The sequence below is a fragment of the Tamandua tetradactyla genome, chromosome 4, assembly GCF_023851605.1.
Source record: "Tamandua tetradactyla isolate mTamTet1 chromosome 4, mTamTet1.pri, whole genome shotgun sequence".
Classification (NCBI taxonomy): domain Eukaryota; kingdom Metazoa; phylum Chordata; class Mammalia; order Pilosa; family Myrmecophagidae; genus Tamandua; species Tamandua tetradactyla.
This window is the reverse complement of record NC_135330.1, coordinates 128,698,309-128,842,487: the sequence shown is the minus strand read 5'-3', so window position 1 is coordinate 128,842,487 and position 144,179 is coordinate 128,698,309. Positions and strand designations below refer to the sequence as shown.

The 144,179-nt window shown below is 35.4% G+C and overlaps 1 long non-coding RNA gene and 2 pseudogenes across 2 annotated transcripts; 2 read left to right on the top strand and 1 right to left on the bottom strand.

The window, feature by feature from the left end:
* Positions 1-10,470: 10,470 nt before the first annotated feature.
* On the bottom strand, positions 10,471-11,645 carry LOC143679348 (serine/threonine-protein kinase VRK1 pseudogene; annotated as a pseudogene).
* Positions 11,646-57,047: 45,402 nt separating this feature from the next.
* LOC143679347 (uncharacterized) lies at positions 57,048-114,098 on the top strand. Of its 2 annotated transcripts, none has more exons than XR_013173672.1 (4): positions 57,048-57,152; positions 105,288-105,391; positions 112,269-112,408; positions 113,981-114,098. It is a non-coding gene; the product is annotated as an uncharacterized LOC143679347 (long non-coding RNA). The 2 variants fall into 2 exon arrangements; XR_013173673.1 differs by lacking the exon at positions 57,048-57,152 and adding an exon at positions 78,126-78,272.
* Positions 114,099-121,317: 7,219 nt separating this feature from the next.
* Positions 121,318-125,079, top strand: LOC143680493 (ubiquitin carboxyl-terminal hydrolase 14 pseudogene; annotated as a pseudogene).
* Positions 125,080-144,179: the final 19,100 nt, after the last annotated feature.

Sequence of the window (144,179 nt, the reverse complement as noted above, 5' to 3'; positions counted from 1 at the left end):
AAATGCAGATTCCATAAAATGGCAGCATCTGCTGGTCTTTCCCTTCTGTTGCTCCCAGCTTCTGGCTTCCATGGAATCATATATGTTTCTGTGGGTTTCTCTACTAACTTTTGCGTTTTTCTCCATGACCTCAATCCTCTTCTAAAGGACATCTAAGGAGGACTAAGACCCATTTGGGCAGCCCTTACCTGGAATAACCTATTCAAAAGGTCCAAACCAAATTGGTTTATATCCATAGAAATGGATTAGCTTTAAGAACATGATCTTCAGAGTCCATTCATCTTCAAACTGCTACAACAACTTAACTGTAATATCATGCCCAAATTGATCTACAGATTCAACACAGTATCAGTCAAAATTCTATAACCTACTTTGAAGATTATAGACACAAAGACAGAAGCATTGACCAATGGAATTGAATTGAGAGGGCAGAAATAGACCCTCTATGGTCAACTGAGTTTTGACAAGGCCCCAAATCCTCTGAACTGGGACAAAATAGTCTTTTCAATAATTGGGTATGGAAGAACTGGATATCAACAGCCAAGAGAATGAAAGAGGACCTGTATCTTACACCCTCCACAAAAATTAACTCAAAGTGGATCAAACACCTAAATATAAGAACTAGCACCATAAAGCTCCTGAAGAAAATGTAGGGAAACACCTTCAAGACCTAGTAATAGGAAGTAGCTTCCTAAACTTTACACCCAAAGCACAAGCAACGAAAGAAAAAAATTGATAAATGGGAACTCCTCAAAATCTAATGTATCTGCACCTCAAAAGACTTTGTCAAGAAATCATACAACTCAACAACAAAAGAATAAAAAAGTCAATGATAACATGGACTAAAGATATGAATAGGCATTTTTCTGAAGAGCAAATGCAGATAGCTCAAAAGCACATGAAGGGAATAAGGGAAATGCAGATCAAGACTACAATGACATACCATCTCACACCTATAAGAATGGCTACTGTTAAACAAACAGGAAACTATAAATGTTGGAGAGGATGTGAAGAAACTGGGACACTTATGCACTGCTGGTGGGAATGTATAATGGTGCAGCCACTTTGGAAGACTGTTTGGTGGTTCCTTAGGAAACTAAATATTGAGTTGTCTTATGACCCAGCACTACTTGGTATACACCCAGAGGAGCTGAAAGCAATGACACAAACAGACATTTGTACACCGATGTTCATGGCAGCCTTATGCACAATCACCAAAAGTTGGAAACAAACCAAATGCACTTCAACAGACAAGTGGAACAACAAAATGTGGTATATACATACAATGGAATATTATGCAGCGGTAAGACAAAATGACATCCTGAAGCACATGACAAGATGGATGAGACTTGAGGACATAATTTCTAAGTGAAGTTAGCCAGACACAAAAGGATAGATACTGCATAAGTCCACTTTTATGATTAGCATGGAAGTATAATCAGAGGCTTATAATACAGAAGATAGGGTCTTAGAGATACACAGAAGCTAGAGATGGGTGACCCTTTAGCTAATGAGGTTTAACTCCAATGTAAGGGAATAGATAGGAGCGAAGATGACCCTCTAGTGGGTCTAGAAGTAATATTACCATATTGAAGATGAGCAAGATTGAGAAGTTCATCTTGTAGAGACCTACGTGTCCCACTGACACACTAGAAATATGAATGAGTTTTCTTAAGAATTACTTCAAGGGTGCATGGGGAGTTTAGTGGTTAGAATGCCTGCCTTCCATGCAGGAGAACTGGGTTTAATTCTCAGACCATGCACCCAAGAAAACAAAAAAAGAATTACTGCAAAGATATGATTCTTATATGAAGAGTGTTTAAGTCCAGGGTACAAGGGGGAAACTGCTATTGCATGCTACAATATATGTTCAAAAAGAAACCATCAAGCACTACCACAGCAACAACAGAGGTAAATAATGGGATAAGGGACACGAGTTAGAGGAGGTTTAGATTTCCTATTTGGTGAGGGCATGTTTATATTGGTTTTTTGTCTCTTGGGAACAATGAAATTATCTAAAATTCAGAATGTTGATGGACTGTGGACTTTGGGCCCTCTACATGATGCCCAATGAGTGCAAGTGGCTGAAGGAAGCACTGATGAAGAAGTAGATTGGCGAACAATGGTGTATGCTTATGAATGAAGGTTTGTTGCTACAAAGAGGAACAACGTCCTGAGCTATGCAACGATGTAAATGAACACATGGGACATTTGGTGAGACAAAATAAGCCAGAAACAAAAAAACAAAAATAGTATGGTCACCTTTAGAAAATGCTTATAAGAAAACAAGGACCTAGATTGTAAGCTTTTAGAGCAGACACATTAAGCCCAGAGTGGTGATTATTATTTCTGGATTTTGAGAGGCTGTTTTATATATATAATCAGATATTTAAAGATAAGAACATAGCAGAACAGGTTGGGGTTAAAGTAATTCAGAACTTAGGTGTAAGGAAGACAGTGTCTATACATTAGAACCACAAATACATTAGAACCACAATGGAAGAAAGTTTTATTTGATCTGGAACTGAAATTTTCTGTAGTACATAATCTAATTCAACCTATCTGTATAGTTCATTTGAACAATTGAAACACAGGAAGCACAGAATAAGAAAGAGGCCCTTTAATCCTGTATAGATTATTGTAATACCTGGGAACATCCTAGACTATATTAAGCAGATAATCAAAAAATATTGGTAAAATCCCCTGAGAGAGGGGAGAAAGAAATTGGAACTATTAAACCTTTTCTTCAGGGAACCCCCTGATACTGAGTAAAGCTTTAGAGATATCCATATTAATAGACAATGCCCTTGATCATGAAGCTTACTCTTGTGAGGCTTATGTGGGTAGTGGAGAAGCTTAGACTACCAATAGGCATGCCTAAGAGTTACTTCTGGAAGACCTCTGTTATTGTTCAGATGTGGCCTCAGTCTCTCTAAGCCCAACTCTGCAAGTGAAATCATTGTCCTTCATGGGACATGGGACATGACATCCAGGGGTGAAAGTCTCCCTGGCAATGTGTGAGATGACTGCCAGGGATGAATCCAGACCTGGCACCATGGGAACAACTGCATCCTGATGAAAAGGAGGAAAAGAAGTATAATTAATAAAGTATCAGCCGCAGAGAGAGTTCAAATAGTGTCGAGAGGCTACTCTGGGGGTTGCTCTTACACAAGCTTCAGGTTGACTTTACTACCTATCATAACCTGCCAATCCCCAACCAGGACCATTCCAGCCAATCCTAAAGAATACCTAGGGCAATATATAAGATTCCACATGTGTTCCAGGTACTAGAGCAACTTTTCAGTAACCTACACTGTCCAGATGGGCCCCTGGTCCAGATAAGTCCTGAAACCTAGCCCAGTCTCTCCAGAACAATAGATAGTTCTATCTCCCTACTCCAATTAGTGACAGACCTTTCCAATAGCAAAAATCTAGAATTGCCATAGCCCAAACAACCCCAAAGAGAGGTATGGAACGATCAAAGGTGATGATGGAATTATACATAGAAGATAGGACTTAACAAATGAATATGAATGCCGAATCATTAAATTGATATCTCTTTTAGTCTCCAATATTTTAGAGCAGCTAGAAGTAAAAACCTAAAATTGTGAAATTGCAACCTATGTCAAAGTCTGAAATATGTTCTGCAACTATTTGCGGTGCTGTGCTTTGAAATGTATAGCTTTTTTGTATATATGTTATTTTTCACGAAAAAAAATGGAGTAAAAGTCTATTGTGATGATAAAAAAAGTATTTAAGCCCTCTAGCCTCCTATATTCTGGAGTAGCTAGAAGGAAAAACATGAGAGGACCGTATGGCAACCCATGACAAACTCTGGGATCTGTCCTGTAACCAAGTGTTGAAGAGTGCTTTGAAAACTTTTGCTTTTTACTTCTTAGCTTTGTATTATGCTATACCACACAATTTAAAAAGTTAAAAAAAATAAAAAGATGATCTAAAGAGATTCCACTAAAAAATTAAATAAAATTCACCATATGTTACTGAGTGGTATGAAATTTTTAAAAAAGATATATGTATATATATATACATGTGTGTGTGTGTGTGTGTGTGTGTGTGTGTATGTGTGTGTGTATATATATACATATTTATATATATACACATATTATATATATAAATGGGAGGCTTTGAGGCAGAAGTGTAATGTAAATATAAGTTCAGGAGGAAAAAATAATCCAAATTCTCTTACTGTAAAAGAGAACTCAAGTTTTTGTACATTGATTATGGTATCAAACTGATATTCCAAAAAATACCTTTAAGAAATTGATGTGACAACTTAATTTTTTAATAAGTCATCTTTTACATTGTTGGAATTTGCATTCCTGCAACTAAATTTATAATAAAAATATTCTAGATGGCAACTTAAAAAAATTATCTCTTTATATACTGCATGACCAAGGCCATAGATTTATCATAAATTTTATTTTTATTTTATAGCTTGTAAGAAATAAGAAGTGGATTTCATGCCAAAAAATACAATATGGTCAAGCTGTAATTTATAATTACCCAAATGGTTACTTTTATCAGAAATCATTATTTCTTTATGTTGCTTCAGTCCACTATCAAGAGTCCTTTCCTTTCACTTTGAATAACTCCCTGTAACATTGCTTATAGAGCAGATCTAGGGGTAACAAACTCCTTCAGCTTTTCTATATATTGAAATATCTTAATCTCTCCCTCATTTTTGAAAAGTAGCCGCACCAGATAGAAAATTCTTAGTTGGCAATTGTTTCTTTCTGCACTTTAAATATTTTGTCCCACTGCCTTCTTTCCTCCACGATTTTTGATGATAGATTGTAACTCGGTCTTTTTGGATTTCCTTGTACATAGCATTTTGCTTTTCTCATTCAACTTTTAGAGCTCTCTCCTTGTCCTTCCAATTTGCTATGTGTCTGAGTCTGCAGCTCTTTGAGTTCATGGTTTTAGGTTTGTTTTGGACTTCTTTAATATGTTTAATCACGTGTTTCAGTAAGCTTCTAAGTTTTCAGCCATTATTTCTTTGAATATTCTTTCTGCCTTTTTGCTCTTCTTTCACTCCCTAGGGTCTCATAATGTATTGATATAATTGATGGTGTCACCCAAGTTACCTAGATTCTGTTCACATTTTAAAATTCCTTTTTCTTTCTGTCTCTTAGCCTGAATCATTTCAGTTGTCTTCTCACGTATGCTTTCTTCTGCCAGTTCCAATCTTTTATTGACACCTATGGAATTTTTCACTTCAGATATTGTGGACTTCAACTCCAGTATTTCTGTGTGGTTAATGTGGGTGAGTATGTGTGTATGTGTGTGTGTATTTGCATAAAATCTTTATTAGAAAATTTGTGGGTTCAAAAAGCAATCATGGGGGCGGGCCGCGGTGGCTCAGCGGGCAAAGTGCTTGCCTGCTATGCCGGAGGACCTCGGTTCGATTCCCGGCCCCAGCCCATGTAACAAAAACGGAGAAACAGAATACAATAAAACAAGAAAATGTTTAAAAATGTTTCCCTTTCTTCCTTCCTTCCTTCCTTCTATCCTTCCTTCCTTCTCTCTGTCTTTCCTTTAAAAAAAAAAAAAAAAAAAAAAAAAAAAAAAAGCAATCATGCATAATATATGGAATACAGGATTACATGCACCATACCACTCCAACACCTTGAATTATTGTGGACCATTTATGCAATTGATGGTAGCACTTTTATACAATTGTCCTTTTTAAACCGTATTTATTTTTGTTACAATTCATGAAAAATTATTGAAATTGCGCTCTAGCTATCATCCATAATTTGCATTAGGTGTACTTTTTTCCAATATACTACCTTATTATTTATAACTTGCATTGGCATTGTACTCTTGTTATAATTCATGAAAGAATGTTCTTACACTTTTTCTAATAACTATAGCCCATCATATGAAATAGGGTTCACTGTGTTGTATAGAGCTATGCTTTATCTTTTAATTTTTATGCTCATAATATAAATTTTAAAGTTTCCCCTTTTAATTACATACCTCTATAGTGCTGTTGATTATATTCACAAAAATATGTCATTATGATCACCATCCATTTCCATCCCTTTATCATCTATCTAGATAGAAAGTCTGTACAACTTAAGCATCAACTCTCCATATTAAAACCCCGATCTATCTCCTAGTAACCTATAAACTAGATTCCAACTCAATGTATTTGCTTATTACAATTATTACATAACAGGGAAATCAGGCAATATTTGTCCTTTTGCATCTGTATTATTTCACTCAACACAATGCCCACAAAGTTAGTCCATATTGTCACATGCATCAGGACTTCAGTTGTTTCTATAGCTGGATAATATTTCCTTGTATGTATATATCACATTTTATTTACCCATTCATCAGGTGGTGAAGACTTGAGTTGCTTCTACCTTTTGCAATTGTAAATAGTGCTTTTATGAACATCAGTGTGCTGGTTTGAAAGGATGCGTGTCCCCTAGAAAAGCCATGTTTTAATCTAAATCCCATTTCATAAAGGCAGAATAATCCCTATTCAATTTTGTATGTTTGAATCTGTAATTAGATCATCTTCCTGGAGATGTAACCCAATCAAGAGTGGTTGTTAAGCTGGATTGGGGGAAATGTGTTTCCACCCATTCGGGTGGGTCTTGATTAGTTTCCAAAGGCCTATAAAAGAGGAAACATTTTGGAGAATGAAGGAGATTCAGAGAGAGCAGAGAATGCTGCAGCACCACAAAGTAGAGAGTCCACGAGCCAATGACCTTTGGAGATGAAGAGGGAAAATGCCTCCCAGGGAGCTTCATGAAACAAGAAGCCAGGAGAGCAAGCTAGCACTTGATGTCATGCTCACCATGTGCCCTTCCAGCTGAGAGAGAAAACGTGACTGTGTTCACCATGTCCCTTCTCACTTGAGAGAGAAACCCTGAACTTCATTGGCCCTCTTGAACCAGGGTATCTTTCCCTGGATGCCTTTGATTGGACATTTCTATAGGCTTGTTTTAATTGGGACATTTTCTCAGCCTTAGAACTGTAAAATAGCAACTTATTAAATTCCCCTTTTAAAAAGTCATTCTGTTCCTGGTATATTGCATTCTGGCAGCTAGCAAACTAGAACAATCAATATGCAGCTATCTGTTCAAATCCCTGCTTTCAATTCTTCTGGGTATATACCTAGAAACATGATTGTCAGATTATATGGTAATTTATACTAAGCTTCCTAAGGAACTGCCACACTGTCTTCCACAGTGGCTGCACCATTTTCATTTCTACCAGCAATGAATGAGTATTTCTATTTCTCCACATCTTCTCCACAACTCATAGTATTTTTTTTAATACAGGACATTATCTTTGGTGTGAGATATTTCATTGTGGTTTTGATTGGCATTTCTTTAATTGATAGTAATGTTGAGCATGATTTCATGTGTTTTCAGCTATCTGTATTTCCTCTTTGGAGAAATGTCTGTTCAAGTGTTTTGCCCATTTTTAAATCAGATTGTTTGCCTTTTTATAATATTTCTTTATATATTCTGCATATTAATCCCTTATTGAATATGTGGTTTCCAGATATTTTCTACTATTGAGTAGGTTGTCTTTCCATTTTTCTGTCAAATTCCTTTGATGTTTTCCATATATGGGCAGCCTAAATGAATGAGATCTGCTGAAAAGTCATTTTTCTAATGTTTTTGTCATAGCCAGTAAAACCAGGGAGAAAAAAGAAGAAAGGCTATTGAACAATGTGTACTCCTCTCGATTTTCCTGCAGACTATGAAAACTGTTGTATTCTTGTAGGCTCTCTCCATTTTTTTATTTTACACATGAGAAATCCTTGGTATTTAAAAACAGATTTGAAATGATTCTATTTCCCCACTCTTCTTATTCAGTTTTTTTCCATGACAACAAGCATCCTTTTGTCGTTACAGATTTAGATGGTAAGATTTCAGTCTTTCACCATTGAGTATGTTAGCTGGGTTTTTTATATATATACCATTTAATGTGTTGAGGAATTTTCTTCCATCCCTATTTTTTCTAGATACAAGATCTTATCAAATGACTTCTCTGCATTAATTGAGAGTGTCATGTGTTTTTGCTTGTTTTGTTCCTGTGGTGTATTACATTAATTGATTTTCTTATATTGAACTGCTCTTGCATGCTTAAGATAAAACCACTTGATCATGGTGTATAATCCTTTTAGTGTGCTGTTGAATTTTATTTGAAATTATTTTGAGGATATTTGCATGTATATTCATAAAACAAACTGGTTTATAATTTTCTTTTCTTATAGTATTCTTATTTGGTTTTGATATTAAGATTACACTAGCTCATAGTATGAGTTAGGTAGTGTTCTCTCCTCTTTAATTTTTTAAAGATTTTGAGCTGAATTGGTGCTAACTCTGCTTAGAATGATTACTAGAATTCACCTGTCATGCCATATGGACCTGGGATTTTCTTTGTTGAGAAGTTTATTTTTACCCCCTCTTTTGTATGGTAGAGGTCACATTTCATTCTTTTTCCATGTGACTATCCAGTTATTGCAGCACAACTTGTTTATTTTATTTTTTTTTTTGAGGGAGTAGTGCACAGGCCAGGAGTCAAACCTGGATATCCCACATGGCAGGCAAGAATTCCACCACTGATACTCAGGCACCTCTGTTGGGAAGTTTTTGATGACTGAGTCAGCCTCTTTACTTGTAATTAATTGGTCTGTTGAGATCTTCAATTTCTTCTTGATTCATTGTAGGTGGTTCACATCTTTCTAGGAATTTGTCCATTTCATGTAGGTTTTTCTAATATGTTGGCATACAGTTGTTCATAGTATCATTTTATTAATCATATTATTTCTGTTGGGTCGGTAGTGATGTCACTTCTACCATTTCTGATTTTATTTATTTGCACCTTTTCTCTTTTCCCTTATCATTCTAACTAAGATTTACCAATTTTATAGATTTTCTCAAAGAACCAACTTTTGTTTGTTTTTTGTTTGTCTGTTTGTTTATACTGTCAATTTTTACTTCCCCAGTACTTTTTGTTATGTCTTTCTTTCTGCTTTCTTTTGGATTAGTTCCATGTTCTTTCTCTAGTTCCTACAGGTGGGCATTTATAACTTTTAGGGCCATAAATTTCTCTCTCAGTAATGCCTTTTTATCCCATAAGTTTTGAAATTTTGTGTTCTTTTTTTCATTCACATCAAGGCATTTACTAATTTCACTTGCAATTTCTTTTTAGACCCCAGGATTGTTTGAGAGTATGTTGTTTACCTTCCATATCTTTGTGAATGTCCAGTTCTCTGCCTTTTATTGATTTCCAGCTTTCATTATGATCAGGAGAAGTACTTTTATGTTTTCAATTTTTTTTAATTTATTGAGACTTTATGACCTAACATCCTGAATGGATATCCTGAAGATGATCTATGAACACTTGAGAAGAATGTATAACCTGTTGTTTGAGGGTAAAATGTGTGTGTTTATTAGGACTAGTTACTTTATCATATTATTCAAATATGTGTTTTTTATTTCTCTTCTGTGTGGATGTTCTTTCTATTATTGATGGTGATGTATTTATGTCTCCAACTAAACATTCGTTTTTCCTTTAGTTTTGTTATTGTTTGCCTCATGTATTTTTTGGCACCACGTTTAGGTGCATAAACATTTGTAAGTGATATTTCCTCTCAGTGGACTGCCCATTTAATAATACGTGGTGTCTTTCTTTGTCTCTTATAACATTTTTGCAATTGAAGTCTATTTTCTCCTACATTACAATAGCTACCCCAGCTCTTTTTTGGCTACTATTTGCATGAAATGTCTATTTCTCTTGCAATTCATTCTCAACCTATTTGTGTCTATGAGTCTAAGGCTCTTGTAAAGAACATATTATCTGATCATGCTTTTTCATCCATTCTGCCAATCTCTGTCTTTTGATTGAGAACTTTAATTCATTAATATTAAATGTCATTACTGTAAAGACAGTAATTATTACAGCCATTTTATCCTTTGTTCATTATATGTCATATATATATTTTGTCTCTCTTTTTAAATGTTTGCCTGTCTTTCCTTTTCAGCCTGCAGAACTCATATTAGCATTTCTTGTAGAACACATCTATCACTGACAAACTCTTTCAGATTCTTTTTATCTGAATATTTTAAACAACCCCTCATTTTTGAGGGACAGTTTTTCTGGATAAAAAAAATTGGCTGCTGATTTTTTTTCTCTTTCAATACCTTAAATGCATCATACCACTTTCTTCTCACTAAATGCTTTCTGATGAGAAATTGGAACTATTTTTTTTATAGATTTTATAAATTAGACTTTACTGACAGTGCAAAACATTTATCTTAATAAACAAGTTTGCAAATGTTTTTCAATGACATTCATATCTAATTTTATATTCCCCAACCCACCAGGACTCACATGAAAATAAAACACCTGAAATATAAAAGGGGAAAATATTCAAATGGAAAGAAAGAAAAGAAAAATTGGTTCACAGGATTTGATTTACTTTTGAACTCTCTTTCTGGTTCTTGTATGGGTTTATATGGACTCCTCTGTCTCTAATTTGTGCATTCCATATCTTCAACCCTAGATGCTGTGCTTTCCTCAATTTCTTTCTATTCCTTTGTTATTGCTTTTGCTTTCAAGCCTCCGTTCTCCACAACACTGAGCTCCAGTGCACCACCATCCTTATTTCCTACAACTTTGGGTCCTTGCAAAACTATATCTCATAAATTTTAATAATGAAGTTTTTCAGTATAGTCCAGCAATTTCACTGTTTCCATGCATTTGGCAAATTCATCTGGTTTGTTTTACTCAGGAAAACATTTGCCCATCAAACTTGCAATATTTTCTGTGTATCTAATTTCTAAATCTCTAACTTAATTACAGTCTTTCAAACTACCTTCCCAAGGAAGACAGTCACTGAGCCATTGGATCATGCAACAATCAAGTATTTCCAAACCACCCCATCTAGAGGGGGCCACACGATTGTGCACATCGATGCTGACGAATTTAAGATGCCATTGTGGCATCTTTTGGATGTATTCTACTTTGTATTCTTTCTGGACTCCTGAACAGTACTGATAAGCTAGATGATAATCTATCAAGTAAACCTGGTTAGGATTCTTATAGCTCAGAAGAAGATTTGAGACCTTAATATCTCCATGTACATATTCATGTTCATGCATATATTCTATATTATCCAGAAATCATAAGCTTAGCTCTAAGACAATCTTTTGAGAAAAACTTTTGGCATTTGTTTCATATATTTTCTGAAGGTCAATCCCAAAGTGATCCATTATTAAAAATCTGAAACTTTTTTCCATTTTTGTCATGTAGACCAGATCCCCAATAATTTGGAATACCCAGGTAGTTCAGTTTATGGGAGCAAATCTGTCTGGTTTAGCAGCTCACTAGTAGAACTTTAATTCAGTAAAGAGAGGTCTACTGTCACTAAGTTCCACTTTTCCAGCACTGGGTGCATCACTGCCAACTGATTTTGAAGAATTTGTATCAGCAAGATATATACAACCAAAGCCACCATGGCAAATGGGCCATGCTAGCTTCCATTCCTTTTTTGTCATGTCAGTTGTTATCTCCCCAACTGTCAACTGTTTGGCAAGATGTCTCCTTGCAGGAGCCTGTTTATCAGCTTGTGCTGCTTTTGCATGGGGCATTTTTACCCAAACCACAGAGAGATCACCTTTTACCCAGTATGAACTTCCTACTACTTTGGTCTGGAGCTTAATCTTATTGTGGATTTTTTGTATGTGATCAATCACTTTCCCTTATTGCTTTCACAATGTTCTCTGTATATTTTGTATTTGACATTTTTATTGCATATGTCTCTGAGTAGTTCTATTAGGATTGATTCTGTTTGGAGTAAATTGAACTTGTTGAGGGTATACATTTATGTCTTTCATAAGAATTGGAGAATTTTAAACCATTATTTCCCCAAGTAGTCTTTCTTACCCCTTTCCATACTTTTTTTTCCTGGGAAACCCAAGAAGCATATGTATGTACTTTGTGCTGTCATTAAAATTCCTAAGACACTACTCAATGTTTTCCATTCGTTTCCACCTCTGTTCTTTTGTCTAGAATTTTGAGTAACATGTATTTTAATTCCCTGATTTTTTCTTATGCCTATTCCAATCTACCCTTGTCCAGGGCAGGTGGAAATACTTACCCTGGGTCCTAGCAATCCAAATTTGCTAATCACAAGTCATGATCAGTGACCTGCCATGCCCACTCTTGTTCTTGGGGTAAAGGATTTTTATGTCCCTTTCTAGCCCCTCTAATCTAGCCACCAATGGGACCCCGAGGTTTCCTGTTGTGAGAATGGGGGATGGGCACCAGCAGCCATCATGTGACAAGAGCAACTCACTATTCTTTGTAATAGTTTATTGGTTTTTTCTTTCCACTGTTCCTTAGATGCTGTACAGTGCTCTTCTGGCCTCTGAACTCTAGTACTTTCATTTCAGACAAATCCTGCCTGTTTAATAGCTGTTTTGATAGGAGGACTGTATCTTGGAGCTCTGTACTCTGCCATCTTCTCCAGAAGTTCCCCTTAGTTCTCTGATTACTTTTAAAAATTTCTGTCTCTTTACTGAGATTCCTTATTTTCCTGCTTTCACATAGTATTTCTCCATGTTTTCTTTTTTAACTTTTTGTCTGTAACACTGAAAGTTTGATCTTTATTGATGGTTTCTGGATTTTTATCTTGTTCCTTTAGGTGGGCCATCATTTTCTGTTTCTTTGTCTTGTAATCTTTTGCTGCATATTTTACCTTTTCATATTTTAAAGTGCTAGACTTAGCTCTGGGATTTAGTTTCTGAGCTGTTTCTTAGTTTTCTTTCCATCTAGTTATAGATAGAGATTTCCTTGAGTGTCAAGAGCTAACAAAAGAAAAAAACAAAGAAACCAATGTGAAAAACACCTTTCAAAGTTTCTAAAAATTGGCTTGCGCTCTCTTTCAGAGTTTATCCCACCTATCAAAAAGATACCCAAGGCAAATTTGAAGTGCAGGGTTCTCTTTATCTTTTCTGAGCTTGTGTCTTGCTCTCAGCTTGTACTTGCTCTTGGCCTTCAGAATTCCCTGTCTACAGGAATTTAAATACACCCTCTACTCCTCATGAAATAGACTTTCTCATTCTCCTGGCTGTTCTATTGTATGATGTAAAGCAGTTAATCCTTTGTCCAAGGACACTTTGACTTTATTTTTTCTCATACTGCTTATCTGTTTCAAAGAAGTTCTGCCAGCAAGGTAACTTTTGGGGGAATGAACCAGAGTTATGGTTCCTGATTCAGTCTTTCAGGCTGCAACCCAATAGACAGGTACTCTAGTATGTGATAAGAGTTACTCTGCTCCCTACAGAACAAAGCTGGGGACCCACAAAGGTAATGATTGCCAGCTCCATACCACACTGGGGTAGAAGCACGGAAAAAATCAGCAGGGTGAGACAAGCTTCTGTTGGATTTAAAGTTGCGTTTTTGTGATTCAGCACTCACCCAGTTACTTCAACCGTTTAAATGTTTTCCATAGATTTGAGGAAGATGGGCTGGTTGGCCAGGTAAATCAGATGACCACATATAGTCTCCATAGGGAGTCGTGGAGTACAATTCTACTGTGAATCAGTAAGACAGAGAGCTGAAAATATTTGATGAAAACATTAATGAATACATTATTGAGAGAAAAATACACATAAAACAAATTGAGAATTCCTTCAGTTACATGATTAACCTCTGACAGTTTGACATGTTGTACTATTTAACTGCCCCATAACAGTTAAGCCTGAAACACAGGGGGTAAAGCTTGAGAGTTGGTATCTGTTGTAAGCTCCTCGTATGATTCTATTGTACACTCAGTTTGAAAACCACAGGCATAAAATATTTACTTACAACATCTTAAAGGAAATTATGCCTTTGTCTAATAATATTTTTAAATAATTTTTAATGTTTACCTACTATATAATGGCATAATCTCTGCCATTAAGTGATTTACAATCTACCCTTTATAGGCGATGAATGCATGTTTTAAGTATAATGCTAGTATCACGAAAAGATAATATTATTAGAAAGAGATTATAAGAAATGTGTGGTTCAATTACACTGTTTAATACTCTGCATTTTTCAGTAAGACACATTTAAACTAAAACTAAGAATCAACACAGTTTTGTAGCCAATTCTTTTTTTTTAATTAAAAAAAGAATTAACAAAACAATTAGAAATCATTCCAATCTACATGTACAATCAGTAATTCTTAATAACATCACATAGTTGCATATTCATCATTTCTTAGTACATTTGCATCGATTTAGAAAAAGAAATAAAAAGACAACAGAATAAGAATTAAAACAATAATAGAAAGAAAAAAAAACAAAAAAAACAAAAACAAAAAACCTATACCTCACATGCAGCTTCATTCAGTGTTTTAACATAATTGCATTACAATTGGGTAGTATTGTGCTGTCCATTTCTGAGTTTTTATATCCAGTCCCATTGTACAGTCTGTATCCCTTCATCTCCAATTATCCCTTCTCTTTTTTTTTTTTTTTTAATTAACGGAAAAAAAGAAATTAACCCAACATTTAGAGATCATACCATTCTACACATGCAATCATTAATTCTTAACATCATCACATAGATGCATGATCATCATTTCTTAGTACATTTGCATTGGTTTAGAAGAACTAGCAACATAACCGAAAAAGATATAGAATGTTAATATAGAGAAAAAAATAAAAGTAATAATAGTAAAATCAAAACAAAACAAAACAAAACAAAACAAAAACCTATAGCTCAGATGCAGCTTCATTCAGTGTTTTAACATGATTACTTTACAATTAGGTATTATTGGGCTGTCCATTTTTGAGTTTTTGTATCTAGTCCTGTTGCACAGTCTGTATCCCTTCAGCTTCAATTACCCATTGTCTTACCCTGTTTCTAACTCCTGCTGAACTCTGTTACCAATGACATATTTCAAGTTTATTCTCGAATGTCCGTTCACATCAGTGGGACCATACAGTATTTGTCTTTTAGTTTTTGGCTAGACTCACTCAGCATAATATTCTCTAGGTCCATCCATGTTATCACATGGTTCATAAGTTTATCTTGTTTTAAAGCTGCATAATATTCCATCGTATGTATATACCACAGTTTGTTTAGGCACTCTTCTGTTGATGGAGATTTTGGCTGTTTCCATCTCTTTGCAATTGTAAATAATGCTGCTATAAACATTGGTGTGCAAATGTCCGTTTGTGTCTTTGCCCTTAAGTCCTTTGAGTAGATACCTAGCAATGGTATTGCTGGGTCGTATGGCAATTCTATATTCAGCTTTTTGAGGAACCGCCAAACTGCCTTCCACAGTGGTTGCACCCTTTGACATTCCCACCGACAGTGGATAAGTGTGCCTCTTTCTCTGCATCCTCTCCAGCACTTGTCATTTTCTGTTTTGTTGATAATGGCCATTCTGGTGGGTGTGAGATGATATCTCATTGTGGTTTTGATTTGCATTTCTCTAATGGCCAGGGACTTTGAGCATCTCTTCATGTGCCTCTTGGCCATCCATATTTCCTCTTCTGAGAGGTGTCTGTTCAAGTCTTTTTCCCATTTTGTAATTGGGTTGGCTGTCTTTTTGTTGTTGAGATGAACAATCTCTTTATAAATTCTGGATACTAGACCTTTATCTGATATATCATTTCCAAATATTGTCTCCCATTGTGAAGGCTGTCTTTCTACTTTCTTGATGAAGTTCTTTGATGCACAAAAGTGTTTAATTTTGAGGAGTTCCCATTTATTTATTTCCTTCTTCAGTGCTCTTGCTTTAGGTTTAAGGTCCATAAAACCGCCTCCAGTTGTAAGATCCATAAGATATCTCCCAACATTTTCCTCTAACTGTTTTATGGTCTTAGACCTAATGTTTAGATCTTTGATCCATTTTGAGTTAACTTTTGTATAGGGTGTGAGAGATGGGTCTTCTTTCATTCTTTTGCATATGGATATCCAGTTCTCTAGGCACCATTTATTGAAGAGACTGCTCTGTCCCAGGTGAGTTGGCTTGACTGCCTTATCAAAGATCAAATGTCCATAGATGAGAGGGTCTATATCTGAGCACTCTATTCGATTCCATTGGTCGATATATCTATCTTTATGCCAATACCATGCTGTTTTGACCACTGTGGCTTCATAATATGCCTTAAAGTCAGGCAGCGCGAGACCTCCAGCTTCGTTTTTTTTCCTCAAGATGTTTTTAGCAATTCGGGGCACCCTGCCCTTCCAGATAAATTTGCTTATTGGTTTTTCTATTTCTGAAAAATAAGTTGTTGGGATTTTGATTGTTATTGCATTGAATCTGTAAATCAATTTAGGTAGGATTGACCTCTTAACTATATTTAGTCTTCCAATCCATGAACATGGTATGCCCTTCCATCTATTTAGGTCTTCTGTGATTTCTTTTAGCAGTTTTTTGTAGTTTTCTTTATATAGGTTGTCTCTTTAGTTAAATTTATTCCTAGGTATTTTATTCTTTTAGTTGCAATTGTAAATGGGATTCGTTTCTTGATTTCCCCCTCAGCTTGTTCATTACTAGTGTATAGAAATGCTACAGATTTTTGAATGTTGATCTTGTAACCTGCTACTTTGCTGTACTCATTTATTAGCTCTAGTAGTTTTGTTGTGGATTTTTCCGGGTTTTCGACGTATAGTATCATATCGTCTGCAAACAGTGATAATTTTACTTCTTCCTTTCCAATTTTGATGCCTTGTATTTCTTTTTCTTGTCTAATTGCTCTGGCTAGAACCTCCAACACAATGTTGAATAATAGTGGTGATAGTGGACATCCTTGTCTTGTTCCTGATCTTAGGGGGAAAGTTTTCAATTTTTCCCCATTGAGGATGATATTAGCTGTGGGTTTTTCATATATTCCCTCTATCATTTTAAGGAAGTTCCCTTGTATTCCTATCTTTTGAAGTGTTTTCAACAGGAAAGGATGTTGAATCTTGTCGAATGCCTTCTCTGCATCAATTGAGATGATCATGTGATTTTTCTGCTTTGCTTTGTTGATATGGTGTATTACATTAATTGATTTTCTTATGTTGAACCATCCTTGCATACCTGGGATGAATCCTACTTGGTCATGATGTATAATTCTTTTAATGTGTTGTTGGATACGATTTGCTAGAATTTTATTGAGGATTTTTGCATCTGTATTCATTAGAGAGATTAGTCTGTAGTTTTCTTTTTTTGTAATATCTTTGCCTGGTTTTGGTATGAGGGTGATGTTGGCTTCATAGAATGAATTAGGTAGTTTTCCCTCCACTTCGATTTTTTTGAAGAGTTTGAAGAGAATTGGTACTAATTCTTTCTGGAACGTTTGGTAGAATTCACATGTGAAGCCATCTGGTCCTGGACTTTTCTTTTTAGGAAGCTTTTGAATGACTAATTCAATTTCTTTACTTGTGATTGGTTTGTTGAGGTCATCTATGTCTTCTTGAGTCAAAGTTGGTTGTTCATGTCTTTCCAGGAACCCGTCCATTTCCTCTAAATTGTTGTATTTATTAGCGTAAAGTTGTTCATAGTATCCTGTTATTACCTCCTTTATTTCTGTGAGGTCAGTAGTTATGTCTCCTCTTCCATTTCTGATCTTATTTATTTGCATCCTCTCTCTTCTTCTTTTTGTCAATCTTGCTAAGGGCCCATCAATCTTATTGATTTTCTCATAGAACCAACTTCTGGCCTTATTGATTTTCTCTATTGTTTTCATGTTTTCAATTTCATTTATTTCTGCTCTAATCTTTGTTATTTCTTTCCTTTTGCTTGCTTTGGGGTTAGCTTGCTGTTCTTTCTCCAGATCTTCCAAATGGATAGTTAATTCCTGAATTTTTGCCTTTTCTTCTTTTCTGATATAGGCATTTAGAGCAATAAATTTCCCTCTTAGCACTGCCTTTGCTGCGTCCCATAAGTTTTGATATGTTGTGTTTTCATTTTCATTCGCCTCGAGGTATTTGCTAATTTCTCTTGCAATTTCTTCTTTGACCCAGTCGTTGTTTAGGAGTGTGTTGTTGAACCTCCACGTATTTGTGAATTTTCTGGCACTCTGGCTATTATTGATTTCCAACATCATTCCTTTATGGTCCGAGAAAGTGTTGTGTAAGATTTCAATCTTTTTAAATTTGTTGAGACTTGCTTTGTGACCCAGCATATGGTCTATCTTTGAGAATGATCCATGAGCACTTGAGAAAAAGGTGTATCCTACTGTTGTGGGATGTAATGTCCTATAAATGTCTATTAAGTCTAGTTCATTATAGTAATATTCAGATTCTCTATTTCTTTGTTGATCCTCTGTCTAGATGTTCTGTCCCTTGATGAGAGTGGTGAGTTGAAGTCTCCAACTATTATGGTATATGAGTCTATTTCCCTTTTCAGTGTTTGCAGTATATTCCTCACGTATTTTGGGGCATTCTGATTCGGTGCGTAAATATTTATGATTGTTATGTCTTCTTGTTTAATTGTTCCTTTTATTAGTATATAGTGTCCTTCTTTGTCTCTTTTAACTGTTTTACATTTGAAGTCTAATTTGTTGGATATTAGTATAGCCACTCCTGCTCTTTTCTGGTTGTTATTTGCATGAAATATCTTTTCCCAACCTTTCACTTTCAACCTATGTTTATCTTTGGGTCTAAGATGTGTTTCCTGTAGACAGCATATAGAAGGATCCTGTTTTTTAATCCATTCTGCCAATCTATGTCTTTTGATTGGGGAATTCAGTCCATTGACATTTAGTGTTATTACTGTTTGGATAATATTTTCCTCTAACATTTTGCCTTTTGTATTATATATATCACATCTGATTTTCCTTCTTTCTACACTCTTTTCCATATCTCTCTCTTCTGTCTTTTTGTATCTGACTCTAGTGCTCCCTTTAGTATTTCTTGCAGAGCTGGTCTCTTGGTCACAAATTCTTTCAGTGACTTTTTGTCTGAGAATGTTTTAATTTCTCCCTCATTTTTGAAGGATAATTTTGCTGGATATAGGAGTCTTGGTTGGCAGTTTTTCTCTTTTAGTATTTTAAATATATCATCCCACTGTCTTCTAGCTTCCATGGTTTCTGCTGAGAAATCTACACAAAGTCTTATTGGGTTTCCCTTGTATGTAATGGATTGTTTTTCTCTTGCTGCTTTCTAGATCTTCTCTTTCTCTTTGACCTCTGACATTCTAACTAGTAAGTGTCTTGGAGAACGCCTATTTGGGTCTAATCTCTTTGGGGTGCGCTGCACTTCTTGGATCTGTAATTTTAGGTCTTTCATAAGAGTTGGGAAATTTTCAGTGATAATTTCTTCCATTAGTTTTTCTCCTCCTTTTCCCTTCTCTTCTCCTTCTGGGACACCCACAACACGTATATTTGTGCGGTTCATATTGTCCTTGAGTTCCCTGATACCCTGTTCAAATTTTTCCATTCTTTTCCCTATAGTTTCTGTTTCTTTTTGGAATTCAGATGTTCCATCCTCCAAATCACTAATTCTATCTTCTGTCTCTTTAAATCTATCATTGTAGCTATCCATTATTTTTTCTATGTTTGCTACTTTATCCTTCACTTCCATAAGTTCTGCGATTTGTTTTTTCAGTTTTTCTATTTCTTCTTTATGTTCAGCCCATGTCCTCTTCATGTCCTCCCTCAATTTATCGATTTCATTTTTGAAGAGGTTTTCCATTTCTGTTCGTATATTCAGCATTAGTTGTCTCAGCTCTTGTGTCTCATTTGAGCTATTGGTTTGTTCCTTTGACTGAGCCATATTCTCAATCTTTTGAGCGTGGACAGTTATCTTCTGCTGCTGGCGTCTGGGCATTTATTCAGATTTCTCTTGGTGTTGAACCCAGCAAGGTTGTAATATTTTTCTGTGAAATCTCTGGGTTCTGTTTTTCTTATCCTGCCCAGTAGGTGGCGCTCGTAGCACACGTTTGTCTGCGGGTCCCACCAGTAAAAGGTGCTGTGGGACCTTAAACTTTGGAAAACTCTCGCCGTCCTGGGGGTTCGCTAGCCGAAGCGGCTTGAGCCGGCCCGGGGTCCGAACACAGGGAGGGTGTCCGAACGCAGGGAGGGTTGCTGGTCGCCGCAGCCAGGGAAAGAGCCCGTCCGAATTTCCTAGTCGGCCCTGGGCAACAAGCGTGGCGGGAGGGCGCCAGCGGCAGCGGCCCGCCCGAGAGAATGCACGTTCCCCGGGAGTCACGGGGTCACCGTTCTCCGCGGCCTGGGGGTTTCCGATCCAATTCTCTCAGTTGGTCCGGGGGCTGCGCGTGGTGGGGGCGCCAGCCGTCTTTGTTTCAGGGGACCGCCTCTCCAATTCTCCCAGCCGGCCCGGGAAGGGGGAAGGGAGTAACTCCGGCCGCTTGCCACCCCGCCCGGTAAGGCCCGCGCGCCTCGGCGATCTCACCCGAGCTGCTTCTCTCAGCCAGCCAGCCGTTCCAGGATGGGGTACGCTGTCTTTTTTATCTCTGTTGTGGCTTTGGGCGCTTTCTGTATCGTTTCTACTCCCCTAGTAGGTGTCCTGGAGAAGAAACTAAGATCCGCGCGTCTTACTAAGCCGCCATCTTCCAGGAAGTCCTTGTAGCCAATTCTTGATATTCAATTCAAATTTAAACAAAATTAGTTTGCATAAAAACACAGTTGAAATAATATCTTAATTAAAACAACTTTTATTTCATTTTTCTAAGGACAAAATAATCATCATAATAACTTTTGAAAAAGTTTCTCATGTTATATAATATTTAGTTTTCTTGAGTTGACAAGTCAATCTTCAGTAGGTTCTTCTCAAGCTTATACTGTCTTTCTTTTTCTTTCTATATAATCTATGGTTCATTGAGGCCATTGGAATAGTCAAGATTAATGCATCTCCATCAGGTTTGAAAGTTCATAATTAAAAATTCTTGAAAAATGAACCAATTTAATGTCCATGTTTCATCCCCAGTTGTCATTTTATTGATATAGAAATCATTTGTTTAGTTTTTCACTACGAGCACCTAAGAAACCCATAGAAAAATCATTTGGGAATAGATCATAGTATCATATTTTCCAAGTTCTTATTCAAAAAAAAAATTGATCCAACACACTAATTTACATCATCACAAATAATCACATCACCTAGTTTGTACTCTTTCTTGCAGAAATCTTTCCTTCAAAACATAATTTATGTTTTTCCCTATCATTTTAGTGATAGAAACACTTGGTTGAGCACTTCATTTTTTCCTTTTAGAATTATATGTGCAAAAAAATTACAACAAAACAAAAATAAAATTAAAAGAATTTTATGTACAAGTATTAAGCCCTTTCTTTATCTTATACATTTTTCTTTTAAAATATATGAAAAAAATCATTCTGGAATCAGTGTCAGTAAGTGAATTTTTCTATCAAGAATAAATTTCTTAAATTAAGAAATATTACTGCAGTAGATTCTAAGTAACAAAGTCACAATAATGCATTACTGTCTTCAAATATTTAAAATTCATGTAAAATTGTACTTTAATTTGGAAATTATCCCTTATTTATTTTGGAAGTAAATGGTGTATAAATTGCAAGTAACAGCTCACAAATATTAAAAAAAATATTCCAAATATATTCAAAGCTTCAATCACTTATTCAGAACTAAGCTTACTTAGACATTTTCTAGTAATTTTGCAAAGATATTGCTTAAAGTACAGTCTAATTTCATGTAAAAAGAAGGGAAAGTATTTTTAGAAACCACTTTTCTAACAAGCAGCAAATCAACTTCTGTCTGTCACAATAGGAATTCCTAAATTTATTATTAGATTTATGCTCCCCATCTTAATCCATATCCATGAAAAGAGAGAGCAGTAATATGTTTTCTCTAGTAAAAGATTTTATTACTGGAATCCTTTCCTTAGACAATTATTATACTAGTACTAAGAGCAAGCAGTTGTAACAAAAAACCTGGTTTCTCAAATTAGTTTGGCCACTCAATACCCTTGTCAGAGAATTTTGGATAAGAGTACTTTACTTGAGGTTTGTTAGAAAATTAGAAATATGTGAAAATCTCTTAACAGAGTGCCTGTCAAGGTATGTATGTTACATAGGTATAGTTATTATTATTATTATTATCACCATTATTACTGTATTTACCTTTCTATCACTTATTTCTTATGGAAAAATATGTTTCCAAGAATAAATTTTTTAATTGAAATATTAAATAAGGAAGTACACAGAGATGTTTTATTTTAAAATGAGATCTTTATGTTAAAGAAAATATCATGGACATCAAATAACCCTAAAAACTAATTTCCAGTTTTAGAAATAAAAGTCATGTAAAAATATTCAAATGAATTTTTCTGGTTTTAATGACATCTATTGTATACAGTGAGAGTAACTTTTTTTAACATTAAAGCCATTAGAATAGTTTTAACTTACTTATTTTTGATTTATTACTGTTTTATAGAATGCAAATTACTCTTTCAAAAGTATGAAAATCTATGATGAATACTTTCTAAATGGAGAGAAGAGTCTGAGCAATTTATACAACTTTGCTTTATTTTTCTCATCTGCAAGTAGGGGTGATATTAGTTCCACGCCACAGGATTATTTTGAAGACACGTGCCTTTTATAAACCCTTAGTACACTGCCAGGCTCAGTGACCTCTCAACGCATCATCGTCCTGCTCGTCAAAGCTCTGCAATGAAAATACCTCTCAAAATTTTAATTTCAGACTTTTTTTCTTCATAAAGAAAGGATTTTAAATATTTCACAGACTGCTTCAACCTTTAATCATAATAATCAGTCTCATAAGTTCCAGTGGTTAAGTTCCATTTGAGCGAGCTTACTTCTATTGAGATTTAAAAAGTATATGTGCCCTGTAAATGTTATCAGACACAGTAACACTATTTGACAAATGGCCTAATCACTCCACTCTAGAGCAACACATTGTTCTTGTTATAATAAAATGTCTCTTCCAAGAGTGCATATGGATTTTAACTTCCCTGCATTTCTATAAACATTTTTTAGCTGCTTTATAAAACAGCTTTGTCCTGAAAAACTGAAGTGTTCCAGATGGTAAATGCTTACCCCATTTTGCTGCACACCACACAAAAGTCACTTTCAATGTTCAGAGAATAACTATTCTTTGGCTCCTTTGTGACAATTGTCAGGTTTTGAAAATGCACAAACCTCCCTTCTCGTTGAAAGGAAACACGGAACATTCAATACCAGAGGTCAGCTCAACATTAGGAGGCTATTTTAAAACGCAGGCACACTTCCCCTGGTACCTGTCACTGTGCCAACTCTAGAAAAAAACCTTGTCGCACCAGAACTTACAATGCCCAAAGGTTTTATTAAAATAATCACATTGTAGATTTTCACAGAAGTGAGACTTTCTTAATTTTTTATAAAGTAAGTGAAATTCATTTTAAAAAAAACCCTGCAATTTTTATCTATTAAGTGACTACTCCTAGTAAGAACATACCTTTGCATTTGTAAAGTTTCTATTTTCTAATATCCATTCTTCACTCTCTTTAAAACTTAAAATTTACCTTCATTGGTAAGTTACTCTTGAGAGCTTGTTTGAGAACTTTGCTTCATTTATGTAATAATTATTTTATTACCCCTTGTAGGTGACTAGCTGATCAGGCTGTTACATTTCAGGTGGTTTTAAATTGTGCACATTTGACATTATGATGTAAAAATAACCCATTACCACTTTATGCCCAAAGTTTGAAATAATGCAAGTTCCTCCAAAATGTTTTACCGTCTCAACATCACACACTTTCAAAGCCGTGGCCTAAATGACTTAATGACAAACTAAATTTAAACTATTAGTAAATGGCAGCCTCATTTTAGCTCGTGAAGATAACAAGTCATCTTTCAGCAGCAATGTGTGACTCAAGATGTTTATTAATTGGTGCTAATATTTTAACATGCATTGCCATTGTAATTATTTTTGAGGGGGTGGTGCATGGAAATCGAATCCAGGTCTCCTGCATGGAAGATGAGCATTCTATCCATCGAGCTACCCATGCACCCTACAGTTATAATTTAAAATAATTTAATATGGTATCATGTTGACTTCCAACTTAGCAATAAGTGCGGACTGATGGGGTTAGTACTTTAAAGTCTATAACTTCAATATCGAATTACAGGTAATTAAAAACTAAGAAGACTTTTTAAAAAAACTCCATGCAGTGCTGCTAACTTAGAAGCAACTACTCTGAGATATACTAGTGAAAAATTGAGAAATGAAATGCAGCCTGCAAACACAAAACTAAGCTTGTAAATACCTGTATGTTGCTGGGCAAAATAAGGGAAATGATAGTCTCACTGTGTTTGTAACACGAAAGCTACAATGTATTACTAAATCAAGGCAAACTATATGCTGTAGCACAGAGTAGTTTTGATCATTTAAAGGGAGGTGACAACAAGTATTTATTGCTTTATAAATGTTTGGAAAAGCAAAAGCATGCTACAATGCACAACTGCATCTTCCTTACTTTACATTCCTCCTTGTGGAGTGTGAGTCCTGAATTATAAAGCAAGGTCTTTAGGACATCTCTTACAAACTTGCATATAGATTTGTGTTTCCTTGCTAAAATGAACTCTATGAATTCAGAAATCATGAATTATTTATCTTTGTTTCACCAGCACTGAGCAAAGCACAAGCAAAATAGGTAGTATTCAACAATGAATGAATAGATGCGCAAAGGGTTAGTATGTAAATTTCTAATTTATTAATAGGAAAGCATTAAGAGTAACCAAACTTTTGTTTTGTCTTGTTTTGTGTTCGTTTTTACCTGGGCAGGCACCTGGAATCGAACCTGGGTCCTCTGTCATGGCAGGCAAGCATCCTTGCCTGCTGAGCCACCGTGGCCCGCCCGTAACCAAACTTTTTAATTTATAATTTCAGTTCTTGGACTGTAACACAATAAATGACTCAAAAACAAAGGAACATCACAAAAATTATCACAATATTATTATAATGTAGTATCGAATTATCTAAGAACAGGAAATGGTTAATTTTTTGTGATTAGGTTCCAATAATAAAATATCCTATTGATAATAAGAATGGTAATTCTGGAAAATTTGCAAATAGTATGAAATGTTTATGATGCAATGTTAAATGAAAATAAGAAGTAAAATCTTGTATCAGATCCTAATTAAGAAACCATTTACCTTTTTAAAATAATATCATAGCAATAAAATGGTTTTAGACACTTAACTTGTTCCAAAACACAGTGGCATAATAATATTTTATTGTATGTTATTAATTTTTTTGTCTTGTATAAGTTTGATGCTAAGCAACCACTTAAATTTTTATAAGATTCCTCAGTATTCATATCCTGTTTACTGGGATAAAGAGATATGTTGCAGAAGTCACAGTAACCAAAATTAGCACATATTGCCTGGGGCAGAACTGGTAATAATGATTTCAATGACAGAGACTTCTGAAATATTAAAGAAGAAACTATAAAGAGGTCTTAATAAATTCTATTTGGTCTTTATAAGACTAATAATATTAACAATGGTGATTTAAAAATCGTAATCTAATTATAATCAGTTTCTACTATTTTTTTCATGTCTACTGTCACTACTCTTAGAGATTTTTAAATAGTGGTCAGTTTCTTAGAGCCTTAAAGAATAACATATCACATATACAATTTAGTGAAAAAGTTGGACGAAAAGGAAAAAAAATGAATTCTAACATCTAGACCATGTATTCATAAAAAAAATTTAAAGCAAAGTCAAATAAATTTTAGTGATTTGCATCTCACAAATCAAGCAGTTGAATTGTTGAGAATCAAATTGCTTCAGCCTTATACCCTACATTGATTTTTTTCTGTGCCATATCAATATAGACAATAAACTATTAATACTGTCTTTTTATATAAAAAACAATTGTTTTGATTTCTGCTGTGTGTAAAGCATTGACCTGGATGCTGATGCAGATAGAATGAGGAAGGCTTTTACAGTTCTTAGGTTCTTCTTAAAACAGAAAAAAAAGAAATTGGTTTTGCCATCAGAGGATGTGAGTTTGAATTCTGATGCTGTTGCTTACTTGCTGCGTATCCTGGGGCAAATCATTTAAGCTCCATGAGACACAAAATACTTACCTAAGAACTGGGAATACTAACTTAGCCCACATAGGGTGGTTGTAAAGAGTATAGTTGTAAGCTGCTTGAAATATTGAGTATAGTGCTTAACATAAAATACCTTAATAAATACTGGCTATTGTTATTACTGTATTTTTCTAATGAGAAGAAGAGAGAACTTTATATAAATACATGAAACTGCTCAAACAGGAATATACTGGGTGAAAATGAAAGTAGTCAGGATCTTGGTTTGGGCTAAACAATCTGTGGGCTTCAGAATATCTATATAGAAGGGCTCTAACCTTTATTGTGTGCACCTGATAAGCACTCTAGGAAAACCTACTAACAACTTAAGCAGCTTGATAGGTCTGGGGACACCGTGTGTAAATGGGTTACTCTGGTCAGAACAGTTTCACTCATATCATACTACCATGTTTTGAATATTCTGTAATGTGAAAGATGTCACAAAGCACAGTAGGAGTGGGTTAGGGCAGAAACTTGGTGCAGAGTGTTGTTTCTATAAACTATTTCGTCTAATAGTTTTACAACTATAGGGAAAAATTTAGGGAATGATCTTCATAGAGATTATAAAGAAACATATCTCCTGCAATAGCAATTATATAATGGAAATTTTGTATGATTTTTAAAAATAGTATTATTTATGTGAGAGCAGAATACAATAGTATCAATGGGATATTTAGATGGAAAGGGACACTTAAATTCCATTGAGGTTTCATAGCAGGCAGTAGAACTGCAGGCAGGGGAACTCAAAACTTAAAGGGATAATACTCTTCTTCTTAGACTCATAATTTCTTCAAAATTTATGTAACAAGAGTATACAAAATTGCTTTGTATTTTTGTGTAACTTAGAACATTGAATTTTTTAACAAAGTCTGAAAATCTTGGATTACTCTTCAGCCTTGTATTAATACTATAGAGCTGTGAATGGAGACATAAAGTCATAAACATTGCTTATAACCATTTCTTCATGGAATTAAAAAAAAAAACTATCCTTAATAATATTCATTTCTTAAAAGTTTAAATTGATTCTCCTGAGTTTATTCACTGTATTATCCATTTGAAGAAATGAGGTCATATATACCACTACAAAATACTACTTAATATGACTAGCAGAGATATGTCACCCTTCAGGACATATTTCCTGAATGTTACATTGTCAATTGGATGTGTTTGGAGTGCAGTGCAAAATCGATTAGCCTTATCTCTCATTTTAGCTTTGAAATTTATTTTGGAATGATTAAGGAAGAGATAAATCTAGAAATGAGGTACATTGCTATTGTCTCCTCTTCTCTTCTGTAGTAGAAAGGAATGCTGGATATTTGTTGTAGAATGGGTTTTTCTAGGTTTGAGTCTCTAATTATTTCCATTATAAAATCATCCTCATTCTTGCACTAGGTCAGAGAATTGACTCCCTTCTTCTTTCTTTCCTAGTTATCCCCATTCATTTATTTCTGTCCTATATTTTATACTTTCTTAACATGGTCTTCCCAGCGCAATAATTTAAAAAAAAAATCCTTCTGGGGATTCTATTTTCATGCATCCTTATCAGGTGTCTAAATCATATGAAATGTAACCTCTCAATCAATCTCAACATTTCCACGGAATATGAAATCTCTCCTTATTCTACTTCTGATTTGATCTTTTCTAATTTGATCTTTTCTTGACTGCTACTTGTATTGGTACTTTTCCTTGCAATGAATATTTTCTCTCTTCCAATTACTCTAAATGAATGTGCATTTCAGATAGGATTAAGTAGTGTTAGTAAGCCCAGAATTATTTGTCCCTTTACAAGAAATATTCTAAAACCAACAAATTTGCTTGACAAAGATGGAAGTGTATATTTAAATGCCTACAAAGACTGCACCCTACATACATAGGTTTGTTATCAGTCTGGAATCTGCATGCTGTGAGTGCCTTGACTTTCTCCATGATAACCTTAGCAAAAGATATTTTGGCAAGAACTGTCACCCTGCATGACGCTGCCAAACTAAAACTACTTGCTGTACACTACTGTGAGGTTATTGTTGGCGATTTTATACCAAATCTCTTTCAGATTCATATGTTGTTATAAATTAGGTGTGATTTGGAGATCTAGCCAAAGTCAAATTCCTATATTGAAGGATATTTAAGGATCAACATTTTCAATTAAATTTCCCAAACTGTAATATCCAAATAAGTCTTTATATAATTACGGTTTTTCCACTTTTCTTCTCTCATACTTCACTGAAACCTCCACATAAATTCAAATTACTTCAAATTCTTTGAAATCAGCATATTAGGTTGTTGTATTTATATTGTAGCTAGAAATGAGCAAAACCTTTTAACATACATTTTTCTGTAGAGCATCTGAGAAGCTTAGTTTTCACTTTCATTAGATGCTAAATTGAAGGATGAAAAAATAATGCTAGTGTCAACTAAATTTTGATTTTATTCTGTTCAACTAAATTTGGCCAATTACTAGGATGTGTGTACTGATAACCAAATGTTGCATAACACTTAATGTAAAACATCTTTTACTTGTCAAACAACAGAGTATTTAAAGGAAAAAAATATATCTAATTAGGGAGTCAATCCTGGGATTATAAGATTTTATTTTAATCCATCATTGTGCATCATTCGATGAGCTAAGGGACATTTGGCATTGTTGGAAATGGACACGAATCAATGTTTCCACTTACCTTTTGTTGTTAATTTCTATTGCCTGACTTGGGGACCAAGAAGTGTTTGTGCATGTGTGTGCCCAGGCACACATGAAGAGTGAAATTCCAAGTACAGATTAAATGTCTTTTGCTAGTATTGTAAACTCAAATATGTAATCACAGCATTATTGAAATATTGGGTGAGCCTGTTGTGTTTTGCTGTGTGATTTTGAAGAGATTGTCCACATAATGCACTTAGGACATGGCTGATAAACAGGACTACCTTCTCCTGGGAACGTTTTCAATTCTCTTTCAAGTATCCACATAGTCCCTATATGCTCAAGCAAAACTCCAGTTTTTACTCTAGAAGTGGTTAACAGGTTAACCAATATTTCATGATGCCGCAGAAGCATACAATATATTGGCAGAGCTCTTTTTTTTGTGTGTTCTATTTGAAAGTAAAAGAAGAAAAGACTAATGTGATTTTTTATTCTTTCAAGTGCCACAATCAACCAAATTATGCTGGTTACAATACATGGGGATAAAACCCAAACTATGTATTATAGATACCACTCAGTATAAATTCATTTGGCCACATTTTATATAAATATTTTAAAAAGCATATAGTTGTTAAACAATAGTTTGCAATTATTTATTGCAGTGATATCTTTATGTTTAATTCAATTTCAATAGTATATTGTCTTCTTTTTTTAGGGATATTTATGGTAAAACATATGCTTTTTCTATTCATGAATCAGATTAATGTCATTATCAGCAAAAACAAAAAAAATGTGATTTTTTTTTCTTCATTGAGTGTTTATTCTGTCAGGTGTTGTGTGAAGTATTTCTTCCTATCCATCACACATTTCACCTCTCATAAAACCATGAAATAGTTCCTATTTTTAATCTCTTTAATATGCACAAAGGAAATGAGGCTTGGAAAGTTAGTAGCTTGCCTGAAGTCACTTATCTAAAGAGCAATATGATAAGGCAGAAAGCAAAATTTTCAGGCCAGACTCCAGTGAAATGGTGGTATCTAGGATTATACTTAGATATTTTTTCTTAATTGCAGAGTTAACAAAAATAAAAAATTGAGAAGAGACGAAAAGGTACTTTAAATGAAATGTTTGAAATCACTTTTTTTTTTTCTGGTAAATACAGCCAAGCTCTTGTAAATTACTTTATACTACTTTCTTTTAAAAACAATGTTAACAATTACTTCTATTATCTTCAAGTATTCAATGGCTATGAATATGATGAACAAAGGGGGAGATAACTTAGAATGCAAAATGAAGTTAATTATTTTGACAGCTTTCATAATAGTACATCAAATCTTAGTAGTTTACCGGGTTGCTAATGACCTTCCTACCTCTCCACCTTAAGCCATTATTTCCAAGAATGTATTAATACTCTTTACAAACTTTCACCTCATAAAGATATTTAACATGTCACATTTCTAAAAATAAACTACTTGTTTGGTCTTTCTGAAATAAATTGACCTTTGAAAGATATTTGTTGTGAAAATATTGGCATTTTACACTTAAAATGTCTTCTTTATTTACCTTTTTTTTTTTTTTTTTTTTTTTTAAAGGAAAGACAGAGAGAAGGAAGGAAGGATAGAAGGAAGGAAGGAAGGAAGAAAGGGAAACATTTTTTTTTTAAACATTTTCTTGTTTTATTGTATTCTGTTTCTCCGTTTTTGTTACATGGGCTGGGGCCGGGAATCGAACCGAGGTCCTCCGGCATAGCAGGCAAGCACTTTGCCCGCTGAGCCACCGCGGCCCGCCCTTCTTTATTTACCTTTTAAAAATAGAAATAAATCTGTATACCACATAAAAAGAAAAGGGACAAATTACAAGAATTTTGTAAATACTGAATTATTAAATATTCCAGTAGGCACCTACACTGAAATGAAAGGAAGGGGAAAGAATAAAACTTACCAAAAATTCAGAGATAAATCTCAGAAATATAAATGCAGTAACAGACCTTTGCCCTTTTACATATTCATTTGTTTCATAAACATGAATGCAGTGAAAATTCTCTTTGCTGCCTTAATTGAGTTGACAGTCTAGTACAATTGTTCTTTGGCTTCAAATAATTCACAATGAAGTGGAGAAACTAAATGCCAATGATAATAGTAGTGATAATTATAATAACAATAATAGAAACAAACAATTAAGTAGAAAAATGATAGAAAAAATGGCCAAAATGAACACATGAGAAAGAAGAAATCATTTACTCCAAGTGAAGAATTTTGCAAACATAGATTTGGGTGTGTGATGTAGGGGTAGAGAAATGAAGGCATTGTTATCCAGAGCTAGCGACCCTGGGTTTTATAATGATTAATGAAGGGCTTTCCAGGATGACAAGCTTTCCAAGTTGAGTAACTCCTTTCCAAGCTGAGTAAAGAAACTGAGCAAAAGTGCAAGTTTGAAATGATAAAGTGTAGTAAGGCAACTACAGATAATCATAATAAAGAAGAAAAAGTTTTAAAAGAAAAATAAAACAAAGAAAAGTCAATTGGAGATTATGTACAGAAGAGAGGTGATGCATAAGAGATGCTTAAAACATTTCTTCCTTATTCATGCACTATTTACAAACTAAAAATTATCAATTTAATCTGCTAAAAAGAACAATTTTCCAAGGAATTTTTTAGAGCAAGAATGTAGCATGTGTGCATTACTTTTGCGACTTTGGGAGGTTTGGCCTTTAAAAGATTATGTAATGTATAAGATAAAAAATTATAAAATACCTTAACCATAGAAAATGTTTGTTAGTGTGGTTTTTATTTAAGTAAGGTGATTTGTTGGTAATGAACTTAGTGATCATATAAAAGAATGTCATAAATACGTTGTTATAATGTAAAATAACATTTAAATTGAAATCGAAGTGATAATTTCCCTACTTGTGTATTCAAAATGTTTATATATATATGCATATATATATGCATATATATATAAACCTCAACTAGTTTTTTTTGCACAGGCAGGCACCGGGAATCCAACCCAGGTCTTGGCATGGCAGGCGAGAACTCTGCCTGCTGAGCCACCAATGACCCGCCCTCAACTAATCTTTTTAAGACAACATATATTTTTTTAAACCTGTCTTCTTCACACACTATTTCTATAGTGATAGTTAAACTGCACATTTCACAACCTTTTATCCAAATAAGTTTCCTTTCTCTCCTCTCTCACACCTTCTACTAATAAATAAATAAATACAGCCTTCTATAATGGTTTAATAAGATAATTAGGCTCTGTTTCACTGGCCCCACAGCCATTTGAACACTTGTGTCACCAGCATGCACTATTAAAGATTCTGTCAGAATGGATTAAGGATTTCATTGCTTTTCCAAAAGTGCATTCCTCCTTGCATGGAGAAGCAAATGGAGGCCAATTCATGAAATTAGAAAAGGGGTCTTTGCACACAGACTGCTCTTCATAATAATTCTGATGTCTTTTTGGTACTGCTCTGGTATTGGTAATTCAAATGAGATGTATTTCTATCTTTCCCCTGCCGAAAGAATCGCACTGATATTATTCTATTCTGTTATGATAGAATCTCTCCCGCTGCTCCGCATTGTTATTAGATTGTGTCTGCTTCAGTGCATTTTATTTACAACCACCTAATAATATGAGAAAATGAGCATGGTGAAGCTTGTATAAATGCTGACATTAAAACATGAAACCTTTACATAGACTGACTTTGCGGCATGTTTTACAAAACCCACACACACACACACAAAGACTAATACATTTTCCGATCAATGAGTAAAGCTCTTAAACAAATAATTGTATCATGCATAAAAATCTGTTGTTTTTAAAAAGAAAATACCCATATAAGAATAATTCAAACGTCTTCTTAGGAAGTAATGTACTTTCACAAATTACTGCTATAAATACTGCACAACTGTGCACTGAACTTGAAACGTTAAATTCATCCTTCCTTCCAATTATTTAATGTACTGCTCAAAAGCAAACTTTAATAAAAGGCTTGCAGTAGGAAGTTATTGTCTGCCCTGTGAATTTCTAAAACACTAATAATGTAAACTAGATATTTGATCGTATATTGTCTATAATAAAGTTTTAACTCTAGAAGTCATCTTTGTACTAGTGTATATATACCTCAAGCATGTATTGTTGAATTGCTCCCATTGCTTTATACTCTGCCTACATTTTTTAGACCATTAGAGCATTAAGCAAAAAAAACCTTTACATTTTGTGTATTCTAACTGAAACCTTACTGTAATAAATTAATATGAACTAAAATAAATGGTTTCAAATTAAAATGAAAACATTAAACTATATTAATTGAAAATTATGATTAGTAGTCAAGCTTCAATGGTGTAAGATTGTAATATAGCTGTATATATAAACTTTGGATACTGTACTGTTTTTCTGATAATGGGCTTTTCTGTCTCCAAAGAATCTATTTCCTATTGGGCTTTGAACTAGTGACTTTTACCTGCAGAAGCAGGATCTCTATCTTTTGTACATGTTTCTAATTCAACATCACAATGGACTCCTTTTCTGGCATCTTATATAAAGAGTAGCTGATTAAAAGGAACTTTCATGATTATTTGATGATTACGTATTGAGTCTGGAGAACTGCACAAAGTACCATGAAAGAAACAAAGTTATGCTTTTGTCTTCCATCAGTTTATAATCGAATGGTGGTAGATAAAATACTGCTTTACCAAGTTACCAAACAATGAATCAAATCCTAGTTGCTATATGACTATTACTTATAATAAGTAGAATATAAATTAGAGGCAAAAAGCACTGTGAGCTGGCATGATTGAGAAGTACATGCAGGGAAATTGTTACATTGACCTGAAATATAAACGCTAGGTAGAATTTTTGTGGGTGAGAATACAAAAAAAGAAAATGGCATTCAATTGAGAAAGAGTAGCATTGTTCCTTTTAATTACATCATTGGTAATCTAGTGGATTAGTGGTTAATCTTAAAAACAGAATTCCAGAGCAGGAATGTATTTTAAAAACTATCTAATCAAATCTTGTGCCTTTAAAAAAGAAGAAAGGAAGTCTAGATGTATCACATAACCTTGATAGCTACACTGATTTGTAAGTTACAAGCTAGTTAGTGAGTTCTGGGATTCCTAACTCATATGATTAGAACCATTTCCAATAAATACATTGCTTCCAATGTGGAAGATTTATATACTATGCTTTTGCTGAGACTTAGCTTTAACACCTGTTAGTTAAATATTTTATGTTAAATGATTTATGTTATTTTCTTCTTTTCCACTGTCAAATCGGTTCATTCTCTGGCATTCTGCATAGGCAGTAGCAAATAGAGAGGGGTAAAATTAATTCATTTAACAAATATGGAATGAATATGGAGTATCATTATGGTGAGTGAGTTCTGGAATTAGACTGCCCAAGGTCAGATCATGAGACACACTTAGTAACTGTGCAAATTTAGACAAGTCTGTAAACTGGTGATAAAAATAAAACCTATTAGGGTTCATAGAATAAGTAAATAAAATTGTGAATATTAAAAACAAATGCTTGGAAGAGTGCATGTGTGGTTCAGTGGTGGAATGCTCGCCTACCATGCTGGAGACCCAGGTTCAATTCCCGAGACATGCACCCAAACAAACAAACACAAAAAAATGACTGAAAAACAAATGCTTGGCTTACTTTGTTGCCCATAGCAAAGATTCAATGCAAGCTAACACTCTCATATCCTTTGAGGAAAAGTAACAATGACAGCTGACATTTTAATAATATTCCTGTCCCATAACTACACATATAGCATATATATTTTCATGTTTACAAAGCTATGCATATATAAATTTTACTAATATTCCCAAATTATATATATATATAAAATTATAAGATACATTCTTATTTTCTTATTATTATTCTTATTTGACTGAACTTACTGATTTGTAACCTGACTGTTCATGTTAATCATGATACAGGGGCTGCATAGTATCACATCATGTGGAATACATTAAATTCTCTCTGTAACATATTTAACCCACATATTTATGCATTATAAAAATGTATAAAGCATTATCACCACAACCCAAATATTGTAACTCCTGATGAAATGCTGCATATTAGTATCATAGTTATTAATATTGTTTTTCTTTGATCAATTTTATTGTCACCATCACAAGAAGAGATTGTCCCCCACTACTGAATGCTTTTGGTGGCCCACTGAGATTATTTTGCTGGGCCAGTGTACTTGACCAGCTGATGTGAGTGTTTGCTTCTAAGGCTTCGCAGCTGCCTCATTTCCCTAGATTTTCTGTGGTTGATAGGAGTTGCCAAGACCTTGAATGTATCCCAATTTGTTCCTCTTTTTAGTTTCTTAACCTAACAGCTGATTTTATTGATTTAAGACCTGTCTTGTTTTATTTAATACAGGCATCTAGTGCTCTGAATTTCCCTCTAAATACTGTTTTCAATTCATCCTATAAGTTTTGATGTTATTTTCATTTTCATTCAATTTAATGAACTTTATTATTTGATTTCTTGTTGGACCCACAGACTGTTAAAATGTGTGTTATTGTGTTTCCAAACATTCAATGATTTTCCAGATATTTTCTTATTGATCTTTAAATTAATTCCTTTGATTTGAGGAAGTAAATTTTGTTAAATGAGTTCTTCTGTATGTATTGAAACTTGTTTCATTAAGCCAGAATATGTCTATCTTGTTATTCTATGTGTTCTTGAAAAGTTTGGGTAGTCTGCAAGATCTGCACTACAGGCTGTGTATTCAACCTGTACGGTGAAATAAACTTACAACCGTGCACTTCCATTTCCTTTCTTCCAACTATTGTTATCATATATTTTTCTTCTATGTTGTTTTACATTTGGTGTGAAACAAATTATTTTTAAATATTTTTGTATAGGAATTAAAAAAAATTTTTTGTATAGTTTTATACCTACTCACACATTTATCTTTCCCAGTCTTCATTCTTTTTGTAATGATACATGTTAAAAATCATTGCCAATCTTTGCTGTCTGAATGAGTTCCTGTAGCAATTCATAATAGATGAAGTTTTGCAAGTTCAAATTCTCTCTATAATTTTCCAAAGACTTTGAAATAAATTTTTGTGGGTGCAAATGTATAGAGAGATAGACTGGTTTATTTTTTCAGATTTAAAGAAGTTGTTCCACTGTCTTCTGGTTCACATTATTTCTGATTAAAAGTCTGCTGTAATTCTTAATCTTTCTACGTAATATGAGTTTTTTCTTTCTTTTTAAATTTTTTCTTTATCACTTTTAAGGAATTTAATCTTTATGTGATTGGATGTAGTTTTTGTTCTGATTTCTCATAGGTTTTTTTTCTCTTTTTTTGGCAGGATGCATGGTCCAGGAACCAAACCTGTATCTCCCGCATGAAAGGTGGGCATTCTAACCACTGAACTACCCATGCACCCTGTAGTAAGCTTTTTAATTCCCCTTATTTGTATTTTTTATAGTTTCCACATGAATTAAATGGGAAATTTTTCAGCAATTATTTCTTCAGGTTTTTTTTCTCCCTTTATTTTGGGGTCTCTAAATATCTATGCATTAAGCTGCAAAAAAGTTGTTTCACAACTCCCAGAGGTTTTATTCATTATTTCTCCCCCTCCTCCTCCATCTCATTCTTCTTCTTCTTTTTCTATGTGTTTCATTTTGAATAATAGCTAATATGTCTTTGAATGAACTAATCTTGTCTTCTGCAGTTTCTAATCTGCTTTCTATCCAATGAAGTATTTTTTCAGTCCCAAATATTGTAATTTTCTTTTTTAGGAGTCAGTCTTAGTTCTTTTGCATATCATTAATGTCTATTTATAGCATGCTCAAAGTTTCTTCTACCATTGAGAGCATATGCAATATAGTAAAAGGCTCTTTTGATGTCTTTGTCTACTAATTCTATCATCATTGTTCTATTGATTGATTTTTTCTGCCCATTAAAGATAATATCTTCCTCTTTCTTTGCATGTCAGGTAATACTGTATTGGGTGCTAGATATTTTGAATTTTACCCTATTGGATATTTATAGCAAGGCATGTTGAGGTTTGTTCTGGTATTTAGTTCAGTCACTTGAAAACTATTTGACTCTTTAGAGTCTTGTCTTTAAACTCTTACATATAGCAAGAGCAACCTTGTATCCATGCCTGATTTTTTCTCACTCCTGAATTATACATTTTTGTGTATGCCCCATGAAATATGAAGTTTTCCATTCTGACTGATGGGAATATAAACTGTTCCTTTCTCCAAGTTCTCTCTAGGTATTGTTTCCTTTATTCATTGTGGGGAGTCTTTTCTTAGCATTGCATATGTTTCTTAAACAATTATTATCTTTTTATACTAATTTTTATTTTTATCCTCTGTGCCTCTTTTGAACTTTGCATTTTTGTGTTTTTAAAAAGGTATATTTTTTCTTTGTCTTCATTTTTTTTCTCACATCATGTTCCAACACAATTTAGCCCCAACCAAAGAACATGCCTGGCACAGAGTTAACCCATGAGTTTAATTAGGGAGTTACAAAAACGAGAAGATTCTTCATGATGTCAGCCACGAGGAAATGGAAGTCAGTGTTCCATGCAAAAGAGAGAGAAAAACAGGAGTACTGCAGGAGTGACTCAAGAAGGTTTAGGTCCACAGGACATGAAAATGGACTTTCAGCAGGGTCTTGTGAGATTTGATTAAGTGGGGGGAGTTTTAATTATGTTCTTCCCCCCAAGGGGTTTGTTGACCTTTAATGTCTGTCCCGGTCATGCATGTTCCTGTGTGCAGTAACTTGTTCTCATAATAGAGGAAGGGGTGGGGCCTAATCCCTGGTCACAACCCACCCCCACACAGCAGACTAGGTTGTTCATAGGAAAAACATTGCATTCATATTCCACAATTGTATGAGACAACCGAATACTAGAAGTACCCCAGGCAGAGATAAGAACCCTCCAAAATAATGGAAACCTGTGATTTCAGTCTTAAATGACATTTGTTTCCAGATTGTCCCATATACGCAATCCTGCCAGGCCAGCAGGGTATGCCATGCTTTCCAATTCACAGGGGTCACGGTCCATCACCAGTTCACAGGCTGGTGGCACCTGACAATGATGGCCCAGTGCATAATCAGCCTCGAGATTTATTGTGCACATATTAAAGCCTCTTGGAGAAAGGTGTTTACTATGACATTAAGAGCAAAAGAAACAAGTTTATGGGGGAAATCTTGTTGATCTAATCGATTTCAACCTAAATTTCCATTGGTAGACAGAAGTGTTCCTGGAGAAAGGGTATTATAAGGGGGTTTTAGATACGACACCTTTTCTCTCTGCAATTTCAGGGGACTTCTAGAGTCAAATCCACAGCTGGCCTGGGCAAAATAAGTTTCCACAGAGTCATATACACAGTAACTTGAGGTACGGGGGCGGGGGGAGGTTCTGGTTTGATTACATATACAACTTCAGGCATTTTTCATATAAACTCAGGTCTAATAGTTAAATTTGGGGGGAACCTGATACCCCAAGGGCTTAGGATTCCCAACCAGCATGGATGCATCAGCCAGGATCATAGCCAATCAATCTCATTTTTCCCAATTTCTAATGCTTGCAGCACAGGCAGGAGCAAGTTATTTTCATTATCTCATCATGGCTGGTCTTTTTTACCTGAATTTGCAGCACCTGCATGTGCCCCACCACTACCAGTTTAACAGGAGCAGGAGTAGCTAGCTTTTCAGGCCATGAATTGAGGCTGGATATTGGGCCAGATACAACTGGCATGTCCACTGCTGCAGAGTTTACTTATCATCTTTTAACTTTTAAAAGCACATTCATCCTTTCTATTAATCCCGCTGCTGTGCAGTTGTCCATAAGATGTCATGTTCAGTAGCCCACTCAGGTTAGTTGTCTGGTAAAGGAAATTCCCTATCACTGCCATTATGGGTGGAGATCTCAAGGTATGTGTATTAGTTGGGGTTCTCTAGAGAAATAGAATCAACAGGGAACACTCGCAAATATAAAATTTATAAGAGTGTCTCATGTGACTGCGGGATGCAGTCCAAAATCTGCAGGGTAGGCTGTGAAGCTGACGATTCCGATGGAAGGTCTAGACGAACTCCACAGGAGAGGCTAACCAGCCGAGAAAGGAAGAGCCTGTTTCTTCTGAATCCTCCTTATAAGGCTATCAGTGATTAGATTAAGCATCACTCATTACAGAAGACACTCCCCTTTGCCTAATTACAAATGGAATCAGCTATGGATGCAGCTGACATGATCATGATTTAATTCTATGAAATGTCCTCATTGCAATAGATAAGACAACCAGACAACAGGTATCACCACTTGGCCAAATTGACACATGAACCTGACCATGACAGTATGCATCTAGCTTTTCTAAGCTATGCACTATAGTTCTTTAGCTAGCTTTTCCTACTGGGTAGGAAAACAGTCCAATGGCCATCTATGTGGATGTAAAGACATATTTTCCACCTTTGGATAAGGGGTAGGGCCCAATATAATCTACCTGCCCCTGATACCCAGACTCTGTTCATGACCAGTGTGACTGAGTTGATGAGGAAGTATTATTGGGCACCATGGTGAACAGTAGGGACAGACATGCACAACATCCTTTAGTTGTTGTCTGTGGTGGGCAGCCAGACTCCAGAGTTTGCTACCCTTGGTGTCATGTTTTCTTAAACAACCGTTCAGCAATCTCATGTGATGTTGGCTCAGGGCTACAAATTCTTGCTAAAGTATTTGCTTCAATATTGTAGATAAAGAATTAGTATTATGGACCGGTGCATGAAACATGGTTTCCTTTTGCTTCTGACAGGCAGTCCAGATGTCTTCCCACATTTCTTTCCCTCATAAGGGGTGGCTAACAACAATCAATGGCTCTTGCTTCCATGTGGCCATTCACAATGTCAGGCCCCAGTACACTGCCCAATTGTCAGGTCAGATAGTTAGTGCATCTTGTGGTTTGTGGACAATGACCATGCACACAGCCCTTAATTCAACCCATTGCCTGCTTTGCATGATCCCAGTTTCCCACCACACAATGTCTGTATTAGGTTGTATATCTACTGCCATTCAGGGAGAGGGCTACCTGTGTGATAACCCATCAGTGTACCAAGAAGACTTAGGTATACTGCGACACCTTGTTGGTGGGCATAGAAACCACAACCTCAGGAGGATCAGTGAGGAGGGATAATATTGTTCTTTCACATGGGAAACTGGTCCTAAGATATGACGCATCTTTGCACTTAAAGGGCTGTTGTTAAAAATGTTGCACTGTAGCAGATAAGCTTTCTATTTCATTAACATGCTCAATTGTGCCCTGCCAGACTGAGGCTTGGTGGCAGAGTCCCATATCAACCCCTGAATGGGCATGACTGTCCTAAACTCTCCAGCACATTTCTAAGTTAGTTCTTCAACTTGCAGCAAGACATTACAGGCAGAACACAGTTGCTTTTCTAAGGGACTATATTGTAGTTTAGATCCTTTCCAGAGCCAAAACCAAAAGCTGATGGCAACCTCTTTTGCCTGTTGCCTTTGCCATAAGGTCTACCCAAAGCCAATATCAATACCAGCCACATCTAATTCACTAGGCACAACAGGGTTCACCCCCATAAAATCTGAGTCTGTACAATAGCCTATTTGTCTTTTTCCAAAGCAAACTGCTGTGGAACATCTCATGCCCATGCTTTTCCCTGTTTAACTAGGGCATGCAATGGTTTTAGAATCTGCACTAAATGGGGGTATAAATGGTCTCCATTAACCCAACGAACCAAGAGAAACTGTGAGCTCTTTAGGAGTATTTGGGGTGGGGTAATTTTGCATTTTATCAACAACAGCAGAGGAAAGAGTCTTAGATTTATCTGACTGAACAACATCCAGGAGTTTGATAGAGCATCCAGGCCCTTTTAATTTGTCTCAATTAAATGCACATCCTCAGTTCTCAAGATGGGACACTATGGTCTTAGCAGCAGTTTCCAATTCTGCAAGAGAGTCACTGGTTAACTTAATCTCATCAACATAATGAAAAAGAGTGACCTCTGCTGGAGGTTTCCACATTTTTTAATCTTGAGCTACCAAACCATGGAGGAAAGTGTGACTATGAAGATATCCTTGTAGTTGCACAGTAAATGTCCACTGTTGTCCTTCCCACATGAAGGCAAACACAAGTTGGTGGAAGGATCTAGAGAAATACTAAAAACGGCATTAGCAAGATCCAAAACAAAATGAAATCGGCCTGAGTACTTATGTACTACAATGAAGTAGCTATGTTTGGTAGAGCTACAAACACAGGAGAAGAAACTTTCTCAATAATCAATAGCATCTTCCAGGCATCATTAGGCTTCTTCACTGGCCAAACTGGGCTACTAAATGGGCTATTAGTGGGGATTATAATGCCCACTGTTTCCAATTCCTTAATAGTGTCACTAATTTCTTGATGGCCCCCTCATAACATATATTGATGCACCACCACCTTGCATCTGAGGGAGGGTAACTTTGCCAGTGGCCACTTAGCATGTCCTCTTTGGATGGTTTTGGCCACCTGGAACCAGAGACAGAATTTACCCATACTAGTTTGCAAAGTGATATATTTACAGAATATCAATTCCCAATATATATTTTGGAATAGGAGATATGTACACTGTATACTTCTGAGGTGGTAACCAGCTAATTTACATTAATAGTTGTTGTGCTGTTGCTTTAATACTTTGGCCTATACCCAACAATAATGTAACGGTCATTTTCTATTTACTAAGGTGCATTCTGCTCTGGTGTCTGTGAGTGCACAAATTCACAGGGGACCAAAAGATTATTAACTCAGTATGTAGACTCTGATCCCAAGTGCCCCATATATAGTTCTTGTTTGCATATCTTGACCAACACGAGGGTAAAAGGAGTATGGAGGACCCCATAGAGTGTAAGGGTTGGGTCTTTTAACGTTTCTCTCCCCATCCACTGATCTGGTTTCAAGTTTAGTATATCTTTGTTCTTTGGGTAATTTACTCCAGAGCCTGACAAGTAGTGTATTTGGCTGCCCATTGATGTCTTCAGTTTTAGTGCCAGAGTCTATTAGATCAGCTTACATTCGTCTGTGTGATACAGGGCTTGAACTGGGCTTGGAGCATGACCTGTAACTCTTCCCCAGCCTTTCTGTGCCTTAGGTGTTGCCACAATTTGGGTAGCCATTGAAATAGGTTGCCCTACTATTGGGCTAAGAAAGGGTACAAGAGCCTCATATCACTAATTAGGGGCATTATGCAGGATACCATACTTTATGCCTGTTGTGAAAGTTTCATTTTCTGGTCCACCAAAGTTAAAGCATAAAGGGCATGCTTCATTCCTAGTTCACTCAGTACATCTTACAATTGATCTAGCATTATTACAGTGGAGAGCAGAAAGTTGTACATCTTTCACATTGGTCCAAGTTCCTCTATGTCATATTATAAGCCAATTTAGCAATGAATTGGATTCTGGCCTGGCAGCCAGAGTGTATCTGTTGGCAAAGGGAGGAGTGTGTAGTAATTGAGGCTAATTTGCTTATTTCTTTTCCTGAAAGTAACACATCCTCCACACCAGTGTCCTAAAGATGTAGTAGCCAATTTGTCAGGATGTCTTTAGGCTTTTGTCTGTATTGACCCCCAATTTCATATAATTCATTGGTGTTCTAGTCCTGCATGGTAACTAAGATTCTTCTGGTCTGGAGGGAGTGCTGGGACAGTGGCAACAGCAGCAGCACCCTCAGAGTCAACCTCCTCCACCAGGGGGTGAGGGTGCTGAATATGTTCTGACAACATTTTGTTGGATCAGAAGACAAGCAAGTTTTCTTTCCTCATTTTAATATCCTAGACTGGGACTTATCATCTGAAGAGAAATCAATAGTAGCCCATATTTTAGGGTCCCAGGCAGGGGAAATCAGGTGGTGCCCCACTTGCCTTTTGGGCAGTCTACATCCTCTTACTCTAGCATATCAGCATGCCAATATTTGTAAACTTTCATATACATGGGGTAACCTCTCATTCAACTTATCCTATAAATCTGCTGAGACTATAAAGCTCTTAAAAGGGGTCATGTGAGAGCTGTGGTAGCCTAATGGCTCTCCTTTTTCTTATGAAATTCTAACTATCCTGTGGCCTGCTACAGGAGTACAACAGTCCAGCCATGGAGTCCTGAGCATCCCTATACTCCCTCAACATTCCTCATTCATCTAGGAGGGTAGCCATCCCTCCCCATATAGATGGTGCAGGCCATCCTGGGATTTCCTCCAGGAAGTCTCTCTTTCCAGTATTCATGTCATTTATGGCTAGTGACTCTTTGGTTTCCTGGCTGGCTCACCAAATGGTTGAACCAAACAGGCTTAAGAACAAACAGCATGCCTGCCAGGGAGTTACACGAATTCAGTTAGGAACTTATGAAAAGGAGAAGATTCTTCATGATAGCAGCTGGTTGGGGAAAGGAAGTCAGGGTTCTGCACAAAAGAAAGAGAGAGAGAGAGAGAGAGAATGAGAGAGAGAGAGAAAGAAAGAGAGGAGTTATAAGGTTTCGGTCCACAGAGCAGCACCATGGAGTTTCAACAGGGTTTCATGAGATTTGATTAAGGGAAAGGAGTTTTAAGGACATTCTTTTCTTCCTGAGGGGGACTGTTGACTTTAAACGTCTGTCCTGGTCATATAGGCAGCTGTGTGCAGTGACTTGCTCTCCTAGTGGAGAAGGGAGCAGGGCCCAGGGCTTGGGTCTTCACAACTCATTAACACTGTGTTTATATCAACTGAAATATGTTGAATCACATTTTCTGTCTTGGTAATTTAATTTATAGTACTTTTATATAAACATTGCAAGTCTTTTTTTTTTTTTTTTTTTTCTTTTCTGTTTGTTGATGACTGGCCTTTTCTCTGCTCCAGACCCTAGCATGAGAGTCCCATTGAGAAGGAAGAGGTGTTTGAGGGCCATTTCCCACTAGATGATACAGGGGATTCTTCTACTGTTTCCACTTATTCATATGTGGCTCTCTTTGTGATCTGGTTTCTTCTGACTCTTCAATTCCATATTTTTCAGTACAGCTCTTTTTATCAGCCAATTCCTCGTCTTTTTACCCTTATGTCTGCTTTTACCATTGCTCTCAGTGGAAGTTCCTTCGCTGAAATTTTTGACTTCCTAAATTGTCACTTCTCATCCCATGAACTTAGCAAATTCTATTTTTCATATCCCTGTTGTCTGTTCAGTGCTTGGATACACCAGTCAACAAATTGTACATTCTGATCACTAATGCTTAATTAGCAAAATAAGTCTGTTCATATTTAATTAAAGTCTTATAATGTAGCAGTACATACTGATTAAAAACTACATATAGTCATTTCAAGAAATATTAAAAATAATACATCTAACAACATTCAACATTCATTCATAGCAAGAAATCTAATGAGTTTCAAAGCAGTGGTTTAAAATTAATTAATTCAATTACCATAATAAAAGTTATTAATCAAAATCACATAGCAAGAATACTTGAGGATATTTCTTTTTTGGGGGGGGACAAATTCACTATTTAATCATTACCTATGATATTACATTTTGTTGTTTGGTGGATACTCATTATCACGTTAGAGGAGTAGGTTATTCCTAGCTTGCTAAGAGGTCTTACAATAAATGAATCCTAAAATTTTTTTCTGCATCTTCTGAAATTATCATATGTTCTTTCTTTCCTTAGATGATTAATACCATATTATATTTGGTATTATATTGACTGACTTCTTAATGTTGAACCAGATTTGCATTTCTTGGTTAAATTCCACTTATTTATAATGTATTTGCCTTTATTAGTATACTGTTGCACTTTTTTGATTGTTTATTTAGGAGTTTTGTTCTATATTCAAAAAGGATATTGATTAATAGTTACTCATTTTTTTATGTATTTGCCCGGCTTCAGTATTCAAGTATGCATGCTTATGAAAAAAGTTGGAACTTATTCCTTCTACACCTTATTTTGAAAGAGATTGAGTAGAAAATATATTAGTTCTTCCTTAAATGTTTGATGGAATTCACAATTATATATTCTTAGTCTGGAGTTAATTTAATGGGAGATTTTTCCACTGAATTAAACACCTTTAATGAATATAAGATTATTTAGGCTAGTAATGTATTCTTGAGTGAGTTTTGGTACTTCCTGCTGTGTATCTATTGTCAGAGGTATGGGCATAGAGTGGTTCCTCACATGTTCTTATTATGCTTTCAGAATCTGTGGGTTATGAATTGATGCCCCCTGTTTTATTATTGCTGTTGGTGATTTTTCTTCTATTTTTCTTGGTCAGTCTAGAGATATATCAATTTTATTGAGAATTTTAAAAAATAGTGCTTTTTTTTAATTAGGTATGTTGCGGTTTTGCAGAATCATCATATAACAAAGACATCAGAATTTAAGGGATGATTTTAATTACTGAATTGCTATATAGATCTTCCTTTTTGCTTTCTGGCATATCGGAGTACATGGAAATAAACGAAATCTCTGAATTGCGATCTAATACTGCCTTGATCTCTGAGAATGGTTGTACAGCCCTTATCTTGTGCCCCTGGGATTGTAAAGACCTTGTGACTAACCGTCATCTGTACCTAGTTATCCAGTTTTTCAACTTCAGAGTCTTGTAATCACTAAAGACAGCCCATAATGGCTGTTAATGAAGGGTCTTCAGTCTGCCCAGAACTAACCCACCCCAAGCCCCATGTTATTTTGATGACTAAAACTGGATTTTACCTAAGTGGGCCCAACTGACATGCACAGCGACTTAAACTACAAGTCACCTATACCCCATTCCACCATTTTCTATCATACATTTGGTGACTGAGCATATATATAATCAACCTGTGCATGCTCAATAATTTGATCATCTGTAATTACATCATCTGGGACCATTATCCAAAGCTCTGCCCACCTTTTCTCTAATAAAAATATTACTGCAGTTTAGGGAGACAGATTTTGGGCCATTAGACCATCTGCTCTCCTACTTTGCATGTAGCAATAAACTCTTTCTCTCTTTGAAAGCCTGGTGTCTTAGGAACTGGTTATTGAGCATGTTGAACAGAAGAATACACAGCCTTTTTCTGGTAACAATCATGCATAAAATATGGGTCTCATATACCACCCTATTAATAACAATTTGTCTTGGTGTGATACATTTGTTACAATTGATGAAAGCATATTTTTACAATTGTAATATTAACCATCGTCCATGGTTTAACTTAAGGTTCTCTGTTTGTTTTGTGCAATTCCACATGAACTATACTTACATGTTTCTAGTATCATATAGACAATTTAACATTGCCCCTTTAAACCACATTCAAATATATAATTCTGTGATGTTAATTATATTCTCAATAGTGTGCTACCATCACTACCATCAATTAACAAAACATTTCTATTGTCCCAAATAGAAACTCTATACATTTTGTGCCATAACTATTCACTACCCTTGCATCCCCAGAGAACCTATATTCTAGATCCTGGCACTGAGTTTGCATGTTTAAATGATATGTTTCATTTGTCCAGCTTATTTCATCCATCCATATTGTCAGACTTTAAATATGCTTTAATCATGCAGGACATTGCTACTGGTTTTTCTTTAGAAAGTCTTATTGTTTCCAGACAAAGGTTTCTGGAAGGCACTCAAAGATCAATTTTTGAGACACCAGGCTTTCAAAGAGAAAATGTCTATTGCTAGGCATGAAGCATGAGATCAGATGTCCTGTCAGCTTCAAAATCTGTCTACCTCAGTGAGTCTAGGGGGTTCAATGTTTTTGTGGATTCTGCTAAGTTGAAGTCATTCAATTTCAATAGCAGGTGTAATAAGAAAGAAAGTTATCATTTCAATAGAAGGTACAGGCAGAAAAAATTTACAAATGTAAAGGAGGGAAACTGGGCTGGAACCACCTAATGGGTGATTCAAGTTTCTCCACTAGTATTAGGGTGTTTACTTTTACACATTTCTAAAGTAGAACAATATAAGAAAGCACAAGATAAAGGCTTTTACAATCATTCTCAGGGATCAAGGCAGCTAAATCACAGTTCAAAGACTTCACTTATTTCCTCTCTGTCTACTCTTAATATATAAGAAATTAAAAAATGAATATTTATATAAAGATTAAATAGTCATAATCATTCTTTAAATCCTAACTCCGCAGTTACATTATTTCACGCAATTAAAATAACAGAATTTTATTTCTGTCATTCCATGTTCAGCATTTTTGGTTTCTTTGTGCTCATCCACATGATATCAGTCTGGTATCATATTTCTTTTGCCTAAGGAATTTTACCTAACATATCTTGTAGTGTAAATATGCTGGCAATGAGCATCCATTTTTTTCCCTAATAAAGTCTTGGTCTTTCCTCCATTTTTTGAAAGCTATTGTATAGAGAATTGTGGGTTATATCATTTTTTTCTTCCAACACTTTAAAGATATCACAACATTGTCTCTTGTCTTACATAGTTTCTAAAGAAACGTCATATACATAAATGCAGAAGAAATGTATATACATACAGAAGGAATATATATACATATAGAAGAAATGTTCTTCTGTACGTAATATATCTTCTTTTCCTCTGGCTACCGTCAAGATTTTCTCTTTGTCTTTTGTTTTTAGCAGTTTGAATATGATAGTCTATTTTATGTTCTCTGAGCTCTTGGATCTGCAAGTTGGTATCTATCATTAATTCTGTAAGTTTCTTACCTTATATTTTTTGAAAAATTTCTTCTGCCCCACTCACTTTCTCTTCTGTGATTTCAATGTCTTGTATGTTAAATCGTTTCAGATGCCATATAGTTCTTGGATTCTCTTTCCTATTATTTTCACTCCTTTTTATTTTCTTTGCATTTTAAGTGGGTAATTTTTATTTTTCTGTCTATAATATCAATGGTTCTTTCCTTGGCCATGCGGGGTCTTTGGCTGAGCCCATCGATGCCATTTTTTCATCTCATCATTTCCTGCTGTTTTGTTTGATTTTTTTTTTTTTTTTTTATCATTCCCATCTCTCTGCTGAAATTACCTTTGGGATCTTGCATATTTATCATAACATGTATTCATCATTAATGTTATATAATCATAACTATTTTAAATGACTTTTCAGATAGTTCCAGATCTATTCTACCTCTGATTTCCTTTTTTCCTTGATAGTAGGTTATTTATTTTTATATTAATCTTATATGCTTACTTTTGGTTTTTGCTTATTTTTGGTGAAAACTGAATATTTTGTGTAGTATAGCAGATATTGAGTTTAACAGATTTTTTAAATAGCTGTAAATAGGCAAAATAGCAACACCAGTCTCTTCTGGGCCTTTCCTGCTGGGGTGTAATTTACTTTAGTAAAATGTTGGGCTGGCATGAGGTTTGCGCTTCCTATGATTATTCTCATCGTGTTACAGGCTTCAGATTCCTCTAGTGATATCTTTTCTTTTGGCGGAGGTGGGGGGGTGGGGGGTGGTGGTGAGGGGAATGAATGTCTCTACCTATGAATACCCTACTTTTCCAGCAGCAGTTCCCTGTTACTTACTACCAGCTAGATCATAGTTAGCCTGATGGGGATGGGGGATGGGGGTTGTTGTGGTGACTGAGCCTCAGTTTTAAGCGGGCAGTGTGGCCCTGCATTCTCAAGGCGACCTCTTCAGTGCTCCTACCCCAAGAATAAAGACCTTCTATTTCCTTCCCATTACTGCAGTTGTTTTTCACAGATGCACGAAAAGCAACACTGTTGCCTTTTCGCCCCCCTCCCCCAACTTCTGAATAACCTTCCGTAGTGGAGATGGGAAGAGTCCACCTGGGGTTTTCAACCCCTCCCACCATGGCGGCTGTTCCCTTCCCAGGTCTGTAACCACACTCCGCACCCCCCACCTCCCCACACACAAATTTCTCAAGACTCCTGCCAATATTTTTGTGGATTCCAAGTAGGATTTGTGGTGAAAACCTTCAATGACTGTGCAAGCTTGCCCATGGGGCTTCCACAACATTACCCATTCCTTAACCCAAATAAATCCTTCTTACCTTTGTCTGGTTGCTTTTGCCTCAGGTAGGTAAGTATTTACAGTCCATTTATTCCCTCTTAAGGCACATTTCTTTCAGGTCTCTTATAGAAAAGTTGTGAACTTGCTTGCCTGGCTTTTATTTTTTTAAAGGCAATATCACCTTCAAAAAATGCCCAGGTCTCTCCTTCCCAAGCCCCAGACTTCTCAGTTAAGTCTCACAAGATAGTCAGAAAATACACATTATCTTTCCAAATAGTTTTGTGAATTTTACCTAGAAATTTGGGGTTGGTGTTTGTAATATGGTCAGTTAGGAAAATGAATGGGAGCTAAGTGTTCTATTTTTAATATCTTAGTAAATACTGTGCTCTGAGATTTTATGGTCTGCAAATTCAAATGAGACTAATGGCAGAAAAAAAAATCATGAGAAGCCCTCAGTGCAGGGGCAGGGGGATGGATGATTGAGAAAATGCAGCTGCTGTTGTGTGTAATTTATAAAATTACTATTGTTACTCATTCTGTCTTTCCAGCTTGTTACATTAACCCTTAGTTGTGTATGAATGAAGCAGAGGGAGTTCATTAACTAATTGCCTATCTTTACCTGCAATGTCTTCTCCCCTTTTGAAATGTATTTATTTAGTTAATTGTGGCCGTGCAATTGGATGTTTTCATTATGTGTGTCAAATATATATGAAACATACTTTTCTAAAACAGAATTCATACTTCTGGGAGCCTTCTTTCATTAGTTTCTATAGAAAGGAAAATGATGAGAACAAATACTTTCTTTGCGGACCAATATCCACTTTCTTTGCCAAGAAGGATGTCGTCATTTAAATGACTTTATTCTTTGTTTTATAATAACCTTGGATGCTGAAAGAATATTTTTTGCACAATCTCCCTTAATATTGTTCATTCCATTTAAGTGTATATCTTGCGCATATTCAATTCTGATAATTTTTGTAGATATATGGTTCTGTGCCATGATAATTAACTTGAATTTTTGGATGGTATAATACTAGTGAGGAACTTGACCTGAGGTAATGGAAATTCAGCATAAATAAATTTCACTACTGTATATGTGTTTATGTTTCCTCCCACTTTACTTGTGTTTTTTGAGCTTTAGATAAATATTTTAATTGAATTTGATAGTTTTTAGCTTTATTATCAATGTTTTCATTTCTAGTTTCTTGGGAAGTAACCAGTTGGAATGGGCTAGAGCACCTGGTTTGGAGTCTTGGGGTGTGGATTACAAAACCAACAATAGTCTTCTATAATGATATCCCCTAGGAGGGCAGTATGGCATCTGACAAGCTTGGTTTATTTAAATGACTCTCTGGTAGCACCCTTGATTTGTCCACCAACCTCCCACTCACATACCTATAAATCACTAGAGCATTCATATAGTCACAGCCCTCCCATTCCCAAGAGAACAAGGTTATAATCAATAGCCCAAATATAAGAAAATCTTCCAATTAATACTAAATTGATGGAAGTATTTGGGTGACAAATGTTTCTGTTTTAAACAGAGTATAGCTACTTACCTTCAGTAATGAAAATTAGCTACTTTTTTCCCCCTTAAACAATGCCTTCTTAATTTAAAAAATGGAATTCCTATTCCTACAAGGTTAACCGTTCTTACAGTGCAGGTGGGACGGCTGAGGTCTTATTGCTACAACTCATAGATACTATTTCTACATTTCACCAGCTATTACTCATAAACAGGAAAAAGGAGAATTTGTCAGGAAATGAGGATGAGAAGGGGCTGGGAGTGTAACCTTAAAAGTGGTGCACTGTATTTTTGCTGACCATTTCTCAAAAAATAAAACTTTGGGGATACGGATGAGAAGACCTTTGGGAAAGTAGAAGTTGGGGTTGGCCAAGTTTCTTTATATTCCAACTATTAGCAGTTTTGCAATAGAGAAGAAATGAATCTGTTGGAAACAAGTAGATATTGGGAATTCATTCATTTCGTCACCACAGATGAACTAATGCTTTATTCTGGGCAATCAACCACTATATGCAGTGAGAGAAAGAGCAGTAAACTAGGCAAAGTCTCTGTCTCCAGAGACCATGTTAGTGGTGGTGAAGGGTGGAGCAGCTCCTAGTAAGCCTGTGTAAATAAATAAAATTATTGCAGATATTGTTGAATACTCTTAAGGAAATAAAGCAGAGTAATTACATTTTCAAATTCATTAGAGGAGAAAGCAAAATGTAACTTTATATAGGATGATCCAGGAAATCTTTTCTAAGTAGAGAACATGAAGCTGAGATATGAATAATGAAAAAGGTATTCCAGGCAGAAAAAAAATTTAAAAAGCAAGTGGGAGTGAGTATGGTACATTTAAAAATAGGTAACAGATGCTTTAATGGGACTACGAACACCTATGGACATATCTACATTTTCAGAGGTGATCTCAGAGGAACTATCTCACTAATCTTGAATCTCAACATTCACTGTGAACATGTTTATGAGTCAGAGAGGATAGACAGAAAGATTTCTTTGGGGAAAGAACAGATGCTTGAACGATGGGTCGAGACCCCACTTGCGGAAGGAGGAGAATGTAAAATCCAGACAACCTCCTGAAGGGGCTTTGAGCAAATCATCCAGGAAAATGGGAAGGGTAAATAGTGCTTTGAGTTCCTTCTGAGCTTTGTAACATGCTGGTCACCAACACAAAGAAGGACAGGATGCCTCTGTCATGGGTGTAATATAATTTTTGTTGTAATTCTGTCTTGACATAGTTTGAAGGACTTGGCCAGAGACCTCTTGATTCCAAATTAAGGCTTTGACTAGAAGGCCTATTAGTTAAGAAACTGATTACATACAAGCCCCACCCATCCCCTTACATGTTCTCATACTTTGGGGCCCCTGAACATTTCCTAAGCCCTGGGGCCAGGAACCTAACAGATAGGAACAGGCTCTCACACCCTGAAATCCCCAAGTTATTCACATTAGCTAATCCACAGGGAGCCTTAGAAATTGTTATACTTCAGCTGCCTCCTACACTTCCAACTTGCTGTTACCCTATTCGGGGTTACAACCTCCTGCGTGGCCCTGTGTGGCAGCTTCTACTTTGACACACTAAGTAATGGAGCCTGAATGCCCAAGCTGGAGACCTGAGATCGATTCCCAGAGCTGGCCCATGTTAAAAAAACAACAACAACAACAAAAAAAACTGAATGCTTCTGTTTTACATTCACCATCCAAAGAACCTATAATCGTACTTAATGCCATATCATCTTAAAACAGTAGCGAATTAGGTAGAAAGTGTTGAGTTAGAAAATGAAGCCAGAGCTGTGGCAAGGTTCAGGTCAAGCAGGGCCTCGTAAAAGTTTGAATTTTATTCTGAATTTCTAGGAAAAGCAGAAGAGGGATTAAAAATTCCTTCTGGTTGCTGTATGGAAAACAGACACTAATGGTCCAGGAATGAAAGCTGGCATTTGCTTAAGAGTGATGTGTTTGTACCCACAACTGATAATGGTGCTTGGGGAACAGCGTGGGCTTCCCACAACAGCTTGCCACCCACACACTGTGCTGTAAACAGGAGATGAGACCAGCACCCCGGTGGAAAGAAAATGGTTTCAAGGACAATGTTCTGTGCATTTTTTGTAGGAAAACTGGATTGGGTAACTTATCACTTAGGACGATGCGCTCCCACTATGTTAAACATTCTTATGATGTAGGTGGGAGTAAAAACAAAAGTGAAAACCTTGAGATTTAGGGAAAAAAAATGCAAAATGGAGAAAATAAATATCATTATAAGCACTAACCTCTGAATATATTTTACTATATGTATTAGATGACACCTGTTGAAAATATACATTAATGAATAATTATTACATGCAAAACTTTGAACCATTTTTAAAAACTGGAGAAAGTGTCAATTTTGACAAAGATGTAAAAAAAAAGAGCTCATTCAAAATGTTAAGAAACACAGTTTGATGTAGGTCTGGAGGCAGGATTAATGCAATTTTCCTGAGATGTATTCACACTGCACAGAAGCCATCGGAAGTATGCAATCACTGGCTCACGTATCATCACATACTTGTGCAAACAGCCCCGTGATCGAATTTAGAACACTTTCATTACTCCAGAAAAAAACAAAGAAAACCCTAATTCTCCTGCTTATCCCACCACAATACTGACCCACAGTACTGGTGTGGCACAGTTGTTAGTTACTGTTGATGAGAGAGTATTAAAATATTGCTGGTAAACATAGTCCACAGAAGATTAGGCATGCTCACGTGGAGTGAGCAAAACTGGGGACCTTAGCATGAGGAGGGACAGAGATCTGAGTATTATCATTAAGACGGGTTACTATGTGTCAGAATTTTGTGCTTTGCTCATGTACAGGTAGGGATAGCCATCATCTTCTGATTTCATTCCACTTGAACTGACACTTAGGGCACCAGTTAAAAAAAAAAAGACAGGGACTTGTCAGAATAAGACACTAGGAAGCACTGGTATGAATGCTGGGGACATTACCCCAGGGCATGGCCAAGATAATCAAGGGAAGTGGTCTAGGAGGCAAGACAAGGGCTTGGTGGCAGGTTTCAATACTAATTAAGAGAATGCTGTTCAGGAACACATTTGTGTAAAAAATGAACTTAGAGACTGGAGCAATATTAGGTGCACTGAAATTTCAATGAGTACAAACTAGGCCATTCAGAGGTAAACATGAAAAAAAAATTCTTCAGTTCATTCTGTTACTGCTTAAAAGTGTGGATTCTTTTGCCCAATACTCTCAAATGCCCAATTCCCCAGACACTGAGCATACAAAGAGAGAAGGGGTTTATTACTAAGCATGAAGCAGGAGATCAGATGGCCCTTTGGCCCACAAATCCCTGTGAACTGCAGTAATTCTGATAGTTTTATAGAATTAAAAGATGGGCAGGGTTTAGGATAATGAGCACAGGGGCCCCAGATGATGTAATTAGATGTGACTTAATTGTTGAGCATGCACAGATTGATTACATGCTTAGTCACAGGATATGTAAGAAAATGGTTACCTTACCATGGCGATGTGCATGATTTTTAGTATTATAATGAGATATAGATCACGTTGGTATCATATTGGTACACTGGGGAACGATGTTAGTATTAATCGTATTAGACTTATAGTCTAAGCTGCTGCACATGTCAGGTGGGCCCATTTTTTAGATCCAGCTTCAGTTATCAAGATAACTCTGAAGCTAGGGCAGGCCACGATCTTGCCTGCAATGCCAGAGGACCCAGGTTCGATTCCCAGTGCCTGCCCATGTAAAAAAGAAGGAAAGAAAAAAGAAAAATAAAAAAAAAAGATAACTCTGAAACTCTGAAGCTGGGGTGAACTGTCCCAAGATCCTGCATTAATAAACATTAGCAGTTGTCTTTAGTGTCACAAGACTCTAAAGTTGAAAAACTGGATATATAGGTACAAGTAAAGGTTAGTCACAAGGTTTTTACAATCACCAGTACTCAAGATAAAGCTTATACAATCATTATCATAGACAAAGCAGCTGAATCACAGTTCACAGATTTTCCTTTGTCTGGTCTAGTATACCAGAAAGCAAGAAGGATTATCTATATAATGATTCAACAAACATAATCATCCCTTAAATCCTAATTTTTCAGTTTCAACTCTACTCAAGCTTTATTCATCTTGATTTTCCAGTCTACAAAATAAAAATTTGATCAGTTCAATTAGGAGGATATTCTAGTTTGCTAGCTGCCAGAATGCAATATACCAGAAATGGAATGGCTTTTAAAAGGAGGAATTTAGTGAGTTGCTAATTTATAGTTCTAAGGCCAAGAAAATGTCTCAATTAAAACAGGTCTATAGAAATGTCCAATCTAAGGCATCCATGGGAAGATACCTTGGTTCAAGAAGGTTCATGTTCATGGTTTCTCTTTCAAGTGGAAGGGCACATGGTGAACACAGTCAGAATTTCTCTCTCATCTGGAAGGGCACATGGCAGACACAGCATCATCTGCTAGCTTCTCCTGGCTTCCTGTTTTATGAAGCTCCCCAGGAGGCATTTTCCTTCTTCATCTCCAAAGGTTGCTGGCTGGTGAACTCTGCTTCTCATGGTTATGTCATTCTGCTCTGATCTCTCTGAATCTCCTATTCTCCAAAACGTTTCCTCTTTAATAGGACTCCAATAAACCAATCAAGACCCACCCAAATGGGTGGAGACATGTCAAGTTACCTCATCCAGTTTAACAACCACTCTTGACTAAATCACATCATCCAGGGAGAGGATCTGATTACAGTTTCAAACATACAGTATTGAATAGGGATTATTCTACCTGTATGAAATGGGATTTTGATTAAAACATGGCTTTTCTAGGGGGCATGCATCCTTTCAAACCAGCACAGAGGCGATATGGAGATTATATACACATTATAGCTACTAAAACTTGTCAAATAGCTTATCTTTGTACATTACTTAACAGTGAAGGTAGACACAAGCAATTCTTCTGGCTAGTTGGCCTCTCATAGTGTTCATATATTTTAAAATAGCAATCCTAATGTTAAATAATAGTGGCATAACTACAAGGTACCTTATGCATGAAGTTGGAACAAATTTTGGCTGGAATGTCATTTATATAAAACAAACATTTTATGAACAAAGTCAGTGCAGGATCATACTTTTGGTATAAATCATTGCTGTTATTCTCTTCTTCTCCTTTTACTGCATGCATAAATATCTTATAAATAGAGCAAATTAAATTGGAAATTACATTTTACTTATTACGCAGCAATATGTTTTTGCTCACAAAGATGGGAAACTAAAGTTCAGGTCCAGCACTCTGGTGATATTTCCTTGATTTTCCCCAAAGTATCAATATCCTTTAAACAAACATTCATGTTCAAACTCAAAAGCAGTTTTTTTTTTTCCAGAAACCTTGGCTGATTCATAAGAACCATGAAGCATTAAGCAATATTAACCACAAGTTGTACTTGCCCTATGTGTAAATACGTTGATGTGTTATTAACTTAGAAGAAAGTTAAAACAGATACCAAGAAAGAAAAGAAAAAAGGAAGCTTGAGAAAGTGTAAAGTAATACTCAAGTAAAGAGGAAACTTGGGAATGCTGGTGACAGCTGTTGGAGCAACAAAGAGAGATTTAAGTATAATATCAAATTTACAAAGACAAAGAAAACAAGAAATAAAAGTTGCAGTGCTTTCTGCCATACCACAATATATATATGTTCCAGGAAAAGAATTGTGTTCTACAAGATGGCACTCATAAAAATGACAAGATAGGGAAAACATAAGGGGAAGACAACTCGAAATCATATAACTTTATAACCTGAGTACTAACAAAACAGTTATCAGTACTTTGGGAGATAACTTAGACAGCCGAGAGTAGAGAGTGCCTCATAAAAATGCACAGAAATGAGAGAACTGAAAAACTCAATAGTTGGGGGATAAGACAATGGAGGTGGAGCTTTGAGCATAACAGCAATTTTCTAAGATCTGTGGGGGAAGGGAGGGGCTTGAATACAGGTTCTCAGCATTTTCTTAAAATAGAGCTGAAAGGGTTTCTTAATTCCATAGCAGAGAGTTAAATGTTTCTCCCTTCTTCTTGAAGTTTAATTCCATTCCTGCTATTTGCTTCCCCTTTCCTAAAGAAAAAATAAATTAAGTATGAGCAAATTTCACATTAATACTAACATCATTCCCCTATGTACCAATATGATCAGCACCATCTGATACTGCAGAAACACCTGTTATAGCAGAACGGATTATAATGATATAGCTATCAACATTTGGGAGAAGGTGGAGAAGAGATTTAAGGTATTAAATGCTAGGCAGATTATTGTGTATTTTAGCAATAAACCATATAAATTATCAGCATAGAAATCAACCAACAGAATTAATAAGCATTGATCAAGGGAATTATACCATGAAAATTAAAAAACATAAATAAAGGTAATTGGTTCTGGAAATTGGGACTGGCTAGTAGAGTGCTGAATTTCATCCTTAGCCCTTCTGTTTAATTTTGTGTTTTAAACATGTTACATTATTTTGATTAAAATCAATAAAAAAATAAGAAAAGCATCAACATTATTTCATCTAACAACAAAGCATCTCTTATGGGTTGAATTGTAGCCCTCAAGAGATAAGTTGATGTCCAGTACGTAAGAATGTGAACTTACTTAGACATCAGGTTGTGGCTGATGTAATAAGCTAAAGTTAAAATGGGAACATGCTAGAGTAAAGTGAGTCCTTAATACACTATCACTGGGGTCCTATAAGATAAGAAGAGGCACAGAGGTAGAGACACACAGTGGGGAAGTCCAGGTAAAGATGCAGGCAGAGACAAATTATGCAGTCATAACTCAGAGAACACCAAGGATTGCCAGCCACCACCAGCAAGCTAGGAAGAGGCAAGGAAAAATCCTTCTCGGCAGTCATTGGAGAGAAAATGGTTCTGCCAACACATTGAGTTAGGACTTCCAGCCTCCAGAAATGTGAGAGAATAATTTTCTGGTGTTTTAAGCTATCCAGTTTGTGGTATTTATTATGGCAAGCTAGGAAACTAAGCCATTATCTAAACACAAATGTTAAGAATTGCTTTTCCTCTTTGCACTTGGCTGGCACTTGAACAATTGGGTTACTCTAAGTAATATAACTAAATTTTTACCCAGACGCAGGAAAGTATGTTGGTTAGGAGTCTTCTGTCTCAAACTCTCCTCTTGTTCGCTTTTGTCTCCATCCTCAGTGCATTTGAGATGTAGCAGAGAAGACTCAGGCTTATCAGCCTGAAGGGGGAGGCTTTGGCTTACCCATCCCCATACTTTTACAAGTGATCTCCCAACTTTCAGCTTTGTTTATAAATGAAATGATGTTAACTATTTCATAAGATTATTGGGAATATAAAATTACAAATGTAAAGCAGCTGGCCATAGTAAGAGTTCAATAAATTTTCATTATTTAACTTTAAATCACTTAAAAATATACTTTAAGTTCTAAACTCTAAAACTGCTTCAGGTCTTTTAGAATGGCAAAATCTTACCTAATGCACAATTTCAGCAGGCACATAGTGACTTAACATAATTGAACACTGGTTCCCTCATGAGAGTTGCTTTTCCTGACTTCACATCATACAATCCAAATACCTTACATATTTTGTGCTTACAGTCTTAAGAAATTATAGAATAGTCCTACTTCAAGTATCACCCTCTTTGAAGTAAACATATCAGCTGTGAGGAAATGTGCCTCTTTAATAACAGTTTGTCAGCTATTCATTGTTAATTCAATAAAGGGAGAATGAATTTGGCGGCAATCTATTTTTAACAGTATATAAACTTCTAAATTCTAAGTGTTTCCTTTTCATAATATTGGCCTTCGCTGCAGAAAAGGGCAGGTATTTTGGGAGCATCATACTTCTTCCTGTCCCACAGTTAATGAGGCACACGAAGCTTTGACTGGGGCTTCATCATGCATACAGAACAGGCAGCAGAGAGGAGACACATTCTTCTCTTGCAATGAAACCATCTGTGGCCAATCCCAGCAGGTTTCCCTTCAGGGCTGTAAGTGAAAGGCAAGAATACAGATTGTTTCTCATTCGACTCCATTCTAACACAGCAAAGGCAAGATTCAAGGGGGAAAATGTAAATAAACATGTACAGCTGTCTTTTTCCAGGTTATTTTCCATTTTCCAAATCTTGACTTTGAGTCCTATAATTAAGAAAAGAGATTCTCAGATGGAACTAAGTGCATTTTTACATATTAGAGCAACAGGGTCATGTAGCTTTGGCGAGAAGCACATCTGCTGGGTCTTGATTTTAATCATTTATTTGATAGATATTTCTGGACAAACAGACTCAGCCAGGAACAGATGTAGCATGTCTCTGTTAATAATCTGAGCTAATTGAGTCTCCCTTTTGCCATTTGCCAATTATCTAAGGATCCAGATTGAGAGTTTTCCTTTTTCTCTGTTTTTTTCACTGGAAGGTTAGAGAAGCATAAACCAAGAGATCAGGAAGGATAAGGAATGTCATCATGATGTTACTGCAACTGGGAGTAGGTGCCAATGTTCTCTTCTGAGAGCAAACAGCAAGCAATTCAATAAACTTTCCTTGGAAAGTTTCATAGAGATTGTTGATCCAGTTTAAAAGTATTTCTCCTTTTGATTAAGGGATATGGAGGGATAGAAAGGGAGAGAAGTATTAAATGGAATGTATTCACTGCTGGAATATAGATTTTCATTGCTCTCACTGAGTGCTTGGTAGAGATTTTCAACACATCTAATAATAATTTTCTCAGTAGGCTGTAAAAAATTAGGAGATTACACTTCTCATAATCAAGGCTCTATTTATCAAACATGCTACTTAAGAATTTCATTGTTATTTATAATTAGCACATGTTATTCATTTTTAAATCTTGACAACACATGCCATTTTTACTTAAGAAATGAATATTCAAGAACAAATAACACAGAGCTTCAGTTATCGGCTGATTATATTCATTCAGCAATGAAAGGAGCAAACATTGGTGACATTCTAGCTTTGAAAGAAATACAGCTGAAAATTTAATATGAACCCAAAGACAGAAAAGAGCAGCATCGTTTCTTTACAGTAAGTTCACCAACCCTAAGCAGAATAAATCTCTGAAGGTCAAGCCTATTAGCGGGGAGGTTAATATTTCAAATGTGGGAAATATCAATGTACTTGAGAATTATGTACTAGTACTATTGTTCAAAGAATGTGAACAGTTTTGAAAAAACAATGTTGTGCCTGAATGATAAACCTGATGAATTTATAAATACTTGAACTCTGTTCTTTGAACTGCGTAAAACGTGAGTTTTCTCCTTTGTCTAAAAGATGTCCTTTTTGGTGAGCTTTTTGAAATGTGATTGTGGTTGTTCTACACATTGTGATATGTGCTCATTTAGCTTTATAGACAGAATGAAAGTGAAGAAATATTTTCAATAGCAAAAGTAACAACCAAATGGGTAAATATATTCATCAGGGTTCTCTAGAGAACCAGAACCAACAGGAGATATCTGTAAATATGAGATTAATAAAAGTGTCTCATGCAGCCATGGGGATGCAAGAGTCCAAAATCAGTAGAAAACATGCTTACATGTTAGGCCACACGCCAGTAATTACTATGCAGATTATGTAGCTAACACAAGGATTACCTTGAGTAGCTCCACAAAGTAATGCTTAATGCATTTTATTATATTTATTATTAATATTCATCAGTGACTCTTCAGTGTAAGGGGAAAATGGGCTTTTTGCAAAAAATTCTGAATTTTTTAGAGTACTCTCTTAAAAGGTTTTTATACATATTTTTCTGTATAAAATAAGTAATTTTGATTCAATTATTAAATATTTACATTATATAGTCTTAATATATTATATTTTTGTTATGATGTATATCCTAATTTATGACAAATCATTTAGATGATTCTATATTGATTAGTTTATTATGTTTCCTAGCTGATGAGACAAATAGGTTTGCATAACAGAGGAATTTATTGGCTCATATTCCAAAGACTAGTCTTCCTTTTCTGGCTGACCAGAAAACTTTGGAGTTCCTTGGCTTTTCTGCCATGTACCAGTGTACATGGTGATGTCTTCTCTTTTATCCTCTGGTGTTGCATTGAACTTCTGGCTTCTGATGGCTCTCTGTGGCTTCTTTATCCATCTAACTTCCACAGTGCTTACCCTAGTAATCTATATTAAAGCCCAACATCATAAACTTGGGCACATATTAACTGAAGGAACATCTTGAAGACGTCTTATTTACAGTGTGGCCACATCCTCCAGAATGTGGACTATTATTAAGATCATGTCCAAACTGGAGTACACAATTCAATCTGTCAGAGTATACCCTCTTGACCCCCAATACATGCTCAACCCACATGCAAAATACATTCATTCCATCATGACATCCCAAAATCCTTAAGTTATTTCAGTAACAATACTACATACAAAGTCTAATAAAAATTAGTTGTGGGTGTGGTCCATCCTGGGATGAAATTCTTCTATCTATGGACCTGTGAAACTTAGAAAAGAGTTATCTGCTCCCAATCAACAATGGTGGTATAGGCATAGGGTAAACAATCCCATTCCAGAAGGAAGAAATTGGCAGGAAATTAAAGGTCACTGGTCAGAAAAATGTCTGAAACTCAGCATTGCAAACACCATCAGATTTTAAGGTCTTCAATCTCAAGAAACTCAGCATTGCAAATACCATCAGATCTCAAGGTCTTTGATCTCAAGAAACTCAGCATTGCAAATACCATTGCAAATACCATTAGATCTCAAGGTCTGTGGATTGGCATTTTGTCCTCTGGTCCTGATGGAACCGAAGCCTTACTCTTTCCAAGATTTTGTGCAGTTGGCCATGTCCTTCCAAACACTGGGGTGAAGGCCCCACACTCTACGAGCATTCAGAAATGGCCGGGCTCTGCACCAACTCCAGGACACAGCCCCACCGTCTCCAAGCCCTGGAGTGGTAGCACTCTCCCTGTTCAATAGGATACATGGTCAATCCCTCCAAGTATCAGGGCAGATGGCCTGCTCCCTCTGAATGCAAGGGTGAACCTGACTTTTCCACATTTTAACTGAAGTAACATCTTGCAGGGATCTTATTTACAATGAGTCCACATCCTGGAGAATGCAGACCAAGAGCAAAACTGTGTTTAAACTAGGGTGCAGAATTCAACCCATCAAACCTAATTTCAATGCTTATTGCCATTTCTAATTTATCAAAGTTTACCCTTATTTAAGTTGATATATTCAATGTCTTTTCAAAAGAAATTCATTCTTAAATTCAATAAATTCATACTTTTATTAAATTAATTCATTCCTTTTTATATGGAAGGATACCTGAGTGTCATATTATCTGAGTTTGTATTACATTAAATTAGCTTTGAGAGACTGAATAGTTAAAAGGACAATAGCCAGACTGTAAATTTCAATATAACTCTGACCCACATCCTCTACTCATCGAATTAAGAACGCCAAACCACAAACTCTCCAGAGATGGCCTGAAAGAGTCAGGACTTGGTTAAGGATTGTCAACCTTTCTATTTCTGGCTTTCCCACTCCCTATTAGAGAAAGCTAAATATGATGTCTGAAACCAATTACCTAAGATACTCCACTTCTCAGCCCACCTATAGCCTTCCCATTAATCAGAGCATATCTGAAAATTTCCTGTTTTTTTTTTTTTTTAGCTCTATGAAGTCTTCCTTCTCTCCTTGCAGCATTTAAACTCTACCAAATATAAGAAATGTTGGCTGACTTCCATGCTATATATCAAGTTCTGAATGAATAGTTTCTGTTCTCATATGTATGGTTTCTTGTTTATTTCTACAAGGTAGAATGCCTGGATCAGAAACATTTGCCTGAGATTATGTAGATGATATACAATTAACATCTGGAATTTTGTGCTAACTATTCTTCCTTTCTAGGGCTATTAGTTTCCTAGAAGCTTCTTAGGAGTCTAGGCCTGCCATAACAAATTCCCACAAACTGAGTGGCTTAAAACAACAGAAATGTATTCTCTCACAGTCCTGGATGCTAGGAGTGCAAAATCACGATTTCAGCAGGACCATGCTCCCTCTGAAGGTTTTAGGGAAGCATCCTTCCTTACCCTTTTATTCTGCCTGACTAATAGTTATTTTCCATATCCATAACGTATCTAAGTTGCTTTTTTGTTAATGTCTCATAACTGTCTACCTGTTCTCTTCAGGGACACACAGAGTGTGAATCTATTTCCTTGTCCCCAAAGCTTCTCTCTCATTTTTTTCATCTCAGTACTTTTATTTGTATTCTAGATGATCTCTTTTGGATTCCAAAAGCCTAATGAAGACTTTAACTTACTTTCTTCAACAAATCTTACCTTCTGCCACATGATCTATGTAAATCTCACTGATCACAATTTCTAAGCTAATCTTTCATGTGAATATTTGAACTCTTCTTTGCCATTTAAGTGCTTTACTTAAGTTTTGTGGCTATTTTAAACCCACTTAAACAATCCAGTTATTTTAGATTGTACCATTAGGCAACGTACAACTCTATTCTGAAGTATTTCCCCATAGTTTGATAATATAGAAAAATTTATTTAAATTCCTTCCTAATTAGTATTTGGAGATTGGCAGCATTGCCTTAACACCCATATTACCTATATCCCAGGCCGTTTAATATAAAATATATGATAAAGTACAAAATACATCCGTACTATAGATTTAACCTTATTTTTGTAATCTATTATAGTTTTCACTTTTACAAAGGAATGGTTAATTGTGTATGGTTCTCATTCCACAAATACAGACACTTTGCTTTATAAAAATGTTATAATTAAACTACTTGACAATGTGACAATGAGAATGAATGGATTAAATGAGAAGTCACACTTCATACAGTGAAACCTCTGACTTTAACATACTTTGTTTTGCTCTTTATCATCATAGAGTTGGTGTGCATTGTAGTTTGTTCACTGACATCTAGCCACGTGTATTTGAGAAATATTAAATATACAAGCCGACACACAAAAAAAGAAGGAAAAAAAACGTACTTGCATCAAGATTGCTTTTGCTTGACATATTTGATGGTTAACCTTGGAAGAGTACAATTATAAGTTTTCTTATTGATTTTTAAGAGAGAAACAATTTCAATGGGTGAAAGCAAAGGAGAAAAATAAGGAAGACAGGAGATAAAATGATCTTTAAAAATAAATTATATGAAAGATAATTATGTGGTCTTTTTGTAAAGCCTAGCCTAAGATAAACATTATCTTCCTTGAAAAAATGTGCATATTACACTATGATAGTTTTCAAACTGCTCTCTAAGCTACTTGCTAGCTAATATTTAAAATAAGATTTCATTCCCCCATCTAATTTTGATGATTTTACATATATGTGAAGGGATTAATTTAGCATTTAAAAGAGATTTTATTTTCTCTTCTGGGGGTATGGGATAAACATAATTTTCCCTATTCTCCCCACTAATTACAACTAAAGACCATGGACATTATATATAAAATAAACCTAAGAAGAATCTAAAAGATGAAAAGAAGGAGGACCAGCTAGGGTCCTTAGAACTCCAGGTGGTGAGACTCTGGGATTTCATTATGTCTCATATAACCAAGGCATGGAGCCTGACAAGCTGACAACTTGGAAGTGCCAATTGCGGCAGGTATACAACACATGCAAATAAGCTGCAATAAAACACTGCTCTCTCTGGCCAAAAAAACAGGAAAAGAACAGCCTAGCAAACAGAAAACTTTTACACACTAGCCATTCTATACCACCCACACCAGCCAAAACCATGTGAGTTGCCTAGAGTACCATCCTCCTGTAATGCGACACCCAACTTCCCCTTGCTGTGTACAGCATGAAGATAAATAGGGAGCTGGGACTTTCACCTCTACTTGGCAGTAACAAGTACATCCATCACTGCAATGTCAGTGGAGACCATGATGGCAGTCTGATTTTCACCCCCACCCTGCAGTAGAGAGGCTCCTTGTTTGTTCACAGTAAGGTAGTATCAGAGGAGGCCTAGTAGAGAATCAATATTTTCACCACTGCGCAGAATTAACAAGGCCATTTCAACCTCCACCCTCAGAGTGTTACTGGAGCCCATGTGGAGCCAATAACGATTCAATCCTGTTCCACCCCTCTGGGACGGTATCATTAGAGGCCTAGCGGGGAGCTGCTCCTTTCCCCCTTCAGTATCTACTCAGGTCAATTTGAGAACGCAGACTTCTATCTCCATCTGCTGGTAATGAGAGGACATTCGTCTTCCTCTACCAAAGTGCTGCCTGAGGAAGCCACCTAAAACAATGTTTAGATAAAATCCAATATTTTTGTAGGAAAAAAACTGTCCAATTTTCAATAAAAATACACTCATCATAGCAAGAACCAAGAAGATCTCAAATTGAAAGAAAGAATTATTCATTATATGCTGACAGGGAGATATTTTTGTGGACACTCTGGGAAGAGATAGAATGCACCCCTGTCTTAAATTTTCACTGGATGTCAAGACCAATGATGACACATGCACCAAAAGGAGACCACTTCCATGAGGGGACTTTCGAGGGAGAACAAGGAAGGCCTTCAAGTTGGTCTGAAAATAGCTTGACATAGCAAGGAAAGGAGACTGACTTGGGGTTTTTATTTGTTTAAGCAGTGGGACCAGGGTGAGGATCTGGTGTCCATCCAGAGACATGTATGGTATGAATCTCCTGCTGATGTCAGAGAGGGCAATATCCAGGCTTTCTTACGAGTTCCGTTTATTTGAAGCAGAAGGGAAAGAGGGGGGAGTGAGGCTTAAAAGCTCTCAGCAGTCAAATATCTAATATATATATATATATATAGTGTCAGATGCTTGATTATAAGGATGTTAGAATTATTTAACAAGGATTTTGAGATAAAAATGCTTCCATGAGCAATTTTGAACACGCTTGAACAAACTAAAAACAGAACATTTCAGCAAAGAAATAGAGGGAATAAAGAAGAACCAAATGGAAATTTTAGAACTAAATATATTATAACAAAAATGACACATTCAATGAAAGAGCTCAATAATAGAATTGAGGAGAGAGAGAAAAACTTAGTGAAGTGAAAAATAGAACAATAGAAATTACCATACCTGAAAAAGAGAGAAAATATTATGAAAAAAAATTAAAACTGAGCCTCATTTTAAGGATATAACAAAAAGTCTTACTACCCATGTCATTAGAGTCCAAGAACAAGAGGAGAAAGAGGGTGGAGCTGAAAAACTACCTGAATAAATAACGGCAAAAACTTCCTAAATTTGGAAAAAGAAATAGCTCTACAGATCTAAGATGCTGAGCAAATGCCAAACAGGATAAATCCAAAGAAACCCTCACCAAGACACATCATGGTCAAATGTTGAAAACTAAAGAGAAATAAAAAAAATCCTGAAAGCAGTGAGAGAGAAACAATTCCTTACACATAAGGGGAAAACCATAGTAGATTTTTCATCAGAAATCATGGAGGCAAGAAGGAAAGGATACATTTTCCAAGTGTTGAAAGAAAAAGAACATTCTACCCAGATATATGCAACAACCTGGATGAATCTACAGAGTGAAAAAATTCAATCCTCAAAGCTAACATACTGTAATATTCCATGTATATATAATTCTTTAAGTGATAAAATTATAGAAATAAAGAGCAGATTAGTGGTTGCCAGGGGTTATGGAAGGCCTGATGAGGTGAAGGAGGTTGGATTGGCTTTGATGATAAGATGGGTATGATTGAAAAAGGGCAACATGAAGTTTTCTTGGTTTGTGGAAATGTTCTAGATCTTGACTGAATCAACACCAATATCTTGGCTAAAATAATGTACTATAGTTTTGCAAAATGCTACCATTGGAGAAATTGGTTAAGACTACATGGGATCTTCTGTAGTATTTCCTACAACTGTATACAGATGCAAAATTATCTCAAAATAAAAAAAAATCATAAAAAATAAAGCAATGTAAAACCTTGCTTGTATCTACTTTATTTCACAAAACTTCCTTTAGAGGCTTGATCAGAACAAAGACTGGCTTTTTTGTTTGTTTGTTTGTTTGGCCTGATTTCTTCAATAGTGCTATTGTGAAAACAAAATATATAGTTTTTTTTCTCTTCTTGTGATGTAAGGGAAAAAAATAAAAGTTGACCCCTGTTAGTTCTATTATTTTAAAAGGGCATACAAATGGTAATATTTGTGTCATTCTCTCTTCATTGTTTGTTTAGTAAATATCAATAAGGAGAAATTTCCTCTCGCCAACTATATAATAATAAACGTAATAATAATGTTGTAAATAATAACTTTAACTTAATAATACTTTAACTCCATCATTTTCTAGAATAATGAAATTTGGTTTTCTAATATTATCCAATGAGGATGTTTGTTTCTGAGTGTCATTGCAGACTCATATTTTAAATATTTTGTGAATTTCAGTCTATTGCTTTTTATCCCTAATGATGCTTTGCTAAACTGTCTCAATGATGCTGGTTTAATTGTTTTTATAGTTAGCCTGGGTAACCTATTTAATTCGCTTCTGCATCATATTGACCTGATGCTATAATTTCCATAGTTTTTATGTTTTGATACCATAGGATGCTCCCAAATTATCTAAGAACATGTGCACTTTCTGACCAGACTTGAAATCGTAAATTGTCCAAGGATCACTGGCTTCTTTAGTGAGAAAATTTTTAGAGGCCACAGTATGTATTGTAGTGGTGCTTATTGCCTTTGGGCTAGTCAACATTTCTAGAAATTTTCAATTGATAGAGTTCGGAAATATGTATTCATTTAAAAATAAAATGGAAGATGAGTTCAAATGTAAAATTCCCATTTAAATTCAGAACAGTTCGTGTAATCAGCATTTTTCCCCACACAAAATAGACCCAGTGTAATTACTAAATTGCTGTCTCAGTAAAACGATTTCATACTAATTAACAATTTGATAGTAAAATGAGTTTTAAGGTCTGCTCACTCCCCTAGAGTAATCTGACCCAGGAATATAAATCAAATTATTGCATTTTAAAGTCACTTAGAATAGCTCCCTCATTTCTTTGAGGCTATCCTATCAACTTAATAACACTTTAACTCCACCATTTTCTAGAATAGTGAAATTTGGTTTTCTAATATTATTCAATGAGGATGTTTGTTTCTCAGTGTCATTGTAAACTGTGGTAGTTTCGTGTCATTTTTCTTTTGTAATGTGATTATTCTTATAAAAAATAATTTTCCTTTAAAACTTTGGATAAATAGTTGGATGGTTTGCAAGTCAAATTTATAAAATATAACATACTCAAAGAAATCTAGTTTCAGTTAAAGGTACACATATATACACATACTCACTTTAGTTTTTCAAGTGAATTTCTACTTAAATGTTTGGGTGGATAATAAGTATTGGGGACAAGTGACAACATACTAGAATAATCTCTGTAATCACTTTTTTAATGCTGTTAAATAGATCTTATTAAATGTGTAAGTCCATGTGACATGGATGTCACAATCCCTTCAAGAGCGACAATAAAGCACTAAGTTAATTTTATGCTGTGCAAGAGAAGCTCATTAAACAAGTAGGCTGTTGGCTTGTTTCTCCTCTCATTACAGGCTATATTATGAAGTAAATATCTGTTTCAAACGTAACCAAATTTTCAACTGATATATAAGAATGTTGGGTAAGCTACGTCTCCCTCCCAAATACTAGAATATTTTAAGTCGAAATATACTTCTCTTCTAGGAAAACAATGTTCTTCATTAAAAATGGGATTTTTGTTTTGGAATCTCTTGGGAAATATGTAGTAAGCAAAAGTAATATTAATTTCTCCTGATATGCATAATATTATTTGCAATAAAAGAGTAATAGGAATTAGAATTAAATAATAATACGGAGTGTCATTTTTTATAATTTTTTTAATTGGAAACAGTTAAAGATGAAATTAGTGATGTTTGGGAGTTCCAGAAGTGAGTGTGCAGTAATAGAACAAAGTTTCTCTTCCAGAGTATTTATCCTTGTAATGAAGCTGAAATATTTAGCCATAAACTTAAGCAGCCCTGAAGACACAAAAATACTTTTAACCATAGACTTTGTGCAAGGAGTATGGAATATATTTGCCTTCCTCCTCCAGTTTTACAAAAATAAATTAAAATCAAGAAGATAATCAACCCCAAAATCTCACTATATAAGTATTTATTGCATCTAATTGAAATTCAACTCTCAGGCTGGGTTGTAGAACCCAGAATAAATAAATAAATAAATAAATAAATAAATAAATAAATAAATAAATAGCATGATTTAAAATTTACCTTTACCTCTGAACTAAGGCAATATCAAGTGAACTGTAGCTGTAGAACCACAGATTGCATTTATTGAAGAATATTATAAGAAATAACTCCATGATACCTTACTACATGTTATTACTTAATTTTTTTTATTATTATACTCCACAAAAACTAATTCTGTCTGGGTTTAATATATGAGTTCCCATTCAAAGGACATATTGTTTTCTGCCCAAATCTATAAAGCTGAATATCAGGGTCTTAAGGAAACCAAGTATAATAGAATTACTTACAGTATAAATAAGTTGATGTGTATATGAAAGAAAGGTAGAAATAAAGTTTTGATTTATGATTTATAAGGTTATAGAACATCCAAAACTGATGTTGACTAGAAATTTGTTTTAATATAATTAACTATTCTACTTATGTATAGCACAGATGAAAATCATTATTTTGCAATGAAACCTAAATTTTACCTAATAAGAAATAATGGATTCATTCGATATGTTCCTAATTCCCATAGTAGAAAAATACACAACTCTATCACAAAAGCAACAATTCAAAATTACTCTACATAAGATAATGGTGCAAAAACTAACATCTGCATTTTTCATTTCTATTTTTTACTTTTTATGATTTGGAAACATAAGCATGAAGGATTATTTTATCTATCTATACAAACAGATATTTTAGCTTATAGAAAAATGATCCCATGGAGAGATAACACAGGTTTAATCAAGAAGTTTCACTAGAAGGTTCTCTGAAGAAGTTTGGGTACAGAGAGTTGAGAGTCTCCCGGGGCTCAGCCAGTTCACCATCTCAAAGCAATCAGAGTTGGCATTTAGCTGAATGTGGAGCAAGAATCAACAGACTGCTATGCTACACTTCTGTTCAACAGCCTCATCACAAAGGACAGGTTCAACTTGGCACAGAGTTTTGTGCTTGTCAGAATAGAAACCTACAAAAACATAGACAAATGTCATCTTGAAAGCATATATAAAACCTGTAACCTTCATAGACACTGCTTTGGAGAAAAGAAGTCACAGGTTATTGCCTTTTGACATCTCCCCACAAATTGGCCATGAAAACTGTTTCCATGGTGATTTTACATAAAGTCATGACCCCTAATTCTTTTAGCTTTCCAGATTCAGCTTCCCGTTTAACATAACCTTCAGGATACATATTATTATGCATAATGTGGTATTTGGTTGACAGGGATTTATTAAACTCAGTTTGATTACCCAAGTTAAAGAAATGGGAACTAGAAACAGCTTGGTTGATTTCAGTGTAAAAAATAAAGACGTATGTACAACTAAAGAAATAGACCAATGATTTTAGGCTCATCTCATCCAAAATTGTTGGGAGATCTTGAGAACATCAAGTTGCTTATCTGGAAACAGCTTCCTATTTCAATAACAATAGGTTTTTGTTATGTCTGAACCATCTGTAATATAAAAGTACAAGATGTTATGAAAGCGGAGACAATTTCTCTTTCCGACTATGCATTAAATATATAGTTGACTTTCCTTATGACTAAAGGAATTGACCAATGATTTTAAGCTCATCTCTTTCAAAATTGTTGTGAGACCTTGAAAACATGAAGTCACTTATCTGGAATCAGGTTCCTATTTCACTATCAGTAAGTTTTTGTTATGTGTGAACCATCTGCAATAAGTGTCCCAAACCTAAAATTACAACGTTCTGAAAAGGGGAAGTAGTTTCTCTTCCCTAGCACATATTAAATATGTTTGTTGACTTTCCCTGAATGATACAAGCTTACATGCCGAAATATTTGATAGCGATAGTCATTAGACAAATAAACAAGAATTTTGTCACTCAAATTAGAACAAAAATATAAGCCATAGCATAGAGGAATACGTTACTCTAAACCCCATCATCATGTCTGTCTGAGAAATTTGAAAGCAAATGTAATTTTAATATGAACCAATGTATCCGAGCCCAAAGCTAAAATAATAACATAAAGACTAAAATATTCAGAATGGAAATAAAACAATAATTAGAAAACTGCAAAATGGCACCATTTCTGACAATATAGAAGAGATGACCTGGTCTATTTGCTATATTAATCCTAGGCTAATAGAGCTCATAAAGTCATTTTTATAGAGTTTTGGAGGGAAGAAATTTGCATATTATATTTGAAATTGAAGCATTCAATTGAATTGTATGAAGTTCATTTACTTGCTTGTACTTTCTGATAAAATGTTCCCTTACAAACCATTTCACACCATTAATTACACATTTACTGCAGTAGCATCTGAGATCCTTGCTGAATTTTCACTAAAGGGGAAAATTCCACTATGAGAATTCCTTAGATTTTGTTGGGAAAAGGGAGGACACTGGAATCTGAAAGTGGAGAATTAGAGGGCGTCTTCCTGTTTGCATCATGAACTGTCTGAAAGATTTCGGTTTTACCCCCGAATGTAATACTGAAGCATTATGCTACTGTCTTCCAAGCCAAGAAATGTTGTAATCCCAGGGTGAGTTTTTATTATTCACATATTTAAAAAAAAATATTCAATTCCCCCAAGAAATAAGACCTTATGAAAACTGGGTTGTTTTTCCAAAATGGAATGGGTGATTACTTACCTAATACTCAGCTGAAGAGAAATTCTCCTTCCATTGACCTTCCTTAAACTTGACATTTAGTGGACTTCAGAAAACCCAAATGGAGTAGGGCTTTGTTTGATTTTGTTCTTGTTTTCTTTCACAGGGTGATATAGAGCGGAAAAGGGAAGTGAGGCCTGAGCTTTTGAATTTGTCACAAGCACACATGTGAAACCAGAACTGTTGCTCTTTGCACCACACCTTGAATAGTAAGGTTTAGAGGTCACAGATTCTTGCTAGCATTTCTTGCTGTTATTGTGCCATTTGCCTAGGTAAGGGCAGAGAAAAAGTGGCAGTTGTTGAAAGAGTAAATAACCTAAGCAAAACTTATACCTTTTTTCAGGCTCAAGGTGATAGAATTCCAATGGTGATTTCACTGGAAAAGAGGGATATTAACTTTTCTAGAATTCAGAATTTTATGAACATGCATGAATTTTAAGTCAAACAACAGCAAAATGATTGCAAAAAATAACAGTCTTTTATATGAATTGAGGGCAAAGATGAATTCTGAGCCTGTGTTTGCTGAGAGTGGATGTAGCCTTTTCTAGCTAGCAGCTTGAATGTCGAGAGAACATACCAAACAATGAAACTGGCAAAAAAGGGTAATAAATAAAATCCAGCAGTATGTGGGAACTCTTTCAGCTTTTCCCTCTGCTAATAATCGCTAGCTCGGTTTGTAGTACAAAGGCAGGTTTTGATCAGAGTCTGTGCAGCGGTTCATCTCAACCACCACAGGCAAAGATAGAAAGGGGAATGTGGAAAGTTTACCAGGGTATAAGTAACTGAATGAATGACAAGGCTTCCCAATCTCCGGCTCACTCTGTCAGAGATACGCTTAGGAAAATTTACTAATATGCTTTATAACTTTCCATCTGGCTACCACCTTGACCCAGAATAATCACTAGGAAGAATGTATTAGAGCAGTGTAATATTATCCACACTAAATCTGTCTGGCTGTGTCCATGTCCTCAGGCATCCATCTAGTTTTCTTTCAAACTCATTCTATTTGGAAATTAAAAAATAAGTACGCGATAATGCTATTTTGCTGAGTTAGATTTAGGGCATCATGGTGTTACTGAATTTACTTTTTAACGGTAAAATAACTTATGAAATGGGAAGGTTTTGGGAGGAAACTGAATTTGATTTGAAATAAGCTTTTGTATAGAGGCATTTAATCTTGGCAGATATGATTTGCTGTCTTCCACCCAGGCTGCTGTTGGAGAAATGATTACTTTTGTCATATTGGAAAGGGACACGCGATGTGATTTGCTATATTATATCAAGTGATGCTATTGTATGACACAGGCATCAAATACCACCTTCTCTGAAACCACCCTAGTGCTTATGGGCTGTCAGGTTGAATGAACAGTAGCAATATACAAGTTTCATGCAAACCTCTCAAAAAGTTCGAGCATTAATATTATGTTTTCTTCTCAAATAAGCTGTTTACTACACACTTTATGTTAAAATTGAGGGAATTACAAGCTGCATAAGGATTCGTTTTTACAATGCATTTTCCTAAAACTTTTTAAATTTACTCATTTTATGAACATTTAGAATTGCATTCAATGCCTACCAAATTTTATTTGTAGTTACCAGTGTTAATGCTTCTCTTAGTGATTTTAAAAATAAAAGCCAAGAAGTTATTAGAGAAATAATAAATATGACTTCAAGTTATGTAACTCTTAAGCTTATTCAACAAATACTTTTGTTTGGTGATAGAAAGGATTTCAAGCAATTTCTTGTATTTCTTTTTACACAGAGATTTAATGGAAAAGTGTATTGATTAGGTATCCGTATTACAAACATAAGTCTGCCACACTAAATTCAGATTATACCTGATACGAGACTGCCATCTACTGGCAATATGGGAATAAAAACCTCCTCAATATCAAGAGGATGAAATGAATCATTTAGTAACCACTATTTAAGTGGTACAAACCAATATTCTATATTTTGACCATTTTTCACTTAATAATTATCAGAAAGCCTTTGCTCAGCAGTGTGAGAATGTAGATTAGAATACTATTAAAGGAGTATGTCAAGATGGTGTGACTACTATGTTCTAATAATCATTTCTGTAATTATCAATGCTGTACTGAATCAAAGCTGAGAAAAGGTGGAATTGAACAAAAATACATATTTTTGAAGTTTCTCAACTCCACGATCATCTGTAATAAAGAAACTTTGTATTAGAGGTTACAAAATCTTAAATTTGTTCAAAGCCAGAGTTTACTCTGCTATGAAAAGCTTGGACAACAAAACGATGCATGCATACTTGACAACACATATATAATTTGCTAGTATATTTGAAAATAATTCTTTCTATTTAAAAAAGAATAGGTTGAGGGGTGCAAGGGTAGTTCAGTGGTAGAATTCTAGTCTGTCATGAGGGTGACCCGGGTTCAATTCCCAACCAGTGCACTCCCTCCTACCCCAAGTTTCAACAAATGATGCTGCAATAACTGGATAATCACATGCAAAAAGAATGACATGTGATCCCACCATACAGCCTACCCAGAATATAAATAAACAAACAAACAAATAAATAAAAAGAATAGGTTGAAATTCATGTAAAATTGATTGGAAAATATTAGGAGGTAAAAACTAGGCACAGCCAACACAATGCCAAAGAGAACAAACTCAGAGGACTGGTGCTATCTGGCTTCAAGACTTACTGTACAACCACAGTAATCAAGACAGTGCGGTATTGGTGAAAGAATAGACAAGCAGATCAATGGAACAGAATAGAGAGCCCAGAAATAGACCCCACACAAATATGTCTGATAGATCTTTCACAAAAGAGCAAAAATAATTCAATAGAAAAAGGATAGTCTTTTGAACAAATAGTGCAGGAATAACTTGACATCCACTGTAAAAAGAAAAAATAAAGTGAACCTAGAGTCAAACCTCGCGTGTTTCACATAAACAATTCACAATGGGCCAAACACCTAAATGCAATATGCAAAAATTATACAAATTCTAGAAGATGGAGGTAAATAACATAAGAGAATTCCAGTGACCTTGGGTTTGGTAACGACTTTTTTAGATAGAGCACCAAAAGCAAAGTCCATGAAAGCAAATATTTATAAGTAGAGCTTCATTAAAATGAAAAACTTCTGCTCTGAGGAAAGGACTGCTAAAGGCATAAAATGGCAAGCCACTTATGGGAGAAAATAATTGTAAAACACATAGCTGATAAAGGACTTGTATCCAGAATAAAAGGAAGCCTTAAAACTTTATGATAAGAAAACAAACAATTACAAAATGGACAAAATATCTGAACAGTCATCTCATCAGAAGGTATGCAGATGAAAAATAAAGATATGAAAATATATGCAATATTATATGCCCTTAGGGAATTGCAAATGAAAACAGTGAAATAGCACTGCACACCTATTAGAATGGCTGAAACTCTGAACAGTGACAGTACCAAATTCTGGAGAGAATGTGGAGCACAGAAAACTCTCAGACATTGCTCGTGGGAATGCAAAAGGTCCAGCCACTTTGGTAGATAGTTTGGCAGTTAAAAAAATAATAATAATGAAAGGCTAACCATATGATTCAGCAATCACCCTCCCAGGTATTTCCCTAAAATGAGTTGAAAACTTATGTTCACACAAATAGCTGTACATGAATGTTTATTGCAACTTTATCCATAATTGCCCCAAACCAGAAACCACAAAAATGTCCCTGAATAGGTGAAGGATAAACACACTGTGGGCCATCTGTAAAATGGAATTTTATTCAGTAATAAAAAGGAATGAGTTATCTAGCAATGAAAAAATATAGAGAGGAACCTAAAATGTATACTGCTAAATGAAAGAAGCCAGTCCAAAATCTACATACTGACATTCTGGAAAAGGCAAAATTATAAGAGATATTGAAAAAATCAGGGAATGCCAAGGGTTTGGAGGTTGGGAGAAGGAGGGAAGGAGGATTGAATAGGAGAGGGGATTCTTTGGGACAGTGAATTACTCTGTATGTTACCATAATGGTGAATATATGATGTTTTGCATTTGTCCAAATCCATAGAACCGAAAGAGTAAATTTACACAGGGGGTAAATGTAGTAAAGATTATTGTCTTTAATTATTAATAATGTATCAATATTTCATCAATTGTAACAAATGTACCACACTAATGCGATGTGTTAATAACAAGAATGACTGTTGGAAGGGGAGAAGGGAGTTACGGGGTACGCTGTACTTCAGTTCAAGTTTTCTGTAAACCCAAACCATTATAAAAACATAGTTTATTAATTTTAAAATCACAGAACTTTGTGTACAGGGTTTTTCTATCAATATAAGCATTTTTTATATATTTGGCTTTAGTTCAAATATTGTTCATATTTATGTCAATATCCATTCCTATATATTTAACAAGCAGAGAAAATTGTATCTTGAAAGATACTCAGCAAATTATTAATATTGGCTACCATTAGAATGTAAGAAGGAGAAGAATGCTTTGATATTAAGGCACTATTTAAGGATAACAGCATTTTAAAATAAAGTGAATGTTATAAGGCCAACAATGTTCTGTTTTATTCCCAGGTGTCATCAAATTCAGTCATTAATTACTTTTTACTACGTATAGTAAATATTTCTTTTTTCATTTTTTCTCAAGCTTTTTAATTCCAATTAGAACTATGAGACTCACATAGATACCAAATTTTCGTTCAAATTATTTTTTTCTGTTTCATTCTTTTTTGTCAATGAATATCATTGAAAGTGATAACATTTCTTTATACATGTATAGGGATGCTAAAAGCAAGTGGTACAGAACACATCTTTCATTGAAAATGTTTCAAATTCTCCTTTGATTAAAAAAAGACAGAAAATAAACAAAATGTCAATCTCTGATATTTTAGAGCAATTTTCTCTTATTATAATACCTCCACATGTATTTTATAGTAAATATAAGATAATGTTAACTTTAATTGTCTTTTTCTGTTGGAACAAAAATGAGTGATGTGGGAACTGTGACCATGCATGCTATACACACAGAAAATTTAAGAAGGATAGGATTTCTTAACTAGCATCAGGACCTTAATTTTGTAAGAAATATAAATGCATTAAAAATAACAGAGTAATGATGTCCGGAAGCACATGACAAGATGAATGAGCCTTGAGGACGTAATGCTGAGAGAAATTAACCAGACACAAAAGGACAGATACAGTATGATTCCACTTTTATGACCAGCATAAAGGTATAATCAGAGGCTTATAATACAGAAAACAGGGGACTTAGAGATACATAGAAACTGGAGATGGGTGAACCTTTAACTAAGGAGGTTGAACTCCAGTGTAAGGGAATAGATAGGAGCAAAGGGGATTCTTTAGTGGGTCTAGAAGTAATATTACCATATTGAAGATGAACAAGATTGAAAGGGATTGTATGTCCCACTGACTCACACTAGAAATATGAATAAGTTCTTGTAAGAATTACTTCAAAGATATGATTCTTATATAAAGAGTGTTTAAGTCCAGGGTATGGGGGAAAAACTGCTATTGTATGCTATGAGCTACGTTCAAAAGGAAACCATCAGCACTACCACAGCAACAGCAGAGGTAAGTAATGGGGTGAGGGACATGAGTTAAGAGGAGGTTTAGGTTTCCTATTTGGTGAGGGTGTGTTTATCAGTTTTCTGACTCTTGGGAACAAAGAAATTATCTAAAATTGAGAATGTTGATGGACTGTGGACTTTGGGCCCTCTACATGATGCCCAATGAATGTTCGTGGCTAAAGGATGCACTGATAGAGAAGTAGATTGGCAAACAATGGTGTATATTTATGAATGAAGGTTGTGCTGCTACAAAAAGGAGCCATGTCGTGAGACATGCAACGATGTGAATGAACATATGGGACACTTGGTGAGACCAAAGAAGCCAGGAACAAAAAAACAAAATTGGTGTGGTCATTTTTAGAAAATGCTTATAAGAAAACAGAGGCCTAAGCTTTTAGAGCAGACACATTAAGTCCGGAGTGGTGATTATTATTTCTGGATTTTGAGAGGCTGTTTAATATATATAACCAGATATTTAAAGATAAGAACGAAGCTGAACAGGTTGGGGTTAAAGTAATTCAGAACATAGGGGTAAGGAAGACAGTGTCTATACATTAGAACCACAAATACTCTATGAGACCAATGGAAGAAAGTTTTATTTCATCTTGAACTGAAATTTTCTGTAGTGTATAATCTAATTCAACCTATCTGTATAGCGCATTTGAACAATTGAAATGCAGAAAGCATAGAATAAAGAAATCTTATCACTCTCAATGATATTCATAGAATAAAGCATAGAATAAGAAAGAGCTCCTTTAATCCTGTATAGATTATTGCAATGCCTGGAAACATCCTAGAGTATATTAAGCAGATAATCAAAAAGTATTGGCAGAGTCCCCTGAGGGAAGGGAGAAAGCAAAAAACCATCTATACCATGTGGAATTAATTAGCAACTAACTTAAAGTAACATGAATGTATACTTGCTGTTATGATTCTGATGAATATTCTTTAGGGGATATGTAGGAAATATAAATAAAAGATCCCATTGAAAATAGCAAACTCAATTGTTTCTTCGCTTCTAGTGTAAAACTCTTAATGATAATATATTAAAAGCATAGGAAAACACCTAAAATAAAACAAGATCTAATGCTCTTTGTGTTCACTTAATGCCCTGTGACATGGATTTATAGTGTAATTTATCATAAGACACAGATAAGGAGCCAAAGTGGCTAAGCTGACAAGTTTAATTGATTATACCAAGTAAAAATACAAGAAATGTCTCTGCCACTGAAACATGCTGGAGTAAAGAAGTATGCTATTTATTTTAAACTGAATTACAATAAAAGAGAAAACTGAACATCGTTGAATGCTACAGTAGTTTGATGAGAGTGCTGGTTTGAAACTTGTTGTGTACCCTAGAAAACCTTCTGCTTTACTCCTGTTTCAGTATTGCGGGGTAGGATTTTTTTATCAAGTTGTTTCCATGGAGATGTGACCCACCTAACTGTGGGTGGAACCTTGGATTAAGTGGTTTCCTTGGAGATGTGCTTCCATCCATTCAAGATGGGACCTACTGGAACCCTTTAAGAGGGGATTATTTTGGAAAAAGGTTCAGAGCTGACACAGAGAGAGTCATCTGGAGATGCAGAAGGAAAACGCCCCTGGGGAAGCCATTTTGAAATGAGAAGCTGAACGAGAAGGTTAGCACATGTCGCCACGTACCTTCCCAGCTGACAGAGAAACCCTGAATATCATCCGCCCTTTCTTGGGTCAAGGTATAACTCTCTCTGGATGCCGTAGTTCAGACATTTTTAAGGCCTTAGAACTATAAACTTGTAACATAATAAATGTCCTTTTAAAAGCAGTTCCATTTCTGGTATCTTGTATTACAGCAGCTTTTCTACTAATTTTCTAAACTAAAACAGTGAGTATTTAAATTTCACTGCAAGTAAATCCAAGGTCACAGGTGAGGAATGCTTTATCTTCTTGTTCTAGTTTGTAAGCTGCCAGAATGTGATACACCAGAAACAGAATGGCTTTTATAAGGGGGAATTTATTAAGTTGCAAGTTTACAGTTGTAAGGCCATGAAAATGTTTCAATTAAAGCAAGTCTATTAAAATGTCCAAATTAAGGAACCAACAAGAGGTTACCCTCACTCAAGAAAGGCTGATGAAGTTCAGGGTTTCTCTGTCAACTGGTACATGGTGAACATGGCAACATCTGCCAGCTTTCTCTTCAGGTTTCTTGTTTCATGAAGCTCCCCCAGGGACAAATTTCTTCTTCATCTCCAAAGGTCTCTGCCTGTGTGGGCTGCCATGATTCCTGTGGCACTGCCATTGCTCTCTCCAAAATGAGGATTCCAGTAAGCTAATCAAGACCCACCTAGAATGAGCAGAATCACTTCTCCCTCTAATCAAAAGTTAATCCCCACAACTGGGGTGGTGCAACAGTGACTCAGTGGCAGGACTCTTGCCTGCCATGACGAAGACCAGGATTTGATTTCCAGAGCCTGCCCATGCCAAAAAAAGAGAGTTAGTACCCACAATTGGGTGAGTCACATCTCTGTGGAGATAATCTAATCAAGTTTACAACCTATAGTGCTGAACAGGGATTAAAAGAGATAGCTGCTTCCACATGATGGATCAGGATTAAAACATGGCTTTTCTGGGGTATGTAATCCTTTCAAGCCAGCACACTTCTCAATCTATTTTTATTGTACTACTTCAAAAAAGTTAATGGCTAGGGTTTTCCTTTTAAGCTATTGAATGGAGCAAAGTTAGAAAAAACATACTCTTTCATATTTGTTAGAGGTACTTTAGAGAGAAGGAAATGGGTAACTTCATGAGACGAGACAATTTTCATAGAGATTTTAAATATGCAGTTTAGTATATGGAAGAGAGCATTTTAAGGAAATTTTGTATCAATTAAAATAGATTAGTTTTGGCAATTCACTGCTACTACTTTGTACACATTTCTCAACCTCCTTTGGCCTCAGTTGTTCATAAAGACAAAAATACACTACTGATGGCTTTGAAGGTAATTATATAAAACACGTAACATAGTGTTCAATAAATTCCCACTGAACAAAATGCATTTCTTCTGAGGCAGGGTTTACATCTCTATGACTCAATTACATCTTCCTCATGTAGTAGAAATTTATGCAAGAAACTCGATGTCAGAAAAAAGTGTCTGACATGAAATACCATTATTATTATTATTATTTTGCATTGAGACATATTTAATGACTCTAACTAATTTTAAGCTTCAAGGCCAAGAAAGAATCAAATAATGTCTTCAGATGGAACCTATATTTCTATAAAATGTGCACATGTATAATAATTTTGCATTCTTTTTCTTAAAGTGCTTCCTTTTGCAAAATTATATAAACCTTAAGCTTCACCAAACTGAAATCTTCTTCTGGGCAAAATGTATACAAAATCTTTTTGAAACTACTGATGTTGCTTTGCTTTTCAGATAAGGTCATAGATTCCTACATTTCAAAATGATTTAAGAATCATTTAGGTAAATCATACTTGATGACTGAATCACTTTAAAGTATCTGCTCATAAACCTCTTTGGGGAAAACACTGGTAATAGGGGTAAATTTTAGACAATGTTGTTTCCTTTAATCAGAAAATTGCTCACTTGCAGCCAGTTGATCATTGAATAATAAATGCATTTCCATGAAAATATAATTCCAGTTATTTCTGACACATTAATAATCAAACATGACAGGTACATGTTTATAAGCAATTATTAAGAATAACACTGGTTTTATTTGGGAGCTTTATGCCCTACTTAGACATGTGGGTACAGCAAAGATATTAAGGGTTTAAAAGTTGCTTTAGTATGTGTTGTCAGCATTTTCTTAACCATTTTTCTTATAGCTAAAATATTGATCAATTAAATATAGCTATTCAATGTATTCATTCATTAATAATTTATTGAACATGTTGATGAACTTTTTCACAGTTCTGCACTAGAATCAGTGAGGACAAAAACAAAATTATCTTCTTCCAAGTGGTTTGCAATTTAGGCACAGAAATAAAACATGAGTGATTCTGCAATTAAGCATAATAATTTTCTATTTCCTCCCAAAGAGGCCGAAATAGAACCTTTATGGAAATAAGTTGTGGACTAAGTGTTCAGAAAGCATTACAGTCTCAAAACCTATTCAGATATTCTTCAATCTGCAATAAATATTTAAAGCTGATGAAAATTAGAAACAGCCAGATACCTTATTTTTCTGTTTTAATTTTATTTGGTTTTCAAGAGACCCAATGATGGTAATAATTCCTCCCTCTTGTCTAGTACTTTTGCAAATGTAAATAGCTAGAGAAGACATAGAGGCTTTCGATAAACCCAGGTCTAAAAGTTAGAGATGCAGCGTTGACCCTTAACAAACAGCGGATTAAAGAAAGATAAGGTTTGTTTTATTTTTTTCTCATTTTACAAGAAGCCTGGAAAAGGCAGTCCAGGCGGGTCTGGCAAACTCGTTCAAGGATATGATCCTGGAAGAAGGCTCTGTCTTCCAACCACTCATTCTCATGCTTATTTTCTCATAGCTACAAAATGGTTCTCTCACCTCCAGTCTTGTCTCTGTATTCCAGGCTGGAAGAAGGAAAAAGGGTTGCAAGCTTTTTCCTCACAAGTATTTGACTTTTTACCTAGAAAGGGAGACATTTTTAGCAAATGTATACCTGCAAATCAATAGCCAGAACTATTTTAATGAGCTACCTCTGGCTGGAAAATGGCTAAGAAAAAATATTTACCTCTCTAAAGTCTGTACCAGAGGAAGCCAAGAGAAAGTAGCTTGGGTTGGGTGATGAGTGTATTCCACATGAATGCAAGCAAAGCGGTTGAAGAAGATGTGGGTCTCCTTTTTTTCTTTTTTTCAAAAAATGTGTAAAGCCTTCCTATAGATGATCTAAAAAGCTATTTTATAAGCTGGTGTGCTGGCATAGTTAGCATCTTCTCCCATGTTCTATTTTCTAATCATTATTACTGTTGTACTTTTCTTCTGATTGCTTTCTCCTGCTCACTTTCAGATGGCAATCTCAGGACAAATCATAATAGCTTTCACATTTTTTGAGCCATTTTCTGTTACAAATATTATTATCCTAATGGATAGATGGCTGTGTGGTAGTCACTGACAATGGAAATGCAAAGTATATTTGACAAGGAGAGGGCTCCAGAATGAGCCAAAATAGTCTCAGCAATTATAATGTAGATTGTCTAACTAACAGTCAAAACTCCAAACCAACATACCGAACATGTAAGATCGGATGGCTGTCTAAAATGTTCTTCAATAATGACCTTATAACCACTTAAGCTGTGGACACCTAGCTTGAAGAAAACCTATTTTATCTTGAGCTAAGTAATTTATTTAAAATATCTTAGGCTATGGTGAATATATTTTAAAATTTGAATTTATTTTAAATAGCTAATTCTTGGCACATTTAAAAGATTTTAGTCCGCACGTGCCTTTGTTGTTTTAAAGACTTGGCATCTTTAGTGCTAATATACTTGATTACTAAAAATTTTTAAAATTTAAATTGTACAAACTTTATGTCAGGCATTTTCTATATGCATTACTTATATAAACAGATTTAATCATCATAATGATTCTGTGAGGTAGTAACGATTATTTCCCTCATTTTATATATTAAGAATATAAAGCAACGAAAGTTCAGTAAATTTCTCAAAGCCACACAGGAATTGGCAGGCTGAAATTTAAATTGAGAAAGTCTGCCCCATAATCAATGCTCCTAACCTTTCTATAAGTCTGCCTATCTATAAAATTAAATACATTTTTTAGAGAGCAGAAACTACTATTGATATGGTCTTGTTAATTGCTTTTATCAGGGCTGTACGGAAAACATTTTGATTTAGATGTGTCTTATTTCTGGAATAAGGAAGACTATGGAGCAGTTTGTCTAAATGTGTGGAATTTAGGATACTGCTTTATTCACATTGTCTCCTTAAATATTCATTGGTGACATATATATCCCATATTTATGATATTCATGATTTATAAATAAATAAATATGTTTTTGTCAATGGGAAACAGGATAAGAAAGTTGTATGTCTTGTTATTCTGCTGCTAATCTCTTTGTGAAACTTTAATAAACTGCAGTAGAACCAAAGTATGGTAAATTTAATACAGTGGAAGAGAATAAAACAACATCTGCCACAAAAATATCATCACCAGCTCCATATTCTCAATGGCTTCTGCAAGCTGGTAATAAGCAGATATAAATGATTTGACTCTGCCAATTTCTAGTTGTGCAGCCAGTGTAAAATACAGGGATTATAAAATGTTCCTCTGTCACATATTTTGGCTGTGATTGGAGTATCTAGTGAAATATGGGATTTTATTCTTAGCACTTTAAGTTAATAACAATAACTGTAAAACTAATATTGTTCTTTCCAGTAATTGCCGTCATCCATCATACTGCCCGAGTAATGCAGGAACAAATATGTACCACTTTGTTTCGGCGCAGACTCCCGGGTAAAACCATGATATTATTACTGAATCTTTTCTACTTAAAGCATTATTCAAAGAAATTATGTAGTAATGAAATCATATGTTTAAAGGGAAGCATACAACTAAGAGTGTAATAATAGTCTTATGTTTTACAGCAATCTTGCCACCCTGACCTGGTAATCTGTGGGTATTATTATAAATATAGTAGACTCCTCACAATATAGTAGGGAATGATTAGGATTTATCCAATTTATAGTTCCTGTAAATAAACATTTTTTTTTCCAAAAGAAGAAAGAAAAATACAAACTGGGGGATACATTTTCACACAGCACTCTTGTCCCCAAAGCAATTTAAGAAATCTTAATGAAATTTTCGTGTATTTGCTTCTAATACCACCATATGATTTTGCATTCTTTAAAAAGGGCCAGATAGAATCATGAGTAATACTGAAAGAGAAATTTTAAAGTATCCTTCTTTTTTTCTGGGCTAATATTTATGTTTATAGTAAATTTGTAAGTGGAACTTTTTTGGGCTTCAAATACTACTTCCTTTCCAGCAGGGCACCACCTTAAGAACAGGCGAGTCATTTTTAATGTGCAATTTAAAAATAGCTCACTGATCAAATCGAGTGACAACTCCAATATTCATTCAAATTTTTCAAATTATCTCGGTTCTTAAGTCTCATTTCACAATTACTTGAAGGTGAAGGTATACCTGGCTAAGGGAAATCCTTTAAATTTCAACAGATAAGACCGATTGATTAAGATCAACCAGAAAGGGAAATTAATACAGGATGTAGAAGTGGCAAAACCCTTCTTCAATGATGCCATATTAGGATGGGCCTCAGAAAATAGCTGGAAAGAGGATCAGAGATTGTGGGGAATTCAGGAATTCTCTTATCTCTGCTTACCTTTGTGCATTGCTTTTCCCCCCTATTTCTGCAAACTGTTTGGCAAAATCCAGGTTTCACATCATGGAAAATAGCCAGCACTCAGGTTTGCAGCTCCTCCTCAAAAGGAGGCAACCCAACTCTAAATTCTTGGGAAAGAAACTGGCTGGCCCAACTTGGGACCTGACCTTATAACTGTCACAAAGTTAGCCAAGGTAGTTGTAATGAGTAATGTAGTTTGAGTCCTCAAGTTCTTTCCTTCAAACTAAAATACTTTGTTCCTTCCATTTCTATAATTCTAAGCTCTGTGGATTTAGAGGTCCTAGTTTTAAGATAGGAAATAACTACCACTTGCTCCCTGTTCTAAGAGATCAGCAGTCAAGAAAAGGCATCATCGTGCTGGCAGAAGTAGTCAAGATGGAGCTGTTAAACGATGTGGACAGGGAAGAATCTATCTTGCAGTCAAATGATTCACTGGAACATATGTTGGTATCTCCTCGCCCAGTTCTGAAAATAAAGGCCACGATAACCAGGGGTTCAGACACTGCAGAGATGAACGATTTTGGTCACCCTCCTGGTACCAAGTTTGAGGGGGAACAAAATGGGTTGTTGTGAAAGGAGAAAATGATCAATGGCAGTGATAAATGGCAGGAGCGGGGGCTATAGAAGGTTTGCTCATCTTCCCCTTGTATAAGTTTGTACAGGCAGAGAGACCAACCAGAATCCTAGAGGAGCCATTTCTAGATGGGACGGACTTAAAAAACAAATGATGCAAGGAATGACTGTGGTTTACGTTTTGGTGCACCATCTGGATCTTCCTTTTTAGAAGATATTTAGTCAAGAGCTGCCCTTGCACTGACTCCTGATGGCTCAGCTGATGTTATAACCATCAAAACTTTTTTTCACTGCCTCAACATCCACGTTACTCTGGCTGAACCACTTGCCTCAATTCTGACCTTAGGACTAGTTAATAAACAGCTTTTGAGCCCTGGGGCATAAAATCCCACTAGAGCCCAAACCCATATCTGCAGCCACCACCCACATCACTCACGTCCCTCACCTAGAACCCACAGCTGGTCCCCAGTGATGAGCTCATCATCCCCACTGTCCTTTCCCTTTCCGCACGTGTTTGCTTTAAACTGGCCAATCCTTGACTCCTGCGGGAAGTCTACTAACCTCCACCCCTGGGCCACATTGAAGGCATGAGCCCACATATTCCTCTGGCTCTGCTTGTATTCTCCCCCACATGCTGGTTGAACCCCCAAGCCAGTAGTACTTCCTTACAACCCCATGCGGCACCCCTTTCTCTCTCTTTGGGATCTGTAAGTAACAAATTTTCTTTTTCTCATGTATTATGGCTTTTGTTTCCCATGTGTCACACCTGACCTCCATCCTAACCCAAATTTAAAATCCAATTTAACCAGTTCAGAACAGCTGCTTGGCTCAAAGTCATGACCCCTTTGCCTGGTAGCTCACTTGGAATAGCTGGCTTATGGACAAAAGCACAAAGCTATCCCCTTGCCTTAATTCATCTCTAAAGAGCTCTCTGGGAGACCAGTCGATGGCTTGTTTGGAACAGCTTTGTAACTCTTCTCCCTCTGCCTTATCCTACTTTCACAACTCCTACACAATGGATTATTTCTGAGAAGACTCTCCTTTATACTTCTGTAACAAATCTTCATCTCAGTATCTGTTTCCCAAAAGTATCGAACTATTAGAATAATGCCGTGAGAATTAACAGTAAAGCATGGTATCTAATGTCTTTATAAGAACTATATATGTTCAAATTCCAATTCCGCTTCATGTTATATGTGTGCAATTGGTTAAGCTATTTAATCTTTCTTTTCCATATTTTTCTCTAAAATGAAATAAATAAGACTTCATTTGAGAAAAGTGTGATAATTTTAGGAAGTACTTAGAGCAACTGCAAAAACCAAGATAGTCAAAGAAAGTAAAGTTTTCTTTTATTACTATTATTGTAACTAAGAATATTTCTTCAGGGGACTCACTTTTGAAATCATATTAAATGGGGAAAATAATATTTAACAGAAAAGAATGGCAAAATACAGTAGTGACTACAGCGGTCATTTTAATGTTTTTCTATATTATAGACACATAACATTTATATAAAATTCATATTACATGAATATTGTATGAAATGTATGTATAGTTGAATCAAATTCTTTTTTCTTAAGGTAGCTTAATCACTGTTTTGTTTTGTTTTTTGCATATGGGCAGGCTCTGGGAATTAAACCCTGGTCTCCGACATGGCAGGCAAGAATTCTGCCATTGAGCCACCACTGCATTGCCCTAATCACATTTTTAATATGTGAAACTATACGAATGATACAGTGAAAAAATATATATTGTATATTCTTATTCATTGAATAATGTGTGTGTGCATTACATGGTTTGATGATATATTTATCCCTTCAACTCTTTATGACACTAGCTCTCTATCCCCAGGAAGTAATAATAGCATGACAAATACATATATAAAGGATACGTGCCTTTAAAATTTAAGAACCACCTTAGGCATTAAATAAACTTTAAAAGCAAGGAAATCAAGGGAGTTTTCAAATTGAGATGTGAAGCATCACCTTATTTACGAAATAAGTAATTTTAAAATTGAAGCACAAACTTCTAAATGTGAAAAGAATTAATCAGTTCCTTTATTTGTGAACTTGTACTTATGAGCATATAATTTGGGGACATTATAAAGAGTAATATGCTCTGGCTGATTTGCCTTAGCTGATGAGAGTGGATAGTGTTCATCTCTTTCTAATTCTGCATTCAGTGATTTCATGTCAGTAGCCTGAAATCATCCATGTAAATGACAAAGAAATTGGCAAAAGCTACAAAATAGGACTCCCCTAGCATGCCAACATTTGGAGAGAATGGAGTTGAAAAACTTAGGAAGAGGCATTTATAAAGAATAAAAGTACATAATGTTTATTCTGTAAGATTAAAATGGCAAACTGAGTATTAATCAAATGAAAGTAGCTACAACTTTAAAGTGTTTTTATTTGTTTGTTTGTTTGTTTTATTCTAGGGAGTATTCCTCACTTTACATTAGGGTGAACTTTGCAAAAAGTAAAAATTTTAAATGTCAACATTCTAACAAATAACACCTTATCATTCAAATTTCTAAATGCCAAATATAACCTATAGAGTCAGCATGTCAAACTATGTATCAGAACACATTTTAATGTAGTTTGTTTGTTTATTCATCAAATATTGTACCAAGATGGCCATATGCTTTGCAATGCATTATATTTATAAACCTGGAAGGGTCTTTTCCCCCCAGGGGCTTAGAGTATAGTGGCAAAACCTCAGTAAATATGTGAAAATGTGCCATGTTAGAAAAGGAAAAGAACAGATCTACTTAGAAAGGCTCTTTGGAGAGAACCTCTTTAGATGTTGATATTTAAACTGAAATTTGGAGGAAGGAAAGAAACAGGTCTTGTGAAGACCAACAGAAATTGTACTCCTGGCAGGTGGAACAGCATGAAAGGGCAATAAATAGGACTGTTTTAGGCTTGTTTTAGGAATGGAAAGCAGGGCATTTTGGCTAGAGCAGGATTGTGACTCAGATATCTATTGGGAAGAAGCTGGTTGGGTAAACGAGTGAATTAGAATGGTGTCCTTAGCTGAATTCTTTGCACCCAGATGTACTTCGTTTGCATACTAATGAAATCTTAATTGTTTCTTCCTATAGGAACACTCTCTGATTGCATATTAAACACATAGGAATATTTTTTCACTAATGCCAGAAAATACGCTCTGTCCCATTTTTTGTGTGTGTGTGATCCTCTGAGTCCATCTTTTATTTTCTCTCCCATCTCTGCAACACTGGAAACAACAGGGAAAATGCAATGATAAATGACAAATGACAGCAGATCTCAGGATCAAGGTAACAATATTTTGGAGGTCTCTGGTGAATTGAGAGTGCACACCATATGTAAAGGTTGCAGTCACTACTCAACCCAAGTGATTTTGACGTGAAAGAGGAAAATTCCAGAGTAGCTAGAGGTTATGATTTTTAAAGAGTAGCTTAAGTCTACATTTTTACATGTAATCTCCACAGATTTCAATATTGATACATAGTTCAAATTAGTAAGCCCACAAACAATGTAGTACATGTTGTCAAGATTAAACAATACTCTTCTCCATTGTCAAGGACTGTGAGGACCTAAGATTTTATACAATCTGCAAGATCAAAGTTAGCCTATTATTTTCATGGAGGAAGTATTGGACTCTAATGAAGAGATGAACAACGGCTTATTATTCACACACTGACAGTAACCAGAATATCAATGTTTCTATTATTTCCCCCAGCCTCAATTACCACACATCAACACAAAGCGTGCCAGATAACAACCTACATATGCAGTGAATTACACTGCAGAAAAGCAACCTTCTGTTTAAGAAACCCAAATCTGTTCTAATGGGCAGCAAGTAAGTCTGATGATTTTCTCCTTGAGTAGAGGTCATCTTTATCTTCCCAGGCTTTGAGCTATCCTACCCTTTGCTCTATATGAAGCAAAGACATAGAAACATACTCAACAAGGTTACCTATAAAAAAAGGACAGTCAGTGCCTCTGCTTGCAAGATGTATAGAAGCATGATTCCCATGGAGAATTGTCTTCCAACATCCACGGGCTTCTAACTTACAACATCTACACTAAAGCGCGATGAGCAAGAAGAGAGTCACTTAAAATGATATTGTAGGGACAGGCAAGACCAGCTTGTATAGGGCTTACAGTCCATAAAAAAGGGAGTCTCCTTTATACTCACAAAATGGAAATACTTTGATGAAGACTAAGGAGAAGAATAACATGAGCCACTTTGTTTTTCAAAAGATCATTCTGGTAATTAGGTGCAAAGTGGACTTGAGGGGACCAAAGTGACAGAACTGGATCATTTAGGAAACTAAAGGAGATGTCTAGACATGATACCTGGCTAGAGCGGAGCCAGTGCAGCTAGAGGAAAGCAGATTGATTTATGGTATCATCTAGAGGCTGGATCTATAGACCTTATTGATGAAGGTAGAGGATAAGGATAAAGGATAGAAATTAATTAAGGGAGCCTTATAGATTTTGGTTTGAAAAGCTAGATGGATATTAGAGTTTGATTAATGAAATATTTATTTAATTCTTATTTGAGAGGGAAAAAACTACTGAAGGAATATATTTCAGGGAAAACCATGAGTTAAATTTTAGACATATCTTACACGCCTACTAGATATTCATGGAATGGCATTGGGTAGGCAGTTGAAGATATAACTTGGAAACTCAGAGAAGAGTTTATTACATGCAGAATATTGGAGCGTTTTGCATGTAGATGACATTTAAGTAATGAACGTGAAAGGGATCACATCAGTAGAGAATAATGAATAAATAAGGAGCAATCTAAAGGCAGATTTCTGGAGAAACCCGATTTTTAGAATGTTGATGGGGATTTCAGAAGCAAAGGAAATGAAGAAGTAAGTACTCAGAGAGTTAAGGGGAACACCAGCATATAGACAGGGTGCAATAGAGACTAGAGGGATTTCTGGGAAGGAAGTATCAACTGTATCGAATGCACTTAATGAAAGTTACTTGAGATGTGCCCACTGGATTTCCAAGCAAGGAGGGGAACGGAGGGGAAGAGAGGAACAACGCAGGACTGGTGAGGGTTGAGATGAAATGACAGGTGAGGAAGTGCAAAGAGAATAAGGAGGTAATGTTTTTTAAATATTTTCTACGAAGAGAAGAGCAAAAGATGAATTAGTGCTTCAGTATGATTAAGAATCAAAGGCAGGCTTTCCTTTAAGATCAGTAATATTTTAAAGGGTCATTAATTCCTAATAGGAATGATTCTATTGAGAATGAGGTATAGATAATGTAGGAGAAAGGAGGGAAATTGAAGTCATTTAAATGTGATCCACAGCATCCATGGAGGAATTGAATTTTGATTAGAGGTGGAACTCTTCTTTTACTTTTCTAAGACAAAAGTGGGAAAAGATAGGTTCAGGAGCAAATTTATTAAACATTTCAGATTAAAGGAAGGTAAGGGTATTTATGTCTCCTGGTTTTTATATTCTCAATGGTATGAAAGGTAAAGTCATCGGCAGAGAACAAAGGGATGGGCAGTTTGAGAAGAAAGGAACGGTGTAATATAATTGTAGACAGTAAGCTAGTGATGTTTGTTCAATGCCTACATGAGGTTAGTATTCATGAATCTATAGTACTGTCATTCCCAGGATGTGCGAGTTTCTCCAGGAATATTCCATTTTACTAGTAAGGCACAGAGAAGATTGATGTTTATCCATGGTTGGAAATGTACCAGACAAATCTGAGGGAGAAAGGAAAATGAGAGTTAAGGAAATATCCAGGATTTCAGTATATAATAAAAATAATCATCATGGGTGATTTCTAACATTTACAATTTATAGTTCTGAATCTATAAACTTAGGTAGAGCACAGTAGTCTGCAATGTTGCCAGTGGTCATTGATTGTGTGAGAGATTGTAGATGGGTGATTTCTATCATTAGACAGTTTGGGAAACATTGTGTTAGAATAAGAAGAAATAGGGAATGATCTGAGAAAAAGGTTCGGACTGCTAAATGTTTCCTGATTGTAAATGGGAGGTGAAGACTTAGAGGGAGAAGTAGCAGGGGCAGGACAGTGAGCGGGGCCAGGAGGCACACATCTGTAACGATGAAGTCAGAACTTGATTCTAACAATCCAAAAATTAGTGTTGGGGGGGGAGGGGTTAGCAAAGATGCTGGCTGTGAAAATGGAAATCTGAGCTCCTTCAGCTGATCCCCTCTTCCTGCACCTCCTTACCTTTAAATCGAAAAGAATGAGTTAATCCCACCTTGTACAGAGCACTGCCTGAAAGCCTAATTGATTATTGATATTTCTAAATTCTAGGTGCATTTACAAATGTAACTGTTATATTCTCGGCTTTTCATGCTATAAATAAACAAACAAACAAGGTATGTTTCTTAGGCCTTGCAAGATCACAGTGTATAGGCTATTATGGTGCCGGTTGACAGATTTAGAAATTGCACTTAGAGATGGGATGGTGAACCAAAGGAATTAATAGATAAGAAAGAGCAGAGTAAATACCAAATTTGTTATGCTAACACCACTATTAACATAGATTTTCCTGAAAATAAGAATGGACAAGTTGGCTATTATTATATATTATTCAGAGCTCAGGCATAAAATGTAGGTGAAAATAAATTGCATATCGACTAAGTAAGAGACATTGCCATCATGGATGAAATGAAACTATCTTTCTCGTGTACTAGCCTTCTATCACTTTTGACCTGCTTTTCACTCTTGGTTGAGGTCTGACCATTTTCTAGGACTAGCTCTGATTCCAAGAATCAAATAACACAGAGTCCTATTACAGAGCATTGGGCTCCAGTTTTCTTCTTCTACCTTGTAATCTTGACAGAGTTCCACTGAAACCTGTGATGGTTTGAAGCTCTACGTACGCCAGGAAAACATCCTTAAATCTGATCCATCCCTGTGGCTATGATCCCATTATAGGTAGGATCTTTTGGTGAGGTTACTTCAGTTGGGGTGTGACCCACCCACCTCAACAGTGATGAGTCTGAATCCTATTACTGGAGTCCTACATGTGGGATGCAATTGAGAGAGAGAGAGAGGAAGCCTCAGGAGGCAAGAGGCTGAACATTGACAGAACCTGAAGAGAAGGGAGAGACCAGAAGACACCACCATATGCCTTGTCATATGACAGAGGATCCAAGGGTTGCTGGCAGCCAGTCCCAGAATACCACTCTTCGGAGAGAAATAACACCTTGACGATGTCTTGTTGTGGACATTTTCCCAGCCTCAAAACCATGAGCAAGTAAATTCCCACCGTTCAACTTGACCCATTTCTATAGCATTTGCTTTAGGAAACTAAAACAACATCCCTCCAATTTCTTGTTTTTCATTACTTACAATTTATTGGATTCCCACTAATGAATACCTAAACCTCATTTAGTTTACCATACATGTAGTCTTAAAAAATCTTATACAAGTTACCTCATATTTAGCAATATTGAATCCACTCATAAAATAAGTTTTTGCATTTATTATTATAAGAAAATCTGAAAGACAGAGTCCTAGAGATTCTGCTAACTAGTATAAAATATTTTATTACTACAGCAAACCTTATTGTGTCTTTTAGCTCTCATTTGTGATGGTGAATCAGATTCAGAATGATTTTTTGACTTTGCTTTAGGTCACACTGCTTATAAGTGACTGAATCAGGAGACAAATTGACATATTCTTTCTACTTACTACAGTTTCCTTTGCTATAATTTGCAAAGTAATCCAGTTATTTCCTGCTAAAAAATAAAATTCCTACATTATAGACAGACTATGTACAACAATAGTTTTGACACAGGACAAAATAATAGTTTCAACTTAAAATTAGCTTAAGTTTTTGAGATTAAAGCAATGGATCATTTTTAAAGTGAATAATTTGATTTTCATGAAATAATTCAGCAACTATGGTAGGAATTTGTAGGATATGTAGCATTTTGGGGGGAGGGGGCAAGAATGATAAACATGTGGGAAAACACTCCAGGGGGAGACTTTAGGATATGATGAGAGTGCAAAGATTGGAAAACTCAAGATATGTACAAAGAAGGAGTGAAGCTTGGCCAGTACAAATGAGGGAGTTGTAAAATACAGGAATGAAAATGATAATCAGTACCAGTTCATAGAGAATCAGAATAAGGTACTGGATTATTAAGAATCAGATTATATTCTAAATCAGGAAATTGGAGCTGTGCTGTGTGTTTAATCTGGTAGAAGACATTAGGATGAAATTAATATAAAAAGGCCTGAACTGGCTAGTGGTTATGAGAAAGAAAAAGACGATACAGACTCATTAAATGGATGGGATGGAGTAGTGGGATTCAACAATAACAAATAGATTTCCAGATTGAGTAACATGATGATCTTATAACCAGATATAGAACTGGCAGAAGTAGAATATGGGAAGATGGTTAATTATAAGTTTGTAGTAGGACAATATGGAATTTCCTGAAGGAAACTGGGGATTACATTCAGTCTTGCACACCTGAAGTTCAGAAATCAGAAATATATTTGAGAATAATTTTTAGGAAAATCAACATTTACCGTTAACAATTATGAGTAGTTACTAAATGCCAAATACTGTTCTGTCTTATAATTATTTTATTATATTCCCAGCACAGATTTTTGATGCTGAGGAGTACTTTAAAATAGCATTTTAATAGATGAAGAAACTGAAGCTAAGTAATTTGTTTCCAAATTTGTCAATGCAAGTGGAAGTCATGAACCATACCTACAGTTTGATTCTAGAATCTTTGCTCTTAACCATTATACTACCCAACCTCTAATAAGAGAAGATGAAAGAAAGACAAAAAAAAAAAAAAAAGATAGGAGGGATGTCCAGAGGGTTATAAAAGAAACCACAACACCTTGGCTTATAAAAGGCAAAAATGGATGGCACAACCATTTGCTACAAAGAGTTCATGAGGATGGTTACTGAGAAATAGCTGTTGTATTTGATTACAAGGAAATAATCATTGACCTATGACAAAGCAATTTCAAAAAAGAGGTGGAAATGAATGGTATGAAGGAATATGCAAAGCTGCTCCTTTTTTGTGAAAATTCTTTTCTCCAGTAGAAAACGAAGAAGAAAACAAAATTATTATCTCAGACAAGTAATTATTGAGGACAATTATTGTAAACGTTAATCATGATGGCATAAAAAGGAAAAGGGAAAGAGAGCATAAATAAATCTGACTGATGGAGGAACTTCCCAGAAGAAGTAAGTGGTGAGCATGTCCAGAGGTGCTAGTTCTGGAAACAGGAAGGGAAACCTTCTTATTTAGAAAGGATATTGAAAAAGGTGGGTGAAGACATGGAATGGCTAGAGAGAAGGAGCAGTTCAAATGAGGAAGTTGCTTATTCTTCTCAGTAAAAAACGGATTTTGCTGGAATACACAGTATTCAAGGAAAGGCCAAAAAAAATTGGGCAAGACTTAAACATGTGCCAAAGTCAGAGTAAGGGCTTTTTCAATAATAAAAAGAGACTTCGAAAGTAAGCTTTGATAAGTCAATAGAGGCAGTCTCAATGGCACTTTGTGTTCCACAGGGGGGTAACGCTATGTCTCTATCACACTTTAAAAGAAAAGAAAAAAAAAAGATGTGTATATAAGGGCTAACACATACACATAGTAGGAAATTCAAATCTAGACACTGACAAATGTCTCCTTTCCTTTCTCATTAACCAAATTTCCAGTTAACTTCTCTGAAAGCAAAAAAAAAAAAAAGCAGTTTCTAAAGGATACGATGACAGAACTTTCTGTGTAAGTAGTACTGTATCTTCTTGCTCAGCCCCACTCTTAAAATAGGAGTTCTCAAGCTTTATCACACATAAAAATTACCTGGGGTTTGTGTCAAAATTGCAATTACCAAGCTACATTGCAAAATTATGATTCAATAATTCTTGGGAAGTTCTTTCAGGGTTAAATATGCACAACTCTAATAATTGATAAAACATCTAGGAATACTTATTCCAACAACCATTTCCTCTATATGAGAAAAATATGTTTAGTGGTAGATTAATTAAAAATTGAAAGTCCTGTGCTCCCTTTTGTGCTTCAAATGGAAAGCACAGAATGAAAAAAATCTATTCAAACATATAAGCCCCAAGGTGCAATATGTATGACCATTATTCAAAACTAGACCAAAAAAATTTTTTAAAAGAGAAACCTTATAGTCCGAAGAAAAATTGGACTTAATCTTAAAAGAGCAACTTTAAGATTTAGTAAAGTACTCAGTGACCTTTTTTCACTTCGGTTTGAAAAATCTATCACGTACGAAATGAAGTATTGTGTTGAATGAAATTCCATGCAAATACATGTCATTTTTTTATCTTTTGTACTGAAAAATCTCCAAAAACTCCGTGGGCTTGTCATAGAACAGCAGCTACATTACTGAGCAATTCTAATATGTCTGAATCAGTTAAAATTCTAAATTGCTATATGTTTGCTGGTGACAAAATATTTTGCATGTGAAAAAATATCCTATGAAAGACAATTACAAGAATGGTGTCTTATAGGATATTGATGATATAAATAAAATATAACCTATTTTTAGCATCTTTTAATTTGTGCAGGTGTATTTTTTTGCAAAATGACAATAATATAGACTTTTTAGGTACATAATCTCTCACATTTTGTTTTTAAACTTGCAATTATATTATTCAGTGTTAGAATATTTTATGGAATCTATGTGAAACATCCTATTTAGGAAATTTTACTAGCACAAATAGAGGGCATTTAGATCTAAACAATTAGTTTTGATTTGTTTTATCAAAACCAAATAAATCCATACCTATGCAAGAATGACTTAAGCTTCCCTCCTAGGCATTTTAATATTTTAAAATCAAATGCCCAAACCCTAAATATGGGCAGACTGTATGATCTTTAAGTTAAAAGAAGATCAAAGGTTTATTGGCCTTAAATAATTATCAAACCATTTGGTCAAATCAGATGAAAAAAGCATCACCATTTCATAAATATTTGAATACCTTTTATTGCCATGCTGTTTACTCACATGCTAGTGAATAGTGCACAGTAAACCTCAGATACAGTGAAGCGCTGTCCATGCACTTGTTTTCATCATAGCACAGACACATTCCCCAGAATTTTGCAATGATCATTTCACAATGTTTTAAAATTATGGAAAATAGCTAATGTGTGGGAGACAAATAGAGAAAAAAGGAGAAAAAAAGGAAACTATTTTGTGAAATTGAAATGACTTTAGAAAAATACAGGATGCAATTTTTCATTCACAGATAAGTGGAAAGAAACATCATTTTGAAGAAATGCAAGGGAGCACTTTAAGTACAATTATGTCCTGTGCTGGATGTGTAGGGCCTGAGCCACACAGCACTCGTTAGAACTGATGAGGCCTGGCCTCTCGGAGCATTCAACATCGCAATGAGAACACTGCTGTTAGTTTTCTACAAAGAGGATGAAATTGTGGAATTAAGATGTTGACTGTACATTGCCCCTTAAAAAATATGGAACGAAACATTTACTCAGAATGCACATAAAACTACTAGCTAGACAGCCTGCAGATGTTTAAATATCTGTCAGTTACCTCTTATTTTTTTTCTTTGCCTCTTATATTTTTAACTTTTGCTTTTGTACGTTTAAATCAGGTAAGTTATCTCCTTAATTCTTGACAATACTTGAATAGACAAGATGCCCAATGTCTGAAAAAAGAGATTTCCGTATTTGTCTTAACGGCTTTTTTTCTCGTTATGTGAAAAGGACAATATAGAATCCTTCCTCTCTAGAGACTGACAGATCTATTAAGGTGTGTGTTTCAGTGAGTGGAAGAGGGATTAGCATTTGTTTCTACCAAGTAAGCATGTCATTTAACTAGGTCAGTAAATAGACAGCTTTTATGTGAGTTACCCGAATCAGCCAACTTTAATAGGTAAAAAAATTCCAGTTTAGAAACAACAAAGCTTGTGGATCCATCATGAAGACAGCTGAAAAGAATGAATTGGCCGAGTCATGGTTCAGTTTGGCAGCTGCATGAAGAAATACACGGCATTACATTTGTTTTGGGAGAAAAATGCTCATTTAATTCTTATAGAGAACGACAACGTTTTGTTGTATACTTTCAATTTCGACTTTCGTTTAGGACACTAAGTCCTTCAGATACAAAAATGAAAGGACACTAAGTTAAAAAATTAATGAGCATGAACAATTAAATATATCATGAGATGTTCTGAACTGCTTTATATGGGAATAAGGGGAGTCATAGGTGCTTTCAAATTCCTTCATAGTCAGGAATTGTTACTCAGGTCTCAATTCCAAGTTATTAAAGGAAATAGTGCATATCTTTTTGACTTAATGAATATAGGGCTAGCCATAATTGTGTGTAACCAATTAGATAATATGTGTTAGAGAAAACAGAAATAACTTCTTTGTTTTGTTTTGTTTTGTCTTAAACAGTAATTGGCTAAAAATGTTTTTTTCAGTTTTTATCTTTTTGCAAATATTTTTGAACCTTTGTGAAGGTCAAATTATTGAATAAGCATGGTATATATTTTAAATCCTGTTATAAAATAATAGTGTTTATATGAGACACATGATTAGCCAGGGCACCAGAAAACAGCACTGTTTGTTCTTAAGTGTTACATGGTACATAATATAATGAAAATATGAGCACACTGAAGAAAAAAAATTGCCTCTCTGCCTTTCAGGTATAAAATCCATAAACTGAAAGAAAATGAAATTCGCTTTGTATTGATGTCTTTTACGCTCTTCTTTTTGACACCATTGCATTCTGGTCAAGCTCTAAGTATATTATTCTGTGGAGGGATTATTTTTATATCTCTGGGTCAATAGAAAGCTTTCTGGTTCAAATGTTTATATCACAGTTACTTTATTCAAGACAGGCAATGCATTTTGTTATGCTTATAGCAGTGAAAATGGGAAAGCGTTTGAGAAAAAATATCGTAATGGTGAAAATGGCCTGTCCTTAAAATAATCCCCATGCAATTAATTGTATTAAGACATTGCCACCATTCTAAGGATTTCTAGCACTTGTCTTAGCTTTAGAAGAAAAGTTTGTGTGGGCTCGATTTTTTTTTTTTTTATGATTCTTGCCATTAAAATCAGTGATAGCTAAGCATAAGCAACAAAATTTGCTAAAAAAGTTCTTAATTTTGGTTTCAATGTGATGTATATATTAAGAACCAACTCACTGGAATTGCGAACCCCCAAAATAATTTATGGATTTATTCAGCATAATTTCCCCATATCACAGTAAAGAACACACAACATATGCGTAATATCTACCTGTTTAATTAATTAGTTAGAATATTAGGCAAGCAGAAAATTAAACTAAAAAATGTTCATGGACCTCCTGAAAAAATAGGCAATACATAATAAGAAATAGATGAAAACTGAATTTTTATTTATTATTAAAAAAAATCAGGCCCCGCAGCAGCCGAGCCGCCCGACCTCCTTCCCCCCCCTCCTCCCCCTCCTGCTCCGGCTGCTCTCCAACCACCACGGTGCCCTCTTCCCCCACCTTCACCGTGCTCCTCCGCCACCAGCCTCGACAGCCTTGCCGCCCTCATCTTTCCTCCTCCAGAACAGCTACTGGGGGACTGGAGATAATACAGAGCAGCTCCCAGAGCCACGAGGGAGATCAAAGGGACAGCATACCCCATCCTGGAACGGCTGACTATCTGGGAGAACCAGCTCCGGTGAGATCACCAAGGGGCACGGGCTTTCCTGGGTGGGATGGCAAGCGACCGGAGTCCCTCCCTTCCACCTTCCCAGGCCAGCTGGTAGAATTGGACAGGCGGTCCCCTTAGGACGCAGCGGCTGGTGCCCCCACCACACGAGGCCCCCCGGAACAACTGAGATAGTTGGGTCGGAAATCCCCAGACTGCGGAGAACAGTGACCGGGGGATCCCTTCCAAACACGTGACTCCCCCGTCGGCTGGGAACAGTGCACTCTCCCGGGCTGCGACAGCTGGCGCCCTCCCGCCACGCTTGGTGCCCCGGGCCGACTAGCTAATTTGGCCGGACGCTCTCCTGTGCTGCGACGGCCGGCGACCCTCCCCGCATTCGGAACCCCAGGCCGGCTGGCATTCTTCCAAGACGCTTCGGCTGCCGAACCTCCCCTACGGCGAGAATTTTCCAGAGTTAAGGGACCTACAGCAACTTTCACTGGTGGAACCCACAGACAAACGTGTGCCACGAGCGCCACCTACTGGGCAGGATAAGAAAAACAGAACCAAGAGATTGCACAGAAAAATCTTTCAACCTGTGGGGTCGAACACCCGGGGAAATGTGACTAAATGCCCAGACGCCAGCAGAAGATAACGGATCACGCTCAGAAAATTGAACATATGGCCCAGTCAAACGAAGAAACCAATAGTTCAAATGAGATGCAGGAGCTGAAACAACTAATGCTGAATATACGAACAGAAATGGAAAACCTCTTCAAAAACGAAATCGATAAATTGAGGGAGGACATGAAGAAGACATGGGCTGAACATAAAGAAGAAATAGAAAAACTGAAAAAACAAATCACAGAACTTATGGAAGTGAAAGATAAAGTAGAAAAGATGGAAAAAACAATGGATACCTACAATGACAGATTTAAAGAAACAGAAGATAGAATTAGTGATTTGGAGGATGAAACATCTGAATTCCAAAAAGAAACAGAAACTATCCGGAAAAGAATGGAAAAATTTGAACAAGGTATCAGGGAACTCAAGGACAATGTGAACCGTACAAATATACGTGTAGTGGGTATCCCAGAAGGAGAAGAGAAGGGAAAAGGAGGAGAAAAACTAATGGAAGAAATTATCACTGAAAATTTCCCAACTCTTATGAAAGACCTAAAATTACAGATCCAAGAAGTGCAGCGCACCCCAAAGAGATTAGACACAAATAGGCGTTCCCCAAGACACTTACTAGTTAGAATGTCAGAGGTCAAAGAGAAAGAGAGGATCTTGAAGGCAGCGAGAGAAAAACAATCCGTCACATACAAGGGAAACCCAATAAGACTATGTGTAGATTTCTCAGCAGAAACCATGGAAGCTAGAAGACAGTGGGATGATATATTTAAGTTACTAAAAGAGAAAAACTGCCAGCCAAGACTCCTATATCCAGCAAAATTGTCCTTCAAAAATGAGGGAGAAATTAAAACATTCTCAGACAAAAAGTCACTAAGAGAATTTGTGACCAAGAGACCAGCTCTGCAAGAAATACTAAAGGAAGCACTAGAGTCAGATACAAAAAGACAGAAGAGAGAGAGATGGAGAAAAGTGTAGAAAGAAGGAAAGTCAGATATGATATATATAATACAAAAGGCAAAATGGTAGAGGAAAATATTATCCAAACAGTAATAACTCTAAATGTCAATGGACTGAATTCCCCAATTAAAAGACATAGACTGGCAGAATGGATTAAAAAACAGGATCCTTCTATATGCTGTCTACAGGAAACACATCTTAGACCCAAAGATAAATATAGGTTGAAAGTGAAAGGTTGGGAAAAGATATTTCATGCAAACAACAACCAGAAAAGAGCAGGAGTGGCTATACTAATATCCAACAAATTAGACTTCAAATGTAAAACAGTTAAAAGAGACAAAGAAGGACACTATATACTAATAAAAGGAACAATTAAGCAAGAAGACATAACAATCATAAATATTTACGCACCGAACCAGAATGCCCCAAAATACGTGAGGAATACACTGCAAACACTGAAAAGGGAAATAGACACATATACCATAATAGTTGGAGACTTCAATTCACCACTCTCATCAATGGACAGAACATCTACACAGAGGATCAATAAAGAAATAGAGAACCTGAATATTACTATAAATGAACTTGACTTAACAGACATTTATAGGACATTACATCCCACAACAGCAGGATACACCTTTTTTTCAAGTGCTCATGGATCATTCTCAAAGATAGACCATATGCTGGGTCACAAAGCAAGTCTTAACAAATTTAAAAAGATTGAAATCTTACACAACACTTTCTCGGATCATAAAGGAATGAAGTTGGAAATCAATAATAGGCGGAGTGCCAGAAAATTCATAAATACATGGAGGCTCAACAACACACTCTTAAACAACAAGTGGGTCAAAGAAGAAATTGCAAGAGAAATTAGTAAATACCTAGAGGCAAATGAAAATGAAGACACAACATATCAAAACTTATGGGATGCAGCAGAGGCAGTGCTAAGAGGGAAATTTATTGCCCTAAATGCCTTTATCAGAAAAGAAGAAAAGGCAAAAATGCAGGAATTAACTGTCCACTTGGAAGAACTGGAGAAAGAACAGCAAACTAATCCCAAAGCAAGCAAAAGGAAAGAAATAACAAAGATTAGAGCAGAAATAAATGAAATTGAAAACATGAAAACAATAGAGAAAATCAATAAGACCAGAAGTGGGTTCTATGAGAAAATCAACAAGATTGATGGGCCCTTAGCAAGATTGACAAAAAGAAGAAGAGAGAGGATGCAAATAAATAAGATTAGAAATGAAAGAGGAGACATAACTACTGACCTCACAGAAATAAAGGAGGTAATAACAGGATACTATGAACAACTTTACGCTAATAAATACAACAATTTAGAAGAAATGGACAGGTTCCTGGAAAGACATGAACAACCAACTTTGACTCAAGAAGAAATAGATGACCTCAACAAACCAATCACAAGTAAAGAGATTGAATTAGTTATTCAAAAGCTCCCTAAAAAGAAAAGTCCAGGACCAGACGGCTTCACATGTGAATTCTATCAAACATTCCAGAAAGAATTAGTACCAACTCTCCTCAAACTCTTCAACATAATTGAAGTGGAGGGAAAACTACCTAATTCATTCTATGAAGCCAACATCACCCTCATACCAAAACCAGGCAAAGATATTACAAAAAAAAAGAAAACTACAGACCAATCTCTCTAATGAATACAGATGCAAAAATCCTCAATAAAATTCTAGCAAATCGTATCCAAAAACACATTAAAAGAATTATACATCATGACCAAGTAGGATTCATCCCAGGTATGCAAGGATGGTTCAACATAAGAAAATCAATTAATGTAATACACCATATCAACAAATCAAAGCAGAAAAATCACATGATCATCTCAATTGATGCAGAGAAGGCATTTGACAAGATTCAACATTCTTTCCTGTTGAAAACACTTCAAAAGATAGGAATACAAGGGAACTTCCTTAAAATGATAGAGGGAATATATGAAAAGCCCACAGCTAATATCATCCTCAATGGGGAAAAATTGAAAACTTTCCCCCTAAGATCAGGAACAAGACAAGGATGTCCACTATCACCACTATTATTCAACATTGTGTTGGAAGTTCTAGCCAGAGCAATTAGGCAAGAAAAAGAAATACAAGGCATCAAAATTGGAAAGGAAGAAGTAAAACTATCACTGTTTGCAGACGATATGATACTATATGTAGAAAACCCAGAAAAATCCACAACAAAATTACTAGAGCTAATAAATGAGTACAGCAAAGTAGCAGGCTACAAGATCAACATTCAAAAATCTGTAGCTTTTCTATACACTAGTAATGAACAAGCTGAGGCGGAAATCAAGAAACGAATCCCATTTACAATCGCAACTAAAAGAATAAAATACCTAGGAATAAATTTAACCAAAGAGACAAAAAACCTATATAAAGAAAACTACAAAAAACTGTTAAAAGAAATCACAGAAGACCTAAATAGATGGAAGGGCATGCCGTGTTCATGGATTGGAAGACTAAATATAGTCAAGATGTCAATCCTACCTAAATTGATTTACAGATTCAATGCAATACCAATCAAAATCCCAACAACTTATTTTTCAGAAATAGAAAAACCAATAAGCAAATTTATCTGGAAGGGCAGGGTACCCCGAATTGCTAAAAACATCTTGAGGAAAAAAAACGAAGCTGGAGGTCTCCCGCTGCCTGACTTTAAGGCATATTATGAAGCCACAGTGGTCAAAACAGCATGGTATTGGCATAAAGATAGATATATCGACCAATGGAATCGAATAGAGTGCTCAGATATAGACCCTCTCATCTATGGACATTTGATCTTTGATAAGGCAGTCAAGCCAACTCACCTGGGACAGAACAGTCTCTTCAATAAATCGTGCCTAGAGAACTGGATATCCATATGCAAAAGAATGAAAGAAGACCCATCTCTCACACCCTATACAAAAGTTAACTCAAAATGGATCAAAGATCTAAACATTAGGTCTAAGACCATAAAACAGTTAGAGGAAAATGTTGGGAGATATCTTATGGATCTTACAACTGGAGGTGGTTTTATGGACCTTAAACCTAAAGCAAGAACACTGAAGAAGGAAATAAATAAATGGGAGCTCCTCAAAATTAAACACTTTTGTGCATCAGAGAACTTCATCAAGAAAGTAGAAAGACAGCCTACACAATGGGAGACAATATTTGGAAATGACATATCAGATAAAGGTCTAGTATCCAGAATTTATAAAGAGATTATTCAACTCAACAACAAAAAGACAGCCAACCCAATTACAAAATGGGAAAAAGACTTAAACAGACACCTACCAGAAGAAGAAATACGGATGGCCAAGAGGCACATGAAGAGATGCTCAATGTCCCTGGCCATTAGAGAAATGCAAATCAAAACCACAATGAGATATCATCTCACACCCACCAGAATGGCCATTATCAACAAAACAGAAAATGACAAGTGCTGGAGAGGATGCGGAGAAAGAGGCACACTTATTCACTGTTGGTGGGAATGTCAAAGGGTGCAACCACTGTGGAAGGCAGTTTGGCGGTTCCTCAAAAAGCTGAATATAGAATTGCCATACGACCCAGCAATACCATTGCTAGGTATCTACTCAAAGGACTTAAGGGCAAAGACACAAACGGACATTTGCACACCAATGTTTATAGCAGCGTTATTTACAATTGCAAAGAGATGGAAACAGCCAAAATCTCCATCAACAGAAGAGTGGCTAAACAAACTGTGGTATATACATACGATGGAATATTATGCAGCTTTAAGACAAGATAAACTTATGAACCATGTAATAACATGGATGGACCTAGAGAATATTATGCTGAGTGAATCCAGCCAAAAACTAAAGGACAAATACTGTATGGTCCCACTGATGTGAACGGACATTCGAGAATAAACTTGAAATATGTCATTGGTAACAGAGTTCAGCAGGAGTTAGAAACAGGGTAAGACAATGGGTAATTGAAGCTGAAGGGATACAGACTGTGCAACAGGACTAGATACAAAAACTCAAAAATGGACAGCACAATAATACCTAATTGTAAAGTAATCATGTTAAAATACTGAATGAAGCTGCATCTGAGCTATAGGGTTTTTTTTGTTTTTGTTTGCTTGTTGGTTTGTTTGTTGTTGTTGTTTTTTACTATTACTACTACTTTTATTTCTTTTCTTTATATTAACATTTTATATCTTTTTCTGTTGTGTTGCTAGTTCCTCTAAACCGATGCAAATGTACTAAGAAACAATGATCATGCATCTATGTGATGATGTTAAGAATTACTGAGTGCATATGTAGAATGGTATGATTTCTAAATGTTGTGTTAATTTCTTTTTTTTTTTCTTTCCGTTAATAAAAAAATAAAAAAAAAATCAGCAAGCAAGATAACTTTAAAATAGATAAAATATTTTAAAAAAGTCTTGGCTATTTAATGCACATGGGATCATCTATTCATTTCTTTCTCATCATTTATGTTCAATTCCAATGAGAGTCACACAAAATATGGACATTTAGCTAATTGCCATTTCTGGATTTTTTTTAACTAAAGAATACAGTTATAACATTTTTCTTGACTAAGGTAATCATATTAATTGATGATTTTTATAGCTAATGCACTTATTGGTTTATTCATGTATTCATGAATAGTATACCATTAATCTTTAGATGTAGGAATATTGGTCTTGATTCCTGTTTATTGTTATTATTTTTATGTATCTAACCTAATCATGGATGTAGCATCTTTTTAAGTTAAATGTATCCATATCCTTTCACTCTGAAACACACACAAATTATTTGTTTCCTCGAAATCCCTCTAAGCATTGGAAATGGAAATATTCAATTGTTTTTTGCACCAGTTTAATTCATTGGATTTCCCTTTCATCTTTATCTGTAAAATTTATTTAGGGATGCTCTGATACATACCACCAGAGTGTGCCCACTCTTATTAAAGACACCAGATTGCATTGATTCTATGAGATCAGTGTTAAAGTCTAAACAGATTTAGTGTAAACTTAGAAATAATTTTAATTATAGTAAAGCCATTTTGGTAACTTTTACATAAGAAAATAAAATGTTTTTTTTTCCATTGTTGAAAATGAGAAGTGGAATTTTCAATGATTTCCAAATGCTGGGCCAGCTGTATCAGAATTGTCTCATAAACTTTAAAAGTACAATGCCAGGATTGCACCTCTGATTTTAGTATACTAAGATGGATAAGAGATTCTGCAAATTTAGAATTTGTCTCCAAGAAATTCTCATTTGCAATCATCTATGCCATCCACTGCACTAGTTTTCTCATAATTTCCTTCAAACTAAAATACCATATGGCTTAAAATATTTTATTTTTGTATTTCTTCAAATTTGTTTTATATACAGCTTCTGTTTCATAATTGTTCTTAATCTTATTTTGACCAATAACAAGCCATTTTTTAATTTATATGCATGTCTTCATTTTATTACTCATCTACCCATGTATCAGATAAAGAGGATGTCAGACACAAGCTTTTCAGAATCACATGATCACAAGATAAAAACTATATGGTTATACACTCATTGTCAAAGATCAAGACTACTGGATTGCAGGTATTTCCTTCTGGCTTTTCTAATGCATTAAATCTAAAAAAGAATGTCTGTATAATAAGCAAGTGGTCATAATCAGTTGTTAAATACTAACTTCTCAGTTACAACTCCTCCCTCTCATTTGATCATTTTCTCAATCTTCAGAGATATCTGGGCAATTGATCAATTTAACTTCCTCATGCTGGAAAGACCTGCCAACATTATGGAGTAGAGGCGTGAAACTGGTTGTTGTTCATGGAGAGATTGGTATATCTTTGTATTTCAGGACTTATCTGGCATACAAACAATCTGGAGGCTTTAAGTTTCTGAAAAATTAAACTTAATTAGTAAAACTTTTATAGAGTCTTAGAGTCCAGGGTGTTCTTTAGAATTTCAGGAATACTGTTGGTTGGGGCTTGACACACTGTGGCAATTTGCAATGTCTGGCTGAAGCTTGTAACGGTAACCTCTACAAGCACCTCTTGACTCTATTTGAGATCTCTTGCCACTGAAACTTTACTTTGTTTCAATCATTTTCCCATTTTGTTCAAGAAAGCTTTCTTAAACCCACGATGTCAGGACCAGGCTCATCCCTGGGAGTCATGTCCCACATTACCTGTGAGACTTATAACCTTGGAAATCATGTCCCACATCATGGGGGTTAAGTTTATTTTCAGAGTATGGCTTAAAGAGACAGCCACATTTGAGTCTGGGGGTGGCTCTTTTTTTCTCTCAATTTTAATCAATTTTATTGTGGTCAAATATATATAATATAAAATTTGCCATTTAACATTTAAATTTATTCTTAAGTACAATTCAGTGACAATAATTACATTCACAATGTTATGAAACCTCCAAAACTTTTCATCACCCCAAACAGAAATTCTGTACCCATTAAGCAATAATTCATCATCTCTCCCTCCCTGAAGCCTCTGGTAACCTCTAATCTATTTCCAGTCTCTATGAATTTGCCTTTTCTAGCTATCTCATATAAATGAGTCATACAATATTTGTCATTTTGTGTCAGGTTTATTTCACTCATCATGTTTTAAAGATTCACCCATGTTGTAGAAAATATTGGAACATCATTTGGGTGGTAACTCTCAAGAATTATTATAAGCAGGCTTAGGTTCGCCATTACAGACATAAATTTCATAAGGGCAAGCCTCGGGATCAAAGACTTGGCTTATAAATTGGAAGTACTGACTCCTTGAGAGAATATCAGGAATTCTTCAATGGGAAAGTTTATTATTTCCACATTTTTCTCCAATCTCTCAAGGGACTTTGCAAATACTTTCTTAATTTTCTGCCCCAAAAGACTCTGAGGTGTATCAGGTTATTACATAACCTGTACAGAATAACAAACTCTTATGCCTATTCTAGGTTCCATGTAATTAAGTTGTTTAAATAAACTGAACAGACAGATAAAATTAGGTAGTGTGTTACAGAAAATATAAATTTTGGATAAAATGAGCATCTCTTCCTTTGGACTCACACAGAAGTTTAAGTTTTGAAATACAAACAATATCATCATTGACCCTGTATTCCGATTTACTTTAGTCATAGCCAGATCAGCACCAGTCATTTCTCTAATTGAAGTCTGATCTCTTCTTCATCTTTTTTATTGCTGTAAGTAGCAATGCTGACTTTCAGAGCTTCAGATGTCTAACTCTGAGTCTTAGGTGTCACACAGATACCCAAATTTCCAAGGAACTACCAGATTATAAATAAAGAGCACAACATTTCAGAAGTTAGATATAGCAGCTAAAACTCAGGAATAAATGTGACTGCTGTAAGAGCTTATGATGTAGGAATCTTTACAACGAGCCTTATTGAACATTCTGTACTCCTAAGCCTGCCCACATTCTATCCCCTGATAACCTATTCTCTTGAATTTAATTCTCAGAGCTTGTACATTATAGTTAGTTTATATTGGTGAGACCAGACAATGCTTGTCCTTTCATTTCTGGTTTATTTCGCTCAACATAATGTCCTCAAGGTACATTCACCTTGTTGCATGACTCACAACTTCATTCCTCTCTGCAGCCACACAATATTCCATTAAATGTATACACCACAGTTCGCCTTTTCACTCATTAATTGATATACTCTTGGACCACCTCCATCCATTGGTAATGATAATTACTGTTGGCCAAAACACTACTGTGCAAATATCTATAGATGTCCCTGCTTTCAGTTCTTTCGAGTATATACCTAGTAACTGGATTGCAGGATCATATGGCAACCCTACACTTAGCCTTCTGTGGAACCACCACACTGCCTTCCAGAGGGGCTGAGCCGCTCTACTTTACTGCCAATAGAAATAGGTACATCTCTTTCTCTCCACTTTTCCTCCAGCACTTTCTGTTTTGTTTTGTTTTGTTTTGTTTTTCCTGGGCAGGCACTGGGAATCCAGCATGGCAGGCGAGAACTCTACCTGCTGAGCCACTGTGGCCCACCCTCTGTTTATTTTTTAAGCGTTTTATTCATGCACCATGCAATCCGTCCTAAGGGTACAATCAATGGCTCCTGGTATTATCATGCATTCACCACCACTATTTATATGAGAACCTTTCTGTTTCTTCCACAAAGAAAGAATTAAAAAAGAGAGATACAAAGAGAAAAGATAAATCCCATAACCTTCCCTTATATCCCCCTCTTATTGACATGCAACTTTGGTATATTGCCTTTGTTATAATTAATGAAAGAATATTAAAGCAAGCAGTTTTAATATTTTTTTTAAATCTGCACTGATTGATGAAATATTCCTCCAGAGCATGAATACTGTTTTGTCATATAGGTGGGAATAATCATACTTCTCTGGAAATAGTGTAGACTGAACGACTCGTGGGATTCTACACACTTGTGAAATATGTAAATTTCCATATCCACTTTGTTCACCAAATGGTAACAATGTAGTCATTTTAGATTATAACTGAACGTGCTCCAAATATTCATTGTTCATCTAGTTGAAATAAAAGTTTCCATGTTATTGCCAAGAAATGATTTATACATTTTAAACTCATGATTAATGTCCATTTTAATTGGAGCACAATGCTCCAGAATTAGGGGAAAAAAGTTTATTTTGCATAGCATTATACTTCAGCTTTGAATCAAATATGATATTTGGCTCATTCTAGGCCCTAAGAATAATTTATTCCTTCTCTGGATTTGAAGGAATAAAAGTGAGATATTCAACTTTGTGTGTTATCAAAGAAATGCCAAGTCAATTCCTTAGATCATTGCCATTGAGAAAATATTAAAATATAAAATAAAGGTTATTTCTGTGACAAAGAGGAGCTCTGAACATGGATAGTCATTTGGGCTTAATATTGTTAAATGAGGCCACATTATTACTGTAACAGTTGGCAGTCTCATAAGCTACAATATTTCATCAGGAATATTATAACAAGAAGTGCTTTAAAGAGTCTGTTGGAAAACAATAGCTTTATATAGTTCATTGAAGGTTCAGCATGATCACTCTCATTTGCCTCATCTGTATTGTCTATTTCTGCAAGGGTAGCAATGAAAACTAAGCATCGGGCTCTTATCAGGCTCTGCCACCCTGACTTATTCAGGATTTTGATTATCCCCCAAAGAAAGTACATTTTGCTGAAAGATATCATGATTATCAACAAAAGGAAGAAGGATGGCAGATGGAATTGGAAGCAATTGCTCAAAAAACAGAATGAAACTATAAAATACTGTTAATCCAGTGACCTTTTAGACCCCACTGAGCATTAGCCATCACAGGACTTGGTACTTGTAGTGTCCATTCTCAAGAATCATGAGACTCTAAACTCTATCATTTGAATTAATCTTTATTTTAAAAATTACAGAGGATACGTTATAATAAAATATATCATTTGACTTATTTATGTGACTATACATTCTTATTTCTCATTTTCAGTTATAATAAGGATAGTAAATAATTTTAGATATTTTTCCACTTAAATTTTGACATCTTTCACAGAGTTAAAGCATAGAATTAAGATGTATATTTTCAGTACAATTCTGCATGTATGAATGCAACTTCCTGAGTCATTTTTAGAAAGTTTCAGATTATTACAGACTTCTGGGCATCATTAATTAGGGGAATATAAAAATTTCAATAACACTTAATTATAACAGTTCCATAGATTGCGTAGAAATTATCTTCCTATTGAAAAGTTATAAATAGTTTCAGGAATTCATAGTATACCTATATTATGACTTATCAACCATAACCTCTGCTGGGTTATTTTACATAAAATTCTGCATATTATAATACTGCTCAAATTAAAGTTTCCAGAAATCTAATTCATAGTGTATTTCTACTCTTGAGGATGAACAAAACCAATGCATTAAAAATGCATGCTATTCCATTGAAATTTTGAGAGGTTTTTCTTTTTCTGGCTTTATCATTCGTTAAGTTACTATGTAGATATTTGGTTTGAGATTAATAATATCACCTTATATTTTCAAGACCACTCTAAAACTTGCAAGTATTAAATCTTCATTTTTTTAATTTGTACCTGAAAGAGTTCCAGATCTACATAAACGAATCAAATGAATCATTTCTCACTCATTGAATCTAACTTGAATCTTTTCATTCAGTCATAATGGTTATGTGCCTACTATGTGACATTCATTCCAGGCGAGTAGAAAGAGACACAGACCCTTGTTGCTCTGGATCTTACTGCCTAGTAAGAAAGACAATAATCAGAAAATGGGTGATTGCAGACTGTGAGGAAGTCTTTAAGGAAAGCAATAAAACGCAATAATATATTATTGAATATATGCAGTAATATATCAAAAGAAAACAGTTTCTGAGAAAATGTTGCTTGAGCTAATAACTAAAGATGGACAGAGTATACCTAGGTGAAATATCAATGGCTAATGTACAATGGAAGCTTTGTAGAGGGAAGAAGTTAAGGGTACAAAGATACTGTGGTTTGAGAAAGCATGGTATATTTGAGCTACTGAAAAATTCTATATTTTAGGAGAAGAAGAGCTGGAAGGAAAGCTATAAACAACTCTTTCAAGAAACAAATGAATCATTTCTCACTCATTGAATCTAACTTGAATCTTTTCATTCAGTTGGGCTGTATTAGTTAGCATTCTCTAGAGAAACAGAATCAACAGGAAACACAAATATAAAATTTATAAAAGTATCTCAGGTGACCACGGGAATGCAGAGTCTAAAATCCTCAGGGCAGGCTGTGAAGCTGATGATTCCGATGGAGGGTGTGGATGAACTCCACAGGAGAGGCTCACCAGCCAAAGCAGGAAGAGAGGATTGTCTCTTCTGAATCCTCCTTAAAAGGCTCCCAGTGATTAGATTGAGCATCATTCATTGCAGAAGGCACTCCCCTTAGCTGATTACAAATGGAATCAACTGTGGATGCAGCTGACGTGATCATGATCTAATTCTATGAAATGTCCTCATCACAACAGACAGGCCAGCACTTACCCAAGGAGACAAACAGGTACCACCACTTGGTCAAGTTGACACATGAAGCTGACCATGACAGGGGTTATTAACCTGAAATGAGAAATGGAATGATTCATTAGCTGCATGTGTAATTATGTGCTTGAAAGTGTCATTCTACTTTTAAGTTTATTGCAAAATTGAAGAGATATGGGCATACTTGAAAGTCAATGGGATAGATGCAGTTTGTAAAGCACAGGAAAGACAAAAATAATGGATAATATAAGTTATCTAAAAAGCAAGTGGAGAATAGAACCATAAGAGCAGGTGGAAGGTATGACTTTGGATAGGGTACAGATGGATTTTTTCTTCATAACAAATGGGATGGGAGCATGATGAATTCATTTCTTCATTCTTTCATGACTGTGGGCACCAAACTTAATGAAGTCCCGGCTCACTGTCTTGGGGGAACATCACCCTAGCATGTATAATTTCTGCTTACCTGAACTGAGTGGTAGAAAACAAGGAGCTGTCTATTTTTTGACCATTTGGGCATTTTCTATAGAAGTGAATATTTTCATTTCAATAAGTGGTACATCTCTCTTTTCTTTCTTAATAATATCTAGCTTTTCATCAAGGGACATTTCTAAGGAATGAAGAGTTAATAAGACCTAGCAGTAATACTATTTCATATTTCAAAAAGAATGTATCTATTTGTGAAAAAGTCCACTACATCTTGAATTAAAATATAGTCGCAGCTCTTCTTTCCTCTTGCAATTATTAAATATATTAGGTAATGACCAATGCTTCTTTAGTGGCTGTTCTAGTTGATACTAAGGTGCTAAAAAATCATGCCTCTACAAGGAATATCACTGAAATATAGTGCTGCTTGAAATGCTTATGTAAAATAAATGGGATTATATATAGTTTTGTTAAAAAATTCAAGGTATATTTGGAAATTAGACTTAAGAATGACATAAACATATGTAGGAAAGAGTTAAATTACAGGACAGAAGGTTTTGAAATAGCATTTCAAAGACAACATTTTTTATAAAAACAGGATTATCCTGATATTGAGCATTTTATAATTAATCTTCTAAAATAGCAATATAAAATTCATAATAAAATTCAAAATATATTTGCTATCCAACTGAGGAAGCTGGTTTAAACTCTAAATTGTCATTATCAGAAAAGTTAGTCTCCTTTTCTTTTTTAAACTTTCTCAGCACAGCAGAGGAGTTATCCCATCTCCAAGAATGTCCTTACACATGCCACCAGTTTTTATGCATTTTAAAAATACATTTTAACAATTTTGTCATAAAACAGAAAATATTGAGCAACTCAAACACAAACACTTTTATTTGTATCAGAATTAGTAATTGGCGAATATAGGAGAGAATTGTCAAAATATGTTTTTATTTAAACTGACATTTTAAAATGTTACATTTAAAATATCTAATTATTTTTCCCAAATTAATTGATCTCCCACAGGCTGGCTTCTCAGAAGATTGTATTCCTGCAACACTCTATGGAAATACAGTCTTAAACAATTCTAAGAAAGTCTTGGTCAACTGCAGTACATGGACCCCAGGTTCTCAGTCATATCATTGCTGGCAAGAATTTCTGATATGGTAAATCGTGCACCAACTCTCTATACCCTGCAGCTGCAACTGCAGTGTTTGGGCTCCAATTGCTTGATCATACTAAAGGAAAGCTGGGTATAACAAGCATAAACCCTGAAATGGCAGTAAGTAAATAGTAGGCATATCAGGATACCCTGATCAGATCAGGGTAAGGACAAGTGCTTTCCTAATCATACAGCTTAAAAACCCCTCAGCACAAAGTAGGGCTCCTCTTCTGGAGTTTGATGCCTAGTTCTACCAGATGGTTGAACACCACTCCGGTGTGTAATATAGCCAGTGGGTGGTAGGGGAACCCATCTGCTACCCATTTTATTTCTGCAATATGTGTTGCTCAATGGTTCTGCTCTAGGTTCTGCCTCTCCCCATGCATGATTTGCTCAAAAGTCTCCACCAAGCCCTTTTTAATATACCTGCATATTTTCGTATGCTGTATCAAGCAAACTCAGCGTGAGAATATGAAGAGAGGTAAAAAGGTAGAATTGCACTGAGAGGTGAGACACATCAGAAAAATTAAGAAAGTTTCCTGAGTAGAGGGGGAAAAAAAGGCCTTCAAACCGATCAATTCAAGCATGGCTTTTGTGCAGAATTATATTCTTCTCAAGATTTAATCTATGTTATTTCAGAAATAAAGGAATGAAATACACTATCCTTATTTAAAGAGGACAGAATAGTAAAAATCAAGAATTATTTAAAAGGGTTTCTGTCCCCATCCTTGCTTGCACCAACCAGAAAATTCTTCTTTCCTGAAAGTGAAGTGTTATTAAGTAGAATATAATGACTTACATTCATTCAATCATACAATGATGGATTAAATATCACCCATTTCTTCCCCTCTTCTCTTATGCCTGCCTTTTCTATACAGGATTAGAAGTGCAAAAAACTTACATTGCAACTACTTGCGGCCTGAGAAACAATTATGGTCAATGAGACACACAGTTTGAAAGATTTCAATTTTCCAGTTAAAGGACTAGATGCCTTGGCTCTACTCTTGCAACTCGGCTCAGGTCCTTAATATAAATTTGTTGTCTGGAGCACAACAGTACCAAGCTATCAACTGGGAAAGGCAAAGGAAATTGTGACTTAGTTGAATGAGAGAGCTAATACAAAATTCACCTTCCTTAGAATTTCTTGGGGGAGGGGAAAAATTGTGTCTACGTGGGTTTCAGTCCCTGTCGGTTAGTTTTCTTTCTCTTGCAGTTAAACTGTTTCCTAATTGATGCAGTTACAAAGTATTAAACGTACTTTTTTATTGTTGTTAGCTTTTAGCTTGTTGAAAGACTAATTTGTTCTCAAGAATTTACATTTGCTAGATTTTTATCTTATTGTCCGAATTTCTAAGAATTTCTTGAACAGCTTTAAAACTAATCATGTATTCACACACATTATAAATATGCACAATTTGTATTTAGAAACATATAGACTTATATATAAATATAATTAAATATGTGTAAGTTTTATTCTGAAACTTAACAAACAGCAAATTGCCAGAGATATCTTGGCCAAAAGTGAGATTTCATAAAAAAATTATTTGTTATTAAAAATTATTTGTTATTAAAACAGGTCAAGAATTTGAATGGAAGATGCAACCACTAATTAGTGCTTTTGTAACCACATCCCAACAACATGAAGCAGCTATGTAAACCAATTTTTCTACATTAACTCATTAAAATTGTATCCACTAGACTATCCCAGGCAATTGTTATTTTCCCGAGAATATCATTTTCTTTATTTTATGTATGAGTTCATAAAGAATTGATATGTTATAATTTTTATACTTGTATTGGCTTTAAAGTTTGGCTCAATTCTGCAATGATTCAGTTAGTGCTAATTGAGTTGTTGTCATATGAATGGTAAGGTATTTGATATTTCTACAAGAGATATATCTTGAAAAACTGTAAGTATTAAACCATACTTTTTTTGCGTGTAGAAGCAGACAGAAACCTTTTTAATAAATGTATTAAAAATGTTATTCTGTGCTAGTATGTTTTTCTTAAGGACAGAAAGCACAATAGCTACCCAGTACAAATTTCTGTGTAAGAAAATATAACTGCAATCCAAACTTATTATTAATTCAACAAATATTTATTGAGCTCTAAATATGTATCACATACTGTGTTTGCCTTCAAACCTCTATTGCCTGTTAGAGGATAGGGACAAGGACAGAGGCCATTACAGCGTATTACATGATCTAAGACAATAGAGGAAGCTGTGGGAAGACAATAAAGACACTGAACCTTGTTGTGGAATTCAAGGAAAGGTCACAAGTGGAGAGATGTTTAAGCCAAGATCACTAGAAGAAATAGGAGCTAGGTGGATGAAATGAATGAAAAGGGATGGGTAGCCGTTGCAGTGAGGAAAAAAAGAAAACAGTACAGTAACCCCCAGCAACATCAACCTTCAGGAACAGTTCTTGAAGGGCCTTGTAAATTTTGCCAAGAGATTGGACTCAGTAGGGTAATAGGCAGTCATTGAAGAGCTTAAGAAGGGGAGGGATAGGATCAGGTTGCATATTGAAATGCCCCTCTCGCGCTCTTGTTATGGTGCAAAGATTATATTTTGGGGGGGGGTGAAATTTAATGAGCATAAACGAGAGGCAGGGACAGCAGTTAGACTACTGTACAACCCTGGTGTAAGGCATTGGTTGCCCAAACTAAATGTATGCCAAATTGGGAATTTGCAAGCTAACCTGAAGCATTTATTAAATTTATTTTTAAAAAAACATTTATTTTCTCTGTGATGTGATTACAAGTTGAAGATGATGGGACGATGTAGACTAGACAGAAAGAAATAAATCCTTGAGAGAATGGGGAGATAATTGAGTAGCTTGGAAGATTCCAGTTTCCTGTCATAGAATGTGATTTGTCAAAAGGGACAGTGCAATAACTTTGCCCCTAATTACAAACTAATAAAAAGAAGTCCTAGTTTTGTTTTGTTTTAAACATGTTAATTTGAAGATCTACCCAGAGTCATGTTTTCAGCCTTTCAGCTATCTTTTTTCATTTAATACTCTTAAAACTCTATGTTTTAAGAACTATTTTTCCATTAAAGTACAGCAGAGGCTCGCTGAAATTTGTGTTTATAGTAAGCGCCAGAATTTATATACACAACTTTCTGATTCTAATTCCCTTGTATTTATAAAGACTACGATTATTAAAATAAAATTTTCCTTTTCATTTTGAATATATGTATATATATATATGTATATGCATATAAACACAAAGATGTATAAGATGCAATAAATATGCATTTATTAAACGTACACCTGATCTGGGAGAACCCTAATTTTCATATTCATCGATATGTTTTTTCTTGGACAACAATAAAGGATTTTTCATCAAGTGAAAAATACGTATGTGGGAATGAATAAATGCATAAATAAAACAAAAATCTGGATGTCTTTCTAGTAGTTTTGACAACAGCATATGGTTCATAATGTGTTAAAATGAATTACAGCATGAAGCACTGTCATAACTTCGTTTATGTATCAGTTACGTGCTGTACATTTAACTTACACAAACTTTATGAAAGACATCCTTTCTGATTCAGTAATAAAAAGAAAGAATTTCTAGGCTATTTACTGAAACCTCATTCATTCATTCGACAGGTACCACAGGTGACAGGCATTGTTCGCACGTGAATGAGGGCTCACATTCTCCAAAGTAAACAAATACAAAGACCATCTCACCCATCTAAAAATTACTTACATATTTGATGGTAGTGGTGGGCTAGTTTCCTTAACTGTATTCAGGGACTGGCTGGTTAAAGCAAACAAACAACTGAAGCCCAGGCACGATATGCGTTCTTTATTGTACCTAATGATCAGACACGTCCATTATGCTTATGACCAGATCCATTAGCAGCAATTCCTGATCTGACTAACTCAAAAATCCTATTGGTGTAGGAAAAGGTTAGAAAAGAACACAGGGGAAGAGAAGCAGTTATAGAAGGTGAATCACTGTCCTGAAAAAATCCTGGTTTTATAATCCTAAATCTGGGTAACTGCTTTAGGATGGCGTTGCAATTTTTCTTCCTTTTCCTACTACTTGCTACCATTTTTGGCTGAGAGAATTAAAATTGCAGCAAGATTTTAGAGAAGTATCTTTCCTTCTACCGGCCAACTTTCATGACCCTCTCAATTTAAATCAGGTTCTAGGTCTGGCGGATGGGGAGCTGGTAGATCTAGTGAAGGCTTGTGTGAAGTGAACATGAAGCCAGGGCTCTCCCTAATATGGTGTGGCTTAACGCCATCAAACCCAAAGCACTTTACTAGCTTCCAAGACTACCTGGTATGCTGGAATTAGTTTGATAAATCTTCTACGTACCTTGCAACCAAGTTGCAGCTTTGCGTAGCCTTAACTTTAGTGAGAATATAGAATTCATGTAACGCCATTACAGTGCAAAAAGCCATTCATGAAATTCTTGAAATATCTTTACCTGGTGTCTGAATAACTCTAGCACTGAAGACTGCCTTAAAATGATCTTCTTAATTCTCAAATATTTATCCAAATTAGAATTGCGATCTTTATAAACAGCCAAAATTTCCCTTCCTTGCTTTTCTAAAACATATCTTATGTCTTATCATGACTTAAGTTTGTCTAAAATGTTAGCATTTATAGTCATATTTTCCCTCTTTTTCCATGAATGTAGGGAAAAGAGAAAAAAAGAATTCAATTTTAAAAGGGAAGAGTATACTTGAGAAAGATATATATTTACTCATGAGTCCAAACATTATTCACATAATATTTTCGAGGTAGTGTATTACAGTGAATAAGGACTTGGGCCTGGGACTCAGATAACCCTGTGTTCAAATTTTGGTTTTATTCTTTAACAGCTGCGACCTTGGGAATTACATAAACTCTTGTTACACCAATTTCATCAATACCTAAGGAAATTGATGTATTAGTTTATATAGCTTTTTGTGGAATTTGATTAAATTAAAACTATCTTACAATATGAATAAAACTTGTCTGTTGCTGTGAGGACTTTTCATGGGCTTAAATCATGACCATATTGGCTGTATCCACAGCTGATTATATGTACTGCAATCAGCTAAAGGGAATGTCTTCTGCAATGAATGACAATCTAATCACCAGAAGGCTTTTAAGGAGGATTCAGAAGAGATGATCACTCTTCTTGCTTCAGCCAGCCAGACTCTCCTGAGAGTTCACTGAGAACCTTCATCAGAGTCAGCTTGCAGCCTGCCCTACAGATCTTTGATTCTTACATCCCCATGGTTGCATGAGGCACTTTTATAAATTTTATTTTTACAGATATCTGCTGCTGATTCTGTTTCTCCAGAGAAACTTAGCTAATACAGTCATTCATTCAAAAATCTGTATTAAATGCTTACCATATATCTTCTTATATTCAGCACTGTGGATATGTAGATAAGATAGTTCTTTAAAACGTTTACTTGTGGGCTGGCCACAGTGGCTCAGCAGGCAAGAATGCTTGCCTGCCGTGCCAGAGGACCTGGGTTTGATTCTCAGTGCCTGCCCAAGTAAAAAAGAAAAGGGTTTACTTGCGTGATAAAGATTTAAGAAACAGTCAATGAACAATTACTAAGGTAATAAAAATTATTAAAATCATTCTGAGCTTAGGGTGTTCTGGGCAATCTAAATATTTACAAATGTTTGCTCAATTATTTCTCAAAACCAGATAGAGATGGATGCTCTTGTTATCATTATTTACATGTAGATGGAAACTGAGGGATAGAAAGATTAAACAATTTTCCTAAGATCAACCAGAAGCATATAATAGAATGAGGCTTTGAACTGCAGCTGAAGATTTCAAGACTCCAGAGCTTACCCTCTTAATTAGCACTATGCATGAAATAACAGAGGCAGATGTCAAATAGCTATATTCACATACCAAAGGATAGGATTCTAAGACACTGGGTATCAAAGATGTTTTCCTGGGGACTGCAATATTTGAGTTGCCGTGAAAGGACAACTATGTAAAAGGGAGTTGGGTCTGAAGACAATACTATGTTAAGACACAGAGTGGAAATCATCTAATCAAAAATTACCACCCACAATTGGGTAGGTCACATCTCCATGGAAACAATCAAAATGCTCCCACCCAGCAATACTGAATGAGGATTAAAGGACATGGCTTTTCTGGGGTCCACCACAGATTCAAACTGGCACAGAGTGTTTTAAATTTTCTCTTCAGGGAGTGTATTAGGGTTCTCTAGAGAAACAGAATCAACAGGGAACACTCGCAAATATAAAATGTATAAAAGCGTTTCACCTGACCTCAGGAACGCAGAGTCCAAAATCTGCAGGGCAGACTGTGAAGCCGATGGTTCCGATGGAGGGTCTGGATGAACTCCACAGGAGAGGCTCGCCAAGTGAAGCAGGAAGAGAGCCTGTCTCTTCTGAATCCTCCTTAAAAGGGTTCCAGTGATTAGATTAAGCATCACTCATTGCAGAAGACACTCCCCTTGGCTGATTACAAATGGAATCAGCTGTGGATGCAGCTCACGTGATCATGATCTATGAAATGTCCTCATTGCAACAGACAGGCCAGCACTTACCCAAACAGACAAACAGGTACCACCACTTGGCAAAGTTAAAAGATGAAGCTGACCATGACAGGGAGTGCAAGGGCAGTTCAGTGGTAGTTCTGCCTGCCATGTGGGAGACCTGGGTTCGATTCCTGGCCCATGCACTTCCCATAAACAAAAAAACAAAAAGAAGCAAAACAAATAAACAAAAAGCAAACAAGCGAAAACAAACAAAAATTCAACAAACAATACTGCAGTAATGGGGTGCTCACATGGAAAAATAATGAAATGTGACTCTGGCATCTAGCACATACAAAAAAAGTTTTCTTTCAAAGATTCATGAGTTTTTTGCAAATATTGGCATATCAATTAGAATAAGTACTTAATTAAATTTAAGATATTATCAATAAATACAATTTTTCAAAATTATACTTGCAATTTATATTGTTTTATATTTTTGCATCATGAATTTATATCAGCAAAACCAAATAAAAAGAACTTAAAATTAATAAAGCCTCCACAGATAAAATGGTTATTATTTTATTTCCATTTAAAATGCTGTTTGGAACTGCTTCTACTTTACTGTAGTGAATAAACTGTCATGTAGGCATAAAAAAGCTTGCCTATTGAAACTTGTTTTGATAATATTACATCTAAATCTGCATGTGCTCTATATAAGCAACATCTAGCTTTACTTTCATGCATAGAAAGCAAATGTCGGAAAATATAATTGTTATGTTTTAGTTAAAAATAAATTAGAGTCAGTGGAAAAGATTGTATATGTAATCAATAAGATGAAAACCTCTAAACATAAACTCTCACCTCCAAAATAATTAGTTCAATGCTTGAAAATTATTGTTCTAAAGTTTTAACATGCTGTGAGGTCATCAACCAATTATAAGAAGGTAATTCATAAAATGTTTTGAATTAACTATAAGGATATGGGGACTAAGGTTTGATTCTGACTCATTCAGTACGCACACAGAAGACACACACACACATACACACTCACACAGGATTTCAATGAAAAGAGAACATGGTAGTTATGATTTTTGTTTTTCTCCCTCATTCTATAGATTATTACCACAGCTTCGTTAGCCAAACCAGTGCTGTTTAAAATTGCAGTATTGATTTGCTAATTTCAAAGCCATTGTTTTTATCTTTTCAGCACAGAAGGCACTTGATTTTTGTGTGTGTTCCATTCTATGTCTTTTACCCAATTTTTCTTGTTCTTTTTTGGAGTTATCTGTGAAGCTATTTTATCTTAGTAAACTGATGAAATTTCTACAGAATCTTATTCTTTTCACTTGATATGTGAAGAATATGAATGTTTCCACATATACATGAGAATATCATGTGTTTGTTGAGATTTGGAGAAGTATGGGATAGGTTCTTTTCAAAAATATATATAAATAGTTTGTAATATTAGGACAACATATGATATGAAAAAAGCCATTTTCTTTCATTTAATGTATAAATTCTGCTAGATAGTGTTTTGAAGTAAGATGCTATGAGATTTACTTGTTCAAGTAGCAATGGAACGGGGAAGGGATCTATATAATGCAATGAATTGACCCAAATAGGAAAAAGATAAGAGAATATGAAATGTCAGGAAGGAAGAAGGAATAATTAAAAGAGCAGAGGTATGAGTATATATAATAGACTATAGTTCTCTTCGAATTTATAAATCATACTTTTTATTGAAACAAAATTTTTAGCACCATCTGATATACAAAAAATGATATTTATAAGCAAGGAAGCATATATATATGCAACTGAAGTTTCTACACATCATTCAGGGTTGTAAAATGTACATGTGTATTGTAATATGTAGAGCAGCAACCATAAAAGCTATACAAAGGAATACACTCAAAAATACTATAAATAAATCAAGAAGTACCTTAAATATAAGTAAACTTCTGAATGCAAGAAAAGGAAAAAGTAGCAGAGGAAACAGAAAAGGAAACTGAGAAAATGGTAAAATTACATGCTAATATAACAATAACCACCTTAAATGTATGTTGTCCAAATATACCAATTAAGATAGAAGATTTTTACAATTTTAACAATTAAGAGATGATAAAAAACACTTCTCAACTACGTGCTATTTATAAGAAACTCATTTCAAATTTGATGGCCTATGTAGGTTGAACATAAGAAGAGGAAAAATATATTGTATGCTAATGTGAATTATAAAATATCAAGAGTGGCTATATTAATATCTAATGAAGTTAACTTCTGAGCAAAGAAAATTAACTATAAACAGAGTTCTATAGTTATAATTTAATTCCTTAATATTAATTCCTTAATTATAAAGGAATAATTCATTAGAAAGACACAATAATCTTAAATGTGCATTTGCACATTAAGGAAAGGTCATAGAGGAGGAATGGACAAATCCAACATAGTCGGGGACCTTAACAACTCTCTGTCAGCAACTGACATAACTACTAGACAGAATATGAGCAAGGATATAGAAAACCTAAACAATTCAATCAAGCAACAAGATCTAATGACATATATAGAACACTCTCCCAGTGGCAGCAGAATATACACTTTTTCACAAAAGCTTATAGAACATTTAACAGGATAGGCCACATTCATGCTGGACCATGAAATAACCCCCCTTAAAAGAAACTTAAAACAATTAACATCATTTAGAGTATTTTCTCTTAGCGTACTAGAATCAAAGTAGAAGTCAGTAAAAGAAAGACAATGGGACATTTAAAAAGATGTAGGGATGAAAAAACACAGCTCTAAATAACCCATGGGTGAATATAGAAGTCTTAAAGAAATTTAAACAAACAAACAAACAAACATGGAACTGAATGGAAATGAAAACAAGATACACGAAAATACGTAGAATTCATGTAACGTGGTGCTGGGAGAGGGAATTTATAGCAGTTAATGCTTACATTGGGAAATAAGAAGAGTTCTCAAATCAAAAAGGTAAGTTCCTACACCACCACCACCAACAAAAGGAGCACCTAAACACCAGTGAGCAGAAGAGAAACCGTAACGATAAGAGCATAATTCAATAGTAGTGAAAATAGCAAAATAGAGAAAATTGAGCAAACAAAAAGCTGTATCTTCAAAGATCAATAAAGTTGGTAAACCTCAGCAGAAATGGCAAACAAATAGAGAGAAGACACACATCACCAAGATTAGGTACGACATGGGACACCACTACAGAGCCTGCCACTATTAAAAGTCAATAAAAGTACAGAGATTCTTTTTTAGTTATGGTATATTGGAGTGGCTAGAGGGAAGTACCTGAACCTGTTGAGCTGTGTTCCGACAGCCTCGATTCTCGAAGACAATTGTATAAAGTTATAACTTTTACAATGTGACTGTGTGATTGTGAAAACCTTGCATCTGATGCTCCTTTAATAGAGGTATGGATAGATGAGTCAAAAAAATATGAATAAAAATAAATAACAGGTGGGATGGGGCAAAATAAACTGAGTAGATGGAAATATTAGTGTTCAATGAGAAGGAGGGATAAGGGGTATGGTATGTATGCTTTTTCTTTATTCTTTTTATTTCTTTTTCTGAAATGGTGCAAATGTATTAAAAAATGATCATGGTGATGAGTATACAACTATGTGATGATACTGTGAGCCACTGATTGTACACCATGTATGGGCCGTCTTGTATGTGTAGATTTGCCAATAAAAATGTATTTTTTTATGAAGTCAATAAGGGAATACTTATTGACTTCGTGCCCACAAATTCAAAAGTTAGAAGAAAAACTACAAACTATCACAATCAATGATGACTAAGTGAATAGCATGACTAGTCCTATAACCATTAAAAGCATTGAGTGTGTAATTTAAAAGATCTGAAAAAGAGATCTCCAGGCCAAGATGGTTTCATGGGAGAATTTCACCAAAAATATAAAGAATTAACACCAATTTCCACAATATTACTAAGAAACAGAACAGGGGAGAATTTTTAAATCTATTTATATGAGGGCAGTATTAACCTATAAGAAAACTACACAAATTAGGTGCAAAATACACAGCTGAAGACCAATATCTTGTAAACTAAATACAAAAATTCTCAACAAAATATTAGAAAGATCAATCCAGCAATATATAAAAGAATTATATAGCATGGCCAATTGGAATGTGTTCCAAGCATGCAGGACTGGTTCAACACGTGAAAAATCAATCAATATAACCCATCATATCTACACGCTACAAAGAAAAATCATATGATCAAATAAATTGATGTAGAAAACTATATGACAAAATCCAACATTCATTAATGATAAAAATCTCTCAGCAATTTAGGTGTAGGAGGGGATTATCTGAACTTGATAAAGAATATCCACAAAAATCCATAGATGGAATGAGACTCATCGCAGCGGAGCCGCAGCAGCCACCACTTGCGGCCACAAGAGCTTCTCACTCCTTACCTTTTGCAGGTCCTTCCAGGCCAGCCTCTCTGAGCCACCGACTTCCCTAGCTCTCAGCAAGGATGCTCTACTCTGTTACTTAGTAAGATGGGGAAAGGAAAAATTTGAAGGTGTAGAATTGAATACTGATGAATCTCCAATGGTGTTCAGGGTTCAGTTTTTACACCGGAAGGAGTCCAGCCTGACAGAGTTATGGTGAAAGAAGGAACTTCAAAGGACAATAACTAGGGAAACATCAAAATAAAAAATGAATTATTAATGATGGGGTCAGCAGATGCTGTCCCTGAAGAACCTTCACCTTAAACTGTCTTTGTAGAAGACATGACAGAGCAGTTAGCATCTGCTATGGAATTGCCACATGAAATGTCAAATTTGGTAACAGTTGTTACATGAATGGCACAGTTCAGTTTATCCAGTCCATGCCTGAACTCAAAGTGCACTTGAAAATATGCAGGCGCCTTGAGAGTTTCTGGGGAAGTAGCTTCAGCAAAGTATATTACTTCAGACCTTAGAGATTTGTTTGACTCTGTGGATAAAACTTCTTCTAATATTCCACATGTTATTCTACTGCAATTTTTTTAATATGCTGTATGGCGGGGTCTAATTTCATTCTTTTTCCATGTGAGTATCCTGTTATTGCAGCATGATTTGTTGAACTGTTTCTTTTTGTTTTTGTTGGTTTCTTTTGCTTGTTTGTTTTGGGAAGTGAACGGGCCAGAAACTGAACCCGGGTCTTCCACATGGCAGTCGACATTTCTGCCACTGAATTACCTTCGCACCCACTCCACTGCAATTTTTCCATCACTTTCCCACAGTTTGTGGAGACAATTGAGCAAGGACAACATCTTTGACAGGATGCATATGAATATTGGATACAAATGATGTGAGCATTACAGAAATTGGAAACCTTAGAGGATAATCCTGTTGAAGAAACGGATTCTTCGTCTGCGTCAGCAGTGACACTCTCTAAAAAGAAAAGTTTAATTGGTCAGTTCATCAGTGTTGAGTTTGGCATGATCATGAAATATACAGAAGCTGAAGAAGAAGTCACAAAAGGAAAGGAAAATCAGTTTCACCTTAGCTGCTTTATCGATCAAGAAGTCAAGTATCTTTTTACAGGACTTCAATTGCATCTTCACGAAGAAATTGCTAAACAGTCTACAACACTGCAAAGAAATGCTTTGTATATCAAATCTTCCAAAATCAGCTGGTTACACGCTTACTTGATTATTCAGATAGTTTGATTATTTATAAAAAGAAAGAATCTGTGAATGCCAAAGCTCTTAAGGATGTTAAATTTCCTCTATGTTGGAAGTGTATGAACTATGAACACCAGAACTTCAAAAGAAAATGATCTCTCTTCAATCAAAATTCAAGTTTCTAGAAGATAAAAGGTGAATCAGTAGCCAAGACAAGTGACAAAAGGTGTATTCCCCTGAAGGAACTTAAGTATGAATTATTTTCATTTTCTGATGATATTGGCTCCAATAACTGTGGATACTTTGACTTACAAGCAGTGCTAACACATTAAGGAAGGCCTAGTTCATAAGTCATCACATATCATGGGTGAAAAGTAAAGAAGAAGAATAGGTTAAGTTTGAAGATAAGGTCAGCATCATTACACCAGAAGATATTTTGTAGCTTTCTGGTGGTGGAGTTGGGCATATAGCTTATGTTTTACTCTGTGGGTCTTGCAGAGTTGAAATACTAGAAGAGAAGAGTGTACAGTAATCCTCATTTCAGTATTTATGCCTAGCTGCAAAATAAATGTTACTGGTTCCTAATTTCTATAACTCAGAACTTTAAAGGAAGATAACAAAGGAGGGCAGAAGCAGACTTGAAAGCCACTCCATGCATCAACCTACAAAATTACAGGAAATATAAAATGATCTTTGGACTGTGCTGCTGTGGGTAAAATGTGTCAGGAAGACATTTTTATGAGGCTTGTTGCCTGCATAATTGTAAAATAATTCTGAGTTGAAATGCCTTTCAACTATTACCTTCTGTGATTTTTCTTCCTGGCTTTCTTAGCCCAAGAATTAGCACCCAGGTGTTTATTGTACAACTATTACCTATTATTTGTTGTTCTTGCATGGTTCAAACCACCATTCATAGCTGCCATCCTTTGCCTTAGCTAACAGAATTGTTGTCAGGGAGGTGGAAGGAAAAGCGTTGCTCTCACTGTGTAAATTTCATGTTTTTGTCCTCATCCCTTCTAAACATGGGTACAATCAAGCATGTGTCTAGCCTGATGGACTAATTCAGTCTTTCTGTTGCTGGCTTTTTGTGACTTTAAAATACATTGTGGAGAGGCAGGGCAAGATGGCCTCTTAGTGATTTTAGCTCATCCTCCAGAGCAGCTAGTAAAGATCCAGGAACAGTACAGAAGAGCTGCTGGGGCTAATCAGTGACTGGACACACAGCATACACCAATCTAGACCAGGTGGACCAGATGAGACCCCACACAGAACTGTAAGTCCTCCAAGCTGTGGAGGCTGGCACCCCTCTCCCACAGGTCATGGCAGGCTGGTTCCCCAAGGCAAAAGGAAACCTACTTTACTAGCAGCAATAGCTTAGCTTCATCAAGCACCACTTGTGAAATTAATTAACAAATTCTGACTATTGAAAATAGGCTTCGGGCACATAGAAACCTAGAATAAGCACTGAAGTTACTAGGAGCTTCTGCCTTGACAGAGAGGAGGCAGGGCTGATGGAAAATATAAAGAGGCTTTTTGAGTTGGACAGCACAAAATGCTGCAAAAGGGCTGGACCTCATAAAAAGGGAGCACATATGCCTGGGTATACATAGAGCCACTTACCAACTTAAGCTCTTGATTGACAAACCCAGAGAGCTGGGGTCCTGCTAGCTCTGAAGAGGCTTTTTTTTTTCTGCTTTTTTCCTACTCCTTAACAGCTTATTAGATAGAATTGGAAGCCTTCTTAGGCTCCAGCAGTGCCCCAGCAAGGGTTGAATTAAGCTTATCTGAGAGACAAAGTAGCTAGTCAGGTGAAAGGAGTTAATTCCCTAAAGGTTATATCTACCCCAAGAGATAGGTGGGTCCCAGCTCAAGTGGAATCCCTCCTTCAAGGAATTCAGGCCCCAGGGACTGGAAATCTGAAGCAATTAAAGCCAACCTACAACGTCACCTCTGACTTAACCATGCCCCCAGCAGGGAGAGTCTGCTGATCGGAAGACTAAATACAGTTAAGTTGTCAATTCTACCCAATTGATTTATAGATTCAACACAATACCAATTAAAATGCCAACAACTTACTTTTCAGAAATAGTAAAACTAATAATCAAATTTATTTGGAAGGGAAGGGTGCCCTAAATAGCTAAAAATATCTTGATAAAGAAAACTGAAGTGGGAGGTCTCACACTACCTGAATTTAAGCATACTATGAAGCATCAGTGATAGGATAGTACTGGCATAAAGATAGATAGATACACTGACCAATGGAATCAAATAGAGCATTCAGATATAGACCTTCTCATCTATGGACAATTGATCTTTGATCAAGCCAACCCACCTGGGACAGAGTAGCCTCTTCAATAAATGATGCTTGAAAACTGAATATCCATATGCAAAAGAATGAAAGAGAATCCATATCTTACATCCTACACAAAAATTAACTCAAGATGAATCAAAGACCTAAACATTAAAACTAGGAGATAAAATAAGTATATTTTTTTTAGTTCCTTCACCTAAATTGTGAGTGTTGTCAGTTAATATGACTTTCACTTTCAGGAGAGGGTGGGGGGGCTACAGAATTGAATGGGAAAGATGAGACCATAAGAATTGTAATGATTCTTCTGTATTTGTTTGATTACTCTAACTTGGAAGGTTTTCAAATTCACTGTCTTATTTGGTCTGAAAAATTTAATAAGAACACGAATTTAGCTATAGAATTCAGATTCTGATTTTCAGGATGTTGTTGTACTAGACCAAGTAAGGTAGATTTAAAGCACAGCCTTAAGTCTCATGTGGCATTAGAATTTTTGAAACGGTTATTCCTAAGTTTCCATCACTATAAAAAGTTTGATTTCATTCTATTTGATCCAAAAACATTATTCCAAAGATAGTTTTAAAGTGAAATTGGATTTACCCCAGTGTTGTTTTCAACTAATGAAGCTATTTTATAATTCAGCCTTGCTTGTGAGGGAGAATTGACACACACACATAAAAAAGGTCTATTTCCTAAACATGCCTTAAAGGTTTTTTCACTTCAATCCTAGAGTTGTGTGGTGTCACTGCTTAACTAGCAGGTGAAGTTAAGCCCAAACAGGAGAATTTACAGTACAATATGTACCTTCAGTATCCCTTCTTCAGGATTCAAAATAGTGGTCACCTAATGTTGAAACCCTGAAGTTAATGCTTATGTGGAAACAGGAAAGGTTGATGGCACTGCCTTCAGCTGTTACTATATCATGCTTTCCTATTTACCAGGTGGCTTTCCTCTATGTGCCATGTGAATGTCACAGTAATCCCTGAGGTAAGCTTCCCTATTTTAAAGACTTAAGAGGTTCAATAATTTTTGTAAGTCTAAAAAAGCTAGATTTCAGAATTTACCATTCTTTTAATGGGGCTGGCAGACATTTTCTGTAAAATACCAATAGTAAATATTTAAGTTTTGCAGGGCATACAGTCTCTGTTGCAACTGCTTGAGCCTGCCATTGTAGCACAAAAGGAGCCACAAACAGTACTTAAACAAATGAGCATAGCCATGTGCAAGTAAAACTTTACTTATAAAAAACTAGGCGGCCAACAGATCATCATTTGCCAATCTTCTGAGCTTGAAAAGTGTAAGTGAAAATACAGCTGTCATGTGGTTTCTGAAAGTCATATTCTGGAATTTTAGAATAGCTAGTTAAATTTTTTAACTACTAATAGCAGACAAGAAACTAATTTGGGATATCTTATGAAGCTATATTTCCCTGAATATTGCTTACTGACTTCTTTATAAATGCATTGAATTTATTTAACAGAAGTATATTCAGTGACCCCAAGGACAATTTATTTGGTCATTTTTCCAATCCCTACTCCCAAAATCCTAGGGTAAGTTATCATGAGCCAATATGCATTCTGTTGTTCTTAGAGCACCAGCCTACTATATAACTGTTATAAAAATGTTTATGTTTTACCAAAAGCAGTGGGCATCTTACCAAATGCTAGCTTAGTAAGAAAATCTTATCACAGTTTTAATAAAAAAATAAAACTAAACATGCAAAAGCAAAAACAAACAGAAGCCTATAGGTAACATAATATTTACGGCAAAAGACTGAATGCTCTGCCCCTAAAATTGATAAAAAGTAAAGGTTCACTACTGGTTTTCCTCAACAGTACTGGACATTCTGGTAACCTCAATCAGAAAGAGATTGAGTTGGGGAGGAAGCATAAGATTTAAAAGTAAGAAATAAAACTATCTTTTTTTGCATATGATATGCTTGTACTTGATTTTAACAAGTTCACAAGATACAAGGTCACATACAAAAACCAAGCAAATTTCTATAAACCAAAAATAAGCAAACAAAACCAAAATAAAAAAATTAATAATACCATATACAGAGAAGTCCCAAGCAAAATGGAAGAGTTAAATGCTTCAGTGCTCTAGTCTCTCACCAAGACTCTGACCAACCAGGAATGTGTGCAGATGTTTTGATATGTTTTCATTTCTCAGCCTGGGGAGAATTGAGGTCTAATGGAACGGCTGGCCATACCTTGAATCTAAAATCAGGAACAAGCAGCCCCACCTGCTTATCAGAGAAGGAACCTGTCACAGACATTGCTTGATACATGTTTTTTGCTGAGTGGCAGGGCTTTTTCATCCTGGAGTGTTTAAAACCCAGACTTCAGGCGATGTGGTATAGGTGGAGGAATAGATACCTATATCAATGTGATACAAAAGAGAAGCCAGGAATAGATCCCCACAAATCAACTCAACTGGGTTTTGACAAAGGAACATAAAGTATTCATTGGAGGGAGGGTAGGCTTTTCAACAAATGGTGTGGGAGCAATTGGATATTCATAGGCAAACAATGAACCTCAATCTAAATCATACATTTTGAAAAATTTAATTCAAAATGGGTCATAAGCTTAAATGTAAAATGTAAAACTAAAACTTTTAGAAAAAACATGAGTGACTAGCATCAAGATCTATGTGTACTCAGAATTCATAGAGTTGACACCAAAAGCATGATCCATAAAAGAAAAAAAAAGATCAATTGGATCTTACCAAACTTTGAATTTTTTTGTCTGTGAAAGCCAAAGTGAAAAAAATGAAAAGACACTCTACAAAGTGGGAAAATATTTTTCAAACACATATCTGACAAATAAACCTTATCTATAATATATTAGAAGGTCTAAAAAATTCAACAGTAAAACAACAAAAAATCCAATTAGAAAATATATAAAGGACAGGAACATGCATTTCACTGAAAGTGATATGAAGAAAACAAACAGGCACATGTAAAGGTGTTCAACTTCTTTAGCCATCAAGAAATGCAAATCTAAATCAAAATGTTCTATCACTGCACATCCATCAAAAAAGCTAAAATAAAAGACAGTACACCCAAAGTACAAGCAACTTAAGAAAAAACAATTGAAGGTGACCTTATTTAAATGTAAAACTTTTGAGATAGAAAGGACTTTATCATGAAAGCAAAATGACAATCTACATAATGGGAAGAAATATTTGGGAAATACATGTCAGATAAACGTTTAATATCCAGAATATATAAAGAAATCTTTCAAGTTGACAAGATGACAAAAAGCCCAATTAAAACATGGTCAAAAGACTAGAATAGCTATTTCTCCAAAGGAGATATAGATGTCCTAAAAGTACATGAAAAGATGCTCACATCAGTTTTCAGGGAAATGTAAATAAAAACTACCATGAGATACCATTTCAAACCCATCAGAATGGTTGTTGCCAAAAAAAAAAAACGAAAATTACAGGCGTCGGATAGGATTGAGAGAAATAGGAACACTTATTCATGGCTGGTGGTAATGTAAAATATTGACACCTCTGTGGAAGAAAGTTTGGTGGGTCCTCAGAAAGCTAAGTATAGACTTGCCATATAACCTAGCAATCCCACTACTACCAAAACAGTGAAAGTAGGGACTTCAACAGATATTTTCACATTGATGTTCATAGTGACATGATTCACAAGTGCAAATGGATGGAAACAACCTAAATGTCCTTCAATCAATAAATAGATACATAAAATGCGGTATATTCATAAAATGGTATATTATTCAACAGTAAATAGAATGGAGGTGTGATATATGTAACAACATGGATAAAACTGGAAGACATCATCTTGAGTGAAATAAGCCAAGCACAGAAGAACAATTACTGTATGATCTCACTGATTTAAAATATTTAGAATAAGCAAATACATAATGTCAGAATCTAGAAATAGGTTAACAGGAGATGAGGTAGGGATAGGGAATGGGAAATCAAGACTTAAAAATGTGCAGGGTATCCATTTTGAATGATGGAAATAACACAGTGATGGATGGTGGTGATGGTAGGACAACATTGTGAACACAATTGACAGTATTGAAATATATGTCTGAATGTGGTTAAAAGGGGACTTGTTAGGTTGTATGTATGGTAACAGAATTAAATAAAAAAAAAATCCATGGAAGTGTGCCATGCAAACAGCAAACCCTAAATTAAATCATAGAGTATCACTAATAGTACTAGTATAAAAATGTGCTGTTTTCATTTGCTAAATCTGATGAAACACACCATACCAATACTCAGAATACAATGGGAATTTATTAGCTTAGAAGCTCACAGTTACAAGTTCATAAAAATATCACATCAAGGAATCAATAGACAATGCTTTCTCCCAGAAGACTGGCTACGAGCAAGCCTGCGCTTCTCTGTCATGGGGCAGGCACATAGCGAAGTCTGCTGTTCTCTCCCTTCTCTTCTGGGTTTCATTGCTTTCAGCTTCTGGTTGCTCTGTCTGTGGCTTACTTTCTGAACTTCTGTGTGTTTCTCTCTGCCACTGTGTCTGGTCTCTGTTCTGGGTGAGTTTAATAGTCTTGCAAAGCAATGCAACAGTAGGATTAAGACCCACGTGGGGCATGTCTCAACTGAAATAACCTAATCAAAAGATCCCAACCATTGGCCCAGTGGTACAACAACTGAGGAATGGAAGGGGGAACTGTGGTGCATGCATACAATGTACCGCTGAGCAGCCACAAGAAGGAATGAAATTGTGAGGCATGCAACTGGGTGAATGAAACTTAAGGACAGTATGTTGAATGACGTCAGAAACAAAGAGTAATATTATCCTGCCTTAATCTTATGGGACTAACTATAATATAAAAACTTGGTGAACTAAAGTTGAGAGCATGGGTTGTCAGGTTGTGGCCTATTGTAAAGGTTCCTAGACTGTAAGCTCTTATAACAGTCATGTATTTTCAGGAGTTGTAACTGTTATTTCTAAATTCTGAGACACTGAGCTATTTGTATATAACCTGGTCATTCCCAGAAACTTTGGTATGTGACACCTGTGACTCAGAGTTAAAGCTATGAAGCTCTGGAAGCCAGCTTTAACCCATGCAAGAACTGTTTTAAAAAGTTGAAAAAGGGATCAGACTTCAACTACAAATATGAATGAAGCTGATCTGGATAGGACTGGGGTAGATCAGAATACAGGGTAAAGGATGATATTGTCCATATTTTAAAACTTCAACTCCTATGTGAGACCAAAGGGAGAGTTGCTCATTTGGTGCAAAATTTATATTTTGGGTAGTGCATTACCTAATTTATCTTGTATGGTCAGTTTAGTTGGACATCACAAGTACATGGAATCTTGAATAGGATGTAAGATCTTGTTGGTTTGTCCAAGTTACTGTGATGCCCTGATATATCCCAGAGTAATTTAGGCAGTAAATAAAGAAGTACTTGTAAGTACTTGGGGGACTGGGAGAAAAGAGGAAATATTTAACTTCCCCATTGGGAGAATTTCTGATTTTCTCACAAGCAGTTGGGACAAGCAAACCAATGGGCTGAGCCCACAATCTTGGGGTTTGCCCTTGTGAAACTTATTCTTGCAAAGAATAGGCTAATCCTAATTATAATTATGCCTAAGAGTCATCTGCAGAGAATGTCTTTGTTGCTCAAAGGGCTTCTCTCTCTAAAACAACTTGGCAGGTGAACCCACTGCCCACCCTCCAAGTGGGACATGACTCCCAGAGGTGTAAATCTCACTGGCAATGTGGGATACAAACCCTGGGATTCACTGGGACCTGGCATCATAGGATTCAGAAAGCCTTCTTGACCAAAAAAAGGAAGAGAGAAATGAGACAAAATAAATTTCAGTGGCTGAGAAATTCCACACGGAGTCGAGTAGTTATCCTGGAAGTTATTCTTATGCATTATATAGGTATTCAGTTTTAATATATGGGGTATTGGAATGGTTGGAGGGAAGTACCTGAAACTGTTGAGCTGTGTTCTAGTAGTCTTGATTCTTAAAGACGATTGTATAACAACATAGCTTTTACAATGTGACTATGTGATTGTGAAAACCTTGTGTCTGATGCTCCTTTTATCTAGGGTATGGACAGATGAGTAAAAAAGAATGGATAACAAAAGAATGGATAAAAATAAATAATAGAGGAAGATAAGGTATAAAATAAATTGAGTAAATTGTAATACTGGTGGTCAGTGAGAGGGAAGGGTAATGGGTATGTGATGTATGAGTTTTTTCTTCTTTTTAATTTCTTTTCTGGAGTAATGCAAATGTTCTAAAAATGATCATGGTGATGAATACACAACCAGGTGATGATACAGTGAGCCACTGATTGCACATTATGTATGGACTGTATGTATGTAAATATTTGTCAGTAAAAATATTTTAAAGAAAGGTCCCACCCACAATTGGTCTACACCCACAGGAAAGGATTAGCTTTAAGAATATGATCTCCTGTAGTACATAGAGCTTCAAACCATTACATGTGCTTTTAGCAAAAACAAATGTTCCACACCAATGTATGGTGTTAAGTATAGGGTGGTATATGGGAAGCCTATATTTTTAGGATTGTTCTGCAAACCCAAAACTTCTCAAATAAAGAAAAACAATTAATGATAACCCCAAATGCTTGTGATGATGCTGAGAAATTGGAGCTTTACCGAATTCCCTCTGCCAACAAAACGTCTTCCCTGTACTCCCTTGGACTCAGTGTTCTTCCAGAAATCCTTTCCATTCCATTTCCCTTTACATATTTTCTCTTTTATAAAAAGCATATGTACTTCCCCTACCATAGCACTTCCCATGGCACTTACTGTGTTTGTCTACTCGTCTTTCCTCCCTGATACACAGTAAGACCCACAAGGACAAGATCACATCTAGCATGCTAGGGGTCTCACACAGTTCCCAGCAGATAGCAATTTACTTTACAAATATTAGTTGAATGAATGAATAATTGTTGAGATCAGGGAACTTATTAATCATTCTTGACCTTCTAAATGTAATATTCAAAATGTTACTCACTTAACAAATATTTATAAACTTTAATTTTACTTCCTCCCAGGACCACAAAAATGTTACCCTTTTGAAAATGCCTATCCCCTAATCACCTCAGCCATACTCTGGATGTCAAAAGCACTTTGTAACTCTGTTTTATAAAAGCAGTATTTTGCTCCTTTTTGTTTCAGGAAATACCTAAAATCAAAATTTATATTTAATTCATTAGCATTTTCAATTAACTTGTAATTTATTTACTGCATGTTTTCCAGTACATATTTATGGATGATGTATATCTACTATAATATCTAATGTATGCTTGTGTTTGAGATAGATGTAAGATGCAAGAATGCTATAACAGCCAAGGTTATATTTGCTTTAGCTTCCTCATGACAATTTGTCTAGTAAATGAAATAGGGGGCAATACAAGATATCTAAATCTCCCAAAACATTAATCTTTGATGAGCGATTGAAAAAACAGTCAACCATTCACCCAGACAATCAACCCCAAAAAATATCCAGGTGATTAGTAGTTTAAGGAATAAAAGGTCTGGGAAAATGTAGAATCCATCTAAGAGGCTGGCAGAAGCAGAAGCAGATTTAAATCTTAGCATATGCATGAACATATCTTATGGACTATGAGAACACAGTTTTGTCAATAAATCAATTTTCCATCAAGCATTTTAAGAAAGAATAAAAACATTTCTACCTCCTTGTCTTGGTTGCCAGGCTGTAATGAGAAATATCACACAATGGGCTGGTTTAACAACAGGAATTTATTGGCCCACAGTTTAGAAAGCCAGAAATCCAAAATGAAGCCATCAACAAGGCTGTGCTTTCCCCTGGAGTAGCAGGATTCTGGCTTGTCACAGTGCTTGGGGTTCCTATGCTTGATCTCTACCTTCTGTCACATGATGATTGCAGTTTCCTAGGATCTTTTCTTCTGGTTTCTGCTGACTTCCAGCTTCTTGTCCTACCCTGTGTCCTTCTCTGAAGCTCTGCTTTTGGAATCTCTTCTGTTTATAATGCCCTCTAGTCATAAGCATTAAGGCCCACTCTAATTCAGTTGGGCTGAAACTAACACCTTCAAAAGATCCCAATTACGGGGTTTACACCCACAGTAATGAGGATTACGATTAAGAACATGTCCTTTTTGGAGTGCATAACTCAATCTTCTATAGTTACAACCAACATTTTTATTCTCCTTTGGATTAAATTCCTTTATTTTATTGCATTTTAATATTTTTGTAAACACATGTCCTAATTCTTATGAGATACTATAACTTACAGTAATATGTTTATCATTGAAATAATGATATATGTAATTCATGCAGCAAAATTTATTGGCTGCTATGCTGGAGACCTGGGTTCAATTTCTGGTGCCTGTCTATGCAAAAAAAAAGTTTATTGGGTGGTGTGATGGTGGCTCTAAGGCAGAACTCTTGCCTGCCATGCTGGAGACACAGGTTTGATTTCCGGTGCCTACCCATGCAAAAAAAAAAAAAATTATTGCAGGAAAGTGCCAAATGGCTTATGATTTACTATCATTTGGGACATTCAATTCAACTATATAATCATGTAGGAGTTCTGAGTGTGTATCAAAACTAGTAGCAATGCTATGTTTGCTCTGTGCATTATTTATAGTGTTTGAAAACTCTGAAGTGAAATGTACCGCTTCTCTCAGTATGATGACTTTTAATAAAGACTTGAAACAGTTCTGATTTGTGCTTTGAGGAAAAACATTTTACATATATTTTTGGAAATGAGTTTACTGACATTTCAATGATGACATCTTAGAAACACTTTTTTTCAAGTAAATGTTCGTGTGTGTGTGTGTTTGTGTGTGTGTGTGTGTAATGACATATTCATAGCTTCCACTCGAATATGTCTCTAAAATGATCCAAAAATGTGTGTTGTTAGGACAAAGAAGTTATCATAAGCTGAAAAACTGACTTTTGAAAACTCCCTGAAGTGGTCTCTTTTACTTATTCAAATTCTTTCATTAAATAATCATTTAAAGAATGTCTGATCTATGACCCATTTCCTAACAAACTTAAACCACTCAAAATATTAATTTACAGAAACATTTCTTAGGAAGCTATCAAACTGATTTTGTAGTTTTTTAAACACAGAGAAGCTACAATATTGAATAAAAAATAAAAAATTCTATAACATTATCAGCGGGAGATAAACTCGATGTATTCAGATGTTTATACCTTCAGGAATAGACCCTACATAAATATCTAATTCTATTTTTCCCTACATTAGTTTATTAATTTCTGTCCTTTGAAGTCAATAATAAATTAAAATGATTTAATTTTAGGATAGGTTATTCTATGCAATTAGTGCTGTGATACTTTACTAGAATGCTTTAGAAATGAGTAGTATCCTTCCAATTTTCAATAAGTTTCTTTTCCTCATAGAACCATTATGATGGTGATTTTTTCCTTGAAATTTTGTATAGTGTTTCAAATATTAAGCTGAGATTATAACTGCCATGCTACTCAGCATAATACAAAAAAATTTCAAGGAATATGCAGTATTTTACATTTCCCTAGTAAGGTCAGTCAGCAGAAAAACACTAAACAAAAGGAAGCAAATAAGAAATCAACAATAACCAATGCAACCAAAACCTCATTAACAGATGTCTTAGAAAATAACACATAAGATAATGAAACAGCTTATTTTCAAGAATTCCATCTATTTTTGCTTATATGGTTCTTTTAAAAGTTATGGAAACTACTCTGAAAATGACAGGACTAATCCTAATGGAATAACAGGGAAAATAGAATAGCTGGTAGATCAAAGAGAAAGGAACCAATTATGTAGCCAACTTCAGGGACTACTAAAAGGTGGTTGACTGAAGGTGATTACAGCATTTCATTAAAAAAAAAATCATATAGGGATATTTTAGTTGACTTTAAACTTTCTTTTTTCTTGTCTTTACAGTTTCCTAATTCACTAAAAAAATCGTATCAGAAGACTTAGTAATTGAAAAGTGTAAATGTAATTCACAGGGCCATGATAGTATTTTGGCAGGTTAAATTTCATCTCCACAGTGATTTGAATGAGAAGTTCCAAGAGAAATTGTCTGGGTGCAAAGCAACCCCAAACAAATTTTGTGAATGCATTAGTCAAGCAATGTGCAAAATGAAATTGACAAATTCAATATGGACCTATTCCCCAAGTATATTGGAAAGTAGATTCCATAGGTTAGTTTTAAGTGACTTAAAAGATAGGGATGCCATCTATTTTCTCCATATTTTTTAGTCTACTAAGTATTTTGAAGCAATGCCACAAATGTCACAAATATATATTATCCTTGTCTCCGTGTATTGATCTTATTCTCATTTTCTCTTTCATTAAATATGATTATGGTGTGATTACTCTGTAGCATCTTGTAACAGTTCTTATGCAAAATAATATTTAAATAAGTACTAAAAGAATAGAATTGTAAGGTGGTTTCACCACTAAGGTAGGTTTTTTTTTTTTTTTTTTTTTTTAAAGGAAGGAAAGACAGAGAAGGAAGGAAGGATGGAAGGAAGGAAGGGAGGAAGAAAGGGAAACATTTTTAAACATTTTCTTGTTTTATTATATTTCGTTTGTTTGTTTGTTTTTTACATGGGCTGGGGCCGGGAATCGAACCGGGGTCCTCCGGCACGGCAGGCAAGCACTCTTGCCCGCTGAGCCACTGCGGCCCGCCCTAAGGTAGGTTTTTTAAGACTTTTATTATATAAAATATAGACCAAGTATTGGGGAAAGTGTGCATATCAGAATTGCCTAGTCTTTTACAAGGTACATATGACTTTTATTTTCAATCTCATTCTGAGGATTTGGCTCACTAGGTGTTAACAACCCCTTTTTCTATGCCACACACCTTCTTTCACACCTCTAAAAACTCACTGCTGTAAAAAAATACTTTTCCTAATGCACCATGGCAGGGGGAAATAAATTGAGAGTAAATGGTGGTGTAGAATTTTAAGATTATATTTAGAGAAATTATAGAGATCAAATCACTGAATTGTATTTTCATATTCCTTCCCATAGCATTTATACATTTAGTGAGAACTTTATAGGGAGCAGCATCATCATATCTGATGAGATTGGCGGGTCGAAACATTAGGAATTGTCCAGTTATTTATCACACTGAAGTTCTCGCCTTTTCACCAACACATTTCCCTTCATGTGTTTATGTCTTTGCACATGACCTTCTTTTGGCTTATAACCTGAATTTAAATACTCTCCTCATAACATATCAGCTGAGTGAATTTAAGTGAGTTAGCTAAACATTGAGACCCTCATATTTCTCCTTTATTAAAAATAGTGGGAGAATAATATTGCTTTTGAAGCATTATAGTGCAGATTAAATTACATTAAAATATATGAAAAGTACTATTAGAGTTCAATTTGAAACATTCATTAAGAACAATGTCCTTACTTTGAATTTTCCATCTAGCAATGTTATTTAAAGATTATGTTAAATATCATATCCTGCTATTCTGACTTATTTTCTTCTCAGTATTGCTAAATATTGCCTTCATGAATATGATCTTATACAATGCATTGCCACTATTTTATGTGCTTCCCTCCCCAACTATATTATGAGGTCTTCCTTCAGATGACAAGACATGATGTATCCATCTTTCTATCTACTGTTCCTGGTGGGTAAATCAGGATAATTTTAGGGTTCAATTTTATAAAATTTGGAAAATTGAAATAATGAACAAATGAATGAATTTTTTGATTAGGAGTTTCCACGCATACTTAAATTTTGGAATTATTTTAATCAAGAAGCACACACAACTATTAATGAGATCAAAAGCCAGAAATCTTACACTCTGAAGATGTATTACAGATAAAAAACGTTCTGTAGACACACAGACACACAGAGACCCAAACACAACCCTGAAACCCCAGTGGGGACCACCAGGCAGATAGAGAAAGAATCATGTTGGGAAATGTCCAACCGAAATCAATACCATAATCAATAAATAAGTTTTTAGAAGCTATTTATGCTCAAATAAAATGAAGTTTTGTAGCAGCAAGCAAACCTTAGCACTATCTTTAACAATGCCTTTTATAAGCTTAGTCTAAAATGTGTATGTGATTGCTTTCTACTCAGCAAGGATCTATTCCTGCAAATTTTGAGAATGAAATATAAATTCACCAAGCATTGTATGAATGTTAATTCATGGTAACTAAGACTAAAAAAGAATATTTCTGCTTTCAAGGAAGCACTTAACATTAGTAAGCCAGACGTGTAACAGTAATCCATTTTCAGCTCAAACATACCGAGCTATCCCATCTATGCATCAGGCCCAGATTCCTATCTCCTCTTTGACTTGATCATGGGAGTCTCACTGAGGTGTTAGGTATGATGTCTAAGAGGTAGGTGGTGTGGAACCCTGGGTCACTTACTTATGACTTCTGACCTTCTTTGGCCCAAGCCTGTGTATCTCTTCATTACAGAAAGCTTTGGTATTGTGCCTGGCTGACCTTATATCTCGGTGGATTTGACTGTACTTTGCTCAGGATGTGCAGTTCCCATCTTATCGTTAGACTGTGCTTCATGGTTGAGGCACTCAGGCCCTACCAGAGTAGAGCCTACAAGGACTGTTGTTTTTAGATAGTGGATAATTTTCCACCGGGGAAAGTGTGGCCTTGCTCAGAAAACTTGAGTTCTGCTTTCTACCTGCCCTTTTGGAGTTTGCTGAGGATTTCACACAGCCTTCCCATTTTTATGGGAATCCAATATAATTGGATTTGCAGGGTCATAAGGCCTAAGTTCTAGAGCAGTTCAGATTGCAAGCAAAGCATTCTTTTTACCTGAGTTAGTGTACTAAGTTGCCCAATAAATGAGCCAGAAAAGTGTTTCCAAGTTCAGGATATGATGCCTTCAAAATCCTATAAGTTCCACACATGTTATGCATTTTTATCTTTTAATCTCTACTGTAAATTTTACTGCACACATATTTGTACAAACCTGGCATTAGGAAAATGATGGCCTATCCAATTACGTTAAAATAAATGCCCAAACCTGAATCTTCTCTAGCTGATCTGAGTGTAGTTTTTCTTTTTTAAAATGTTTTTTATTATGATATACAATATATATACAAAAAAATCAATTTAATTCAAAGTACATTGTAAAAAGCAATTATAGAAAAGATTTCAGAGTTTAATATGGGTTACAGTTCCATAATTTTAGATTTTTCCTTCTAGCTGCTCCAAGACACTGGAGACTGAAAGAAATATCAATATAATGATTCAGCAGTCATACTCATTTGTTAAATCCTACCTTCTCTGTCATAACTCCTTTTTCTCCTTTGATCCTTTTCCCAATCTATGGGAATTTGGGCTATACTCATTCTAACTTTTTCGTGTTGGAAAGAGGTGTCAATAATATGGGATAGAGGATGAACTAGTTGATGTCTGTAAAGAGGCTGGTCCCTCTGGATTTCAGGACTTTTCTGGCCTAGGAACCAATCTGGAGAGTGTAGGTTTCTGGAAAGTTCTCTTAGTGCATGAAACTTTTGTAGAATCTCATATAAAACCCTAGGTTTTCTTTGGAGTTGACGGGAATGGTTTTGGTTGGTGTTTGACAAACCTTGCTAATTAAAAATATCTAGCTGAAACTAGCATAAGAATAGCTTCCAGAATTGCCTCTCAACTCCATTTGAACTATCTTGGCCACTGATACCTTATTTTTTTTACATTTCTTTTCTCTTATTTCTTTTTACATTTTCTTTTAGTCAGAAAGGCATTGTGGATCCCATGGTGTGAGAGCCAGTCTCATCTCTGGAAGTCATCTCAGTGAGACTTTCACACCTGAATGTCATGCTCCATGCAGTGGGAATGTTAATGATTTCAGTTGCAGAGTTGGGCTTAAAGAGAGTGAGCCCACATTTCTGCAACAAAAGAGGTTTTCTGGAAGTAACTCTTAGGTGTAACTATATGTAGACTTAACTTCTCTACTATGGAAATAAACTTCACAAGAACAAGCCTCAAGATCCACAGCTTGGCCTATTGACTTGTGAATGTTTGAGACAGTATCAGGGGTTTCCACAGTGGTATAGCTTAATAGTTCAATATTGTTTCCACCCCTCAAGGGACTTTGTTAACACCTTTTAATTATCTGCTCAGCATACTTTGGGATGTATCTGGGTATTACACTAAGCTATACAGACTTGGATGGAAGGCATTGAAAGGTTTAATCATTTTTTCTTTACCTATAATGATATTCTGATATAACCAAAGCCATTTCACCCCTAAAAATGTAATTCAGGTTCCCGTACCCTAAATCTCTCTTTTTTTTTTAATCCCTTTAGCACATGTTTCTTACTTTACACTTCAGGTCTAATCCATGTGAAGTAATTAATTTAGTGAGCTAAAAGAATGTTCTGCATGATTCAAAATCATCAAAGTGTTAAAAGAACTGTGATATGACAAACAGCAAGCCAGCCTAGCCCTGAATCAAAATAGTACATGCATACTATTTTCAATTTCATATAATTTCAAACATCTTTAATACTCTTTATTGATAGGGGTTGAAAAGAATGCATTAGCCAGGGACTGTGTTGATCTGTTCCAGTAAAGATGCTGTGTTCTGCAGAACAGCTGGTCCGCGAGAAAGGTTCATTTCACTCCACATTCATGATTTACACATAATGCATGAAGAAATTATAGAAATGAACAAGGTAACGTCAAGAGGGCACCAAGAGGAGAAGGATGTTGAAGTTTAACACGATCACTCAGTAAGATTAAAATAAAGAAAACTAAAATAGTAAAGGACTTCAGAAGTAGGCCAAACATCCTCACATTTTAAGCAAGGAAACTAAGGTCTAGAATGATTACATAAATGTTTTTGGAGAAATCATAGCATGAGGAATAAAGTCACACCTGGAAACAGTCACTGTTTGCTTATACTTAGGCCCCTAGCCTATTTGGTTAATATCCAGAACTGTAATCAAGTAGCTGCCATGGGTGGAATTTGCTCTGACCCATCCACTAGTTTCAGAATCTGGTTATGCTTTTTCTAAAAATGTTAGTAAAAGTGGCTTCTTATTTTCTCCAAAACGTTGTTTACTTTCCACAGTACTTCCACTAACAAAAATAATTTCTTCCATAAAATAAACTCATGAAAAGCAAAAGCTGTCTGCAGCACTAAGTTTTGTCATTTTAGGATGAAATGATATGTGAACTAGGTTGCAGAAAAAGCATCAACTCTTTGGTCTGTCTTCATTACTAATGCCTGTTGGTGGGACTGAATCACCCTTGAGTCAATCCATATCACTCAATTGTTAAGACAGCTTAAATGAGCCTATCGGTCATGCAATGAAATGCACTAACTTTTCACATGTGGCTATGGCCTTAGATTGAATGTCTTATAAAATTTAATAAACATGCTTTTATTGTGCATGTTTCTTCCATAGTTGCAATTTTTTTTCACCCTGACTAAAGGTGTAGTTATGTTTAGCTAGAGGAAGATCAAAGATGAAGATAAGATGTTTTTATAAAAATTCTTCTTTAAGAAATTTTTTGCATGAGCAGGATAATTTCAGATCCCTTTCCCAACACAGCATGCTTAGTTGTTCTTCAGTGCATACTGTCATTCAACCTACATTTTTGCCTCCCTAATTTTATGCCACTTATTTTAATCTTGTCTTTGGAAAGCAGTTTACTTTGTTTAGAACCGTGAATAGTTTATAAGGGCCCAATTATATTCTCTCCATATTCAATCACAAGGTGTTGAATTTAAAGCCAAATAAACTGAGTGGAGAGTATAATGTGAAAGGGACTTGATGGAAGTAAAATTGCAGTGGTTTGGATGAACCAGAAATTGCTACCTGAACCGAAGAGTATGTGGTTAGTAACAGCTTACTGTAGGCAAAACTCTCAGAGAAAAGTCTGAAGAATAAGTAGGAGCAAAATAGGCCACAGCTTGCCAAGCAGAAAAAGCAAATAGCAAGTTCAACATAAGAGCTTTCAGGTACTGTCAGTGGATTTGTGACCAGTAGACTTTTCTCCACTTACTAAACCATGATCTGTCTCATTTTAGCATCTGCCAATTGTTCTGAGGCAACTTCCTGGGGGTTATAAGGATAACTAATTTATTTTCTTACCTGACTGGCTGAAATACAAATGCACAAATGTTTACCCATATTTCCTTTATCTGGAAGTCTATAAATGCTGCCTGAGAGGACAAATAAGTCTAGTACAGTTTCAAAATGGGGGGCTTCTTTTACTAGATCATAATAATGACTACATTATAGGTCGATAATATTTGTTCAGTGAATCTGAGAATGACATATGGAGAAAATGATGGCATTTATAGTGCAAAAATAGTCAACAAATTACAATGTAAAATGCCTATGTGAAATACAACAGAATATTTAACATTCTAAGTTCAATAATGCTTACAATTCTGGAGTTGATGGTTGACTGAAAGAATTGAAGAAAGGAGCTAAAAAATGGTTAAATTATGGGATTTCATTACAATGTGATTTAACTACTAAAACAATAGATAATTAGGGGGTGACAGAGCTACAGGGAGATTGATTTGACCTGAAGCATCAGGTCAGATCAATCCAAAGAGTTGACCTACTAGAGAGGTACAAAGGAAAGAAGCAAGAAAGCTTGATGGATGGGAGGCTGCTGAGTGATCTCAAGAGCTTGTGTCCCAGGTACCTGTTGAGACACCATGTAAAGAGTAGATCAGCAAACTGTAGGGGTCATGGGACAAAGGTTAGAAGGAAGTGTTCTGACTCAGCTCTCAGAATTTGGGAGCAACAAGCAGAAAAAGGATGCTAGGGGACTGTGATTCTATAGCACATGAACTCTTTGATCTCTGTTAGCATAGTAATACAGAATGACAAGGCAAGCTTCTTCTCCTAAGGTTTAATTCCATAGAGTATGTAATTATTAATGACAGGTTATTAGGATAACACTTTCATGCAGTACATTTAAATTAACATATTCTTCATGGTGAAAGTGAAATATAATGAAACCCTATTTTAGGTATAAAATGCTATTTTGAATCAATATGTTCTGTATCAGCAAAGGACATTCCGTTTTGAAGTTCCTTGGCAGATGTGGTGTTGATTTTCTCTTCCCATTGAGGACAGTTTTAAAAGGAGAGAATTATTGCTAAAAATATACAGAATTTTGGAAGAATTGAAGTAGGAAGTATATTGGGAAAAATTAATGGGCACTTAAACAAAATCAATGTACCTTTGAAATAAGAAAAAAAAAATACTGTTCAAGAGGTATTTTGAAAAAACTCTAGCCATAGCTTCTCAGGTGCCTATGCTGGCAGATTTCAGCATCCTGTAAGACAATTCACATTTAA